Below are 108,634 nucleotides of genomic sequence, written 5' to 3'. Positions count from 1 at the left end.
CCAGAGATGCATTTTAAACAAAAGGACACATTCTACTCATGTAAAAACACGCTGATTCCTGGACTGTCCGCGGGCTGGATTTAGAAGGCGATTGGGCCGTATCCGGCCCCCGGGCCTTAGATTGCCTACCCATGGTATAGAGCCACCCTGATACTCAGAGACTACTACACTAAGAGTGGTGACCAATGGGGTGACCTCCAGCTGTTGTTGGACTCAAACGCCCATCAGCATGACTTGTAGCCTGGGATTATGGGAGTTGCAGTCCAACCATATCTGGAAGGCACCATATTGCTTATCTTTTGTTGTGGATAGTATCAAAGAATACATTATGAGAACACGTGACATTATTACTTGGGGGCATTTTTACCACTTGCCACATTAAATCGGAACCACTGCATTGCCCATCTAGAAGACACGCGAACCAATCCTATCGATCACATTTACAGAGAAATAAAGGTCGGCATCTAACCATATAGCAGAATGAAGATGATATTAGGTGGTAGAGTCCTGCGGTAGTAAAATTGACGAAGGGCTGTAGCTTTGAATTCAGCAGGTCTTAGGTTCAATCCCCAATAGTTCCAGGTAGGTATATAGACCAAACTATTGGGATTGTGGTCAGTCATGCAATGGTTAGTATGATCCCATACCAAGTGTTTTTTTTTACTAGTACAACGAAGCAGCAGAAATAGTTGTTCACTGCAGTAGAATCCCAAGCGAGCAAAGAAAAATAGCCAGGCAATCACTCTTAAATTTAAAGTGGCATGTCCCACAATAAGAGAATAGAGAACAACAAAAATTTGGTTGCTTATTTCATCAAGACATACCTCTGTATTATTTTGCATTTTCCTATTGTACCTGATATATGCCTTTAATCGCTAAGTCAATCAATCTTTATTACGGTCCAGAGACCCAACAAATCGTTACAAAACAATGCACAATTCAGACAGCCTACCTCCAGGTTAAACAAGCATTTTGTTCAGACTTGAAGATTAGGGATCATTGATTCTTGCAACCACTGATAAAAACTTTGCCACTGCTAATGTTCTAGCATTTGTCCAGTCTTCCAATAGGAACCTGACATAGTGAGCCTCTGATTTTCCTGGTAAAGGTACCAGCAAGGGTAATATCAGTTCAGCCCTGGCTTGCTCATATTTTGCACAGTGCAGCAAAATATGTTTTATAGAATCAATGTCTTGAGCACACGAGCAAAGTCTGTCCTGGTAGGGAACTCCTCTCAACCTGCCATCCAACATTGCAGAAGGAAAGACGTTTAGTCTGGCTTTGGTGAATAACCTTTGATAATTTGGTACTGTCAGGTTTTTAATGTAAGGTGTTAACTTAAAGACATGCCCATATTGTACTCCTACTGCCAGCGGACTACAAACTGTGTGTGATCAAGATCGCAAGTCACTGTGTGCATTATCCCATAATCTTTGCTTTAACGTCTTTAGGGTGCCTTCATAACCCAGGTAATAAAGTTGGGGGGTGACAGACCAATAGAGGTGGCTTTTCTAGTCATGGTTTTCTGCCATTTGCTGACAAACTCCTCATTGGTCAAGTGTTGGTACAAACCCTTCCCTAGATCAAATACTGAAATCCTGAGCCAATGTTTTAGGGCAGCCCACCATGCTTTGGTTGAAAATGGGCATTCACCAGCTTCTAACAAGTATGGAGTTGGGGACACAGTTGGGTACCTGCAGCAGAGATCGTAGAAATTTTGCCTGAAAGCCATCTAGCTTAGGCAGGTCTCCCTTATGTCAGACATTTGCAGCGTACAGGAGTTGGGAAATGGATTTTGCATTGAAAACCCTTAAGGCTGCTGGAACATATTTGCCGCCCTTTGTGAAAAGGAATCTGAGTATGGCTAGCATTGTGATCTCCGCCTTTTGAAGGGAGGTTTGTCAGTGGTGCTTCCAAGATCCTGTATGATGGAATGGGAGCCATAGATAACTGAAGTATTTAATCTGTTCAAGGTTATGGCCATCCAGCACCCATTTAGACCGGGAGAAGCTTCTTTTGAACACTAAAATTTTAGTTAATCACTAAGTTATCATTCACTGGTTTGTGATTCTGTTATTCCGCATGCTTCAATGAGGGACCTCTTCTTTTACTTTATTATTATGCCATACAATACAACACAATACATTTAATATATAAAAAATTAGGAAACTCTTCAGAGCACCTGGGGATATATCTGTGACTTGATTTGTATTTACAGGTTAAGCATCCTTGTCCGTAGCCTTGCTGTTTAACCAGGATCATCTCAAAGACAATGTCTCTTCGCTGCTTTCAGCAGTTTTTATTATTTGATATGTTACTTTATACTGTTTGGCATTCACAGTTTCAGCATACTCTTTTGTATTTTGCACAGAGATTGAAAACTTAATATACACGTTTACAAGACTTTACACTTGAAATAACAAATATTCACTGAAATAACAAATATTCATACCAACTAGGAGCGTTTCTGCTATGGGCATTACATTATCAGAGGGACAAAAGGATTTGGTGGCATTCTGTGCAAGTCATTCCCATCTATTATTTCCGCTTAAATGTGCTTAGGATTTTTGCCCCTAGACACAGGTTTTCAATGAAGTTGCTGTAGGAAATGTTTAAAACAGGAATAGCCAATGTGGTGCCTTTCACAAGCTCGTCTTTTGTTTCCCAATCTAATAACAAATTATACATTTTAGATAAAAGTTTTTCTTTGTTTTGTATAAGTTCTTTTTCAAATTGTGAACTTTGGTCCAAAAAAACATTTTTCCTATCTATTTTAAACATTTCATGTAACTGATGGTATTGTAGCCAGTCTGTAACATGGCTTCTTACACTTTCCATTGATTTCAGTTTAAGTTCCCCCTCTGTGAAATGCAGCAATTCCCTATAAAAACTGACCATTGTCTATCCATATTAACTTTCTTGATTGTAATAGCCTCAATAGGAGATAGCCATAAAGGTGTTTTCCTTTCCAGCAGATTTTTATATTTCTCCCAATCTCTATACAAATTCTTCCTTAGAATATGGTTCATAAAACTTTTATAGATTTTTGCCTTCCCATACCACAGACATGCATGCCAGCTGAATTTTAAATCATGGCCTTCTAAGTCCAGGAGGACGGCATTATCCAGTGTAATCCATTCTTTTAACCAGCACAAGCAGGCTGCCTCATAATACATTTGCACATGTGGCAGGGCAAAGCCTCCTTTTTCTTTTATGTCTATCATAATTTCATGTTTAATTCTTGGCTTTGCCAATGTGGTGCCTTTCACACGCTTTGTACTAGAACTATGATCTCTGTCCACTGCTCATGCTGTCTGGGACTGATGTGAGCTGCATCCCAAAATTTTAGGGTGGTACCCCATTGGCTACCCCTGGTCGAAATAGCATGCCCTCCCCCTTTTAAATGCCTCTTGCAAACAGAATTTTCACAGCTTGTCATTCTTAAGTTTAAAAAAATCCCCTCAAATAATGATAGCAGGATGTTTTAAAAATCATGCCTCTATGCATATTTTAAAATCTAGAATAAAATCCCATTCAGTAGGCATTTATAAAGTGACTGTCCCCTATCAGCAGTTCCCAGCCCCTGGCTGAACTGATGTGATGTCAAAAGAGATTTATGAATTTTTCAGATGCTGAGGGGGATGATTCAGTTGAAAATTAGTCCTGTTGCTGTGAAGGAAGCAGAAGCTGGCTGAAAATCTCAGAGTACCTGGGACCATGTATGACGTTCTCATGGACCACTTTTGACTATTTCTTCCACTTATGCTAACTTTATTTCCTGTGGTACATGCATCCCCCAATTTCACCCATTAGTCCACGTTAAGTGCATGGTGAATCCCATTTATTCTCTGCTGGCTTTCTTCCAACATAAGCCATCAGGGGAAAAATATATTGGTGGGCAGGGAGTCCAGATGACAGAATATTAATTCTAGAGCTAGATGAATAAAGAACACCCACCAGCCATGCAATTGACTCAAGTTTGAGCTAGGGATAGTTGTCAAGGAACATTAAACTGCAATTTGCGATTTTTGTAAAGCTCTGTTGGGATAGTTTTCTGGAAACGTGTAGTTTTGTATGAAATAACATTGAGAAGACCATGCCACTTCCATTAGATCATTCTAATCTTCTGTGTTTGGGCTTTCCATAACACGGGCTGGGCCTTCAATTTTTTTAAAAAAATATCTTTCAAAGAGCAAAAAAATAAAATAAATGCATTGATTAAATATACATCTATATACATGCTATGCATAAAATACCAAGACACATATTTCAGTTGGGCACTAAACTACATTAAATAAAGAAGAAATTCAAGGAGAATGAGCCAATATTACGTTTTTTTTAAAGTCCTAGAACAAAACCAAAATGCCTTGTAGTCGCAGCCTTCACATTTAGCTATTCTCGCAGGATGTTTGCATTGATAATTGCAATACTGGGTTCGTGTAGCATCCAACTTCTCTCCTCCAAAATTTTGTTGGTGAAGTTTAAAAAAACAAAAACAAAACACCACTATTGGAACATACCTGCCCACAGTACTTGTAAGATCTGGTATATTACACAGGAAATCATGGTGACAACATCAGATAATGTAAACTTTTGCCAAACAACTGGCATAAATAAAGAGATAATTAGGCTGGCAGTTCAACCCTAAATATTTGTTCTGGGGTATCCATCTGTCTGTTCATGTCAGCGTGAGTTCCTTGCCTTCATAATATGGTAGTTTATGCCTTGTGGCACAGCGATCGGTCCTAAGCATTTATTTCTTGGGATGCCACGTCAAATAATACTTGTAGTGTGAATCCATTAACATAACAACAAGATGCAAAAGTTGGAAAATAATGCAGCACTGCGAAGGTAAACAATCTCTCTCGTAACTTTAAATGTCAGCATATAGGGGATACACATTCCTGCAGAGGGTGTGCAGTGCTTGGTGAATGGAAATGTTTCCTGTGAATCGACCGATACACACACACATTTTTATATACACATAATAGGCTAGCATTGGCTGCCATCTGCCCATGTGATTCTCCCCCTTCCCCAGCACTACTGGCTGAGGAACGGTGATATCAAAGAATATCTATAAATACTGTTAACTCCTGGGGAGGAGGTCAGTTGTATAATGTTGCCAACCCGTCCCACTTGGGTGGAGAAAGCAAAAGATGGGTTTGGGTGGGAACGAAATCTCCCACAGATCCCAGGCATTGTGTTCTGTATAGAGGTCAAGAAGGTAGGCTGTTTGAAGGAAGGGACGAAGGAAGGGAGGCAGCAGCCGGGCCCAAAAGGCACGGAACAGATAGCAATAAAAAAACTTACACAGCACCTCCAGCTTTTTTAGACTTGCATATTATTTGGGAGGTGCAGACTGGGTTTCATTTATTGGTTTTAAATAACCCACCATGGTTTCTGCATTGATTCCCTAATGCCTATAAATTTTGCACCATGTCAAATGTGCCATTTTTCTTGATACAGGATTTCGGGAGGCAGTGAAGTGCCTTCCTGAGTCCATCCCTCACAGAACTAAAACAGAGTTCAAAACTGCCTGGGCTAAAAAAAGCCATCAATGAGTGTTTCTCCCTGTGATTTAAGTGCATGAAACCCCACCAAAGGCTTCCATTCGGCTCTTTTAAAAAGCCAGTTAAAGAATCCTTAGCCTTGCAGAGCTGACGGACTTCATTTGCAGCAATTCCCATTGTGAAATGATGATTCGTTCTTTTCCGCTAAACCTGGTGAGGCGTTAGTCTGTGGGTGCTCGTCCTTCAGTTTCTGTGCATTGCTGCTGCTGGACTTGCTGCGACTCTGATCTGGGGTGGGCTGGATCGGCAGCGACGTGGTGGCGCTGGTCTTCACCAAGCAGCCACAGACGAGGCGGAAGAAAGCCCGGCGCATTTCTTTGCTTGCTAGGGTGTAGATGACGGGGTTCATGGCTGAATTGAGGACCGCCAAGGCAATGAACCCGTGCACCTCGTACAAAATGGGACATTCTTTCACTTTGCAGGCCACGTCGACCAGCAACAAGATAAACAGCGGCGACCAGCAAGCGATGAAGACCCCGACCACAATCACAACTGTCCGAAGCAATGCCATGGACCTCTCCGAGTTGTTGTGGTTGGTGACGTTGCGGCTGCTGGACTTCACCAAGATGTAGATCCGGGCGTAGAGGAGGACAATGGCCACCAAGATTGCTATAAAGATGGTGATGCAAAAGGCCACGTACCTTTTGGAATAGAGCGGCAAAATAGTGGAACAGTCAGCTAAGTCCGCAACACAATTCCAGCCAAGGATTGGCAAGGCACCCAGGGAAACTGAGATAAGCCAGCACGTTCCGATGAGCAAAAAGACCCTGTACTTCTTATTGGCATCGTATGGCCTCATTTTGATCATTGTCAAATGCCTCTCGATGGCGATCGCTAATAAGCTGAATGTGGAAGCCCCCAGAGCCACAAACATGCTGCCTTCTCGAATAAACCAAATCTGAGCAGACAAGGACAGGGTCTTGTTTCCTGACATCAAGATGTTTACTTTGTAAACTATCCCAGCCAGCAGATCACAGAGGGCCAGGTTGCCAATGAAAAAATACATGCGGTTGTGAAACTTGTTGTTTTTCCAGATGGCAATCAGCACCATCAGGTTCTCCAGGATGATGAAGCTGCAAACGATTAGAAGGATAATGGTCGTCAGGCTTTTTTCTTTTCCTCGGATGAGCTTCCCCGTGAAGTTGTAATGGCGGCGGATGAGAGGGTCCATCCCTTCAAATTCTTGGACAGACGGTTGCGTGCTCACCATATCCATGGCTCAGCTTTGGACTGATCCGCTTTTCAAATCAGGGAAGTTTTGATCCAATTAATTCCCACAAGGGGGAGCCCGCAACACACCTCTTAGAAGACGTCTTCGAAAAGCTCAGCTTCCGTACTGGTCGCATGTCAGCAGCCTGCCGTGCTTCCACCAAAACCTTTGAAACAGCAACAAATGACAACATATTAAATCACCTGACTTCATATTAAAAACAGCAAGCTCATACTTTCTGATAAAATGCAATAGAGAACAGATATGTGGGCTCTTGCAGATGTTTAGCTAATGAGATCGGCAGAGCAGATCTAGAAGCTCCCAGATGCTTGGGGCTACCATCTTCTGCCAAGTTTTTCTCTATCTTCACTCTCCAAATTTAATAACAAGTAAGACCACTGAGTTGATCCCCCATATTTTCAAACCATTGTCACCTGCAAATTATGTGCAACAGGAAAGGAGAGACACACACAGTATGATGATTTGGACAAATGTCTCTCTTTATGGAAGAGAATGGGCTCCTATTCTGGTGGCAGCCCCACAGCTTTTGTCCCTAGCTTCATCACAAGCAACAACAAAGTCTTACGTTAAATAGACCAATAACTTCACTTTCCAAATCTCTTCAAAATCACATTTAAACAAAATGAGGGAGGATACCTATTTATTTATATTATTTGTACGCCGCCTCTCATTTCAAAAAATTGCCAAGGCTGCGGGTTAGCAAACGATAAAATGTCAACAGTCCAAAAGAAAATGGTGCAACAAAAGTCATGGGTTGTATCCAATGAAGTCATCTCATTAGTGCAAGGACTTCTGCCTGTACAGTGGGACTTCCTCTCCTCTCCTCCTGGCACCCCTCCCCACAAAAAAAAATCTGTTCTGGAGTTTCCCCTAACCTCCAGAACAGATCAGGGAGTGGGGATGGTCCCTCAGAGACAGAGAAGTAGAGGAAGTCTTGTTGCACCGGCAGAAGACTTTGCACTAATGGGAACAACTTTGTTGGGTACAATCCTGCATCAATAAAACAACAACAGGGAGGGCTATTTTCCAAAATGCACAATTGGATTGAAACTCAATCTTCTTTTGTAAAACCTAAGCAAATGAATGCAATGTGGAATGATTTCCTCTGCCTTTTACAAAAGCCCTGTCCTTTCTCTCTAGAGGAAAAAATGGGAGCAAAGTGGTAAAATTGCAAGTGAAAGATTTGTATTCAATAATATGTTATAACATCTAAAGGAAACCTTCTTTTGAACATTTTATAATCATTTGGTGTGTCTGTGATATAATGATAATAATAATGTTAATAGTGATGATGATGATGATGATAATATTAATAATAATAATAATAATAATAATAATAATAATAATAATAATAATAATTTATTATGTATACCCCACCCATCCAACTGGGTTTCCCCAGCCACTCTGGGCAGCTCCCAACCATATAAAAACCATATAAATTCAAACCAGCATTGCCTATAAATATCTTTATGAACTATCTCTCAAATCCGTCCATTCAGTCTGTTCCCTAAAACCAAACGTGGCCTCCGGGCCATGAAGGGTATGTAAGGAATGCTTGTCTATTCCAATTCGGAAGCTGCATTCAGAATGGGAGCAGGGAAAGAGTTAGTGGCGTGCATTGCATCCGTTCATCCTTCCTGCCTCCTGCACTGAATTTGGTATTCTGTCTGGGGTAAGGTATGCCTCAGAAATACAGTGGTACCTCGGGTTACATACGCTTCAGGTTACAGACTCCGCTAACCCAGAAATAGTACCTCGGGTTAAGAACTTTGCTTCAGAATGAGAACAGCACGGCGGCAGCGGGAGGCCCCATTAGCTAAAGTGGTACCTCAGGTTAAGAACAGTTTCAGGTTAAGAAAGGACCTTCAGAACGAATTAAATACTTAACCCGAGGTACCACTGTATTGCTCATCCTTGGTATTGCTGCAACCTTGAAGTTGGCTTCAGAGATGGGAGTATGGCACTCCTTCCTCTTCCATGGAATTTCTGGCCATAGTAACAGTGCCAGAGGCATGTTTTATTTCAACTGTAGCTGCCCCCACAACAGAACACTGTCCTTTCCTTACAGGGGGTGGGGGTGGGGAAGTAAGCCACTTACTTATATAGAAGTTAAATCTGTCCCCTTGTGGCCAAGCTATCAAGAACCAAACTTCTCATTCTTCCGAACTCTGTTTGTCACATTAAGGTGCCTTTTAAACTTTCCTGGAACCCAAAAGGAAGGCATATTTCTCATGGCATTCCTGTAATGTTTAAAGACTGGCAACCGGACAGGCAGGCCAAATCACAGGCATTTTTGTCCATGGAATTAGTATCTGTTCCCATGGCTTCAATTCAGTGGGTACCGATCTCACACTGACCAGCTTTGCATGTTTAGTCTTTAAACCAGAGTGGGGAACCTGTGGCCCTCCATATGTTACTGGGCTACAGCTCCCATAATTCCTGACCACTGGCCATGCTGGCAGGGGCTGATGGGAGTTGGAGTCCTGCAACAAGGGAATGCTATGTGATCATTGATAACACCTTTTCACCATAGAAAAGGAAAGAATCAACATCCATTGGGAACACACCGCAGAAATATTAGATGTAGAGGATTCTTTTTTCAAAGTCACAGTAATATTAGAATTGCTACATATACCACCAAAAATAATGCTTCCGTCAGCTGGTCTATTATTTTGTTGAGAAGAATTTTGGCCACCTTGTTGTTCTGTCAAAAAAATGATGCAGGGGCTCAAGAATGAAAAAGCAATGGAGATTTAGTGTGATGTAGTGAACAGCGGGTTGGGGTCAGATGAATGAGATTTCTAAAGCTCACTGGATGACTGTGAGACTGTGTCTCTCAGCCTAACCTACTTATGTACGGATACAGGTTGAATCTTGAGATCTGTGTATACATAATTTCTCCAATCCTCATTTTCTCTCCACAGCCACCCTATGAAGTCATTTTCCTTATTTGGCCAAAGTGGGTGAAATTTTAAGACACAGGTGCTCCTCCAGAGACTGACAAATTGTAGAGAAATAGGTCCAAGGGCTTTTTGTGGAAGAAGGAAAATCCGGGGGGGGGGGGAGCAAGGGATTGTCTCTTGATCACACCCACGATGTACATTTGAAGCACTCCTATAATGCAGGTGGCGCTGTGGGTTAAACCACAGAGCCTAGGACTTGCCGATCAGAAGGTCAGCGGTTCGAATCCCAGCGATGGGGTGAGCTCCCGCTGCTCGGTCCCTGCCCCTGCCAAACTAGCAGTTCGAAAGCACGTCAAAGTGCAAGTAGATAAATAGGTACCACTCCGACGGGAAGGTAAATGGCGTTTCCGTGTGCTGCTCTGGTTTGCCAGAAGTGGCTTAGTCATGCTGGCCACATGACCCGGAAGCTGTATGCTGGCTCCCTCGGCCAATAAAGCGAGATGAGCGCCGCAACCCCAGAGTCGACCACAAGTGGACCTGTTGGTCAGGGGTCCCTTTACCTTTACTTTACCACTGTAAATCAGGCAATATTTTGCAGAGGTCATTGCTCCATAGAAACACATAGATGTAGGAAAATATAAAGCTATAAGGTACAAAATGCAGTGACACAAAGCATTGCAGGATCCTTGTCCAACTTGGGGAGGGGGTTATTAACATCACACTTTGACTCAGAATGAGGGAAAGATCCCTGAATCACCTTGATCCACCCAGTTATTTGCCCTCCCCACACACAGCTGATGCAAACCAAGAGCACTTAGAAGGAAACGTGAGATAAAAAATGGAATAAATAATAAAAGTTACTCATGTACAAAATATTAACTGTGCAGTCCCATGGCAGAATGACCATTCACCAGAGTCATGCCAAATTATACAGTCCCATTGATAAGCTGGTTCTTTGTCAGGTGAACACAACAGGAGCAAGTCTCACATCTCTCCGGTGCTATAATACTCCACATAGCAACACAGAAACTTAAACAAATAAAAGACACACGGAACGTTATTTCAGCTTTCCTCTTTTTGTGTGTGGGTGGCCGTGAGCAGAAATCGTCAGACCATAGAAAAGCAAGCACATCTAAAGTGAAAAAGCAAACATCGTATATATTTTATGTAAGAGTTCTTCAGTGGTGAGTTATTGTGTATAATCTGTCAAGTTCCCATCAGTGGCATCAATGTCTAGGACAGGACTTGGCTTTTTATGCTCTCTGTGTGTCTGCTCTGCATAGCTTTGCGACTGCAAATGCAATCTAGAGAACTGCAGCTCACAAAATGCCGTTTCTTAGAAAACGCATGCATCTTTTAAGCCGACCGCTATTTGTCTTGGCTTCTATGAAATGTGATTTTGTCATTCTTTTAGAATATAACTCTCACATATGTTATCAGCTGATTTCAATTGTGGTTTTAGCCAAGCTAACGTAAGTCATAAGTGCTTCCTTTTCATTCTCTTCAGTCTTTCTAATCACTGGCCAGTTCCCAAGGTGTGCCTGGCTGATGGGACCAGCCCTGAGAGGGAGCCGCAAATCCAGCCCCCAAAGTCAAGTTAGATATTATCCAAGGCTACTTTAGCACCTGAGACAGAAAAAGCACTGTCCCTTGCAGTAAAAAAATAACATGGGAATAAATTAAGTAGCCAATTTAGTTACCTTCTCATGACACTCAGTATTGGCTCCCCACAAAGACATATGCAAATTGTAGTTTTTAAAAAAAGCTGCTTAGATTTGTTTAAAGACCCCTGTTCTCCTCACAAATCTACAATTCAGAGTGGCTTAGCAATAAATCTCTCTTCCCAGGGAACTCTGGGAGTTGTAGTTCTGTGAGGGAAACAGGGGTCTCCTCTAACAACTTTCAGTGCCATTTACAAACTACAGATCCCAGGATTCTTAGGGGGAAAGCTATGACTGTTTAAAGTGATAAAAGAGTACAGTGGTACCTTGGGTTAAGTACTTAATTCGTTCCGAAGGTCCGTTCTTAACCTGAAACTGTTCTTAACCTGAAGCACCACTTTAGCTAATGGGGCCTCCTGCTGCTGCCACGCCGCTGGAGCATGATTTCTGTTCTCATCCTGAAGCAAAGTTCTTAACCTGAAGCACTATTTCTGGGTTAGCGGAGTCTGTAACCTGAAGCGTATGTAACCTGAAGCGTATGTAACCCAAGGTACCTCTGTACTTTAAATGTAAGCTATTTTGGAGGTGTGGTGTTGTTTTTTTACAATGAAGTGGTGTATATATTTTATGAAAATAAAAACAAACAAACAAAGATTTTGAGGACACATCTGCTTTGTTTGTTTGTTTTTATTTTCATAAAATATAGAGGTGATGGCTTCATTTTACCTAATGGTAGGTCTCACTCTGATGGTTGCAGTGACCTAGACATCCAAAGGTCTTTTCAGAACAAAGAATGACAGTTATATCTTATATTCATAAAGCTCCCAGTGGATTAATCTAGAGCAGTTCTGAGGTCCACAACTGTTTAGCCAGACCTCCTTAGAAGTCCATCAATGTGCAGGCAAACCTTTATCCTACAGCCCTAAGTCATTCTTATTTCTCGAATTGCCTTCTAGCTCTTGTTATGTTGAGAGATAAATCTAAAATCCCAGGAACTGATACCAACAACCCTACCTTTCAAATTATCTGATTTATAGGAGCCTGGGAATTTTTACCGTAGCACATAAGATTACAGACTGATGATAAAAATTACATTGAAAAGAAAAACCTGAGCTTATGTTGAAAAGAAATGTCCCAGGAACTAGCCCCTTAGCAAGAGGAAGAAAGGGAATTGGTGGTGAATAAAGTTGAGCCATAGCCAAAAGAAAAAAATAAAATGGTGCCAATGGACGCTTGGGTTGCAAACGTGATCCGTGCAGGATGCACATTCGCAACCCGCAGCTGCGCATCTGTGCAAACACGGGTTGCGATTCGGTGCTTTTGCGCATGTGCAAAGTGCGATTTAGTGCATCTGTGCATGTGGGACCGCCGAAACCCAGAAGTAACCTGTTCGGGTACTTCTGGGTTTCGGCGGTCCATAACCCAAAAAAGGCAACCTGAAGCGTCTGTAACCCGAGGCATGACTGTACCTGTCAGGGGTTCAGAAGCAGAGAAGCAGAGAAGGGTGGAAACAGAGAGCGAGGGGGAGGAAGCCGAAGGGAGAATGAGTGATGATGACGACCCGAGATCTCCAAGCCTAAGCAGTGAGTCAGAGGACTCCCAAAAGGGAGCCCCAGTGAGCAGAGCAAGGGGGGGATCCGGGGGGACACCCCAGGAGGAAGGGAACAGAGGAGATTCAGAGAGCAGCAGCTGGAAGTCGGGACCCACGCTCAAGACTGAGAGCAGCAGGGAGGAAGGCAGCCAGGCATCGGGTTCCGGAGGCCGTCAGCAGGAGGGAGGGCACGAGTCAGGGGTGGTCACGCCCTCCTCAGAGAGCGAGGCAACGGTCAAGAGGAAAGTAGAGAGTTGGGCGCGCGCGCCAAGTTCAAATGCAGCGGAAGCTGGAGCAGTAAGCAGCCCGGAGAGTGAGCCAGGTCCCAAAGCCCGCCGAAAGGAAGCGGAAGGATCAGGGGGGTCAGCGTCAGAGGAGAGTAGAAGGGAGGAGTCCCAGGGGGGCAGAAGGACCCAGAGACGTAGGGAGAGGCGAAGGAGGTGGAGCAAGGCTAGGGTATTAAGCTGGTGTGCAAGAGGCGGGGACTCAGATGGGTCTTCGCCGACCTAGGGCAGAAGGTGTAGAGCTGCACGCTGCAGTTCGGAAATGAAACCTGTAACTCAATAAAGACTCTTTTAAAGTGGACGCTGTGTGGCGTGGTCCTATGTGAGCTGGGACCTGGTAGCAGCTCTGACAGTAAGACCCATCTCTTCAAAGCTTCAGAAACCTGAAACCTCGCAGCGGGAGCAGAAGCCGCTAGGGGAGGAAGAGGGGTGTCTGTAAGCAAGCTCACAAAGGTTAGCAAGATGACGGAAGAACAGAGGATCTCCGCGCTGCAAGAGGCAGTGACCCAGTTGTCCTCAGAGGTATTGGCTTCCAAGAAACGGGAGGAGGAGACTACAGCCGCCTACAGAGACCTACACGCCAGGTTTGAAATGCTTGTTAAGCAAGGGCAACCGGGACCCAGACCGGAGGGCGTGGGATTGGCACGGAGAGCAGGAGGGCTTGTGGCTCATTTCGATGGGACTTTGCAACAGTACCCTAATTTTAGAGCAGACGTAATGTGCGCACTGCAACGGCTGGCAAAAGACTTTAGAGATGAGGAAGAGAAGGTGGGGTTCATATTGTCCCATTTGCATGGGGATGCCAAAGCCTGGCTGCGCAATTTGTGGAGGGATAAAGATCCGGCGCTTCAGAATGCAGATGCCTTTATCAAAGCGATGGATGCGTGTTTTTTGTCTACTATCGATGTGGATCTTGCCAGACGGGAGATTCATGGACTAAAACAAGGGAGGGCGAGCGTCCGGCAGTATCACGCCCGATTTTTTGCGCTGGTCAGTGCTTTAGAATGGGATCGGGATTCGCCCCCTGTCAGAGACCTCTTCTGGGAGGGTCTAAGTTCTGCGGTTAAGGATGAAATTGCAAGGGGGGAGAGGCCCCGAAGCACGCAGGAGGTGGTCCAAAGGGCGCTGACTGTGGGGGTGAGGCTGGAAGAACGTCCATGGTGCAGAGATGAAGGACGTGGAGGGCGCGAAGCAGCGAGAAGTTTCTCTTTCGTTCCGAGGGAAGCAGCGCGTGCGCAATCCACACCTCCGCCAGGAGGGGGAGGGGAACCGATGGAGGTTGGAGGTGCAAGGGCTCAGTCAGCAGCCAGAGCCCTAGCACCGGCAGCAGTGAAAGCGAAGCCTCCTAGAGGGAACAGGAAGTGTTACATCTGCGAGGATCCAGGCCATTTGGCGAAGGAGTGTCCCCGGAGGCTCCACAAGCACACTGCAGCCTCAGCAATGGTGACTGCAGCAACGCAGCAAGGAGAACCACAGCAGGGAAACGACGATGTCTGGCTGGAGACGGAGGCACTGGGGCCCAGCCAGACGCATCTGTGAAGCAGTCCCCAGCGATATTGCAACCCACGGATCCCCTCCCACCCAAACCAGTAGTGCAGCTCACAGCATCTCTCCAGCTACCCGACGGCGTCACTATCGAAGTGCCGCTTTCTGTGGATTCTGGAAGCAACGCAGACTTTATAGCGCAGAGCTTTGTGGAGCAGCACGCTATACAGCTATTGCCTGCCACTCTGCCCCTGCAAGTCGTCACAGTGGATGGCAGAGAGTTGCTAGGGGGGCAGGTGGTGAAGCAGACGCCACCGATGGTGATGCGCCTTGGCAACCACAGGGAAGTCATCAGTTTTAATGTCACCCAACTGTCGGACACGCCCATTGTGTTGGGCATGAGTTGGCTGGACAGGCACAGTCCGACACTGGCTTGGTACCAGAGACAACTGATCTTCGGCTCCTCTTATTGCGCAGAACACTGCATCCTGCCCCGACGGGAGGGAGAGGAGGAGGAATCACAACTGCAGTTGGGAACGTTGCAAGCGGTCCCCCACAAATACGCGAGCTTTTTGGAGGTCTTCTGCGAGAAGGAGGCGGACAAGCTACCCCCTCACCGGCCATATGACTGCAAGATTGACCTCCTACCGGGGGCGACGCTGCCGAAGGGGCGGCTATACTCCATGTCTGAAGATGAAATGCAGGAACTCAAACAGTTCATCGAGCATAATCTGGAGCGTGGCTTCATCAGAGAGTCCAAGGCAGTGGGGGGCAGTCCCGTTTTCTTCGTGAAAAAGAAAGACACGCCCCAAAAAAGACTCGTTGTGGACTACCGCCTTTTGAACCAGATGACCAAACCGTCTGATTACCCCATGCCCAGGATTGACGACCTCCTCGCGACGGTGCGCAAGGGACGCGTGTTCACCAAGTTGGACCTGCGAGGGGCGTACAATCTCATCCGCATGCGGGAGGGCGATGAGTGGAAGACGGCCATGTTCACACCGCTGGGCACCTACGAATACAGAGTTATGCCCTTTGGATTACAAAATGGCTCTCACTGTTTTCAAGCTTTTATGCATCACGTGTTGGAGGGACTCCTCTACAAGACATGCGTCTGCTTCCTGGATGACATCCTGATTTTCTCTGACTCGCAGCAAGCTCACGACCGAGACGTGAGGGAGGTGCTCAGCAGGTTGCAACAACATAGACTGTACGCCAAGCTGGAGAAGTGCCAGTTCGACACGACGGAGGTGGATTTCCTGGGATACAAGTTGTCGGACAAGGGGATAGCCATGGACAGCACCAAGGTTCGTGCGGTATTGGATTGGAAGAGCCCGCGCAACCGGAAGGAGGTCCAGCGGTTTGTCGGCTTCGCCAACTTCTATCGCAAGTTTATCAAGGGGTTCGCGATGCAGACGGCAGCAATTACGGACACGCTCAGCTCCAAAAAAAAGAAATTCATCTGGACGGAGCAGGCGGAACAGTCCTTTCAAGCGCTCAAGCATCTCTTCGCATCGGAGAAGCAACTGCTGCATATCGACCCCAGTAAACCGTTGAGGGTAGAGACAGACGCGTCAGACAGAGCCGTGGGAGCTGTCCTGCTGCAGCGAGACCCGCAGGGGGTGTGGCGGCCGGGAGCGTTCTACTCCAGAAAGCTCAGCAAGTCGGAGCAGAACTACACCATCTGGGACAGGGAGTTGCTGGCCATTCATGCAGCTTTCAAGGCGTGGAGGCACTTCCTAATCGGCGCCAAGCACACGGTGCAGGTCTGCACGGACCACAAGAATCTGGAGCACTGGCGCACGGCTCAGTTCCTGAACCAGAGGCAGATACGTTGGGCGGAGTTCTTTGCTGACTTCAATTTCCGAATAGAGTACGTCCCAGGCGACACCAACATCATGGCGGATGCACTGTCCCGAAAACCGCAATACCTAGAAGAGGTGACGCCAGCGGCGGCCATGCACATCTTCGCACCGACGGCGTGGGCGTGTGCCTCAGCTACAGTAGACCTGGATGCGGTGCGACGTGCATTGCGGGACGACTCATTCGCGCAAGACAAGATGGCGGAACTGCTCAGAGGCACGGCTACCACGGACGAGTTCCAGGTGCGGGACGGCTTGCTCCTACGCAAAGGGGCTGTCTATGTACCAGGAGACGACCTTCGCGCCAAGGTACTGCAACAGTTGCACGACGAACCCACGGCCGGTCACTTTGGCACAGAGAAAACGATGGAATTAGTCGCGAGAGACTTCTGGTGGCCCAGGCTGAGAGGAGAGGTCGCGGACTACGTCGCGAGGTGCGACACCTGCCAGAGGGCCAAGCCGGTACACAGACCACCGGCGGGACTGTTAGAACCGCTGCAAACACCGTTTGAACCGTGGGAGAGGGTGGCCCTGGACTTTGTGACGGATTTACCCAGCTCGAGAGGCAAGACAGCTGTGCTAGTGGTGGTGGACTTGTTCACCAAGATGGCACATTTCATTCCGTGTGCGAAGGTGGCCACGGCGGAACAAACCGCCAAACTGTTCATAGATCACGTGTTCAAAGTGCATGGCCTGCCACGGTCTATCCTGTCCGACCGCGGACGCCAGTTCATCTCGTCTTTCTGGCAGAAGCTGATGGGTTTTCTAAATGTCAAGGTCAATCTGGCATCAGCAAGACACCCGCAGACCAACGGGCAAGCAGAGAGGGTCAATGCCATCATGCAGCAGTACCTGAGATGCTATGCCAATCAACAGCCTGCGACGTGGGTGGATTACCTGCCGCTAGCCGAGTTCGCTTACAACAACACGAAGCACGTGTCCACAGGAGTGACGCCGTTCTTTGCCAACAATGGGAGGAATCCCAGAACCTTCCCGGGACTGGAGAGAGTGGGGGAAGGAGAACCACAGACGGCGGACGCGTTCGCGTCAGAGCTGCAGGCGGTCCACGATCAACTCAGACGGCAGCTGGAGCTAGCTAAGCACGCCTACAAGGTGCAAGCTGACAAGCACAGGCGGGTTGGCGAAGTGATCCAAGTGGGAGACTGGGTCTGGTTGGCAGCCCATGCAGTGCCGACCAGGTCACTTGCCAAGAAGAAGTTGGGGCACAAGCAGATCGGTCCGTACCAAGTCGAAGCGCAGATCAACCCGGTAGCCTTCCGACTGGCGCTGCCGGAGGGTTCCAGAATGCATCCGGTGTTCCACAGGTCGGTGCTCACTCCCTACAAGGCACCTCACAGGTTCCAGGAGCCAGGGACGGCGCCAAGTCCGCTCCGGGAACGGACGGAGACGCGGGAGGTGAAGCACCAGGACCACATCAACGAGGTCACGGAGATTTTGGACTCCAGATGGGGGGAAGAGGGAGTCGAATACCTCTTAGCCAGAGAGGGCACCCGGGCCAGCGCCAATACCTGGGTACCAGACTACGCTTTGGAGGAACCCCTGCTCAAGGACGAGTTTCATGCCCTCTTCCCACACAAACCCATGCCAGCGAGCTTCTTCGACGACTGGTTGTTCACACCCACACTTTCTTCCAGCACGTTCCATGGATTCGACTCAGAAGGGGAACCCGCACGGAGCACCCGTTCCCCAGAAGGTTCACCGGCAGGTTCGGCATCAGGCAACTCGTATTGGTGGGACGATCGACCAGAGGGGCAATGGCGCAGGAAGTGGCTGGAGATGCCAGGTCGAGCGCCCGACGCAGAGACTGACATGGACGTGTTCGGGGAGGACCTCGGGTTCGAGCACGGCGGTACAGAGATGGAAGAGCAACAAGTCAACGTCGACGACCGCGAGGGGGAAGACTCGGAGGTCTTCAGTTGGCGGCCACCCACGGGGAGCGACCTGTATCCAGCATTCCCTCCCATGATGATGGAGCACCCAGCACCCACACCTGACAGCGGGGAGGGGGGAAGGGGGGGCTTCGAGGGGGGGATGGATGTCAGGGGTTCAGAAGCAGAGAAGCAGAGAAGGGTGGAAACAGAGAGCGAGGGGGAGGAAGCCGAAGGGAGAATGAGTGATGATGACGACCCGAGATCTCCAAGCCTAAGCAGTGAGTCAGAGGACTCCCAAAAGGGAGCCCCAGTGAGCAGAGCAAGGGGGGGATCCGGGGGGACACCCCAGGAGGAAGGGAACAGAGGAGATTCAGAGAGCAGCAGCTGGAAGTCGGGACCCACGCTCAAGACTGAGAGCAGCAGGGAGGAAGGCAGCCAGGCATCGGGTTCCGGAGGCCGTCAGCAGGAGGGAGGGCACGAGTCAGGGGTGGTCACGCCCTCCTCAGAGAGCGAGGCAACGGTCAAGAGGAAAGTAGAGAGTTGGGCGCGCGCGCCAAGTTCAAATGCAGCGGAAGCTGGAGCAGTAAGCAGCCCGGAGAGTGAGCCAGGTCCCAAAGCCCGCCGAAAGGAAGCGGAAGGATCAGGGGGGTCAGCGTCAGAGGAGAGTAGAAGGGAGGAGTCCCAGGGGGGCAGAAGGACCCAGAGACGTAGGGAGAGGCGAAGGAGGTGGAGCAAGGCTAGGGTATTAAGCTGGTGTGCAAGAGGCGGGGACTCAGATGGGTCTTCGCCGACCTAGGGCAGAAGGTGTAGAGCTGCACGCTGCAGTTCGGAAATGAAACCTGTAACTCAATAAAGACTCTTTTAAAGTGGACGCTGTGTGGCGTGGTCCTATGTGAGCTGGGACCTGGTAGCAGCTCTGACAGTACCGATGTTTGGAAGACTTTAATTCCTCACATAATTTCAAAAGTATAATGGCCGTGGTCCAGTTAGGCCAAAACACAACATCATTTGATGTCTTAAGTATTTCCAGGGAAGTTAGAAAGAGGACAAACATCAGCAGCAGCACACAGCACCATCTGTGGTACTCCAGAACTGAATTTTGGGCAGTCTCAGTAGAGTATGCTTATTTGTTAGCTGTCAGACACCTGCTGGTGAGTCTAGATAGAACTGTGTGGTAAACCAAAATAATGAACAGGCAGAGTTTGTGGCGAGGAAGTGGTTTGCTGCTGTTGCCAGGGCAACTCCTCTAGCCGGCAGGAATCTACTGCAATACCCATAAAAGTAATGCATTTCCATTGAAGACTCAGGCCCCTTCCAGACATCCAGCTCATTGAGCATTCATTCTGATTTGTTGCATAAAGCTTACATGGATGCTAGATTATACCCAGTTCCTGTGGAGCATCCGTTCTGATCTGTTTGCAGAACGGTTATATGACAACCATCCTGCATTCACTGTGCTTTGCTTGCAGGCTCCTTGCATGTCTTCCTGCTTACTTACTTGTTCGCCCTACACTTTTCAATGCGTATCTCCATCACTTTCCAAACCTCAGTTACAGATAGGTAGCCGTGTTGGTCTGCCATAGTCATGGGAGATTGGCAGATAGCTGAGATGAGCCTGTTGACGACTCTTAATGACTGCAATAGGTCTTGCAGGAAAAGGCAAGGGGTGAGAAGGTGAAAAATGGCTTAGTCATTACCAAACTTAAAACCATGGAGAGACCTGGTCTGAACAAAGACACTGGATTCTTATCTCATTATACATGACTAAGCCATTTTTCACCTTCTCACCCCTTGCCTTTTCCTGCAAGACCTATTGCAGTCGTTAAGAGTCGTCAACAGGCTCATCTCAGCTATCTGCCAATCTCCCATTCCCACCACCCTTCTGAGTAATACCCCTCCCCACCTTCTCACTATATAGAAGGATCTGGCAACTTCTGTTTCAGTGTATCCAAAGAAGTGTGCATGCACACGAAAGCTCATACCAAGAACTAACTTAGTTGGTCTTTAAGGTGCTACTGGAAGGAATTTTTTTATTTCCAAACCTCAGAAAGTCTGGGGCTTTTTTTGTGGGGGTGGGGGGAGGGTTGTTTGCGCTAGGGCGACAGAGCCCTTTAATCCACTTTAAAATCCACAAACTGAAAGTTCCAGTATGCACTTGAATCCCTGCCACAAAATTCAGAGTGTCTGAGCTTTCCAAATTGTGTGTCATGACACAGTGTGTCGGTTGCAGTGTGTAGGTGTGTCGTGCGAGCCCTCCCCACACTCCTCCCAGGACTGCAAAGGGGTTAGTTTAACCTCTGGTTTGCTGGTAAAACTGAATTACTGTGTTGCAAAATTATGCATGTGTCAGGGACTGGGCAGAGGAGGGATGGGGAAGACTGCCTCCCCAGCCTGACTCTTCTAGAGAAGAAGGAGACAGTTCGGAATTACAACAGGGTTTGAGGGAGGTCACAGCTCAGAGGCAGATAAGGGGGAAAGCTGGGAAATAATGGGGGGAGGGGAGGAGGAAGAAGAAGAAGCACCAGGGAAGAAGAAGGAGGAGGAGGAGGAGGAGGAGGAGGAGGAGGAGAGACAGCTGATGGACTCAGTGCCTGCGTGGTGTAGTGGTTAAGAGCGGTGGACTCGTAATCTGGTGAATTAGGTTCGCTTCCCCGCTCCTCCACATGCAGCTGCTGGGTGACCTTGGGCCAGTCACACTTCTCTGAAGTCTCTCAACCTCACTCACCTCACAGAGTGTTTGTTGTGGGGGAGGAAGGGAAAGGAGATTGTTAGCCACTTTGAGACTCCTTAGGGTAGTGATAAAGCAGGATATCAAATCCAAACTCTTCAGTGTCTTTAGAAAGCATTCCAGACCCCCCTCTCCCAGAACACGACAAGCCTTGAAAGTAGGAGAGCAAAGAGCTCAAAGGCAGAGGGCACACCTCAGCATCCGTAGTGATCCGCATGAAGGGAGAGAGGGAGGGGGTGGAGATGTCATTACTCCAAGCGGCTGCATTTCCAAGCCTCTCTCTGTGAATATTGAATAAAAAAGCATTGGTAAGAACTTCCCTTGTCTTATCCGTTCCTGGCTACTTACCAGGGGTGTGGGGATCCTCTGCCGCCTGACAGCATGTCTAAGAAGTGTGTCACCAACATGAAAAGTTTGGAAAGCTGTGCCTTAGGCGATGATACATATGATGACTCTGACAGGCCAATGCATAACTGGTGTCCATTTGAAGCAGTGGCACCAACTCCAGGGAACCTCAAAAAAATTGCTGTGGCTGCTCATCCTCCACCCCCTGCCACTGCCACCACATGCCGCACCCTGCCACCGCCCACCTGACCTCTGGCTCTCCAGTGCCGCTGCAGCGACTGGGCCCAGGCCTGCCCACCATTAAAATGGCAATGTCCATCAACTTTGGGGTCCCTGCCCCCTCAAATATTTTATTGGAGGGGGGCAGCAAAGGGGTCTGGGTCCCTAAGAGCTGGCTGTTATGTATGCAAGTAAGACTCCTTTCCTAGGGACGTGAACCCTCACCTATCCAAGCATCCTTCCCCATGGAGGAACCCTAGGCATGCACATCTAAGGTTGCCATATTTTGAGGAGCAAAACAAGAGGACACATTTGCCAACTTCTGCTTTGAACTATGGATCACTATGCCGACTCTACCCATGAAAAAGAGGACACATAATAGCCCTCCCACTCCTCTCAAGCTGAGAACTGATCACCCACTGGTCAATGTTTGGTTGGCATCTTTTTCTTTATTTATCTGGACGACTCTGGGGTTGCAGCACTCATCTTGCTTTATTGGCCGAGGGAACCGGGGTACAGCTTCCGGGTCATATGGCCAGCATGACTAAACCACTTCTGGCGAAACAGAGCAGCGCACGAAAATGCCGTTTACCTTCTCACTGGAGCGGTACCTATTTATCTACTTTCCTTTGTGCTTTTGAACTGCTAGGTTGGCAGGAGCAAGGACCGAGCAACAGGAGCTCACCCCATCGTGGGGATTTGAACCACCAACCTTCTGATCAGCAAGCCCTAGGCTCTGTGGTTTAACCCACAGCACCACCCGCGTCCCTTTTTCGACAAAGTAATAACCATAAATAAATAAGAATAAAAATGTGCATCCCACCACCGAGACCATTCCATTGTAACTATCCAACCTCCCAAAATTTCAACACCTCTTGCAATGGTTTGACCCCTTTCCTTTTTAACAGTACAAATTCTACAAACACTCTCCATATCTCCTCAAAATCATTTCTCCTGCGTATTCCCTGTCTTGCCTTAATGGCACATGTTAATTTATCATTAATAGCTATATCCCACACCTCTTTATACCATTCTTCCATTTTATATTCTGCTTGCCCCTTCCACTTCCTGGCTATAATAATTTGTGCAGCTGTCAATAAATTTGTGAGCAAGTCCTTCCTAGCCTGCGAACCTTCCACCCCATCGTAAATTGATAATAATGCTACTTCTGGACTTTCGGTCAGCTTTAACCCAGTGATTTCTGTTACCTCCTTAAATACCCTTTGGTTGGCATCTAATGGGTGAGGCTAGCCATTGTATTCTTGGAGGTGGCTTACACCTCTGATCCCACGAGTACTGGGGGACCCTGAAGTCCCCCTTTGTTTTATTTAATTAGTTCCCATGAGTAGGCATGATGGAGAAGGAACATGTGTGGGTTATGAACATAACAGGAAGCTGTGGTCCTGCAGATGTTGTTACACTGCAGCCCCATAAGCCCCAACCAGTATGGCTAGCATAGCCAGTGGTCAGGGATATTATTATTATTATTATTATTATTATTATTATTATTATTATTAAATTTTCTGTTTTACAATTTAAAGCACTAATTTATACGTCCTTAAGCTATCAATGACTTCCCTTCTTCTCTTTCCATGGTTCATTTTACATATTATAAATCCCTGTATATTTTACAGAAACTATACCATTCAGTATCCCATTATTACATACATCATAACTTATTTACGTTGCTGAATTTATCTTAATGCTGCCAGTGTTTTTAGCTGTACACAATTATTTCCCATATATTCAATAAACGTTTTCCAATCTACTCTAAACATATGTTCTTCTTGTTCTCTTATTCTATATGTTAGGTCTGCAAGTTGTGTATATTCTGTCAACTTAAGTTGCCACTCTTCTTTGGTTGGGACCTCGCTCGTTTTCCATTTTTGGGCCGCAGTAGTAGCATACATAAATAGTCTTTTTTGACACCTGGGAATTTCCCTCTGAATTATCCCCAACAAAAAGACTCTTTTTTTGGAAAGGTACCTTAAAACATTTTTTTCGATTCATTATATATCATTTCCCAGTACTCTTTACACCACATATGAAAGAACGTTCCCTCAATCTTTTTGCATCTCCAAGAACCCAACATTACTTTTCAGAGGTTCTCCAGAAAGCCATAAAATTACAGAAGGTTTGAGAGTTAAACCACAGCAATCAATTCCTGTACTGGGATAATACTAGGATGAATGGGTGGGCAGTTGGGAACATGGAAACGTAGCTTGATACATTCAGCTTTCACATCACAGCTGGGTTTTATGACTGTGAATGTGTCTTGCACGCACTGGTAATTTGAATCAATATTGAGTGATTAGCAAGACTTGGTGAACCACTATACTTTGCAGGTTTTAGGGCCCAGCCAAAGGGAACCCCTACCAAAATGAATTTGGGGGAGGGAGATGGTTGAGTGCAGTGCTCCCTTTCCTCTACAACAATCATGTGAACTGCGGAGAAATTTAAAACGCAGGAGACTGCATCAGAACAGAAGGGCCCATCATGTCTGTAGCCTAAGTACTTTGGGGTGGTGTTTGGCACATTTGTGGACATTGGCAACAGAGAGCTCAGATCCTTTCATCTAGCTCTAGTTCCTGAGCCATAGCTAAAATAAGATAGAACACTAATTTGAAAGGACACCCCTTATTTAAGGAGACCGTCTCATACTCTAAAACACCACAATCCCATAACATGTAATGGGCAGCCTTTATTTCCATACTTTACACTCCCAGAGACCATAATGGGTGTTCTCAATTTCAGATGCCACAGTTCCACCACGAGCTCTTACTTTGGAAATCTTGGCTAGTCTGAACCTCTAGAAATTGCTTTATTCTTCTCCTCTGGTCCAGATTCCTCACTCCCAACTGTCTCTTATTATCAGGGCCATTTCTTATTACTATTTTGTTAACACACGAAAGTAATTGTGAACTGACCTTTTACTGGTTGATTTACTGGTTGACATTAACCTGGAAGTGCAAAAGAGAGTCAGGCTTTGGGGCACTTCCTGTAACATACACAATGGTCCTCTGGACAAGTGGGGTGTGGCTGTTTCGTAGAATTATAGAATCACAGAATTGTAATAATAATAAGAATTGTAGAGTTGGAAGGGACTCAATGGGTCACCTATGATGCAGGAATCACAGCCAATCACAGTTTAAATCAGAGCATTCCAAACTTTTCATGTCGGTGACACACTTTTCCTAGACATGCATAATTTTGCAACACAGTAATTCAGTTTTACTAGCAAACCTGAGGTTAAACTAACCCCTTTCCAGCCCTGGGAGGAGCACGGGGAGCTTTCTTACGACACACCTACACACTGCAGCCGACACACAGTTTGGAAAGCTCTGGTTTAAATGATCCCACAGTGTAAATAATCAATGAGAGCCTTTTCATCTCATGTTCTGTCTTCCTTGCTGCTATGTTTCCCCAAAAGCCAGCCCCATGATCAGTTCACCTACATGTCTAATCCCCAAGCCATATGGTGAGGGCACTGATCTATGCCAACGCAAACCTCAGGATGGAGACCAGGGTTGTGTACACACATGCATGTTGAGCCAGCAACATGTACAAAAAAGGACCATCAAGAATAACTAGGGGTGGCCACAGCCACCAAGTGGCACTCATACACCCTTTAGGAGTGAGTAATAATCATAGAATCATAGTTGAAAGGGACACGGGTCATCTAGTCAACGCCCCTTCAATGCAGGAATATTTTGCCCAACATGGGGCTCAAATCCACAACCCTGAGATTTAGAGTCTTGTGCTCTACTAAACTGGGTGCTACTTTTGCTTCTCGTTGTGGTTCGACATCCCAACACACAAAAGCTCTGGGCAAACCTCGTCGGGCAAGAACTTTGCAGGAAGCCAGTTCTTCCCGCACCCTTTTTAACAGCGCGATTCTTCAGCATCCCAAATAATTTGGAGATCCATCAGTCACCATCCCCTTTGCTTTCAGTGGCGAAGTCTTCCAAGACAAACAGCTTTGCAGCCAAAGAGACACGCGCGCGCGCACATGCAGCTCAACTTTTACGAGTCAAATGAACAAACTGAGCAGAAGCAGCAGAAAGCAGGTGAGGAAAAGTTTTAGATGAGGCCCCTGCTTTCTCTCCCTTTGTGGTTTCTTATTATAACTCTCATCAACGCACCACCACCACCGCCAGTTAAGTCTCCCAGCAGTTGACGATGGTGGGAATCCAGAGGCATCTCCTCTCCTCCGGGAAGCGCTGCAAACTTTTACAGACTCCCGAGGCAAAATGGTAATACAAACCACGCTGCGGGGAAAGGATGGCCAGTCCTTGTCACATCGCAGGAGGGCAATGCTGAGCCGACCATTCCTCCCCCCCCTTCAGATCCCCCCCAAAAAAATCCCGATCCCCAACCGGTTCGCACTAATTTGGATGACAGAACACTGACGTGTAAACGGCACCCCAAGCGTCAGCCGAGAGTCCCCTGGCGTTCCATCCCCAAGCGAGTCACACTAATTCGGATTAGAGACCGCTGCCGTGTAAACGGCACCCCAAACTTCGCGGAGCCTCCCGGCGTTCCATCCCGCGCGCCTCCGCTCACCTCGCTCCGACGCGGCTCCCTGCCAGGCGCGCCACATCCTGGGACGTTCGGAGCGCCTTATATACCCGGAGTCCGGCGCTCTTTCCGGCCGATCGTCCCCTTTCCCCCTTCCCGGCTGTCGGCCAGAGCGTGGATCCAATTGATCCCACGGGCGCTGCGCTGTTGGAGAGCCCGCCGTCCCGTGCAAGCGCGGCCAACTTCCCCGCCAGCCTGCGAGGAGATGCTGAAGCTGCTGCTGCTGCTGCCGCCGCCCGCCCCCTCCTCGGGCTCCTCCCTCGCGAGGTCGCCCCCGCTCCATGTCCTGTTTCACACACCCCATCCCGGCCCTTTCTGCTCCCTGCTGCGCTCCGTCTACATTCCTTCTCCGGCCAGCCTCCCCTCCTCCAACGCGCCTCCCAGGATCGCATCTCGCCCACCCTCTGCTCGCCTGTCTCACCCCCGTCGCTCCCGCTCGACTCTCTTGTTTCCCATCCGTGGCAATTCCAGAAGGCTGTCGGACCCGAGGCGCATGGACTGGGAAGGGAGCCCCCCTTGCATGTCAGCGGGGCTGGGTGAAAAAAGGAAAAGTTTCTACCTGCGAGGCTCTCCCAGCTCAGGCAGCAAACCCATGCACACTTAACCAGGGAATTACGGTATAGAACTGTAGGCACCAGAGAGTCATCTAGTCCAGCCCCTGCAATGCAGGAATCTTTCATCCCAAGTGGGGCTTGAACCCACGACCTTCAGATTAAGAGTCTCATGCTCTGCCGACTGAGCAATCCTGGCTGGTTAATTCACTTCTCCAAGTCCCTTTTGGGGTTGGAGCTGGCAAGCACTAACCAGGAGAGGGGATTTCAATTGCTTTTTTTTAATGGAAAGAGATAGTTGTTAGCATATAGGCTAGCATATTTAATTTTTAAGAACTTCAGATAATAATAATAATAATAATAATAATAATAATAATAATAATAATAATAATAATAATAATAATATTTTTATAACCTAGCTGGGTTTCCCCAGCCACTCTGGGCGGCTTCCAACAGAATATTAAAATACAATAACCTATTAAACATTAAAAGCTTCCCTAAACAGGGCTGCCTTCAGATGTCTTCTAAAGGTCTAGTAGTTTTTCTCTTTGACATCCAGTGGGAGGGCGTTCCACAGGGCAGGTGCCACTACCGAGAAGGCCCTCTGCCTGGTTCCCTGTAACTTGGCTTCTCGCAGCGAGGGAACCACCAGAAGGCCCTTGGCGCTGGACCTCAGTGTCTGGACAGAATGATGGCGGTGGAGATGCTCCTTTTAAAGTAGCTTTAAGTGTATGCATATCATGAATTGTGCATATGTTGATCTAGTTTCTCCTAGGGTTGGCAACATAACTATTTTGAGCAGGTTCTATTGGCAACGCAGTGTTCTACCACATCCTGCTGGGGCTACAAATGCCAGAGGATGTTGTGGTTTCTTCTATGTCCATTCTTGGAAAGATGGAGTCTATTATTATTAGAGACTATTGGTTGCTGTTAATCCTTAAGTAGACATACACTTTGGATCAAGTCAATAGCCCATCTACCTGTAGTTAAGCATCCAGGATCAACTCCCACCCGGAAACCAATGTCCCCACTGTGGAAGGACGTGTGGATCCAGAATTAGCCTCCACAGTCACGGACTCACTGTTAGGGCTGTGTTTATGGAAGACCATCTTACCTGGCTATGAGTGATCTCTAAAGAAGAAGATTCAAAAGCATCTCTTCCTCCATCTGTGGATGCAGATCTTAGCCATTGTGGTTAGTAGCTTTCGGTAGCCCTTTCCTCCATGAATTTGTCAAATTCATAGTTTGTGGAAGATAGTAGATAGTTGCATGAAGAAGATGTGAACAGGTAAAATGGCCAAGGCAAGACGCATGGCAGGGCAAAGAATCTTGGGGTTCATCCACACTTTCACTTGAGCTGCATTTTGATCACATTCTGTACCAGCAAATTCCCCCAGGCCCAAGGGCTTTCTATTTTGCTCTCTGGCTGTGCCTTGCAAAAGTCCAATCTTACGCCCTTGAACTGAAGTGCAGCAAAGCAAAATCCCTTGCATCTGATAGGATCTGATTCGACAGGTAGTGTCAGGTTTTTGCAAGGCAAAAGAGAAGCTCTCGGACAGCGGGTGGGGGAATGGCAACTGGTACGCAGCACGATCAAAATATGGGTCAAACAAATGTGCCCGTAATTTCACAGATTATGCTCCTCTGAACTACCCAGGAATGAGACCAGGAACAGGTCGCAGGAGCTAACTTGATAAAGGCATGGACCATTAGAAACAACAACAACAACAACAACAACTTATTGATACCCCCATCTGGCTGGGTTTCCCCAGCCACTCTGGGCGGCTCCCATCATCATCATCATCAAGTGACAAAACATCAAACATCAAACATTAAAAACTTCCCTAAACAGGGCTTCCTTCAGATGTCTTCTAAAAGTCAGATAGTTGTTTATCTCCTTGACATCTGATGGGAGGGCGTTCCACAGGACTGGCACCACTACCAAGAAGGCCCTCTGCCTGGTTCCCCATAACCTCGCTTCTCGTGGTGAGGGAACTGCCAGAAGGCCCTCGGAGCTGGACTTCTGTTCTAGGCTGAACAATGGGGGTGGAGACGCTCCTTCAGGTATACTGGGCCGAGGTCATTTAGGGCTTTAAAGGTCAGCACCAACACTTTGAATTGTGCTCAGAAATGTACTGGGAGCCAATGTAGGTCTTTCAGGACTGGTGTTATATGGTCCCAGTGGCTACTGCCAGTCACCAGTCTGGCAGCCCCTTCTGGATTAGTTTCTAGTTTCTAACTAGACCACTTTGGCGAGACAGTCTGCGGGCAGGTAGGGTCTCAGCCTGTGTACCAGGTGGAGCTGGTAAACAGCTGTCCTGGACACAGAATTGACCTGCGCCTTCATGGACAGCTGTGAATCCAAAATGATTCCCAGGCTGTGCACCTGGTCCTTCAGGGGCACAGAAAAGGAATTGAAAATAAAACTGCTGGTATCATAACGTCACTATGAAATTCTATGGTGCCACCACATCTGGAGTACTGTGTAGAGATCTGCTCACCCCTCCCCGAAAAGGATATTGTAGATCTGAGAAAGGTTCGAAAAGGGAGCAATCGGAAAGATCAAGGTTTGGAGCATCTCTTCTATAAGGAAAAGTAGCCACAATCGGAGGCTTTTTAGTTTAGAGGAAAGTAAATTAAAAGGAGACCGGATAGGGATGTGTAAAATTATGCATGGTGGAATTGCTTCTTCACACAGCAGACAGTGTGACATGATGAAATCTGCTCCCACAGGAGACAGTGATGTCCACCAACTTGGCTGGCTTTAAAAGAAGATTAGACAAATTCAGGGAAGAAGGTTGCAAGTAGCCTTCTTGAGTACCAGTTTCTGGGATGGCACAACCAGGGAAAGTGCTATTGTGCTCCTGTTCTGCTTTTGGCCTTCCCATGGGCATTTGGCTGACCATGGTGAGATCATGATGCTGGACATTTGGCCTGAAGAAGCAGGAATCTTCTGATGCTCATAAACTGCATTGAACTTGAGTAAAGTATTAGGATTGTGTGGCACCTCTGTCTAATGGAAAAGCAACATTGGCTTAGTATGTCACAGAAACATGCAAACTGGCCTCGTAGCAGGTCTGGCAATTTGTTCATATACTGTAGCTCAGTATTGCCTATCTTGACTGCTAGATAATAGAGTCTCAGGCCCAGAGGGTCTCTCCCAGACCCTGGTACCTTCTTCCTTTTTAAACTGAAAGTGCCAGAAATTGAACCTGGAACTTCCCCTTCCAACTTCTCCTCTCATTATTCCCACATCCTCATTTTGTAGAGTCCAGTCCAGGCTTCCTCAACCTCGTCCCTCCAGATGTTTTGAGTCTACAATTCTCATCATCCCTGACCACTGGTCCTGCTATCTAGGGATCATGGGAGTTGTAGGCCAAAAACATCTGGAGGCTGAGGTTGAAGAAGCCTGGTCCAATCCAACCCCCTGCAATGCAGAATATGCATTGATCCTGCAACCCGGGCATTATTAGCACCATGCTTCTTCCCCTCTTCCATTCCTCCCACCTCTTGCCTTTTGGGTCCCTGTAAACCTTTGCCTCAAATCGGTCCAGCTGCTGCTGTTAAAACAGTGTGAATCTGGTTTGATTCAGCCAGCGTTGATCATCTTTATATTGTTTTAAGCTGGTGGTTAAAAACCATGGACCACATCTCCTCTGACCATCAGCTATGCTGAATGGGGCTAATGGAAGCTGGAGTTCAGCCGCATCTGAAGGGCCACGGTTTAGTCATCCCTGAACTAAAGGAACCCATTTAAATGTTTTTGGTTTTTTAAAAATCAGAAATAGCTACAATAGATTTTTCAAAACACACACTGTCAGGGTTACTTCCAGATCCTAGCTCACAGAGGATCACGCTAGCCAGCGGTTGTTGATTAAAAGTCTTTATTGAGTTACAGTCTCCATTCTTGAGCTGCTGCGTGCAACCCTACGCCTTATGCTTAGGTCGGCGAAGCTCCTTCTGAGTCTCCGCCCCTTGCGCACCAACTTAATATCCTGGCCCTGCTCCACCTTTTCCGCCTGACAGTTCTCCTCTGGGTCCCTCTGCCCCCCTGGGTCTCTCCCTTCCGGGATTCTTCTGACGCTGACCCCCCTGACTCCCCTGTCTCCTTGCGCCGGGCTTTAGGACCTGGCTCTCTTTCCGGGCTGCCTACTGCGCCACCTTCCTGTGCATTTGAACTTGGCGCGCGCGCCCAACCTTCCACTTTCCGTTTAACCGTCACTTCGCTCCCCGATGAAGGTGTGGCCACTCCTGACTCGTGCCCTCCCTCCTGTTGTGAGCTGCCAGCGCTAGTTCCCAGGCGCTCTTCCTCTTCCCTACTCTCTGGCGGTGACGTAGGTCCCGATCTCCAACTGCTCCCCTCTGAGTCCCCTCTGGCTCTTTCTTCCTGGGGTGTCCCCCTAGTCTCCCCCCTTGCCCTTGCCACTGGTGCTCCTCTTTGTGAATCTTCTGATTCACTGGACAGACTCGGAGATCTCGGGTCGTCGTCGTCACTCATCCTTTCTTCTGCCTCCTCCCCCTCGCTCTCTGTTTCCTCCCTTGCCCTCGCCTCTGCTCCTGAACCCCTGACATCCATCCCCCCCTCAAAGCCCCCCCTTCCCCCCTCCCCTCCCTCCGGTGCGGGAACTGGGTGCTGCAGTGTCAAAGGGACGAATGTCGGGTACAGTTCGCTTCCCGTGGCCGGCCTCCATCCGCAGACTCCCGGTTCTTCCTCCCTGCTCTCGTCAACGACGGTCACCTCTGCTTCCATCTCCGTGCCGCCGTGCTCGAGACCCTGGTTGTCCCCGAAAAAGTCCATGTCGGTCTCTCCCTCGCTTCCTTCTGTAGGCGTAGCTCGTCCTGGACCCTCCAGCCACTTCCTGCGCCACTGCTCCTCTGGTCGATCATCCCACCAATACGAGGGTTCTGAGGCAGATCCCGAGGGTGACCCCTCCGGGGAACGGGCGTCTCGTGTCGGTTCCTCATCCGAGTCGAACCCCCGGAACGTGCTGGCTGAAAGCGTGGGCGTGAAAAGCCAGTCGTCGAAAAAGTCCGCCGGCATTGGCCTATGGGGAAAGAGGGCATGAAACTCTTCCTTGAGCAGAGGTTCATCTAGAGCGTAGCCCGGCACCCAGCTGTTGGCATTGGCCGGGGTGCCCTCCTTAGCGAGAAGGTATTCTACCCCCTCTTCCCCCCATCTGGAGTCCAAAATCTCCGTGACTTCGTTGAGGCGCACCTCCTGTGCCACTCCCCGTTGCCTGGTTCCCTCTCGGAGCGGACTCGGCGCCGTGCCGGGTTCCTGAAACCTGTGCGGTGCCTTGTAGGGAGTGAGCACCGATCTGTGGAACACCGGATGCATTCTGGAACCCTCCGGAAGCGCCAGCCTGAAAGCCACCGGGTTGACCTGCTCTTCGACTTGGTAGGGCCCCAGTTGCTTATGCCCTAGTTTCTTCTTGGCCAACGACCTGGCCGGCACTGCGTGGTCTGCTAACCAGACCCAGTCTCCCACCTGGATCTCTTCGCCAACCCTTCTGTGTTTGTCTGCCTGCACCTTGTATGCGTGTTTGGCCAGCTCCAGGTGCCGCCGCAGCTGATCGTGAACCTCTTGCAACTCCGACGCGAACGCATCTGCTGTCTGCGGCTCCCCCTCCACCAGTCTTTCCAGTCCCGGGAAGGTTCTGGGGTGCCTCCCGTTGTTGGCGAAGAACGGCGTGACCCCCGTGGACACGTGCTTCGTGTTGTTGTAGGCGAACTCGGCGAGCGGCAGGTAATCCACCCACGTCGCAGGCTGTTGATTCGCATAGCATCTCAGGTACTGCTGCATGATGGCATTGACCCGCTCCGCTTGCCCGTTGGTCTGCGGGTGTCTCGCCGACGCCAGGTTGATCTTGACGTTTAGGAAGCCCATCAGCTTCTGCCAGAAGTTCGAGATGAACTGCCGCCCGCGGTCGGACAGAATAGACCGTGGCAGACCGTGAACCTTGAACACGTGGTCTATGAACAGTTTGGCGGTTTGTTCCGCCGTGGCCACCTTCGCACACGGGATGAAATGCGCCATCTTGGAGAACAAGTCCACCACCACCAGCACGGCCGTCTTGCCCCTCGAGCTGGGCAGATCCGTGACGAAGTCCAAGGCGACTCTCTCCCATGGCTCGACCGGAGTTTGCAGCGGTTCCAACAGTCCGGCCGGCGGTCTGTGCACTGGTTTGGCCCTCTGGCAGGTGTCGCACCTCGCCACGTAGTCCGCGACCTCCCCTCTCATTCCGGGCCACCAGAAATCCCTGGCGACTAATTCCACCGTCTTCTCCTTGCCAAAGTGCCCGGCAGTGGGCGCGTCGTGCAGCTGATGCAGTACCTTGGCGCGAAGTTCGTCTCCCGGCACGTAGATGGCCCCTTTGCGGATGAGCAATCCATCTCTCAGCTGGAACCCGTTGGTCGCTGCCGTGCCCCTTCGCATCTCAGCCATCTTTGCTTGCGCGAAAGAGTCATTCTGCAACGCTTGTCGCACCGCCTCCAGGTCCACTGTCGCCGCAGCGCACGCCCACACTGTTGGCGCGAAGATGTGCATGGCGGCCGCTGGCGTGGCGTCCTCCAGATACTGTGGCTTACGGGATAGCGCGTCCGCCATGATGTTGGTGTCCCCCGGGACATACTCTATTCGGAAGTCGAAATTCGCAAAGAACTCAGCCCAACGTATCTGCCTCTGGTTCAGGAACTGTGCCGTGCGCCAGTGCTCCAGATTCTTGTGGTCCGTGCAGACCTGCACCGTGTGCTTGGCTCCAATCAGGAAGTGCCTCCATGCTTTGAACGCTGCATGAATAGCCAGCAACTCCCTGTCCCAGATGGTGTAATTCTGTTCGGACTTGCTGAGCTTCCTGGAGTAAAACGCTCCGGGCCTCCAAACCCCCTGCGGGTCCTTCTGCAGCAGGACTGCTCCGACGGCCCTGTCCGAGGCGTCTGTTTCAACTCTCATCGGCCTGCTAGGATCGACATGAAGCAGCTGTTCCTCCGAGGCGAAAAGACGCTTGAGTGCCTGAAAGGACTGCTCCGCCTGCGCTGTCCAGATGAACTTCTTTTTCTTGGAACTGAGCGTGTCTGTAATGGCTGCAGTCTGCATAGCGAAGCCTTTGATGAACTTGCGATAGAAGTTCGCGAAGCCGACAAATCGTTGGACCTCCTTCCGGTTGCGTGGGCTTTTCCAATCCAACACCGCTCGAACCTTGGCGCTGTCCATGGCGAGCCCCTTGTCAGACAACCTGTATCCCAGGAAATCCACCTCCGTCACATCGAATTGGCACTTCTCCAGCTTGGCGTAAAGCCTATGTTGCTGGAGCCTGCTCAGCACTTCCCTGACGTGTCTGTCATGCTCCTGCTGCGATTCCGAAAAGATCAGGATGTCATCCAAGAAACAGACGCACGTCTTGTAGAGGAGCCCTGCCAACACGTGATGCATGAAAGCTTGAAAAACGTGGGAGCCATTTTGCAATCCAAAAGGCATAACTCTATATTCGTAGGTGCCCAGGGGTGTGAACATGGCTGTCTTCCACTCATCTCCTTCCCGCATGCGAATCAGGTTGTACGCCCCTCGCAGGTCCAACTTGGTGAACACGCTGCCCTTGCGTACTTTCGCGAGGAGGTCGTCGATTCGGGGCATGGGGAAGTCCGACGGCTTGGTGACACTGTTCAAAATGCGGTAGTCCACCACGAGCCTTTTCTGGGGCGTGTCTCGCTTCTTCACAAAGAATACAGGACTGCCCCCCGCTGCCTGGGACTCTCGGATGAAACCGCGTTTCAAATTATGATCAATGAACTCCTTGAGTTCCTGCAGTTCGTCTTCAGACATGGAATACAGCTTCCCTTTGGGCAGCGCCGCCCCCGGCAGCAGGTCAATCTTGCAGTCATATGGTCTGTGGGGGGGTAGCTTGTCTGCCTCCTTCTCGCAGAAAACCTCCAAAAATTCTGCGTACTTGTGGGGAATCGCTTGCAGCGTGCCGAGCAGCAGCTGTGACTCCTCTTGCTCCCCTTCTTGCTGGGGCATGATGCAGTGTTCAGCACAAAAGGAAGAACCGAAGGTCAGCTGCCTCTGGTACCAAGCCAGCGTCGGGCTGTGCCTGTCCAGCCAACTCATGCCCAATACGATAGGCGTGTCTGAGAGTTGAGTGACGTTGAAGCTGATAATCTCCTTGTGATTTCCAAGCCGCAGCACCATAGGTGGCGTCTGCTTCACCACTTGCCCCCCTAACAGCTCCCTGCCATCCACCGTGACAACCTGCAGTGGCAGCGCGGCAGGCAGCAACTGTATAGCGTGCCGGTCGACAAAGTCCTGCCCTATGAAGTCTGCATTGCTTCCCGAGTCGACGGTGATTGGCACGTCCATGGTGATTCCATTGGGTAGCTGGAGCGATGCGGTGAGCCTCACTACTGGCTTGGGCGGGAGGGGGTCCATGGGCGGTAAAATCTCTGGGGACTGCTTCACTGACACGTCTGGCTGGGCCCCAGTGCCTCCTCTTCCAGCCAGACATCGTCGTTTCCCTGCTGTGGTTCTCCTTGCTGCGTTGCTGCAGTCACCATTGCTGAGGCTGCAGTGTGCTTGTGGAGCCTCCGGGGACACTCTTTCGCCAAATGGCCTGGATCCTCGCAGATGTAACACTTCCTGTTCCCTCTAGGAGGCTTCGCTTTCACTGCTGCCGGTGCTAGGGCTCTGGCTGCTGACTGAGCCCTTGCACTCCCAACCTCCATCGGTTCCACCCCTCCCCCTGTTGGGGGCGTGGATTGCACACGCGCTGCTTCTCTGGGAAGGAAGGAGGAGCCCCTGGCTGGTTCGCGCCCGCTGCGCCCTTCGTCCCTGCTCCACGGACGTTCTTCCAGCCGCACTCCCACCGCCAGCGCCCTCTGAACGATCTCCTGCGTGGTCCGGGGTCTCTCCCCCCTCGCAATCTCATCTTTCACCGAGCTGTTCAAGCCCTCCCAAAAAAGGTCTCTGACGGGAGCCGAATCTCTGTCCCATTCCAGGGCACTGACCAAAGCGAAAAAGCGGGCATGATATTGCCGTACGCTGGCCCTCCCTTGTCTTAGTCCGTGCACCTCCCTTCGGGCAAGATCCACGTCAATGCTTGATAAAAAACAGCCATCCATCGCTTTAATAAAGGCGTCCGCATTTTGGAGCGCAGGATCCTTATCCCTCCACAAATTGCGCAGCCATGCTTTAGCGTCTCCATGCAAATGGGACATGATGAACCCCACTTTCTCTTGTTCATCTCTAAAGTCTTTGTGCAGTAGTTGTAGTGCACACATTACGTCTGCTCTAAAATTGGGGTACTGTTGCAAATTCCCATCGAAGTGCGAGACCAGACTGCCTGTGCGTCTCCCCAACCCAATCCCCTCTGATTTGGGTGTCTGTTGCCCCTGCTTCGTAAGCACGTCCAACCTGACCTGGAGATCCCTGTAGGCGGCCGCTGCGTCCTCCTCTCTCTTCCTGGACGCCACCGCCTCGGCAGTCAGTCGTGAAACCGCGTCTCTGAGTTCCGTTATTTGCTGTTCGGCCGTCATATTGTCTACCGTTCGTGAGCTTTCTTGTAGGCACCCGCTTTCCCTCCTCTCCGCGAGGTCGTGGATGTCCACAATTTGAAGAGAAGGAGCTTACTGTCAGGGTTACTTCCAGATCCTAGCTCACAGAGGATCACGCTAGCCAGCGGTTGTTGATTAAAAGTCTTTATTGAGTTACAGTCTCCATTCTTGAGCTGCTGCGTGCAACCCTACGCCTTATGCTTAGGTCGGCGAAGCTCCTTCTGAGTCTCCGCCCCTTGCGCACCAACTTAATATCCTGGCCCTGCTCCACCTTTTCCGCCTGACAGTTCTCCTCTGGGTCCCTCTGCCCCCCTGGGTCTCTCCCTTCCGGGATTCTTCTGACGCTGACCCCCCTGACTCCCCTGTCTCCTTGCGCCGGGCTTTAGGACCTGGCTCTCTTTCCGGGCTGCCTACTGCGCCACCTTCCTGTGCATTTGAACTTGGCGCGCGCGCCCAACCTTCCACTTTCCGTCTAACCGTCACTTCGCTCCCCGATGAAGGTGTGGCCACTCCTGACTCGTGCCCTCCCTCCTGTTGTGAGCTGCCAGCGCTAGTTCCCAGGCGCTCTTCCTCTTCCCTACTCTCTGGCGGTGACGTAGGTCCCGATCTCCAACTGCTCCCCTCTGAGTCCCCTCTGGCTCTTTCTTCCTGGGGTGTCCCCCTAGTCTCCCCCCTTGCCCTTGCCACTGGTGCTCCTCTTTGTGAATCTTCTGATTCACTGGACAGACTCGGAGATCTCGGGTCGTCGTCGTCACTCATCCTTTCTTCTGCCTCCTCCCCCTCGCTCTCTGTTTCCTCCCTTGCCCTCGCCTCTGCTCCTGAACCCCTGACACACACACATACCAGAACAAAAAGTTTGTCCAATTCTTGGCACTTTTCTGCCGCCTCCATTGAGTTTAGCATCGCTCCTTGCATTTACTGAAATATCTCAAGGGGCCAATAGGGGCAGCACAAACACCATGTGCGAAGCTGCTATTTTAGCCTGTTGTTGTTGTTGAAACAGTAGCCTCAGAGCAAAGCCAATGCACTGCTAGTCTCTGACTTTTACTCCACAGTAGACCCTTGCCAGAGGCCAAGCTGACCGTGTTAGGGACGCTGAATTCTGGGAAGGCTGCGCAGATTTCGGGCACACTGACAGCACGGCTGAAAAGATCCACTGTGAGACCAGTTCCAGCAGAATGCATCACTGCATCAGAGGCTGCAAAGTGTGTGAATTTGTCTAAAGGGCTCCTTTGGGGGGAATGTTACTGCGTGGACACGCTGGGCCATTGTACGGCACAAATGATGTTTCAACCCATTAATCACGCCCATTCATTTTCCTGCTAAGTCACCACTTCGGGATCTCCCATCTCAAATAAAATGCTCTTTTTCCCATCACCTTTCAAAAAGGAATTTTGTTCTGGTTGTCTCCTCGTCTCCACAGGAAGTAACAGAAGAGGGGGTAGAACTGCAAGACGTAATGGTATTCGTGAGTACAGAGCACCTTTCTACGCACGTAATGTAAAAAAGCATAGAGGTGAGCAGGAAACTGTGGTCCTGACCATCTCCACTATGGTTGCTATACAAGTTCAACCAGCATGCATAGAGGAGGAACTGTGCTAGCTAGCTAGCTGTTTGTTTGTTTGTTTGTTTGCCTGTTTGTTTGTTTGGCTGAGCAATTTATATACTGCTTAACTACAATATTCTGTAAGCGGCTTTCAAGATACAATGCCCAATAGTAAAAACTAGTTAAATCTCTAAAATCGCTTCAGTTTAATTGCATTGGACTTGACTAGATGGTCAAGCAGCTAATTCCCACAGAACTGCAAGGTCCCTTCCTTCTGCAAGCTTATTCCTTAGTATGTCCTTCCACATATATTTGCCATTTTGTAATGTCCTCTCCAGAAGCCCACCCAAGCAGCAGATTAATGGGAAGCTGCAGAAGAGCTCCGGCAACTCACCTTTTAAAAAGCTTGCTTTTTCTTTAGGGTGTTTCGGAATACCGCGTGGCTCCATCTAGCAGCATGGTGTTATATTAAGTAACCTAGCTAATTGTAGGGTCCCAGAGAAATTCTGTTAGTTCAGATAAGAGCCTTGGGGGCTCACAAAAACCCACCTCAAAAGAGAGAAGTGTTTCAAGCCCCCAAATTATTCTCCATTCTCTTTTCTTCCTCTTTCTCCACCAGGATACTTAACATGATTGCAACTTTAACGAAAGCAGGGTTCAGAGTCTTGGGCAAATAAATCTAGGGTTGTGCACAGGTTTTTTTTTCCAGCTGGAACTCACCGGAAATCAATTCTGGCATCTCTCAGCCATTGCTATTATAAGAGAACAAGGGAGAAGTTCATGGTGAGCTCAGACACCTCTTTTTCTAGAAAAATAGCACTGGTTGTGCACTGGTTGTGCACCAGATGAAGAAGAAGAAGAAGAAGAAGAAGAAGAAGAAGAAGAAGAAGAAGAAGAAGAAGAAGAGGAGGAGGAGGAGGAGGAGGAGGAGTAGTAGTAGTAGTAGTAGTTTGGATTTGATATCCCGCTTTATCATTACCTGAAGGAGTCTCAAAACGGCTAAAATTCTCCTTTCCCTTCCTCCCCCACAACAAACACTCTGTGAGGTGAGTGAGGCTGAGAGGCTTCAGAGAAGTGTGACTGGCCCAAGGTCACCCAGCAGCTGCATGTGGAGGAGCGGAGATGCGAACCCGGTTCACCAGATTATGAGTCTACCACTCTTAACCACTACACCATACTGACTCTGAACAGAATTCAGGTGGAATCAGGCTTCAGTTGAGTTGGATTGAGAAAGCCCAGACTCACTGTTGGGTACAGTGGGGTGGTGGGTGGAGGAGAAGGAGAGGCAGTTTGCAAAAGGACTTTCAAATAGTCCCACACTGTGCTTTGGCTGCACACACCTGTTCCCAGCAGGAAATCCCAGATCAGGCCCCAAATCAGATCAGGGAAGGGGGAGTCCTAAACTTCTTCCAAAGTTACCACTGAGACCATAACACCAGTCTTGAAAGACATACATTGGCTCCCAATATGTTTCTGAGCACAATTCAAAGTGTTGGTGTTGACCTTTAAAGCCCTAAATGGCCTCAGCCCAGTATACCTGAAGGAGCGTCTCCACCCCCATTGTTCAGCCCAGACACTGAGGTCCAGCACCGAGGGCCTTCTGGAGGTTCCCTCGCTGCGAGAAGTCAAGTTACAGGGAACCAGGCAGAGGGCCTTCTCTGTAGTGGTACCAGCTCTGTGGAACGCCCTCCCACCAGGTGTCAAAGAGAAAAACAACTACCAGACTTTAGAAGACATCTGAAGGCAGCCCTGTTTAGGGAAGCTTTTAATGTTTAATGGGTTATTGTATTTTAATATTCTGTTGGAAGCAACCCAGGGTGGTTGGGGAAACCCAGCCAGATGGGCGGGGTATAAATAAATTATTATTATTATTATTATTATTATTATTATTATTATTATTATTATTATTCAACACATACACAAATCCTCTTCAGCCTTGGTTTTGTAAGTTCACTATTTGTTCTGATCATACCACCACATCCATTGACCACTTACATATTGAGCTGCTTTGGTGTGCATCAAAGGGCAGAGCCTGTCAGAAATCTAAGGTCACAGGTATGAATCTAATGGGGAAATATTACAGTTCCCTTGTGACATCTTCCATGTATTTGGTGCCTGTGTCATTCCTTTTAATAGGCTCCTAAAAGCTCTTAGGGGCCATTTTGATAGGAAGGGAGATACAAAAGCCAATCGATCAGTGAGTGAGTACAAAATGTTACATTGGAAGCGGACGATTGTTGGAAATGGGACTTGTTGAGGAAGTATAGTCAAAGGATAGAAGAATTAAAATCAAATGACAAGTATCTGGATGGGATAGGAAAATGCAATGGAGACAACAGGAATAAGAATAGAGAATTGGCACTGGAATCGAGAGAGCTGGGATACTGCTGGAACATTGCCTGTCCTAAATGAAGTGGTTTGTGGTACGCATTTTCCAGCTCCTTGAATTAAGCTACCATTGTGGGTTCCAGAAAGCAGCACACACTGAGGTTTCTCCAAGGCCCAATTTGCTAGTGCTTAACTTTGCCTTTTATCTTAAGTCAGTTGTCTGCCTAGTTGGGTTTTGATAGTTTGGTTAAAGAATAAAAGGATGCCTAGATCCAGGTTTGGGGCAAGTACTCTTGAGAACTCCAGCAGAGATTTTTAAATCAGAAAACATGCAGCAAAGCCAAGCCTGGAAATATAGACCGCTAGATCTTTAAAATATCCCCTTCTGCGTTTCTTCCAAAGTTACCCACTTCTGTTAGCCTAGAAAGAGACCACACGTTTAGTAAGTTTTAAATGGCTTACTCAACAAACTCTTCAAAGGTCAGATTCACGTGCTTTTCTATACAGCAGCAAGAAAAGACAGGCAGATAACTTACTTTCAAAAATTGCAAATGTTTCCGGAATGTGTGCAGAGGAAGGCAACCAAATGATCAAGGGTCTGGAAACTAAGCCTTAGGAGGAACACTCGAAGGAGCTGGGTGTGTTTAGCCTGGAAAAGAGGAGACTGAGAGGAGATATGATTGTTGTTTAGTCGTTTAGTCGTGTCTGACTCTTCGTGACCCCATGGACCAGAGCACGCCAGGCCCTCCTGTCTTCCACTGCCTCCCGCAGTTTGGTCAGACTCATGTTTGTAGCTTCAAGAACACTGTCCAACCATCTCATTCTCTGTCATCCCCTTCTCCTTCTGCCCTCCATCTTTCCCAACATCAGGGTCTTTTCCAGGGAATCTTCTCTTCTCATAAGGTGGCCAAAGTATTGGAGTCTCAGCTTCACGATCTGTCCTTCCAGTGAGCACTCAGGGCTGATTTCCTTAAGAATCGATAGGTTTGATCTTCTTGCAGTCCATGGGACTCTCAAGAGTCTCCTTCAGCACCATAATTCAAAAGCATCAATTCTTCGGCGCTCAGCCTTCGATATGATATGATATATGATAGCCATCTTCAAATACCTTTTTTAAAAAATATTTTTTATTAGGAATTTCAACATAACAGTTCATCAAAAACACGTCATCCTCATTTTTTCTCCCCATTTTCCCCTCCTGCCTCCCCAAGAAAGAAAAACCCACCCTCTCGCCCGCCCACCCCCGGACTTCCCTCAGCTTCTCTCTCTGGTTTTTCAGCACATGTTATTCTCTGCATGTTATAAAATTGTAAAGATCCTTAATTTATTTATCTATATGTTACCAATAAAAAGTTTGTGAGTGTTTATTCAAAACCTGCCAAGGAGTCCAATTCATTTTGTTGTTTCTTTAAGTACTTTGTAAAAGGTTCCCATTCTTCTTTAAAGTCACAGTTGTCTTTATCACCTAGTTTATGTGTCAACTTCGCCAATTCCACATAGTCCATCAGTTTCTCTTGCCACAGTTCTTTGGTTGGGATTTCTTCATTCTTCCATCCTTGTGCTATTAAGACTCTTGCCGTTGTCGCATGCATAAAGATGTTTTTCAATTTCCTTGGCAGGTCTTTCCCTACAATCCCTAACAAAAATGCTTCAGGCTTTTTTGCAAATGTTAATTGGAGCCCCATCTTCAAATATCTTAAGGGCTATCAAAGGGAAGAGGGGGCTGCTTGTTTTCTCCTGATCTGGATGGTAGGACTTGAACCAATGGTTTAAAGTTACAAGAAAGGAGATTCCAACTACCGTAAGCCTTCAGAAAACTTTCTGACAGTAAGAGCTGTTTGGAGCACCCACCATCTCACGTTTGTAGTGTTGTGCCCATAGCACCACCGTGCTCCAACTCACTTCCAGCTATATTTTGGATAGGATATTGACTGTGGAAAGGCATTCTGCCTCTATTTCAGTGATCCTTGACAGTGACTTACCAACCCTACCATTCCTGGTGATGGAACATTTGTCTGATTCTTATTAGTTTGTGACTCCATGCACATATTACATGTCTTCTGTTTATGAATTTTGATACAGTATAGTGTTATAAAAATATTGTCAGTATATGATTAGCTGACATATTGTTTGTGTTTGTTCAGAGTAATAGCTGTTCGGCAGTGGAACTGACTCCCACAAGAGGTGGTGGATTCTCCTTCCTTTTTAAGCAGATGTTGGATGGCCATCTATCATAGATGCTTCAGTTGACATCCCTGCATTTCAGGGGGTTGGGCTAGATGGCCCTTGGGTCCATTCCAACTCTAAGACTCTGTGATTCTAAATTATTTGTATAGAAATACAAACATCCTTCCTGGTCGGGTTTCACATGGTGGGAGGAAAAAGAGTACAAAGAGTTTAGTAACCCTTCACCCCAAGGTGTGACCTAGCTAAGCCTAGCAGGACAGCTTACTCTATGGTCTTAACCCCTGCATGCATTAATTAGAGTCAAGCATGCTGCGGTTTATTTTTATGTCAGCAGATTGTAGACCTTGGAATATATAAGAAACATTTCTCCGTATCAGAGCAGCCAGGCCAATGGCAGTTACTTTAACTTGCAACTCTCAGTGAACTCATTGAGTACAACATTTGCACTAATACATTATCTTCAATAATGTATTGCATGTGCTCCCATAGAGTTCCAGCATTCTACCCCTTCATTTCCATAACACCACCACCACCACCACAATAATAATTTTATTATTCATATGCCGCCCATCTGACTGGGTTGCCCCAGTCATTCTGGGCAGCTCCCAACAAAATATTAAAAACACTGATGCGTCCCCATCAGTGAGGAGGATCCACTTTTAGGGGTGGTGTCAGGAGTCTAGGTTCCTCGCTAAATAACACAGTAAGTGTAGGTAATTAAAAAGGAGGATTTGCTGCAAAAACAAACAGATAGCTCCAGACGGCTCTAACAAAGCCTCTGGCATCATTACTCAAGATGACCCTCCTGAAGACTCCTTCCAGCGATGACAGCAGATATCGAACTTACGACCCTTACGTCTCTTGTTTTCCTTCCTATCTAACAGCCCTCCTATTCACCGACTCTACAGACTTAGTGAATCAGCTCCCACCTCTTCCTTTTCTGAGAGGCTGTCTCTGAGACTGTTCATGCCTTTTTGTGCTTCCTGTGAGCTTTGACTGTGTTCCCGTCTGCTCTCAGCTATTGCCTTATCAGCCAGTCTTTCAAGATCAGGAAGAGCCGAAGTCTGCAGCTGCTGGCTCTCCCCTGCCTGACTAACATCTAAGCCTCTCTGGTCCTGGCTGCTTTCTGCAGTTGACTGCAAACCTTCATTTGGAGCTGGCTCATTCCTGACAGGAGGCAACTGAGATAGAGCAAGCCTAGTGCTGAGCTGACACCAACTGTGCCTCCATTTCCAGGGACATGGAGATGCCAGAGTATAAACATGCCTCACAGGGCCATCCCACTCAAAGGAGGGCATGTCTGCTTGCCCAGTTTTAGGACACCAGCTGCTTGCCATGCAAGGAACTGTTTCTGCCCCACTCTTCAAAAGGAAGCTGCAGAGACATGCCACTTGTTGGGTCAACCTCTTAGCTCATGCTTAGCTTGCCTGATGTACTGATCTGATCTAATAATGCAAACCTTTAGCACAACTGGATTCAATTAAGGGCTGTAATTCAATATAGTGCTAAGGTGAACGTTCCATCAGCACAAGGATTTGTTTCCTGCACAATGTAATGTTCTACCTCTCTCCTCTCCCTTGTACCCCCTATATCTGTTCCGGGGTCATGTGGCCAGCATGACTAAGCCGCTTCTGGCGAACCAGAGCAGTGCGCGGAAATGCCGTTTACCTTCCCGCTGGAGTGGTACCTATTTATCTACTTGCACTTTGACGTGCTTTCAAACTGCTAGGTTGGCAGGAGCAGGGACCGAGCAACGGGAGCTCACCGTCCTAGGCTCTGTGGTTTAACCCACATTGCCACCCACGTCCTTTTGGTGCAATTACAAACCTCTGATTCAGAGTTTGTTTCTTGTAGCTCCACCAAGAAGTAACTGTTTTTCTTCTTCAAGAAAACATACCGTTTGTCCTAATTAAACTTTACGGGAGATGCTGTGATCTAAACAGAGACTATTATTTGTGGCGCTGCATCTCTTTACGTGCTTTTATTTTTTATTCAGATTTGTCAAGGCCAACAGCTAGTACAATAAAGTTATTTGGTTTGGTCCTAATTAGAATCTGGAAGCAATTCACTGAAACCAAGCAAAAATCCCCCCTCCCAGAAGAAACTGCAACCCATCTTTATTTAGGGAAAGGATGGCAACGACCCTCAGGGAAAATGCTATTTATCACATAGTCAATCACTGCAAAAATGTAATATGCTCACAAGACCTTAGCCAGAGAGTCTTAAATTCCTTTATGAGCAATATAAATAAAGTAAGCTTATTTCATGAACGTTTAGTCAAACTTTTGAACCTGCCATATCAGTTAGAACCCTACAACAACATAAGGGTGATGTGGTGTGTCTTAAAATAGAATATGTTTCAACCAATTTCTTTGCAGCGTTTGAGTGTATTTTTTTTAAAAAAAATAAAAAATAAAAATTGCTAGCCCTGAAGAAAAGGAAATGATGCTGTTTCTTAAGAGCTGCTGTTTAATGTGGCTTCATTCCAGGTATATCCATTTAGCAGCTGTTTAGAGATAAATGAGCCTGAGAAGAATTTTAGATGAATGCTTCTCTGCAGGAACTCACCATAATCGCTTCACATTTCCCTTGGAAACAAAATCAGGCAAATGGACTTCACCTAATCAATCTCATGTGTTCAAGGACTTTAATGCATTTTTAAATGAAAAAAAAAACCCTTCTCTGATCCAGTTCTCCACCTTTCAAACAATATGGAACTTGAGCATGTGAAATGATTATGGGAATGTATGTGTGGAGAACGTTAAGTATAGTTTGTTTGCTTTCCCAGATGCTTTCCTTTCTACCTGGTTCACGGTACCCTCTGTGGGATTGATCGGAGGCAAAACCTTCAGGCTACTGCAGCAGACAGCTGTAATCATTTCTTCCTTGCTAGCAATCAGATGTGACAGTGTGCAGAAATTGAGAGATGTGGAATACCCAAACCCTTGGAATTCGAGAAGAACATTTTGACCGCATTCATTGCTGAATGTAGTGTGCAGCCGTACCTTGGAAGTAGAACGGGTTTTTGAAAATGTTCGAGAACCAAAGCACAGCTTCCGATTGGCTGGAGGAAGTTCCTCCAGCCAATCAGAAGCCACGGAAGCCCCAATCGGATGTTCAGCTTCCAAAAATAGTTTGCAAACCAGAAAAATCACTTCTGGGTTTGCGGTGTTCAGGAGCCAAAATGTTTGAGAACTAGGCTGTTTGAAAACCAAGGTACGACTGTACTGGGAAATCATGAACAGAGGACCAGAAAGATTAGTTTGATTCCGCTTGCCACTTGTTGGATCAAGTCTTTAGGACCTGGGTTCTTAGAAACCTGGGTTCTGGGACCATATGCCCTTTGGAAAAAATTTAGGTTCGCCCTCCCCACATAAAGCAGTTTCTCCCAACCCGGTAACCTTCAGATATGCTGGACCACAACAGCTCATTCAAAAGTTGCTCACTTCCAGATTTCAGCACTTTATGGAAGAGAAATGGAAGCTTTAAAATTACATTACAGTCATACCTTGGTTTTCGAACAGTTTAGTTCCCGGACGTTTTGGCTCCTGAACGCTGCAAAGCCGGAAGTGACTATTCTGGTTTGCGAACTGCTTTTGGAAGCCTAACATCTGGCGGGGCTTCCGATTGGCTGCAGGAAACTCCTGCAGCCATTCGGAAGCCACGCTTTGGTTTCCAAACGTTTTGGAAATTGAACTGATTTCCAGAACGGATTCCGTTCGACTTCCAAGGTATCACCGTACAGACATACCTCGAGTTGAATGCGCTTCAGGTTGAGCGCGTTCGAGTAACGGAATGCGTTACTTCTGGGTTTCGCTGCTCGCGCAGACACTCAAAATGATGTCACGCGCATGCGCGGAAGCGGCGAAATGCGACCCGCACACACGCAGGCGCGCCGTCACATCTTGCATTCTGTTCGGGATACGAACGGGGCTCTGGAACGGATCCCATTCACATCCCGAGGTACCGCTGTACAGTGGTACCTTGGGTTACATACGCTCCAGGTTACATATGCTTCAGGTTACAGACTCCGCTAACCCAGAAATATTACCTTGGGTTAAGAATTTTGCTTCAGGATGAGAACAGAAATCGTGCTCCGGCGGCACAGCAGCAGCAGTGGGAGGCCCCATTAGCTAAAGTGGTGCTTCAGGTTAAGAACAGTTTCAGGTTAAGAACGGACCTCCAGAATGAATTAAGTACTTAACCTGAGGTACCACTGTATAAATACTATTGCTAGAAGTTTGTCCTGGCCTTTGAAAATAATGGAAATAAACATGAACAAAAATCAAAATAAACATGAACAATAAACCCTAAAGTTCACTTCGGGATAGGCAGAAAGAAGGATGGGAAATGGAAGTCTTATTGCACCCACAGAGCTCCAGAAAACGGAGAGCTGGATAAACCCCTAGTCTAAACGTCTGGGAAAGACGGGCTCAGCTGCTGCACAGAACCAATTCGAGTGAAAAAGACAGCTTTACCCTTTAGTCTGCTTTTTTGTTTGGACTGAACAATAGGAAGGACACAGAATGTTCTCTATCTACAGATATATATTTTTGCTCTCCCCCGCACCTACCCGAAAAGCTGTTAAATATCTATTGTGTCCCAAGAACATTATAATATATTTTTTAAAAAACATCCATGGGCACTTCCTGAGAGCATGTCCATTGCTATATAAAGGTTTATTGAAATTATGTGCTAAAAATACTTTATTCACAGCATGAAAACACTGCTTTCATTAGCTCTCAGAGTGGATAGTATTGCCTCAAACAAGTATAAAAATCTAGGTGTTTTTTCTGTGGTGTAATGCATATGGTACATATCCCCCCCACCCCCAGTGTAAGTCACTTGGAGACCTTTGGATAACAAGCAGATGATGCTTAATAAATAGAAATAAAAAGAAATAATAACAGCTCTCTCTTTTCTGTGAATTGCTTTGAGCACAATATATTTTTGGGAAATACAGTGTGTGTGTGTGTGTGTGTGTGTGTGTTGATAAACCATTAAGCAAAATAAGCATATTGGGAAGGGGGACATATAAAACAAAATATTATATATATATATATTTATACAAATATAGAAAAATAAACATCATTTTCCATCTTATTGTATGTTTTGTTTCATTTCAGAAAAATAATATTGTGTTTATTATTGCTGTTTGTATTTTGAATTACCGTATTTTTCCGTGTATAAGACTATGTTTTCCCCCTCAGAAATCATGCTAAAAGTTGGGGTCATCTTATACATGTGTAGTGCATAGGGTGGATGTTTGATTGGTTGCTGTCGCGGTTGTCGGCGGCTATTGTGCATGTTATTGGTTGCTGTGTCAATGGGTGGTGTTGACCGGGTGATGCTGCAGTAATTGGGCAGGCAATTGGCAGCTTCTGTCAGCGAGGGGACAGACGGGAGGAGGATTTTGTGACGTGTGTGAGCGGTTTTCATCATTCCCCCCTAAAGAAAGCTCAGCAACCCTTGGTAATCCCCCTCCCCCCAAAAGCTCAACAACTCTGCTCAATTCTCTCCCCAAAAATCTCAACAACTTTGTGCCATCTCCCCCCATTTTCTTAAATTCCAGTCTCCAAAAATTGGGGGCATCTTATACATGGGGGTGTCTTATAGACGGGAAAGTACGGTAGATATATATAAAAGGTAAAGGCAAAGGGATCCCTGACCATTAGGTCCAGTCGTGACCGACTCTGGGGTTGCTGCGCTCATCTTGCTTTATTGGCCGAGGGAGCCGGCGTACAGCTTCCGGGTCATGTGGCCAGCATGACTAAGCCACTTCTGGCGAACCAGAGCAGTGCACGGAAACGCTGTTTACCTTCCCGCTGGAGCAGTACCTATTTATCTAGTTGCACTTTGACGTGCCTTCAAACTGCTAGGTGGGCAGGAGCAGGGACCAAGCAATGGGAGCTCACCCCGTCGCGGGGATTCGAACTGCCAACCTTCTGATCGGCAAGCCCTAGGCTATGTGGTTTAACCCACAGCACCACCCGCGTTAATCCAACCCTCTGTGTGTGTGTGTGTGTCTGTGCATGTGCACACTCTCTCTCACACACAGCCTGAAGTTTCTTAACATTCTTTGAACAGTGTGTCCTCCTTCATGGAGAGCACGTGTTGCGGTGGAGGTCTAGCAGAACACCCCCTTTTGGTTGCTGGGCGGGATTGTCTAGATAGCCATGACTGTGACTGGGCTATTCTGGGTTGTTAGGGAGATTTTGATGTTACCAAATTTCTGGATAGCCCGAACGTTATATATTCCTCACACACAATGTTGAGATTCCTCTTTTCACTACGCACATTGGATCGCCCGCCCACCCTCCCTAATTTAGGGCTGTTGTGTTTGACCTTGCTATGCCTGTCATGGGGTCGTCTGCTTTGGGGCAGGGGCCCGGTAGGAATTTTGTCCATCTGGCAGATTGGCTGGTGCCATTTGGTTTTTGTCTACTGTGTAGCAAATCGTCACAACTTGTAAGGTTGCGGTTAGGCATTGGTTAAAAAATTGCTTGGTGGAGGGGGATGGATTGGCTGTGCCTGCCCCTCCAATGCTGCTGCTGCAAGGGAATTCCGTTAAAGGAATCCAGGGGCTCGCCATGCTTTTGTCCGAATCCCTGGCAAGGAGCTAGGGCCACGCAAGAGCCCCTGGGAGCATCTGAGGAGAGGTGAGGGCATGGTTCCCAGCTCCATCTTTCTCCCCAAAATGTTTTCCCTTACTAACTTTCGCAGGGTGGGCGAAAGTCAGTTCTGTCCCTGGGCAGGGACAGATAGCCGTAACCAATGCCTAAGCAACCACTCACATTATGTATTTTAATAAAGTTGTGGCCAAAATTATGCCAAAAACCTTAAACAAAAATTCTGTGTGAATTGTGAGTTATTTGGGGGGTGGCTTGGGGACCTCAACATGCAAATGTTACCATCCTGCTTTCCCCAGTTCAGTTGCTACCAAAAGATAGGTTAATTCTGCCATTATGCAACGGATGCTGAAAAGCAGCCTTCCCTGAGAAGGTAGATTTGAGCGCCTGGCCTGGGAAACATGACATTGCCCTTGGCTCTTTCTGACACAGGCCTGTCCCATGAGATGGTCTTGTTCTTGAAAACAAGGAAGTGAGGCGGCTTCTGCTGCCCACACAGCAGATACAAACTATTTCCTGCTTGAGGCTGTTGGAAATGGGAAATGTCCATACCTTTGGGAGAAACACCATTTCTTGATATTCCCACCTCCCCCAGGGGTGATTTACTATGATAAAGTTTCAGAACTCCTGAGGCTAAGTTCCAAAGCTTGGATATTCATAGAGTCTAGGATAATCTGTTTTTATCTTGCAGTCGTACACAGAGATCACCATCAAGGGGACTTCAAGGGCATCATTCAGTCTCATCACAAATGGATTGCGTGTACTTCTGGCTCATAGAAGGCTTTGAGCCAAATTTTTATATACCGTATTTTTCACTCTGTAAGACGCACCAGACCACAAGACACACCTAGTTTTTGGAGGAGGAAAACAAGAAAAAAAATATTCTGAATCTCAGAAGCCAGAACAGCAAGAGGGATCGCTGTGCAGTGAAAGCAGCAATCCCTCTTGCTGTTCTGGCTTCTGGGATAGCTGCGCAGCCTGCATTCGCCCCATAAGACGCACACACATTTCCCCTTACTTTTTAGAAGGGAAAAAGTGAGTCTTATAGAGCAAAAAATATGGTACATTGGATGTTGAATACATAGTTGCACGTGTGCAAAACCACAGTCATGGTTGGGATCATTAGACATCATACAAACTAACCCCCAAATCCTATATCAGCTCTTAAAATTTGAGGGTAATTTTGAGATTTAATAGGGTTGCCATACATCTGGAATTTCCCGGACATACCTGGAATACTGCAGCCAGAAGTAGTGGCTGGGCGTAAACTGCTAAAAATGTCCGGGGAAATCCGGACGCATGTCAACCCATGTTGGCAGTGTTGTTTTTGGCAATTTTCCTGAAAAATAAACAGGCAAAAAAGCTCAACAACTTACTATCCATTCCAGTTTCTTCCTGGATGGCAGTTTATATGATTGGGTGCTAGAATCCCAGCAAGGACTTTCCCAGCTTATTTTCACTGGCTGTATCAGATAGGAAAGGTGGTAGCGGGTTTTGGGTAGCAGATATGGGAAATCCAGCTTTTTGACACAGCTTTTTGAAAACTAGCTAGACATGGGAGAAGAACCAACCCCTGGTGGCAAATGTTACTCATTGCACCTTCCGTGGAAGGACTTTACAAAACAAGGTTATTTTTGCATACATGTAACCCGCATTGGGACACGGGTGGCGCTGTGGGTTAAACCACAGAGCCCAGGACATGCCGATCAGAAGGTTGGCAGTTCGAATCCCCGTGACGGCATGAGCTCCCATTGCTCGGTCCCTGCTCCTGCCAACCTAGCAGTTCGAAAGCACATCAAAGTGCAAGTAGATAAATAGGTACTGCTCTGGCGGGAAGGTAAATGGTGTTTCCATGTGCTGCTCTGGTTCGCCAGAAGCCGCTTAGTCATGCTGGTCACATGAGCCAGAAGTTGTACGCCGGCTCCCTCGGCCAGTAAAGCGAGATGAGCGCTGCAATCCCAGAGTCAGCCACCACTGGACCTAACGGTCAGGGGTCCCTTTACCTTTTAACCCAGGGGCAGAGGAAGAGGGGGCGGGTGGCTGACCAACCCGGGTGTCTTCACTGAGGGGGGTGACATTTGGCATGCCGCTCGCCCATGACTCCCAAGGCTACCTCGTCAGGGGAAGGGGGAGGAAGAAGAAGAAGAAGAGTTTGGATTTGATATCCTGCCTTTCACTCCCTTTAAGGAGTCTCAAAGTGGCTAACATTCTCCTTTCCCTTCCTCCCCCACAACAAACACTGGTTTGCTCATTTCTATATATAGGATGCCTACATTCTGCAATGGACTGGTTGCACGGCAACAGGTGCAAATGGCTTTAGATGATGAAAAAGAAGAGTTTGGACTTGATATCCTGCTTTATCACTACCCGAAGGAGTCTCAAAGCGGCTTACATTCTCCTTTCCCTTCCTCCCCCACAACAAACACTCTGTGAGGTGAGTGGGGCTGAGAGACTTCAAAGTGTGACTGGCCCAAGGTCACCCAGCAGCTACATGTGGAGGAGCGGAGACGCGAACCCGGTTCCCGCTCTTAACCACTACACCACACTGGCTCCACACTGCGCCACTTTGCCAGCTGCATTCCCTCCTTCTGCCTTCATTTTGACAGCTGGTGGAGGCTTGAGAGTCGCAGGTGGGTGGCACGCCGAATGTCCGCCATCAGCAGCTTGGTCTGCCCCCATGGATGGCTAACTCCGCTCCTGGCTACAGCGTGCATGCCACTCCGTGCACCCCAGTGGCTATCCCGCACCTGGGAGGGCACCGTCCGTGCCCCGCCCCCCTCGGGAGCACGCCTGTCCTGGGCAGCGCATTCATATGCTCCGCCACTGATGTGACCATAGCTTTGCTACAAACCTTCCTGAATGTAATGCTATGAGAGAATTCTCAGCTAAGAGTCAATGCAGATGTCTTTCCCAACAGGAAAAAAATCAACAAAATCAACAGCTTTCACATTTTTTATTTATTTACTTTTATATATCTTTTCAGGCACAGCAACCTCATTGGAGAGTTTGATGCCTGGCAAATGGGTACAGGGGGATTTGTGCAAGATTTTTTAAAAAAATTTGGATCCAACCCACTGATTATTTTTTTAAAAATAAAATAAATAAAGCAGGTTTTAAAATAGCTTTAAATAGAAAGCAAAATAAGAAACCATTTTACCAAGAGGGTTTTTGACATGACGAAGGCCAATACATCTGGTTTTATGGGTTTCTCTGAAACTTACACCCTCATGGAAGTTTATATTAAGATATGTATTCTCAGGGACGCGGGTGGCACTGGGTTAAACCACAGAGCCTAGGGCTTGCCGATCAGAAGGTCGGTGGTTTGAATCCCCGCGACGGGGTGAGAGTCGGTCACGACTGGACCTAATGGTCAGGGGTCCCTTTACCTTTATGTATTCTCAAGCCCCCCCCCCCCCACTTCTCTATCAAGAAGCATGTGACGTCCTGGCCCCATTTTATTATACCCAAGATAAAATGCTAGATTAGACTTTAGTTCTTGACTTCTGTTTCTGTATAACTACATCACATACAACTCTCTCATGTCAGTAGCATTGGCAGAACTTCATTCTGTTGTTTACTCTCAGTTCCAAGATGGACAACGACAAGTTTTTGTTTGTTTCTTGACTTGCAAGGGCCATTAGTAGCTGTACTTTCCAATGCAGATCATCTCAGACATACGAGCCACTGTGCTTAAAATTAGGCAGAATGAAAAGGGGGGGGGAGGACAAGTCAAAATGATTCAGTGTAGCTCTAGAAGCTGCAAATCATATTGCAGGTCAAACGACATAGGTTCTACATCAAAATGCCCTGATGATTTGTCATAGCATGCTGTCAAGTAGCGTTACAGCTTTATGGTCTAAAAACATTTGTATCCTAATCCCAGAAGAGATAGTTCAACCCTGTGCGACCTTGGACAAATCCACACCAGGTTTTTTTCCTTCACTGCTAAAACTACAACTAATCCAGAATGAGGCAGCTAGACTGGTGACTGGGAGCAGCCGCCGAGACCACATAACACCGGTCTTGAAAGACCTACATTGGCTCCCAGTACGTTGCCAAGCACAATTCAAAGTGTTGGTGCTGACCTTTAAAGCCCTAAACGGCCTCGGCCCAGTATACCTGAAGGAGCATCTTCACCCCCATCACCTAGCCCAGACACTGAGGTCCAGCGCCAAAGGAATTCTGGCGGTTCCCTCCCTGCGAGAAGCGAGGTTACAGGGAACCAGGCAGAGGGCCTTCTCGGTAGTGGCACCCGCCCTGTGGAACGCCCTCCCACTGGATGTCAGAGAGAAAAACAACTACCAGACTTTTAGAAGACATCTGAAGACAGCCCTGTTTAGGGAAGCTTTTAATGTTTAATAGACTACTGTATTTTAATATTTTGTTGGAAGCTGCCCAGAGTGGCTGGGGAAACCCAGCCAGATGGGCGGGGTATAAATAAATTGTTGTTGTTGTTATAAAAGAGATTGTCATCATCTTGGAAAATCTTTCCAGCTGAATGCATACCTGATAGTCAAACATTTCTTAACATACAGCTGCCAGTCTTGACACACTTCGGATCTTCAAATGCTATGGCTTGGGGACATTCTTTGTTAAGAGCCGTGCTAGATCAAGTCAAGGGCCCATCTTTGTTTAGCTTCCTGTACTCACAGTGTCCAACCTACGAGCCTATGGGAAGCCCACTAGTATTACCTGTGTGTGATAGTTGTGGGAATGTTCAGGGTAGCAAGGGAGGATACATTGTTTATTCATATCCTTCCTAACTTGTGCTAGCAACCATCCCTTTGCGCCACGCCACACCATGCCATGCCACGCCACTGTCTGGGCTCCATCTCCAGGCTCCATCTGGTGGGCCACAGGCTCTCCACCCCTTCCCTTTTTTTTAATGATATTTATTAAGGTTTCAAAGAAAAAAATTACATAGATAAAAAGAAGAGGGGGGAAAAGGCAGAAATAAGAATAAAAGAAAAATACAAAATACAAAAAAGATAAAAAACACTTTAAAAAATACATCAATCTTTCCACCTTACATTCATTTCCTTGCTTCCCTGACCTCCTCACACCTCCCTTTATTGTATTCCAATTCAGTTAGTTAATTCAGCAATTTCTTTCCCTCTTTGTTTTTATCTTAATCCTTTAATTTAATATATTATAACTTTGGATTCTCACCTGTTAATAATCCATTTTTACATACACCTTTATAACATTGCTGCTTAAACCATTTAACTTCATTCTGACATCATTCTAACATTCATTAATTTTGCAATATTTCTGTAAATAATCTTTAAATTTCTTCCAATCTTCTTCCACCAACTCTTCTCCCTGGTCTCGGATTCTGCCAGCCCTTCCCTAAGAGCTTGGACTCTGAAGTTAGAAGGTGTTTTAGAGAGAAAAGAGAAAAAAGAGGGCTTCCAGAGGACTTGGTCCAAAATGGATGATGGCTTGTTGCTACAGACCTGGGGGGTGACAAGCATAGCTGTCAACTTACAGATTTGAAAATAAGGGACCAGCAGCCTTGAAAATAAGGGACCAGCAGTGCAAATAAGGGACCTGCAGCCTCACCTGTTCCAGGCACTCCAGTCTTCCTGTCCTCCTGCAGTCTGGTCAAACTCATGCTGGTAGCTTCGAGAACACTGTCCAACCAACTTTGTAACCAGAGCTTCAACTGAATAGAATCTGAATCACATGCACCACAAGGCCTATGCAGCCTCAACTTAAGATGGCTCCCCAGCCTGGCTTTGCACTGCAAAGTTTGCAGCAGCACGTGCAACAAAATGGCGTCCAGCATTCAAAAACCTCCTCAGCTTGCATTAACTAGCCACACACAAGGCATGGAAGCTTCACCCCCCAGTCGTTCTTAGACTTCTTATTGGGTGAACAACACAGCCAAGCAACACAGTTGGAGCCTCCCTCCTCCCTGGCTGGCAGGGAGGGAGGGAGGGAGAGGAGCTGCTTCCTTTGAAATTTAAGGGACATCGTTTAAGGGACATTTAAGGGACATCCATCAATAAGGGACAGCAGCAGGACATGGCGCTGGAATAAGGGACTGTCCCTTCAAATAAGGGACACTTGACAGCTGTGGTGACAAGACGGGTTGAGAGATGCCTGCAGAATTAAGCAAGGGCTGATACTGTTGCAAACGGGTGTTGCGTATGTGTATGAAGTGGTTGTGTATGGTGTCTCTCTGATTTTCTCCTAAAAATTCATGCTCTCCTGATGAGCCACATATGTTTGAACTCGTGAACAACAACACAAAGGTTTCCCAGGGATGTCTCACAACAGGCCTTAGAAACATCTTATCTATTAAACAAATGGAACATTTGTCTCTGACAATTTCACTGCAGGGGGCAGTCTGGAAAAACCAATGTCTGATATTTTGGAAGCATACAAAGTCAGATTTTTTATTATTATTATTAATTTGAGATTTTGTATTAAGACACATAGGTTCAGCTTGATTTACATGGCATTTGGGTATCTTTTACACTTAATATATTTTATCATCAGTTTGTTTTAACATGCCTTTTTAAGGTATCTCGACTTTTGGGATTGGGTAGGCTATTAACTAAATAAATAGTCAGGGATGCAAACCTATGCAACTCACTTGCAAACAAGTCCTACTGAGCAAAGAGGGTTACCTCCTATGTAAATATGCACAAGATCAGACTGTTAATTACTTCCTTAATACATCCTAATAAGAAGCTTACCAGAATGCAGTGTCTGACCCCAATAAAATTAGCAGGTCCCTTAAGGCTTTGCTTTGGATTCTTAATGCTCTTAGATACTTTTTGTCTGATTTTTCTAGTTGCTTTATTAGTGAGTTTGCAGATAAACTAATTCAACGTTGGGCTGAACTGCTACAGTTTTGATTCATATGTGCTAAATTCTTGGTTTAAGCAATTTCAGTGGAATGAAACGATCCAAACGAGGGTGTCCTAAAAATGCTGTTGGCAGATATAGGTAACTTTGAAATGGTAAACAAAAGGCAATGGTTTGGCCTTCACATGGTGTCTAGACAGAAGCAATTAACACTAATTAATGGCTGCATCTGCTGCTTGCCATGCCGGCACTCAAACGGCCGTTTGGCTTGAATGTTCCTCTGTCTTTAGATTTCTTTATTGTACGGGTCTCTTTTCATCTGAAAGCATGTTAAGCAATGCTTTCTTCAAGACTTCTGCTTAGGAACTCTGTTGGTAGTCAAAACACCTTGGCCATGAGCTAGCTCTCCTCACTCTGGCCTTGTCTTTGACTCCTGTGCTGTATTTAACAGCAAATCTAGAAATTCAGGAGACCAGACCCTACAAGTGTCCCTATTTTTCAGGGACAGTTACGGATTTACAGAAGCAGTCCTGGTTTCTGTTTTGATCCCGGAAAGTCCTGCTTTCCCTTAGGACATCCCTATTTTCATTGGAGGGCATGGAGTTATGTGACCCCCCTGAACCAAAGGCATAAGTAATTATACAACCTTTAGAAGACATCTGGAAAGGTTTTTTATGTTTACGTTTTTATGTTTTTATATATGTTGGAAGCCGCCCAAAGCAGCTGGGACAACCCAATCAGATGGATGATGTATAAATAATAAACTTGTTGTTGTTGTTGTTGTTGTTGTTGTTGTTGTTGTTATGGAATAGGATGTCCCTATTTTCATTGGAGATGTGTTGGAGGGTATGGGAAACCTTAAGGAGTAATCTGTAATGCAGTACAGAGAAGCTGCAGTTGGGAAATAAAAGGAGAAGTCTCAGCACACAGGAGTGGCTCTTTGGAGCCCAGCCAATATAGTGGACGTATTGCCATAAAGTAGCCTCTTTCACCACTACTGGATTCACTCCCCACCCCCTGTTAAGCCCTGCAATATCTTTGTGTACCGGAAGGAGCAAAGATCACCAGTATTGAAGCAATGATTCTTCAACATCAACTTTGTTGGACTGGTCATGTTGTGCAGGTGCCTGATTATCGTCTTCCAAAGCAACTACTCTACTCCAAACTTAAAAATGGAAGGTGTAATGCTGGTGGTCAACAAAAGAGGTTTAAAGACTCTCTCAAGGCAAATCGAAAAAAATCTAGTATAAACACTGACAACTGGGAAACACTGGCCTGCGAACGCTTCAGTTGGAGAACAGTTTATCAAAGGTGTTGTGGGCTTTGAAGACGCTTGAACTCAGAATGAAAGGGAGAAGCGCAATAAGAGGAAGGCACGCTTGGCAAACCCTCACCGTAAACAACTCCTGCCTGGAAACCTATGTCCTCACTGTGGAAGGATGTTTGGATCCAGAATTGGCCTTCACAGTCACTTACGGACTCACTTTTAAAACCGTGTTCATGGAAGACAATCTTACCTGGCTACAAGTGATCGCCAAAGAAGAAGTATGCACTGAAAACAACATTTACTTACCACATCTCTGCAAATTTCTAATGCTGGGTTAAAATGTTACTTTAAATTTAGATTCTGGCATTTGGATTAAAATAGTCACCTGCTTAATATTACCCCATTTCTCTGAGTAGTGAGAGTTCCCATCAACAGGACAGTGAGGTAATCTTAGATCTTGTGGAGCATACAAGATCTCATGCAATTTTGGTGAGATCACACCCAAATCAGGCAACATTTTGCTTGAAATTGGCACCAATGCCAGTATCGCTTCTCTGCCACGGACACAAAATTCCAAAGCAAGAATTCAGGGGTGAGCACAGAGGGAAGGAAAGGAAATTTGGATATGTAAAGTCCTTGTGAAGAATTTTCTCTAAGGAATAGGTCAGCAGGATGAAGCTTTTAATGAATAAATGTCTTGCAGGATGACTTCTATCCAAACAATCAGAATGACCGCATGTTTGGTTTCAATGCTTTGGTCTCCAGTGCCAATATGCCTGAAGGAAATGTACTTGCTAAAAACAGCTGTGGTCATTTGGTTAGCTTCAAAGTTCATGGAGTTTAGAAAATAAGAACACCCTCCAGTAAAGATAAACAGGCCTTTAGATTCCAATCACTTGTGCTTACTGGTGATTTATAGTTGATTGTAGAGTGGCCCAAGTGTTCTACTTTATAGGAGGTAGTCCTCTAATCTGAGGGGCTGTCAAAGGATATTTCCCCTATCTGAAAGTATCCTCTGTTGGAAGGGCTGTCCAATACAGTCATACCTCATGTTGTGTCCAGGTTGCATTTTTTCGGGTTGTGGACTGCCAAAACTCGGAAGTACTGGAATGGGTTACTTCCGGGTTTCGGCAGTCGCGCATGCGCAGAAGCACCGAATCGCAACCTGCGTCTGGAGGTTGCGAACATGCGTCCTGCATGGATCACATTCGCAAACCGAGCGTCCACTGTAAATCTCTGATTTAAAGATAATGAATTGTAAGTAGGAAGGGTGGAGCTGTGAAGTTGCGCATCAACAATGCTGGACAGCAGACTGAACACATGTCACCTGGTCACAGTTTTTCCTACTATGGTGAGATGGATAGTGTTTCTATTCAAATTATAGCAACACTTTCTAGAGTTGCAGCTTTGCATATGAATTAGCACATGCACATTTTATGCTGTGAACTACTCTGAGATCTGCGGATGAAGGGCCAAATGCAAATTTAAATAATAATTTTATGCAAGTAAGTTCTCTATTTTGTTCTCTTTTTGGGTGATGGGCAAGTGAGCACCTTAGTTTATTGTGACCCTTACTGCTTGAGGCTGCTTCCTGACTGGTAGTAGTTCAATATCAAATGAATGGTGGAAGATGGAGCATTGGTTTACAATGGTTTCTGCTGGGATGCTTAAAATAGATGGTGAAGATGGGGCTTTTCTGTTTTGTCTCCCAATTTATATCTGAACATAATTCAGTGCATTGGGCTTTATCTTTAAAGCTTTAAAGGGCCTTGCATCCCAGTTCTGAAACATTTTTTCCTGTTTAAAGGCTGCCCGAATCTAAATCAGAGCATATTCTGAAGATGATGTAAGTTTTTTCTGTTATGAGTTTGTGGGTGTTAAAATCTCATCAAGCCTTCTGATCCCTGGATCCAGCAAAGGTTAAAAGCTAATCAAGCCAGGTTAGTTTCCTGTTGATGTGATTGCCTGGGTGATAAGATAAGGTAAGAGGGAAAATGGGTTGAAGCCCTCCTTCAATTCTTAGATAGCTAGAAGGGCAAAAGCCTGAGTTTAGAGATGAGATTTGTCATGATGTGACCTAGAAGCAAAGCAGCAAGCAGAAGAAGAGAGAGAGAGAGAGAGAGAGAGAGAGAGAGAGAGAGAGAGAGAGAGAGAGAGAGCCATGCCAGATCTCTGTTTGAATCCAAGAAAAAATTCAATTGGAGAAAAAATACCCTTTTGGGGTGTTCATGCAGTGAGCCCCTCCATTGTAGACTCAGTTTGTCTATATGTGTAACTAAACCATATATCATAAAGACACAACAGTCTCTGCTGTCCCTCATTTTGAAGAAACTGAACCCTGGGTAAGCTCCTGGTACCCTTGGAATTTTGTATTGCTCAGAGATTAGGGTGACATTCAAACACTATGTTTCCAAAAACGGATCGCATTTTTGCTCATAAAAGGCTACTTTCTAAGAATTACTGCAACTATCCAACTTAATTATTTGCGTGGCCTTTGGTTGAACTGCTGAGAATCTCCTTGACAATTGCCAGCACAGAGTGGGAGCGGATTTCTCAAGGGTCTGGTCCCAATCTGCTCCAGAGCTACCTATAAAAGAAACTACATCAGTCAGCTGAATGTTGCAGCTGCTTTCTACATATGTAGCGTTACTGTGTGAATTATTTCAGCCGCGTGAAAGAAGGTAAAACCTTGATGATAAAAATGATGGTTGGGAAGGGACTCAAAACCACAAGCTTTAAGACATTCATCACTCCAGGAAACCACCCATGACATGTAGCCATTCAACTTTTTATTTGAAACTTCCCAGCCAGGGCTAGCCCAACACATCTTGCTACCCGCAGTAGAACAGCAAATAGTGTCCAGTAGTAGCTGGTGCCTATTGGATTGGTAGAGTTGAAGGCAGGGAGGCCAACAGTAGATTAAACCAGAACCAATGACACACAGAAGCCACAAATTCCAGTTTTGTCCCCATTCTTCCTAATGTAACAGCCTCCACTGATTGTGTCCCCCTGTGATGGCCTGGGAATCTGATTCAGAGGCTGTGCCAGAGGAATTCCAGCCTGCACAGGAGTCCCCGCCTCCAGGGCCGGCTGAGCCGGGGCAGGGGCTTGAATCTGAAGGGCCCTCACCTGTGCCGGATCCTCAGGAGCAGACACCAGATGAATCCACTCTGGCTCCGGAGGTGATTGAGGACCCATTGCCTACAGGTGCGCCTCTCCCAGCCCTGTCAGGGGAAGGTGAGTCTCCCCCTGGGTCCAGTAACCCTCCAGCCTCTCCTGAGCTGCAGAGGCTCAGGGCAGAGAGGCGGAGGGAACTAAGTTGTCTCAGGAGGAGTGCTCACCTTAAGGTCAGGAGAGACGGGTCACCTGCGGGCCAGGACTGCCCTAGGCCTCAGAGGAGATAAAGGCCAGTCAGCCCAGTCCCAGGTTGTGGGAGCAATGATGTTGGAAACCTGTTTCTGCCAGCACCCAGACCTGTCTCTCCGGAGTTCCCGACCACGCCCGGCTTTTTGCTTTGAACCCAGCTTCCTCCTTGGTGGACAGTCTCCAGACCCTCGACCCAGGACCGGACTTTGACCACGCCTCACGCTAACACCCCCGGGACCAGCACACCCCCAACCACAGCTGAGGAACATAGTCCCTAAGTCAGCTCAAATTATTTGGGGATCCTGGGCAGGAAATCCCACTGTTACCTCTCTGCAGCAACAAAAACCCAGTCCCAATAAATTAAATAGCAGTTTTATACTCTTTCGCAACACTCAAAACCAGCTGTTTGAGGCAGTCACCCCAAAATGCCTAATAATGGGGCTGGACCTGCCCCTACCTGGGGCATAGCTAGGGGGCAGCTGCCCCCCTAAATCAAGTAAATAAATAAAAATACTTTACTGAAAGTAGAAATAATCAGAATATTTGGAATCAAAATGCATGCTGAGGTCACTTAGATCATGGGTAGGCAAACTAAGGCCCGGGGGCCGGATCAGGCCCAATCGATTTCTAAATCTGGCCCACGGATGGTCAAGGAATCAGCGTGTTTTTACATGAGCAGAATCACAGCTGTCAACGTTTCCCTTTTTTAATGGGAAATTCCCTTATTCCAAATAGGATTCCTTGCAAGAAAAGGGAAACGTTGACAGCTATGAGTAGAATGTGTCCTTTTATTTAAAATGCATCTCTGGGTTATTTGTGGGGCATAGGAATTCGTTAATCCCCCCCCCAAAGAAATATAGTCCGGCCCCCCACAAGGTCTGAGGGACAGTGGACCAGCCCCCTGCTGAAAAAGTTTGCTGGCCCCTGAAGTCTTAGGTGATGATGTGGTGCATTCTAGCAAAGATTTGGAGAGATTTTTCTGAGCACCTGGGTGTCAAAAGAACATAATTTAAAACAACTGTTGTTGAGACATTTCACTCCGAATCTGCAAGACAGAGACAGGCAGAGGATGATGACAGGTGGGTATCCTGACTCCCATAACATAAATCCTGGCTACGCCCATGGCCCCTACCTATGCCTTCTGAAAAACTATTATGTTTGCTTATAATCAGTGAAAGATTTGAGGACAGAGTAACCAATCACCAGTGTATACTCTTGTATACATTGGAGATTTACTACTGTATACATTGCAGATGATGACATGGTTCTTTTTTAAAGGATGTGGACCTGGATAAGTGAGTGAGAGGGAGGTATGGAAACGTTCTACGCTTTTAAAGCAATGAGGCTGTTTTTCTCAATGCGATGCTTTTTATTATTCAGTTTACAAGACCCTTCTCAAGAACTGGGGGAGTCTTTAATGCTATAATTCCATAAAAGAACAATAACCAATTTTACAGCCTATAAAATGCTGCTGACACATTCACTGTTGGCAGTTGCTGGCCATTTCCCCTGTGTGTCACCCACTTGCCTGGAGGCAGAAAGGAATTACGGGACAAGGGAGAAGGCTGCATTAATTTCCTAATAGGACTCTACTTAGTGGTCTGTAAAATATTGATGCACTGAGAATTGATCTTTGATTTATGTTAGCTCAGGCAGTACTCAAAGTATGAATTGCGCTCCTCTGAAATTTCTGTTTTCTTTCTTTTTCCCAAAGAAAGGATAAGAGAAACTATTTTACTTGCAGCTCACCTTGATTCTTGCTTTTATCGTTCTCTCAGGAGTGATCTCCATCCATTACAAAATTTAAGTCGTTGTCAAATTCTCACATATCTTAGAGCCCCACGATGACTTATCCTCTTGAATAAGCACACTGTGCATTGGGTTTGAACCAACAGGTCACACACAGAGGGGTTCTCAGTGGCTGCCCAGCCACAGCTGTGAAACTATTCCCCCGAGACTTACTAAATTCTGAATATATGGGCCCCTCTAGACTGGGTGGGGTGGGGCAAGTGCATTCTGCAACGTGCCAGTGACACAAAAATTGTGCATTGGTGGCGGATTTGTATTGGACCTTTAATGCACCAACCCACTTTATTAGTTCTGCAATGCTTTCCTAATGTTATTGCATTTTTGCTGTCTGAAGGGACACATTTACACTACGATAACAATAATGATAACAATAACGATAACAGTAACAATAACAATACCTTTATTGTCAATGTACAACCTGTGTACAATGAAATTAACCGAGCCATCCCCCCACCCCAAACACTCAATCTCATTGCACTCTGTTTGCTTGTCGCACAACACACCAACCCTGAAAGTCAGTTGCACTACAGTGGTACCTCAGGTTAAGAACGTAATTTGTTCTGGAGGTCCATTCTTAAGCTGAAACCGTTCTTAACCTGAAGCACCACTTTAGCTAATGGGGCCTCCTGCTGCCGCTGTAGCACGATTTCTGTTCTCATCCTGAAGCAAAGTTCTTAACCTGAGGTACTATTTCAAGGTTAGTGGAGTCAGGAGTGCCTGGCGTGCTCTGTTCCATGGGGTCACGAAGAGTCGGACACGACTAAACGACTAAACAACAACAACCAGACGTCCCAAGTTCCCGGGGACAGTCCCCGGATTTGCAAATCTGTCCCCAGACAAATTCTGTCCCTGAAATGTCCCCAGATGTGCAAATCTGTCCCTGGGAAATGTGGCAGTGGCAGCCTCAGCAGCCCGGAGCCAGCCTGGTAGCACAGTTAGCTCTGGCTGGCTTCAGGAGCTGCTCGCTGCCGTGGCGCCTGCCATTTTTCATGCACCACAGCAGTGAGCAGCGAGCAGCGAGCATCTCCTGAAGCCAGTCAGAGCCAACTGCATTACTAGGCTTGCCCCTCCTGGGCAACGGCTGCCAGTGACTCCCGAACCCCCCCCCGATCTTTCAAAACAAAGGGGGAAGGAGGATGGAGATCAGGGAAGCCTCGGGAGTCACAGGGGGGGGGCTGCGCGCCATTGCCCATTTTTTTAAAAAAAACCTGCACATTTATGTTTCACAGGGTGTGAAAGAAGGCCTTGCACCTTTATACAATATGCATGTGTGCTTGGCCCAAGCGTCTTTTGCCTCACCACCCCCACTACTGACTCCCTGTTGCTACTCAGCTTCAAAGGGCGGGAAAGTGTCCCCGGATTCATTGAAAAAAATCTGGTACCATAGCTTAGGGTACTCCTAGATCCTTTGCTGTTGCTTGAGACTCAGGTGGCCTTGGCAGCCAATATAATGTAAAGGTGTTTTTTTTTAAAGAAATCAGTGCCTGTTGCTGCCAGGAGTGCCAACTGCTGGCATCAAAAGCTATGGCATCTTTCTATGCAGCAAGCATTGTTCTACATTACATTACTGGCATGAAGATTGGCCATGACGGAAATGACAGGAGCGCCGACAAAAACCGCAAGTGAACTGGGCTTTGGTGCGAGAATTAGGTCAATTGTTTCTGCCGAAAAGGCAGGTCAGCATTTCCCACGATGCCAGCAACCATGGGCGTTGCTCACTGTGGTCACCAGCAGATGAGTCAGACGTGAGGCTAATTCTCTCCCAGAAACTGAACGGGACATTTCCAACTGATGCACATTTCCTGTGAAGCCCCCGCTGTTTCACAGGGATGCCTTACAAAGAACTCTGTGCACACAGATGCAAACTGTCCATAATAATAATTATACTAAAACATTTTTTTGCCACAACACACTTTATACACTGGGATAGGGAAAACATCTGCAGAGTATTTCTTGTTTGCCAGCATTGCAAAGTCTACAATTTTTCAATCACTGTTAAGTAACACACACAAATTCTCCAATTCTTTTGGGAGGTCTTTGGCCGGCCGTTTACATTAGCAATTTTGGGGGAAGTACAGAGACTTTCATTGACGAGGGCTGCTTTCCCATAGACTGTTCCAACTTCTACGAAATCGGTTGATGAAAATACGTCTGGCGCTAGCTCTCCGAATGGAATGGCTCTATTGATTACCAGACAACTACCCGCTAAGACGAGGAGCCTTTTCTAAGGATTATATACCACAAACAGGCATAACAATGGTAACAGCAACCAGATGTCTGTAGCTGCAGAATGGACTGCTTAGCTCAAGTTACCATATTTTTTGCTCTATAAGACTCACTTTTCCCCTCCTAAAAAGTAAGGGGAAATGTGTGTGTGTCTTATGGAGCGAATGCAGGCTGCGCAGCTATCCCAGAAGCCAGAACAGCAAGAGGGATTGCTGCTTTCACTGCACAGTGATCCCTCTTGCTATTCTGGCTTCTGAGATTCAGAATATTTTTTTTCTTGTTTTTCTCCTCCAAAAACTAGGTGCGTCTTGTGGTCTGGTGCGTCTTATAGAGCGAAAAATACGGTGATATGGGACATTCTGCTCGGCTGCGTCTGGTCCTCACTGTCCCCAAAGGATTACCCAGTGGTAACATTAGAAGCTCCAGCAGGCAAAATTCTCATTCAGATTCTAGAATGTGTATCTAGCAATCTGACACTAACAGACAGCTCCTCCTGTGTCCAGTTCTGGGCACCACAGTTCAAGAAGGACACTGACAAACTGAACGTGTCCAGAGGAGGGCAACCAAAATGGTCAAAGGCCTGGAAACGATGCCTTATGAGGAACAGCTAAGGGAGCTGGGCATGTTTAGCCTGGAGAAGAGGAGGTTAAGGGGTGATATGATAGCCATGTTCAAATATATAAAAGGATGTCATATAGAGGAGGGAGAAAGGTTGTTTTCTGCTGCTCCAGAGAAGCGGACACAGAGCAATGGATCTAAACCTCAAGAAAGAAGATTCCACCTAAACATTAGGAAGAACTTCCAGACAGTAAGAGCTGTTTGACAGTGGAATTTGCTGCCAAGGAGTGTGGTGGAGTCTCCTACTTTGGAGGTCTTTAAGCAGAGGCTTGACAACCATATGTCAGGAGTGCTCTGATGGTGTTTCCTGCTTGGCAGGGGGTTGGACTCGATGGCCCTTGTGGTCTATTCCAACTCTATGATTCTATGATTCCTATATATAGGGTTGATCTATCCTTTTGCCTACTTATTTCTCGTATTCTGAACTCTGTCACCCCATCAGTCATTGTTTCTTTCAGCTTTCTGTTTTGGACCACTGCCTATTTTGACCTACTTTGTTTAGTCCCATTCTTGGACTGGCTTCCTTACCAAACTTGTTTCCTTTTCCCCTATCACACAGTCCCTCCATGCTCTTCAACCCCTGTGTGGCCCTGGGCACCTCAAGGAGCGTCTCCACCCACATCATTTAGCCTGGACATGGAGGTCCAGCACCGAGGGCCTTCTGGCGGTTTCCTCTTTGCAAGAAGTGAGGTTACAGGGAACCAGGCAGAGGGCCTTCTCGGTGGTGGCACCTTCCCTGTGGAAGGCCCTCCCTCAGATGTCAAAGAGATATAAAAAAATGATACAACTTTTAGAAAACTTGTGAAGGTAGCTCTGTATCAGGGAGTTTTAAATGTTTGATGTTTTATTATGTTTTTATATGAGTTGGAAGCCATCCAGTGTGGCTGGGCCAACACAGCCAGATGGGCAGGGTACAAATAATAAATTATTGTTATTATAACACACTTTCTTTCTTTTCTTTTTTAGATTTTTTAATTTATACTTTTCAAGTTTATACATTTCACCAATTTTATACATTTCACTAATTTTACAATCATTTCAACATTTCCAAACTTGACTTCCTTCCCCCTCTTTCTGTGGTTCCTTAAATTTGTTTTTAATATCTTCTGCATATCCAAATTAACTTAATTTGCTCATTTATTCATCTTTAAATATATACTCTTGTAAAGCTGCAGGTTATTACAATAATCCTGCCAATGTTTTTGTCTGTTTATAATTTATCTGTAAATATTCAATATACCATTTCCATTCTCTTATTTTAAAAAAGTTACCTTGATTTCTTATTCTTCTGGTAAGTTTTGCCATTTCTGCATATTCCATAAGTTTTTGTACCCATTCTTCCTTTGCTGGGACTTCTGCTTCTTTCCATATTATTAAGCACTTTCTTACCTCACTGAATTCTTCCCTTTTCCTCAAGTTTTATTCTCTACCTACCCTTCCTTCACTTTTCTCTTTCTTATAGTGTATTAGCGACTTTGTGACAGTCTTCCTTCAGATTCATCGACTTCCGTCTCTGCAGTCAGTTCCTTACCTGCCCTTCCAAGTCCTCGGCCATTCCCTATGTGAACTGTTAATCCCAACCAAACTATTGACTTTCATGTCTCTCACAGAAATTGGACCATAACAACCTTAGATATCACCCGAGTTAAGCTGGTCTTCAACAGCTGTACGATATAAATGAAAATTCTCAAACAATTTAACTGTAATTTATTGCTTGGATTACATCACAGATGAAATGGGAAGTATTATCTTTTTCACATCAAGATATGGAAGCAACGTGTGGAGATGGGATTTGCACATGATATCACTCTTTTGCCTTGGATTTCCCTTGAGATCATAAGAAGTCTTGATGATTTGCTAGAAAAAGTTCCATTCCTGCACAGTTGCGTTGTGCTAGTGACAAAGCTTTAGTAAACACAGTATTATTAAAATTGTTGATCTATAAGAGTATTTCTGAACCACAACTCATTAAAAAAAAAGGACGATTGTGTACAATAAAATCATTAAAACATCACAAAATTATACAGCCATAAAACACAGAAGAAATGACCAACACTATATGAAATTAATTCTCTAAAAGCTCATTTTCATCTGGTGGAGAAACATCAGAATTTCAGTTGTTTTAAGTTACTTCTATATAAGGCCTCATTCATACTATACAGCTATATTGAGTTCATACCACTTTAATAGTCAGGGCTTTTTTTATAGCTAGAACTCACCAGAGCTCAGTTCCATCACCTCTCAGGTGGGTGCCATTGCCATTATAAGAGAACAAGAGAGGTGTTCATGGTGAGATTTGTAGATGGGATGATAATGCCTACATTGGTTTCCCATGGACTGTAACAAATTGCAATCCCATCATTAAAATAATTTTATGGATAATTTATGCAACAGATGGCCCCTCATAATTTATGTTTATACAAATCAAACCATCTATTCCAAGATGCAGCTGAAAACCCGTGGCATTTGGGTAACTGAATGAATTTATTTTGCTTTGCTTGATGCAGTCCTTCAGAAATAGACTCTAAACAACTGCATCTGGAATCGGCACACCATTCCTGCATGATATGAAGATGTTAGACACTGAGAAGGCATTATGGATGCGGATAGCACAAGTTGTTCCTTTTCGCCTTCAGAGGGCTTTGAACTGCCTTGGCAGCAGTAGATGCTCCTCTGAGTACTTCACTATATATGCATCAGAGAGAATTATGCTTCCCAATAAAGATGACAGGAAAGGAACATAAACAGATGCTAAGTGAACCAGGAAGCATCGTTGGAAGTGGGACAAGGGGACAGGGTGTCTGCAGGAAGGGGAATTGCAAAATTGAGAAATTCAAGAAGTTCTCTTCCAGTGCTCTGCCACCGTGTGAACTATAAGCACACAAGGGAGGAGGCTTAGGGGAGAAGCGAGTTCTGGCCCTCCAGTATTATTCTCATAGAATCATAGAGTTGGAATAGACCACAAGGGCCATCGAGTCCAACCCCCTCCCAAGCAGGAAACACCATCAGAGCTTTTGTGACATCATTGGTCTCCATAAGCCTCCTCTCCTCTGAATTTAGATATCTTAACCAAGATATCACAAAACATTTAGCTAGTCTTTGCCAAATGGGGGTAGACTTTTTGACTGTTAAACCCACACACCCCTGCCAATATTTACAGCAGAAAACCTATCATCAGATGTCTGGGGCAGGATTCCTCTGAAGAACCCCATCACCAGAAGGCCTGTGCAAGGGATTCTGCTTGCACAACAGGGCTTCCTCCCTCCCTCCCTCCCTCCCTCCCTTTCTTTCTTTCTTTCTTTCTTTCTTTCTTTCTTTCTTTCTTTCTTTCTCCACACCCCCTGCTCCCCAAAAAAAGAATTGATGGGAGGGTTAAGAGAACCTTTATGAACATATTCATGGGGAGAGGGGATCATTATACCCAAAACTTGTAATAGTACAATCTTGAATTCCATCCTGTGTCTTCTGAGAGCCGACAATGTGGGGAACCTGTGGCTCCTCCAGATGTTGCTGTTTTACCACTCCAACCATCCCTGACCACTGGTCATGCTGATGGGAGCTTGGAATCCAACATCTGGGGAGCCATGGGTTCCTCACCCCTGTCATAGACAAGGCACATTGAGACCAGAAGGGGCACTGCCAAAATCTATGCTGCAAAAGTTATACAATGCCACCAGGACAGGACAGGACAGGAGGCAGCTGTTACTGAAGTGCATTTTGCCATAGAAAAGAGGAGTTAGTGTCACTGAAACTGGCCATTGAAGTGAAATATATGGTGCCATTGTACCCTATGATTTAAGGTCTATCCTGAAATGTGTTATCAGACTGGTATTCTTTGAGTGATCTATTAAGAGACAGGATGTGTGCATGAACCATATAAACCCTTTCAATTTAATTAAAACCATAATGTACCTATTATCACTTTTGGAGTATTTAATAATAGCATTTAATCACAAGTGCACTTTCTTGTGTTGCCAATTTTTTGCAAGGTTCACCCCAGGTTTGTCAGACTATTATTATAGCATGTTTTCTCCCAGAATGAAAACCTATGAATCCTACGAATGCCATTGCCCAAGAACTGCCCAGAATCAATTTTTGTGTGGGCTTCCATAGCAGCTGGGTGACCAGAAGGTGGCTAGCTTTCAATGAGTCACTTGCTTCTCTGGGAATAAGTCATCTAATTATTCCAGTGAGGATCATTAGGTTCTCCAGATGTTGCTGGCTGACAACTCCCATCATCCCTGACCACGGTCCATGCTGTTTGGGGCTGATGGGAGAAATTGTCCAATAACATCAGGAGGACCAAATATTTCTATCCCTGCTGTCAAGACAACAAATGATCACATCAACATCAAGAAGAGATTAGTGGTTCAGGTGTGTTATCTCTCCTCAGGTTAAATTTGTTTGCCAGGTAAACAGCAATTATTGTGAAGCAATAATTTAATTATGGTGAAGTTTACAGAATTCCTGCGTTCCCTATTTGCAACAGAAAATAATGCATTTCCCATGAATGGTGTATGAATGATGCAGAACTGCTCTCTTCTGCTCTTTACTCCTACCAGTTTGGATGTCTTAATTTAATTCCTCTGACATTTCAGTATTTCTATTACCCATTATGTATGAGCCAAGGAACTCACTGGGGTGGCTAGTCAAAGAGCTGTTTCTCACAGTGATCTAATGCTTTGGTTGCAAATTCACCTCCCACTGATATGTAAATTTTGAACTAAATACAGCCAGTTAGATTTACAGCCAGGCTATTAATCCTGTTACTTCCCTAGACACACTTTTGTCAACAACAAATATACTAACTTTCCTGCTACCCAAATGAGAGACAAGACTTGCCTCATCTCAGAATTAAAGAAAACCCACTGAATTCCTTCCAAAGAACTGGATTTTGATGGGAATATTCTTTTATGGTTACATGGTGGTTTCAAGAGTTACACTCCAAAACGTAGGTACACGCACAAAAGGAATGAAACAATTCAGGTTTAAAAACTTGGTTCATTTTTTAATTGATAGTTCATTTTATTAACTCAGTGGTAGGAGGTAGGGTCAAAGATTAGACACAGAGCAGATACAGAAAGCCCCAAATTCAATCTCCAACATCTCCACCTAGAAAGATCTCTGCTAGAGATGTTGCCAATCAGTAGACAATAATGGCGCTCGGGCGCTCGTCACAGCGTCCTGTTGCGCCAGAAGCAGTTTAGTCATTCTGGTCACATGACCCAGAAAGCTGTCTGTGGACAAATGGTGGCTCCCTCGGCCTGAAAATGAGATGAGTGCCGCAACCCCATAGTCACCTTTCACTGGACTTAACTGCCCAGTGGTCTTTTACCTTTACCCTTCATCTACTTGCTGCAGTCTGAGATGAGCTCTCCAGATAATGTTTTCACCAACATCAGCCAGCTTCTCTTAGGTCCATCATGACACGTCCGCCAGCTTCTAATCATGGATACCAGCAGCCTTCAAGCAAGCAAACTTGCCTTATTATCGCTCACTAGCATTCAACTGCCAAAGGATTGCCTCCTTCCATTCACCAGTTTGCCTCCTCCAAGTGGAAGAAACATGGGCAGTGCTGAATATCACATTCATTGCCAGGTGTGTCCTGCTTGAAATAGAAAAGGGCTTTCCCCTTGGCCTGCCTTTATATCCACTCAGTTGCCAAGTGCTTTTGTGACATCACAAGAAACCCACAGCCAATGGCAACAGCTCGGGAGGCATCATCTTCATTGCTTTGAGCCTCACAATGGTGGGTGGACCTATCAGTGATTGTGTGATTGTTTATTCAGGACATGGGTGGCGCTGTGGTCTAAACCACTGAGCCTCTTGGGCTTGCCGATTGGAAGGCCAGCAGTTTGAATCCCCATGATGGGGTGACCTCCTGTTGCTCTTTCCCATCTGCCAACCTAGCATTTCAAAAGCACAGCAGTGCAAGTAGATAAATAGGTACTGCTGTGGTGGGAAGGTAAACGGCATTTCCATGCACTCTGGTTTCCGTCACAGTGTCCCAGTGCACCAGAAGTGGTTTAGTTATGCTGGCCACATGACCCGGAAAGCTGTCAGTGGACAAACGGCAGCTCCCTCGGCCTGAGAGTGAGATGAGCGCCACACCCCATAGTCGGCTTTGACTGGACTTAACCATCCAGGGATCCTTTACCTTTACTGTTTTCTAATGGCCTAAAGGGACATGGGTGGCCTAGTTGAGGGACCAATGGCGAAAGCTACTTTATATAATCATAAAATAAACCCATTGTAGCATATTGGGGAGTTGAGGATGAAACAGAGACAGACAGAAAAGCAATTACCGTATTTTTTGCTCTATAAAACGCACCAGACCACAAGACGCACCTAGTTTTTGGAGGAAGAAAACAAGAAAAAAAATATTCTGAATCTCAGAAGCCAGAACAGCAAGAGGGATCGCTACACAGTGAAAGCAGCAATCCCTCTTGCTGTTCTGGCTTCTGGGATAGCTGCACAGCCTGCATTCGCTCCATAACACACACACATTTCCCCTTACTTTTTAGGAGGGAAAAAGTGAGTCTTATAGAGCAAAAAATATGGTAATCCTTCCTGCTAAGCTAGCCTAAATAGCAAATGTTCCACCTGGCTGAACTTTTGCCTCCTTCTCCACAGGGTCCATTTTCAACCCTTCCTTCACTAAGGGTCACTATTTAATCCAAACTCTCATTTCCTCCCTAACCTTACTTATGATGCCTCAAGTATATTATTGGCAACTGATCTTAAAATGTGCCCTACATTTTCTACAGTTACCACCCATTACTTTTTAGAAAAAATATTTTTATTAAATATTTCTTGGTTTACAAAAGTATGTGCAATGTCTCTTTTTCAAGTTACATTTTCTACAGATCAGTTTCACTTGTTGAGACATTAGTGCTGCATTAGGAAGGAAAGGGGGAAAGAGGTGGAAGGGGGCATGGTGAGTGGGGGTCAAGGGGCAATGCTTCTATTCTACTTAGTGTATGTGTGGGGTTTTGTGTCAGCGTCACTTGTGTGGGCTAGCTTTACTATTCGCTTGTATTTGGTGGTGAGAGGTTGGGGTTGGCCCTAGGGTATGGTTGATTGTCTTTGATTGGCTGTAGTGAACTTTGTTTTTGTGTGTGAGTGGGGAGGGTGGGTGGGTGTTTTTGGATCAGGTTAACCAGATTGATTCAAATGCTGTTGGCGGGTTCTTGTTGTTGTCTTGTTGGGCTGTGTCTGTGATAAAGGGTAACCATATTGAGGTGAAGGCGACATCTTCTATTTGTCAGTGTCAGTTTCAGTTTGTTGGTTAGTTTTTCTAATAAGGCTGTTTCCCATACTATTCCATGCTTGCTCCTGACAGGTCTCTCTAGTGTCTGGCTATGATGCTTCTGGCTGCTGTCTTGAGCTGGTCCTACACTCGAGTAGGACCCTGGTAGAGACACATGCCCAACTGGCATGTTCCCTCCCTCCTGGTCGATCATTCGGGAGCTTCATTAGCTTTCTTCTGCCTGAACATCACAGCGACTGATGCCAACAGACATCGGCACACTTAGGGATCCGCAGAGTCTTCGCAGCTTGCATAACGGACCTCAGCAACTCAGCATGTTGGCTAATCTACTTTATTTACATATAAACACACACGGAGCACTGCAACATGGCTCCCTCTCTCTCTAGCATCAGATAGCAAAGAGGGGGAAAACAAAGGACAATAGTCCCACTTCATGGAACACAGTAACACAAACATCCTGTCTCCATCAATTCCCACTCTGTGGAGTCAAAACATACCATCATGCCATAGACAACAATCCCATGACTGCAATCATGGAGCAGGAATTCTAACAGTTACCACCCATTAATGTGCTTTTCTTAGGCTACTTCATTGGAGCCTAATATTATTAAGCCAAGTAGAGATAGGGATGTATACAGGCAGCAAGACTTTTTGTATGTTTTTAAGTGAAAAGAAGGATACGGATTTACTCTCACAAAAACAACAAGACTCCAAGGCTCTTTTCAAGCTGGAGACTTTTTGATAGGTAGGCCTGTATCAAAAAAAACCCTATTGCATGCAGCCATTTTATAAAGAGGATTTATTGAAATAGATGTTGACCCATTTTATCCTCGGGTTATAAGACAGATGACATGTTAATAGCCACTAAAATATTCAAAAAAATGAACAGGAGCATGTGGTAACAAGAACCCCTGCATGAAAATTTTTAACTGCAACCACCACATGCCTACATAAATAAAAAAGGCCTGCAACATTGATGTAGGGCTCCTCCAGAAAGGATTTTTAGTGTGCATTCATTATGATTTCTGATCATAATGTTGAGGCAGTAACCCTACCCTAAGCTACATACCTGCTCTTTCAGAGGGAGTGTAAAGTAATCCCGTCAAAAGTAGACAACCTCACATCCATCCAGTTTAGGGAACCACACACTAACAGTCTTATCAGGACTGAGCTTCAGTTTGTTGGCTCTCAACCAGTCCATTTGGATTGTGTCCAAAAGTTAAAAAAAGATTTCCATGTATAGATGAGCCTTACCAGGTGCACAGAGAAATCTCCTTTATAGATGGAGGAAAAAGTCAATGCGTCACAGTGCAATCTTAACCCTGTCTATTCAGAAGTAACTCCTACTGAATTCAGTGGGGCTTACACCCAGATAAGTGTGAATAGGATTGGGGCTTTACTCAGTTGCAATCCTGTATGGCTTGTGGTACCCCAAGCACTGAGTAAAGGTAAAGGTACCCCTGACTGTTAGGTCCAGTCGTGGCCGACTCTGGGGTTGCGGTGCTCCAAGGGAGCCGGCGTACAGCTTCCGGCTCATGTGGCCAGCAGGACTAAGCCGCTTCTGGCAAACCAATGCAGTGCACAGAAATGCCGTTTATCTTCCCGCCAGAGTGGTACCTATTTATCTACTTGTACTTTTGGTGTGCTTTCAAACTGCTAGGTTGGCAGGAGCTGGGACTGAGCAATGGGAGCTCACCCCGTCGAGGGGATTCGAACCGCCAACTTTCTGATCAGCAAATCCTAGGCTCAGTGGTTTAACCCACAGCGCCACCCACGTCCTTAGTAGAACCTTTTAAATGCCGAATGATTCTGGTGCTGATTCTGGTGTTCCTGCTATTTTCTGGTTTACAGTGAGACAGTTTAGTATTTCTCTGGCTGTTCTGTCCTGTACTGCTCTGCTCTCTAAGAAACTGCCAGTTTAAAAATAACTTAGAATTGAATAATGAATCGCTAAGGGTGACATGATCTTTGTTGCCGAAAAACATGAATGGAACAATTGAAGAGATCTGATCTCGTTCCCTTCTCTGCCTGCACCAGTCAGTAAGACAGCACTATAATTCTCAGTTTAAGTACAGAGCATGAATTCAGTAGTGTGTAATTTAGTGACAGGAAAGTGGCCAAGCATATATTGCAATCTGGTGTACATTGTCTTTAAAGCTGCTTACAAATCATACACTTCTAAATAGTTAGGTGCTGTTTGCGAGCGGTTCAAGTGGTCTGGATTAAAACAACATGTGTACATCTGCACTTTGTCAGTCACTTTTTATCTACTGCCATGTGGGGATGCACAAAAATATTTTTTTGCTGAACATATCAAACGATTAAGGAAGAAGCCCAAGCCATTTGTATAGACTTGATTTGATGCCACAGAGCCAATCAGACATTATGCAATTCATGCAATTAGCAATTGAGCGGATGTTGGGTTTTTTGCATGCGTACATAAGTGTGTCAGAGGTGTGTCAGGATCTGACAGCGGGTATTGGAGTTTAACTCTCTGCCCTCTTTAACTCTCTGCAAGCAATAGCCTCCAGAAGATCAAAAGAGACTACGAGGCTCTCGGCAGGAAATTGAAGCAACTAAATGCACAAATTGTCATCTCATCTGTCCTCCCAGTTGAACGACGTGGCCCAGGGAGAGAGGGGAAAATAGTGGAAGTGAACAGCTGGCTTCGCAAATGGTGTAAACAGGAACGGTTTGGATTCTTAGATCACGGACTGCAGTTTCTTGAAGATGGACTTCTGGCAAGTGATGGGCTGCACCTCACAACGGTTGGGAGAAATGTTTTTGCCAAAAATCTCAGAAACCTCATCAGGAGGGCTTTAAACTGACTAATGTGGGGGAGGGAGACAGTGCTCCTGAAGGTAGGAGCCTATCAATTAATGAAGATGATCATCCAAATGTCATAGACCAAATGGAGAAAACAGCACACGGACCTAGTGGTGGGAGGAAAAAAATCCTTAAATAAGAGACACGGGGGAATGATTAATGGACTTCAATGTCTGTACACTAATGCGCAAAGCATGGGAAATAAACAAGATGAGCTTGAGCTCTTGGTACAGCAAACTAAATATGACATAATAGGCATCACTGAAACCTGGTGGGATAAGTCCCACGATTGGAATGTAATAATGGGGGGATACAATCTATTTCAGAGAAACAGACCAGACAAGAAAGGAGGAGGAGTGGCGTTATATGTCAGGGATGTGTATACCTGTGAAGAGATCCAAGATTTAGATCCTCAAAGCCAAAGTGAGAGCATTTGGGTCAAAATTAAGGGAGAGAAGAATAACAGAGACCTCATTGTGGGAGTTTACTATAGATCCCCAAGCCAAACGGAGGACATAGATGATGCCTTCCTGGAACAGATGGCCAAGCATGCAAAAGGAAGGGAGATAGTAGTAATGGGGGACTTCAATTACCCGGATATTTGTTGGACGTCAAACTCAGCCAAGAGCATAAGGTCAAACAGATTCCTCACTGGCCTTGCAGACAACTTCATTGTCCAGAAAGTGGGAGAAGCAACAAGAGGAACAGCCATTTTAGATCTGGTCCTAACCAATGTTGATGACCTGGTTAGTGGGGTAGAAGTGGAAGGATCATTAGGCGCGAGTGATCATGCTCTTCTGAAGTTTACTATACAGCGGAAAGGAGCAGCCAAGCATACTAGGACTCAATTTCTTGACTTTAAGAAAGCCGACTTCATAAAACTTAGGGAAGTGCTGGGTGAGATCCCATGGACAACAATACTAAAAGGAAAGGGAGTTCATGATGGCTGGGAGTTTGTTAAGAGGGAGATACTAAAAGCACAACGTCAGGCAATACCAATGAGACGGAAACATGGAAGGTGCCTAAAGAAGCCAGGGTGGCTATCTAAAGAACTTTTAACTGAATTAAGATTTAAAAAGGATGTGTACAAAAAATGGAAAAGGGGGGAAACCACCAAAGAGGAATTCAAACAAATAGCCAGCACATGTAGACACAAAGTCAGAAAAGCTAAAGCACAGAATGAACTCAGGCTTGCTAGAGAGGTTAAAAGCAACAAAAAAGGCTTTTATGGGTATGTTCGTAGCAAAAGGAAGAACAAAGAAACTGTGGGGTCACTCAGAGGAGAAGATGGTGAAATGCAAACAGGGGACACAGAAAGGGCTGAACTACTCAATGCCTTCTTTGCCTCAGTCTTCTCCGATAAAGAAAACAATGCCCGACCTGAAGAATTTGGAGCAAATGATTCAGCAAAGGAAACACAGCCCAGAATAACTAAGGAGATAGTACAAGAATATTTGGCTAGTTTAGATGTATTCAAGTCTCCAGGGCCAGATGAACTGCATCCAAGAGTATTAAAAGAACTGGCAGATGTGATCTCAGAACCACTGGCAGTCATCTTTGAGAATTCCTGGAGAACAGGCGAAGTCCCGGCAGACTGGAGGAGGGCAAATGTTGTCCCTATTTTCAAAAAGGGGGAAAGAGAGGACCCAAATAATTACCGCCCAGTCAGTCTGACATCAATAGCAGGGAAGATTCTGGAGCAGATCATTAAGCAAACAGTCTGTGAGCACCTAGAAAGGAATGCTGTGATCACCAATAGTCAGCATGGATTTCTGAAAAATAAGTCATGTCAGACTAACCTGATCTCGTTTTTTGACAGAATTACAAGCCTGGTAGATGAAGGGAACGCAGTGGATGTAGCCTACCTTGATTTCAGCAAGGCATTTGACAAGGTGCCCCATGATATTCTTGTAAAGAAGCTGGTAAAATGCGGTCTTGACTATGCTACCACTCAGTGGATTTGTAACTGGCTGACTGACCGAACCCAAAGGGTGCTCATCAATGGTTCCTCTTCATCCTGGAGAAGAGTGACTAGTGGGGTGCCACAGGGTTCTGTCTTGGGCCCGGTCTTATTCAACATCTTTATCAACGACTTGGATGATGGACTCAAGGGCATCCTGATCAAATTTGCAGATGACACCAAACTGGGAGGGGTGGCTAACACCCCAGAGGACAGGATCACACTTCAAAACGACCTTGACAGATTAGAGAACTGGGCAAAAATAAACAAGATGAATTTTAACAGGGAGAAATGTAAAGTATTGCACTTGGGCAAAAAAAATGAGAGGCACAAATACAAGATGGGTGACACCTGGCTTGAGAGCAGTACATGTGAAAAGGATCTAGGAGTCTTGGTTGACCACAAACTTGACATGAGCCAACAGTGTGACGCGGCAGCTAAAAAAGCCAATGCAATTCTGGGCTGCATCAATAGGAGTATAGCATCTAGATCAAGGGAAGTAATAGTGCCACTGTATTCTGCTCTGGTCAGACCACACCTGGAGTACTGTGTCCAGTTCTGGGCACCACAATTCAAGAAGGACACTGACAAACTGGAACGTGTCCAGAGGAGGGCAACCAAAATGGTCAAAGGCCTGGAAACGATGCCTTATGAGGAACGGCTAAGGGAGCTGGGCATGTTTAGCCTGGAGAAGAGGAGGTTAAGGGGTGATATGATAGCCATGTTCAAATATATAAAAGGATGTCACATAGAGGAGGGAGAAAGGTTGTTTTCTGCTGCTCCGGAGAAGCGGACACGGAGCAATGGATCCAAACTACAAGAAAGAAGATTCCACCTAAACATTAGGAAGAACTTCCTGACAGTAAGAGCTGTTCGACAGTGGAATTTGCTGCCAAGGAGTGTGGTGGAGTCTCCTTTGGAGGTCTTTAAGCAGAGGCTTGACAACCATATGTCAGGAGTGCTCTGATGGTGTTTCCTGCTTGGCAGGGGGTTGGACTCGATGGCCCTTGTGGTCTCTTCCAACTCTATGATTCTATGATTCTATGATTCTATGATTCTCTTGCTATGGTCCCAATCCACATTGAGTCCCCTGCACCTGCTTTTTATATTGTAAGGAAATTTTCTATTGGCATGAATGGAAACCTTCCTTCCAATGCAAATAGCACTTGTGGGGCATCTGATCTGGATTCGAGCCACAGCAAGGAGCAAAGGGTTAAATCCCCCTAACCCCCTCCAGGGTTCTGATCTGGATCAGGCCCCATGCACTTGCGACTGATTTCAGGAAAATGCATTAATGCAAATGCTAATTGTGTGACTGGTGTATTACAGACTTTCTCAACCTTGGGTCCCCAAATGTTGTTGGACTACCACTCCCATCATTCCTCACTGTAGTGATAATAATAATAATAATAATAATAATAATAATAATAATAATAATAATTTATTTATACCCCACCCATCTGGCTGGGTTTCCCCAGCCACTCTGGGCGGCTTCCAACAAAATATTATAAATACTCATTCGGGATGATGGGAGTTGTAGACCAACAACATCTGGGGACTCAAGGTTGAGAAAAGCTGGTGTATTGTCTAGTTTGGCCATTAATATATTTTTTCATAACTTCCCCTACGGTCCAGACAAATTACACCAATTCAACCTGATACAGGGCTGCAATACTTCAAGGGCTGTCTCTTTCCACATGAACCTATCCAAACCCTGAGATCATCTTCGGAGGTCCTCCTTTGTGTGCCTCCACCTCAAAAGGTCCGGAGGGTGGCAACACAATAACAGGGCCTACTCTGCAGTGACTCCCCTTCTGTGGAATGTTCTCCCCAGGGAAGTCCGCCTGGTGCCTTCATTATACACCTTAGGTGCCAGGCAAAAACGTTCCTATTTAACCAGGCCTTTGGGACCTGATTGACATCCTATACCCTTTTAAAATGTGGTTCTTTTTTTGGGGGGGGGGTGTTATTGGGTTATTGTTTTTATTTTTATTTTATATATTGTGATCTTTTCTGTGAACCGCCCTGAGACCTACGGGTATAGGGTGGTCTCTAAATTCAATAAAGTAAAGGTAAAGGGACCCCTGACCATTAGGTCCAGTCGTGGCCGACTCTGGGGTTGCGGCGCTCATCTCGCTTTATTGGCCGAGGGAGCCAGCGTAACCTTCCGGGTTATGTGGCCAGCATGACTAAGCCGCTTCTGGCGAACCAGAGCAGCACACGGAAACGCCGTTTACCTTCCCGCCGGAGCGGTACCTATTTATCTACTTGCACTTTGACGTGCTTTCGAACTGCTAGGTTGGCAGGAGCTGGGACCGAGCAACAGGAGCTTACCCCATCATTGCAGGGATTCGAACCGCCAACCTTTTGATCAACAAGTCCTAGGCTCTGTGGCACCCGCATCCCTTTCCTAAATTCAATAAATAACAATAAAATAATAATACAGCAAGATTGAGGCACATGTGAAAACAGGTTCCATGCAGGAATCTGCTTTATACCAAGTAAGATGATTGGTCCATTTAGATCAGTATGGATTGACTGGCAGCTACTCTCCAATGTTTCAGGCTTTCCCAAGTATCAGGCAGCTCCCTGCATTCCTATGTTTAAAGAGAAGAGAGCATCATATTAGGTATTTGTGTTCTTCTTCCTGGCTGGTGGAAAGGATGGAGGCGGGAGAGATGGAGGCAGGATGATGCGGTCATATTTCTCAGCACTCCCCTAAAGCAGCTGGTGGGAACTGCAAAGGCATGAAAGGACAGAGCAGCCCAGCAGACTTTGTTCTCACGGATTCTCTTAAGTGTAGAAATTTTACATCCAGTTATAATTCAAAACAATCTGCCCCGGATTTGCTGTCATAGGTGATCAGTGTTTGAGTCTCCTCTAGCAAAACGCTCAGATGGTTTCGACACATTCATATTTTTCTCCACCAGACCCTTTGCTGACGACACACATAAATTCATTGCTAACATATTCTAAACAAAGAAGTAAAGCCTAGCATGGCAAGATTCTTTCAATTAACTCTTGGAAACGTCCAAATTTACTGTGCAAGCTGAGCCGCTCTCATAGGAAATCGTTGAACTCCCCCCTTCTCTCTTTTATGAGCACATCTGCTTAGCATCTGAGTTTCTGCATAACATGAAATTGAATAAAGCTCAGCGCTAAACCATGTCAGACTATATAGCTGGGGCCCCACAGCAAAAGGCATTCTGAAACACTTCATCTGTTTTTCACCAGAACAATGAGAATGCCAGAGAAAACCATTTCCACGCTACATTTGACATACATTCAGAAAACCAAAGGACATGATAGGAAAACTAGTTTTTGCAAGGAATTCCGTAGCAGAAGGGTAACTATTTATTTATTTATTCAATGAAGATCAAATTTCACTGTGGCTTATCTTTAAGACAGGGGCTTATTGCTAAAGGTTAACAAAGCAATGCCACAAAGCCGTGAGCAGAAAGCTGCTCCATTTTTGCCCTGCTAAACGCCAATTTGCGCAAGCAAATTAGCACTGAAAGAATGAGGATGTGTGTTAAATGTATTGGCTCTGAGTTTATGTTTCACCAGGCATGCTACTTGCACCTCGGGCCACATTTAATATGACACCACAAAGCTGCCAAGATGGTTGAGTGTTGGAGCAGAAAACAGAGGTTGAGGATTTGTGAGCTGGGTACATACTGAAGTAATCATATGAATACTTGAGTATATGTATTTATTTTTATATGTGAACTCTGCATAGGTCCTCTTAACCTGCATGACTAACAGGCCAACTTGAATGTGTTCCAAGTCATTCTGTGTCAGGCAAAATACTATTTAAACATTGCCCATACTGACTAAACACAGTTACAGATAGGTAGCCGTGTTGGTCTGCCATAGTCAAAATAAAAAAATTCCTTCCAGTAGCACCTTAAAGACCAACTAAGTTGCCTTTTCCTGTAAGACCTATTGCAGTCGTTAAGAGTTGTCAACAGGCTCATCTCAGCTATCTGCCAATCTCCCATTCCCACCACCCTTCTGAGTAATACCCCTCCCCACCTTCTCACTATATAGAAGGATCTGGCAACTTCTGTTTCAGTGTATCTGAAGAAGTGTGCATGCACACGAAAGCTTATACCAAGAACTAACTTAGTTGGTCTTTAAGGTGCTACAGGAAGGAATTTTTTTATTTTGACTAAACACAGTTTGCAAAGCAAAGTGTGCCATATTTCTGTTGAGCCTATTTACTTGCCTGCAACTCTGATACTGCTTTACTTAGGTTTATTGCATAGCAAGTTATTCACAATTCAGACTGAGGAAGGAGTAAAATTTTGTTTCTGCACGTAGATAAATAAGCAACTTGCATTACTTGGGCCACCAAAAATAAATATCAGGACTTAAGATCAGTACTCTGGGCCCATCAACTCGCAGTGTTCTCACAGTGGCCAACCAACTCCTCACTTGCAATATCCAGCAACGGGTATCCGAACACAAATAACCTCTGAGCGTGTGAAATTATGTAAAAATTAAAGTCTCCATAATCATATCACATATACATATATTTTAATTCTATGATACGTTAATGAGCCACTATTGGACAAAAAATGAATGAATGAAATATCCCCATAGGGCAGAGGAATCAGAGACCAAATTGCAAACATGTGCTGGATTATGGAGAAAGCTAGAGAGTTCCAGAAAGACATCTACTTCTGCTTCATTGACTATGCAAAATCCTTTGACTGTGTCGACCACAGCAAACTATGGCAAGTTCTTAAAGAAATGGGAGTGCCTGATCACCTCATCTGTCTCCTGAGAAATCTCTATGTGGGACAAGAAGATACAGTTAGAACTGGATATGGAACAACTGATTGGTTCAAAATTGGGAAGGAGGACGACAAGGCTGTATATTGTCTCCCTGCTTATTTAACTTATATGAAGAATTCATCATGCAAAAGGCTGGGCTGGATGAATCCCAAGCCAGAATTAAGATTGCCAGAAGAAATATCAACAACCTCAGATATGCAGATGACACAACCTTGATGGCAGAAAGTGAGGAGGAATTAAAGAACCTTTTGATGAGGGTGAAAGAGGAAAGCGCAAAATATGGTCTGAAGCTCAACATCAAAAAAACGAAGATTATGGCCAGTGGTCCCATCACCTCCTGGCAAATAGAAGGGGAAGAAATGGAGGCAGTGAGAGATTTTACTTTCTTGGACTCCATGATCACTGCAGATGGTGACAGCAGTTACGAAATTAAAAGACGCCTGCTTCTTGGGAGAAAAGCAATGACAAACTTTGACAGCATCTTAAAAAGCAGAGACATCACCTTGCCAACAAAGGTTTTCTCAGTAGTGATGTATGGAAGTGACAGCTGGACCATAAAGAAGGCTGATCGCCGAAGAATTGATGCTTTTGAATTCTGGTGCTGGAGGAGACTCTTGAGAGTCCCATGGACTGCAAGAAGATCAAACGTATCCATTCTTAAGGAAATCAGCCCTGAGTGCTCACTGGAAGGACAGATCGTGAAGCTGAGGCTCCAATACTTTGGCCACCTCATGGAAAAGACCCTGATGTTGGAGGGCACAAGGAGAAGGGGACAACAGAGGACGAGATGGCTGGACAGTGTTCTCAAAGCTACCAGCATGAGTTTGACCAAACTGCAGGAGGCCGTGGAAGACAGGCGTGCCTGGCGTGCTCTGGTCCATGGGGTCAGGAAGAGTCGGACATGGCTAAACGACTAAACAACAACAACAACACTTCCTCAGTATCTCTCTCTCTTTTTTACACACACACACACACACACACTCACACAGTGTGAATAGGGTAGGGAATTTCAGGCACAAAGTAGATTCAGTTTTAATATCTTCCTATATACATAAAAATGAAAGGTGTCGTCATGCTCCGCAGGGACTTGTGGGGCCTGTACCAGTGGCCTTCATTAGAGGCATTGGCATGTATCTGATTACAAAAAACTTTACAAGGTCATTTCAAGCCTGTACATCATATTAGGTACTTGACTTTTAATATATCCTGTAACATCAGGCATGATGCCTTTGCCATGTGCTGGCTTTCCCCAACCAGTGATCGACAGATGTTGTTGGACTACAACTCCCATCTGCCCCAGCCAGCATGGCCAATGATAACGAATGATGGAAACTGTAGTCCAACATCTGGAAGATGTCAGGCATGTAGAATCATAGAATTGTAGAATTGGAAGGGACCCTGAAGATCATCTGGTCCAACCACCTGCAGGAATATCCAGCTGTCCCATACGGGCATCGAACCTGCAACCTGGGGATTATCTGCACCATACTCTAACCAACTGAGCTATCCATTGGACGTGGCTGTGTTTGTGTGCCCCTGAATGAGAGAGAAGCCCAAGGGGGTAAAAAAACTTGCAGTTTGATATCCATCTCTATTCATTGCATAGCCATGTTCTGAATACTAACTTTTTTAAATATGACATCAGTAGATACAGGATATTTTGATGTTCCCATGGTCCTCTGTGACAATCTGTTCTAGGAGCAGCACATATTCTGCCGTTGCAGTTTGCTCGTTTTTTATTTCCCCGCTTGCCGAACTTTCATCCAAGCAAGCTTTGATTATATCTTGGAGGTTGTGGTGACATGAAGAAATCCATTCTTGGTTTTTTTTTTCCTGTTCTGGGTTTATAATGTCACCAGATCCTTCTCATTAAAGGTTCGACTTAAGATTATTATTTTTCCATGTGTGAGGAGCATAGGGAATTAGCCAAGGGGGGGGGGGACTCCGAAACCTGCCATACAACCTGCTTGGCAATTCAAGATAATACTGGAGATTGGGACAGAAGACCCTAGTGGGCTGGGAGGGTAGGAAATCTGCTTGCAATTTACTTCTAGTCCTTTGAGGAGCATGGGTGAAGATATAAGATACTGCTTTATATTCTAGTCAGATAACATAAGTAGAAGCCTGTAGGATCAGACCAAAGGACCATCTAGCCCAGAATTCTGTTCCCACAGTGGCCAAGCAGATGCCCATGGAAAGCCAGCAAGCAGGTCACAAACACAGCACTCTCCTGCTTTTCAAACCAAGCAAACTGCTTCCCCCACCCTCCAAATGTCATTCTCAAATAGAGGAAGTAATTGGGGGGAGGCAGAGTGTTCAGGCAGAGGTGCCTTATAAGACAAAATAAGACAGTTGCCTCTAGGTTGGCGGTTTGAATCCACACAACGGGGTGAGCTCCTGTTGCTCTGTCCCAGCCCTTGCCAACCTAGCAGTTCTAAAGCATGCCAGTGCAAGTAGATAAAGTGGTACCGCTGTGGCGGGAAGGTAAATAGCTCTGGTTTCCATCATGGTGTCCCATTGTGCCAGAAGCTACTGTTAGGTCCATCATGAGACGTCCCCCAGCTTCTAATCACGGATGCCAGCAGCCTTCAAGCAAGCAAACTTGCCTTATTATCGCTCTCTAGCGTATAACTCGTTGCTGAAATGGAATACACAAGATGAAACAGTTAAATCAGCTATGATTAAGTGGGCACAGGACATTGGTCATAACATCATGTTTGCTGACTGGGAACAGTTGTGGACCACCGGTTTGAAATTTACGGCATGTAATGCCTTAAAGGAAAATATTATGAAAATGATATATAGGTGGTACATGACCCCAGTCAAGCTAGCAAAAATCTATCATTTGCCTGATAATAAGTGTTGGAAATGTAAAGAAACTGAAGGTACCTTTTACCACCTTTGGTGGACGTGCCTGAAGATTAAGGCTTTCTGGGAAATGATATATAATGAAATGAAAAAGGTACTCAAATATACCTTCCCTAAGAAACCAGAGGCCTTTCTCTTGGGCATTGTCAGCCAATTGGTGCTAAAGAAAGACAGAACCTTTTTTATGTATGCTACCACAGCAGCAAGAGTACTTATCGCAAAACATTGGAAGACTCAAGATCTACCCACTCTGGAAGAATGGCAAATGAAGGTGATAGACTATATGGGACTGGCTGAAATGACCGGCAGAATCCGTGACCAGGGGAAAGAGACGGCGGATGAAGATTGGAAGAAATTTAAAGCTTATCTTAAGAAATACTGTAAAATTAATGAATGCTAAAATGTCGAGGTTTTAGGAAAAAAGGGGGATTACAGTTGTAAAAGATTAAGTAAAAGAAAAGAACAAGGAAAAAATTTGATAAAACCAAGGGTTAGGATTTGCTGAAACAAGTTTGGAAATTGGGATGTAGAAAGGGGAGGTATGGGGAAGTCGGCGAAGTAAGGTTTAAGAAAAAAGGATATGAAATTATACATGTTTGTTTGTTTGTTTGTTTGTGTGTTTGTTTGTATGTATTGTTTGTGTTTATAAAAACTGTGTAAAACCAATAAAATTTATATATATATATATATAAAATATTATTGCTCCCTAGCATCCCACTGCCAGAGGATTGCCTCCTTCCATTCACCAGTTTGCCTCCTCCAAGTGGAAGAAACCTGGGCAGTGCTGAATGTCACATCCAATGCCAGGTGTGCCCTGCTGGAAACAGAAAAGGGCTTTCCCCCTGACCTGCCTTTATATCCGGTCAGTTGCCAAGGGCTTTTGTGACATCACAAGAAACCCACAGCCAATGGCAACAGCTGAGGAGGCATCATCTTCATTGCTTTGAGCCTCACAATGGCAGGTGGACCTATCAGTGATTGTGTGCTTGTTTATTTGGGACACGGGTGGAGCTGTGGTCTAAACCACTGAGCCTCTTGGGCTTGCCGATCAAGTCAGCAGTTTGAATCCCTGTGACTGGGTGAGCTCCCGTTGCTTTGTCCCAGCTCCTGCCAACCTAGCAGTTCGAAAGCATGCCAGTGCAAGTAGATAAATAGGTATCGCTTTATAGTGGGAAGGTAAATGGCGTTTCCGTGTGCTGCGCTGGTGCTGGCTCGCCAGAGCAGCTTCATCACGCTGGCCACATGACCCGGTTTAGTCATGTTGGCCACATGACCCGGAAAGCTGTCTGTGGACAAATGCCAGCTCCCTTGGCCTGAGCGCGAGATGAGCACCGCAACCCCAGAGTTGCCTTTGACTGAACTTAACCATCCAGGGATCCTTTACCTTTTTTATCTTACATGTCTCCAAGTTGTTGCTAGGCATGTGCTTTGAGGTATCTTAGGGTGAGTACTCTCTGACATAAAGGTGACCAAGTGCCCTTGGTCCAGTCATTGGGTGGGATTTTACTCATGAGTCCCATCAGTGGAATTTCTGAGCAAGGACTTGCACTTGCACAATGGGTCTCTTCTTCCACCACATCCCCAGGCCCCTCAAAACTGGCTCTGGGGAGGTTGGGAGAACCCCTGGAATGTCTCACAGGGGCAGGAGAGGGAGGAATCATTCCATCTAGCAAGCCAAAATGCTGGCTCTGCAAAAATAAATCGCCTTAGCACACCACTGAATTTCCGCTCTATCTTCTTTTAATCTGGCACAGGATAACACTGGGTGAAGCTAGATAATTTGAACTCCTTGGAGGAAAGGCAGGATATAAATGCAGTAGGAGTGTCTCCACCCCCCATCATTCAGCCCAGACACTGAGGTCCAGTGCCGAGGACCTTCCGATGGTTCCCTCACTGCAAGGTTACAGGGAACCAGGCAGAGGGCCTTCTCAGTGGTGGCGCCCTCCCTTCAGATGTGAAGGAGATAAATAACTATCTGACTTTTGGAAGACATCTGAAGGCAGTCCTGTTTAGGGAAGTTTTTAATGTTTGATGTTTTATCGTGTTTTTATTGTTCTGTTGGGAACCGCCCAGAGTAGCTGGGGAGGCCCAGCCCCAGCCAGAAGGGCAGAGTATGTATGTATGTATGTATGTATGTATGTATGTATAAATAAATAAATAAATAAATAAATAAATAAATATGGGACCAAACTCTGCACATAATTTACAAGGACGACAATGGAATAGTCTTGCTGTTCTCTCTCCACTCTCTCTCAGGATACTTATACTATAGCATGTTTAAAGCACCTGCCTTCCCCCAAAGAATCATGGGAACTGTAGTTTACCACTCACAGAGCTGCATTTCCCAGCACTCAGGACGCTTGGCGGAAAGTCAGGTGCTTTAAATATGCTTTTAATGTATGGCGTGTCTCAGCTTTTTTGTCTCTGCGTGTGTATAAAAATGCAATTGCTCTAGACTGCCCTGCAGTCCCGACACCTGGGGTGGGCAGACCTGGCCATGCGCCCTTCCTTTCCTGGCCGTCAGCAAGAAAGAAAACCCCAGAGGCCTGTCCTCTCTCCATTTGCTGGCAACCAAGCTCTCTGAAAAAGCAGCTTGTTCCTTGGCTGAACTGCTATAGCTAAGATGTTTAACCTAAGGGGCCACTTGTCACGACCAGATGCTTGTTGTTTCCCCATTTCCATCTTGGCCCCCAGCAAGGCTGCAAGATTACAACAGACATATGGATGGGAAGTGAGAGAGAGGGAGAGATCTGAGGAGGGAGAGGAATGTGAAGGCTGAGAGGGTTCTTTTTCCTAACCACTGCTTTGCTTGAAATCATCTCATTCAAGCACATCCAGGAATGGAGCTTGCCAAACCTGGTTTAGTAGGAACAAAAACCTGATCACTGAAGTGCTGCCAGAAAACAGGAGAAAGCAGTTGCAAGTTGGCTTCACATGATTGTAGACTAAGTCCAGATTGACCTTATTCACTCACCCCTCAACAGCTATCTTGCTTTGCCTTCTTCTACTCCTAAATTTCTTGTCTTTCTGAACCCCTTTACTACAATGACACAGTGACCCTCTTTCCTAAGAGCAAAATCCCTCAACTTTGACTTGCTTTGGGAGAAAACACACAATATTTTACTCATTATTTGCCCTTGTAAAGGTCAGCAATCTGTCTCTTTTCCTTGAGACTTCTGTCTCTGTTCTGCCCTCCGCGTCCCTTTTCTCTGAGGGTCTACAAATGCTGGCGAGGCTTGGAGAATGCCAAACACTGACTCATCAGGCTGATGTCTTCCAGAAACTGCTGCCGAAGTCTCCTGACTGTTTAAATTTCAAAGTAGTATAAAGCTGCTATAAAGGAAATTGAGAGCATCAACCAACTGCTCACACTGGGTGTTAAATGAGATGTGATGGAAATTTGTATAAACAGAAAGCCCTTTCACATCTCTTCAGAGAAAACACTGAAGATACGTCCAGAAATGCCTGGACTATGTAATTTAGTATTTAAAAAATCCCATCCTTGCTCTTAGAAACTTGGAGCATGAGGTTTCTAGATGGTCTTCACTCCAGGTACAGGTCAGGTCCAGATTGACCTTTCTGGGTCAAGATAATTTTATCACTGATCTCAAAGGACCAAAAGATCATCAAGTCCTTCTTCATATCATAATCCCAATAGCAGGTATGGAGAACCGTAGGCTCACCAGAAGTTGTTGAACAACTCCCCTCACCCTTGGCCATTGGCCATGTTGCTGTGGTTGATAGGAGCAGGAGTCCACTAACCTCTCAGGTTCCACATGTGGGATGTAATCCATTGGTGCAGTCAAATGCAACATTCCTTATTTTCCTAGAGTGGGCATAGGCAAGGGGGACACTCAGTCAGTGTAACTTCCTGTTCTGCTGACTGGAGCATCCTCCCCTTGCATGTGACCTGGGAGATGGGCATGGCTTTGGCTGACTCCATAAAAGAGCTGAGTCATGCAGCCATTTTCTCAGTCTGTTTTGTCTTTCACTCACTTGCTGTTCTTTTGCTGCCATGCTGCTCCCCTGCAGCCATTTTGTTATATTAATGCAATTTTGCTGTCTGCTGGCTCTCAGCCGGCAGCACATGAGTTCAGTCTCCCTATGAGACGAACTCACACTGTTTCTTTGTGTAACTACCAAGTAAAGCCTGGCTTTCAGGGATCATATTGTGAACTGAAATGTGAGTAAACTTTGTTACTTTACTCAGAAAGACTCTTGTGTCTTTATTCTTTTAGGAGGGATAAAAGGGGACTCCAGGAAATAATCTTAACTAAGAGATTCAAAAGAATCTGCAAATTAGATTCCAGCTATATTGAGGGGATCTGCTCTGCTATATCACTTACTAGTGTGAGTGGAATAAGGGTAATACAGTGGTACCTTGGGTTACGGATGCTTCAGGTTACAGACGCTTCAGGTTACAGACGCTTCAGGTTACAGACTCTGCTAACCCAGAAATAGTACCTTGGGTTAAGAACTTTGCTTCAGGATGAGAACAGAAATCGTGCAGTGGCGGCACGGTGGCAGCAGGAGGCCCCATTAGCTAAAGTGCTACCTCAGGTTAAGAACAGTTTTAGGTTAAGAATGGACCTCCAGAACGAATTAAGTTCTTAACCTGAGGTACCACTGTACTTATTCAACATATCCTTTCCTATTATCCTTAATATTTCCACACTACATACCTGCATTAAACCAAGACTTCTTAAGTATGGAGCATATTGCTCCAGAATTCGTGATCAAGGTGGCAATCCATTCTAAATACACTTACCTGGGAGTAAGGCCCACTGAATTTGATAGAACCTCTGAGCAGATGTGGTTGGGATTGTACTGCAATCAGGCTCTGGGTTATGAGAAGCCACCTTGCAGCTCAGGATCAAATACTACTCATGGATAGTATCCTGGCTCCCCAAAACATTCAGCCCCTCTGTATGAAGCAAAATCCATCCTTCGTCTTCAGTTATGGAAAGTCCCAATGACCCAGAAGAAGCAGAACCCCTCCCCCCCCCCAGATTATTGTTGGACTTCAAAAGCATTCCCTAAGCCCCAAAGTCATAATTCATAAATTAATCCAAGTGTTTTAAAACAAACGGAATAGTTTCCTCTAAATATCAATTTGTTTATATACTGCACATAACCGCCTCTTCTTTCAGGAAACCAAGGGCAAAACCAAATGTCACAGACCAGTATCTCAGTGAATACGGAGGATAGTTAACCTTTTCCTCACACCAGTTTCCAGGTGGAAATTGCCCCTCCACAGCTGCTATTTCCTTCCAAAGTTGTTGTTTACTGCTAAAAGCACCTATGAGGGCAAAAAACAGCTGGAGGTAGATATTCTGCTGGATGCTGTTGTAGAAAGCAAAGAAACCCTCTTCCTGGTGCACCCACTCCTAATCTTTAAAATCTGAATTGGGACCACAGCCATGGTTGCTTTTTCTTGAAAAAGAGGGTGCCTATCTGTAATGAGTATGGGGTTGCTCGTGCGTAAGTTACCGCCACTCCTGGCTGTGTTGCCTTGTTAAACCTTTCAGTCTGGGCAGCCCTTCACTTCGTGGCTGCCTCGGTCGCTAGCAGAATCCGTCAGTGGGCGTTTTTTAAACCTTTTCCAATATAAAAGTTGTTTGACGCCAAGTCTCCTCTTACTCTCCCTGCGCGGAAGTCTTCTGCGCAGGGAGGGCGTGGGTAGCGGAGGACCCGTGCTCTCCCCGCTGGTGTCCGGTGAAGAGTCCTGGAGCCCTCTCTCCGATTCCCCCATCTGCCCCCTTTATCCCTGGTGTTGCGCTGATTTGCTTCCCCATCTGCTGAGCTGCTTCTCTCCCTGCTGGGCCCTTCTCCAGCATCATTTGAGAGCCTTCCCTCCGCCTCTAGCTCCAATGTCAGTTCCCTGACACTATCATTGTGCATACTTCCTGCCCTTCTTCAAAGCATGCTTAATGTTAAGAGGCTTTCCAAATATTTCCACCACCCCTGACTATTGGTCATGGTTTCTGAGGCTGCTTGGAGGGCCACAGGTTCCCCATTCCTGATATATTTTATTTAAGAGTACAGTATTTGTATCTCACCTTTCCATTGTAAAAAAAATAAAAATGCTCAGGGTGGGCTATACATATTAGAAAATACCCCCCAAGGACATTATCAGCACCTACTGAGCTCTCCAGGCATCCAAGTGTTGGAATGTGCAGTCATGGTTTCACATAGCAGTTGCATCCAGCATACTGAATCAGTCACAAGACCATATACAGGAGTAGTAATAAATACATTAAAAACGAGTTCCAATAATGGCCTCGGTCCTGTATACCTGAAGGAGCGTCTCCACCTCCATCGTTCTACCCGGACACTGAGGTCCAGCACCGAGGGCCTTCTGGCGGTTCCCTCACTGCGAGAAGCCAAGTTACAGGGAATCAGGCAGAGGGCCTTCTCGGTAGTGGCGCCCTCCCTGTGGAACGCCCTCCCACCAGATGTCAGAGAAAACAACAACTACCAGACTTTTAGAAGACATCTGAAGGCAGCCCTGTTTCGGGAAGCTTTTAATGTTTGATGTATTATGGTATTTTAATATTCTTTTGGAAGCCGCCCAGAGTGGCTGGGGAAGCCCAGCCAGATGGGCGGGGTATAAATAAATTATTATTATTATTATTATTATTATTATTATTATTATTATTATTATTATTATTAATATTAATATTAATATTATTATTATTATTACGACTGGACAGCAGTAACGGGGTATTTGACAGTTCAGTTCTTAAGGTAGTCAAAAGCAGAACTCGCACCCACCATTTTGTATCCAGGGGCTTTCTAGTTACTTTTGGCTAGTCCCTGGGCTAGCCCACAGATATTCTCTTCCTGCTACTATGGCCAATGCTTCTTTCACAGCTTCTCAGGTTATTCTTTAATAATCTTGTGGACAACCAATTTGACCCAGCTCGCAATGGGGTGTAGGCAGACATTGTTCCTTTTTCCATGGTGTCTATGACTTCACAAACAGCAGAGTGAGGTCCCTGAAGGATTAATTTTACATAAACAATGTACTTGAGTGGGATGATACTGGAAACTGTCTGGATGCACTGGCAATGTAGCTCCTGGGGAACTATGGGAGAGCAATTTGATTCAGTTTGAAGCTAATGGCTAGACTACTACTTTGCTTGACTTCCTCCCACTGAGGTAGGTGCTTGGATGCAACTCTCTCATACTGGGTATAAACTCACCCAGGTCTGCCAACATCCCCTGACCTGACCTAAATCTCCTGACCTGACTGAAAAGGATATCTTGCCTGGTTTTTGAGTCTAGTGTTACTTCCTGCCTGATGTCTGTGTCTACATTTCCTCAAATATTACTCCTTTTTTTTTGCTCTGTATGCCTTTTGCTTCCTTCCCTTGTTTCTCATACCTATTCTTGCATCTGGATCGAGCCTTTTGCACCAGACCAAGGCTGTTTGTGCCTTCTATGCTCTGAATGGAATTGAAAGCAGCTGGCATTGATCTCATTTCTGTCCCTTCCAGTACTGGCTCATGCCATATGCGGACCACTTCCTGTTAGTGCTCTTAGGCCTCAGTTCTGATCTTTGTCACCATGAAAAAAGGATAAGCGATGGACATGTAATCCTGAGTCGAGGAGGAGAGTCTCAGGGGATATTTGGTCATGTTAAAGGTGAATCAGAATCTGTATGAGGCAGCATGAGCTGATGCAGGGACCTAGCTGTTGGGGGAAATCGGATCCTCCCTTAAAGAGGGCATGTATGGCGGTCAGACCTGGACAACAACACCCTGTGCTGTGGGTGGGTACAATTGGTCAGCCACAACACCCGATTGGTAGGTCCCTCGAAGCTGGGTACAATCTGGCCAATGGGACGTAGTCCAAATGGTTCGAGGGACCTGTTTATGCCCATGCGCGTGATCCAGAGCTTCCTCTTTCAGCATGTGCATTCAGAACACCCGCCCACCTCTCTCTACCTTTAGGGCTTGTTGCGCTTGACCATGCTATACCGTCGTATGTCATCTGTCGTTGGGACAGGGGCACGGCAGGAATTTCCCCCACTTGACCGATTGGCTGTTGCCATTTGGGTTTCGCCTGCCGTGTAGCAAATCTTCACAACTTGTAAGGTTGCGGATAGGCTCTGGATCAGGTGATAGGGATGGGAGAACGTTCTCACCATCCCTATGTGAAGGGTATCCTGTTAAAGGAATCCAGGGACTCGATGGTTTGGTCAACCCCTGTGAGGGGGACATTTGGGTGGCGGAGATAGCCCATTCCCGGCTTTCCGCTTATCCAGGTGTTCACCCTTGGCTGACCTATGCTGGTGCCCTGGGTCAGTGCTACTTGCAAGGGTGCTGGGAGCTAGTCAAACCAGAGCCTATGCAACCAGTCACTTTCTGTAATCAATAAAGTTGTGGCCTAAATTCTGCCAAAAACCAAACCAAAAATTTGAGTCAGGTGTGAATCTATTTAGGGGGGAGGTTTCTGGGTCTAAACACGCAAATAGATAGGTCATCAATATGGGCCCCTCAAAACAGCCGTGCAGTGTGGGGATTGAGACTGTTAAACCTTTTAATATCCCATTTAGTCTGCTAACAGAGCATCCTCTTTTCTACCTCTCCGAACAGACCACATGCCTTAGTAAGTTTTAAAAAGCCAGGGTCATACATTTATCCATGCAGCAGCAGGTAAACAAAGGCAGAAACCTTGGGATACAAAATACAGCAAAATAGCTCTAAGAGCGTGGCCTTGGCTTGTAGTTATCAAACTCAGGCATGTCCTATCTTGGTGAGTTCACATGAAGAAAGAGAGGACACAAAGGAGGAGACGTAACTTCCTTCCAGGTGAGGGGTGTGACCTAGCTGAGTCTAGGAATACAATTCTATGGTCTTAACCCCTTCATGCATTGACTAGCATTACGCATGCTATATGAGAGTACAATTTCCCACACTTGTGAAGTATAGGCATAAAATACAACACACAACAACAAAATTTTAAGGTGCCAAGCGCAAAACCCCTGGACCAACTTGCCTGTAATTTGTCAGGAGGGGGCTGGGATCTCTCAGTTAGGCAACGGGAAGCCTCCCTTCCCATCTGAGGATTCCCCGCCCCTTCCTGCTTGCACGAAAGTAGGAAAGGGATTGGGGCTGCTCCGATGGGAAGGGAGGCATTGCGCTGCCTGAGCCTCGCCACCACTCTCAGCCCTCCTTCTCCGCCTTCCATGCCTGACCCACTGTACCACTTCCCCACCCCTCACCACCACCACCGAAAAACCAACAATTCAGGGCTGCGTAGGCTCATGGAGAAAGGAGATAGAAGCCTTGGAGGAAGGGGAAACACGGTGGTTGAGGTCAAGGCGGTGGCCGCCCCTCTGCCGCCGCCATCACTGCAGCATCAACGTGATTTATTTATTTATTTATTTATTTATTTATTTATTTAAAGTGTCCCTGGGTTCATTGAAATAAAAATCTGGTAACCTTACTCTATACAACTCTACACAATACTGACAGGTTGAAATTGCAGAGTTTTGAAAAACTAAAAAATAAAGTGTGAGATTGGCTTCATTATTATCAGATAATGGAGGCATATAATTTGGACAAGAAAATTGGTTTCCAGGTGGAAAAATCAAAATTGGAAACAGAACTGTTAGAACCCAAAACCAAGATTTTGTCAAAGATGTATAACTTGCTGTTGAAATGGAATACTCAGGATGAAACGGTGAAATCTGCTATGATTAAATGGGCACAAGATGTTGGACATAACATAATGATGGCTGACTGGGAACAGTTATGGACCACAGGTATGAAGTTTACGGCATGTAATGCCTTAAGAGAGAATATTATGAAAATGATTTACAGGTGGTACATGACACCGGTCAAGCTTGCAAAAATCTATCATTTGCCCGATAATAAATGTTGGAAATGTAAAGAAACTGAAGGAACATTCTTTCACCTTTGGTGGACGTGCCCAAGGATTAAGGCTTTCTGGGAGATGATTTATAATGAAATGAAAAGGGTATTTAAATATACCTTTCTGAAGAAACCATAGGCCTTTCTCCTGGGCATGGTTGGCCAATTGGTGCTAAAGAAGGATATAACTTTCTTTATGTATGCTACAACAGCAGCAAGAATACTTATTGCAAAGTATTGGAAGACACAAGATTTACCCACTCTGGAAGAATGGCAGATGAAGGTGATGGACTATATGGAACTGGCGGAAATGACTGGCAGAATCCAAGACCAGGGAGAAGAGTCGGTGGAAGAAGATTGGAAGAAATTTAAAGACTATTTACAGAAATACTGCAAAATTAATGAATGTTAGAATGATGTTGGATTGAAGTTAAGTGGTTTTTAGCAGCAATGTTAAAAGGAATATGTAAAAATGGATTGTTAACAGGTGATAATTTAAAGTTATTATATTTTAAGATAAGAGATTAAGATAAAAAAAAGAGGGAAAGGATTTGCTGAACTAACTAATTTGAACTGGAATACAAAAAGGGAGGTGTGAGGAGGTCGGGGAAACAAGCAAATGAAAGATAAGATATGGAAAGACTAATCTGTTTTTTAATTGTTTTTATCTTGTATTTTCATTTTTTCCCTTTATTTCTTCTTTTTTTTTGCTTATTTTTGTAATATGTTGAAACTTTAATAAATATCTATATATATATATATATATATATATATATATATATATATATATATATATATATGCAGGTTTTGGTGTCTTCGGGTGTCTTCCCGTGTAAGTGTCGGGGTGTCTGTGCGACGTTTCGACGAGGTCTCACTCGTCATCTTCAGGCTGGTGCTTTCGGCTTCTTGTTACTGGAACGTTGGAGGCTATACACCACACCCCTCAACAGTATTTATAGGAACTCAAACACCAGATTCTGCTCTGTTCCAGTAACAAGAAGCCGAAAGCACCAGCCTGAAGATGACGAGTGAGACCTCGTCGAAACGTCGCACAGACACCCCGACTCTTACACGGGAAGACACCCGAAGACACCAAAACCTGCATATATATATATATATATATATATATATATATATATATATATATATATATATGCTTTCGTAGATTTTCACGGGTACAGGAATGTAGGTTTTGGTGTCTTCGGGTGTCTTCCCGTGTAAGAGTCGGAGTGTCTGGGCGACGTTTCGACGAGGTCTCACTCGTCATCTTCAGGCTGGTGCTTTCGGCTTCTTGTTACTGGAACAGAGCAGAATCTGGTGTTTGAGTTCCTATAAATACTGTTGAGGGGTGTGGTGTATAGCCTCCAACGTTCTGGGCAGAGAGGAAGTTCCTAGATTAGTGTGCCTTTTCTTCTTTTGTTCCTTAATTACTTGAGGGATATCTTGAGTGATTTCATGAGTGATATTCTGAATACCACTGGGTGGGTCATTAAGTGTAGATTAGTTGCTAGAGCTTTCGTGTCTTGACCTCTTGAGCTTGTGAAGAGTTTTTCTGAGAAGATGGCTGTGCTGCATTTAGTTGTGCTCTGGCTTGGCTTCGTGTATAGGGGCGAGCTGTAATTTTGTGCCTTGTGCCAGCCAGATCTGTGTAGGGATTGCAGGGGGGTGCAGCATCCGGAGGTGCCACTATAGTTTGGCTACTGGATGGAGTCTGTAGTATGTCTGTGGAGAGGGTCTGGGTTTGGGTCTGGTGTGGTTGATTGGTGACGGCGTTCTGTGTGCCTCTGGTTCTGGTGTCGGTTTTTGTGGGGAGGGCTAATTTCCAGATGTCAGGCAGGCGGGACGTGTCGTCACGCTTGTTCATGTTGTGAGGGTGTTTCTCTATCTCGATGGCTTCCATGATTATTCTCTTGTGGTGATGTTCCATGTTAAAGAGCAATTTGGAATCTGCAAAATTAATTTCGTGTCCTGTTTCTTTCATGTGTTGGAAAAGAGAGGAAGTTTTTTCTTCTTTTTTGACGGCATTCTTGTGTTCTGCGATACGTGCATTTATTCGTCTGTTTGTTTGTCCAATGTACGTGGCTGGGCAGACTTTGCAGGGTATTTCATAGACCCCTTGGTTTTCGAGCTGGATTTTGTCTTTTGGGTTTCTGAGGATATTGGCTATTTTTTGGTTGGTGCAGAAGGCTGTTTTGATATTGTGTTTATGGAGGATTTTGCTAATTTTGTCTGTAGTGCCCTTGATATAAGGAAGGAGGGCCATGCCATTGTTTTCTTCTGTGTCTTGGTTTTTGGGGGGTGTTTCTTTTTGGATTAGCTTCGTAACCTTGTTTTTCTGGTATCCATTGGCGATTAACACATTTGAGAGATTCTGTAACTCAGTTGTCAAGTGGTCTTTGTCAGCCAGGCGTTTGGTTCTGGAGATGAGAGTCTTGGCTACGGAGTTTATTTGTGCAGGGTGGTGGTGTGATTGTGCATGTAAGTAGCGGTTGGTGTGTGTTTTTTTCCGGTAGATAGTGTGTCCTAGGGAGCCATCAGGTTTTTTGTAGATTAGGACGTCAAGAAAGGGGAGTTGGTTGTTGTCTTCTATTTCCATAGTGAATTGTATTTTGGGGTGTAGGCTGTTGAGATGTGTGAGGAAGCTATCTAGTTTTTCTTTCCCGTGTGGCCAAATTACAAAGGTGTCGTCAACATATCTGAGCCAAAGTTTGGGTTTGTGTTCTGACTTGTCTAAAGCATTGGTTTCAAAGTGTTCCATGTACAAATTTGCGATGACCGGTGAGAGGGGTGATCCCATAGGTGCTCCTTCTATCTGTTTGTATCTTTGTCCATTGTGGATGAAGTACGTGTTGGTTAGGCAGTGGTTGGTCAGGTCCAGAATGTATTTGGGGGGGATTGTATTTGTTTTGAATGGCTGTCAAGGCTGACCAACCACTGTCTAACCAACACGTACTTCATCCACAATGGACAAAGATACAAACAGATAGAAGGAGCACCTATGGGATCACCCCTCTCACCGGTCATCGCAAATTTGTACATGGAACACTTTGAAACCAATGCTTTAGACAAGTCAGAACACAAACCCAAACTTTGGCTCAGATATGTTGACGACACCTTTGTAATTTGGCCACACGGGAAAGAAAAACTAGATAGCTTCCTCACACATCTCAACAGCCTACACCCCAAAATACAATTCACTATGGAAATAGAAGACAACAACCAACTCCCCTTTCTTGACGTCCTAATCTACAAAAAACCTGATGGCTCCCTAGGACACACTATCTACCGGAAAAAAACACACACCAACCGCTACTTACATGCACAATCACACCACCACCCTGCACAAATAAACTCCGTAGCCAAGACTCTCATCTCCAGAACCAAACGCCTGGCTGACAAAGACCACTTGACAACTGAGTTACAGAATCTCTCAAATGTGTTAATCGCCAATGGATACCAGAAAAACAAGGTTACGAAGCTAATCCAAAAAGAAACACCCCCCAAAAACCAAGACACAGAAGAAAACAATGGCATGGCCCTCCTTCCTTATATCAAGGGCACTACAGACAAAATTAGCAAAATCCTCCATAAACACAATATCAAAACAGCCTTCTGCACCAACCAAAAAATAGCCAATATCCTCAGAAACCCAAAAGACAAAATCCAGCTCGAAAACCAAGGGGTCTATGAAATACCCTGCAAAGTCTGCCCAGCCACGTACATTGGACAAACAAACAGACGAATAAATGCACGTATCGCAGAACACAAGAATGCCGTCAAAAAAGAAGAAAAAACTTCCTCTCTTTTCCAACACATGAAAGAAACAGGACACGAAATTAATTTTGCAGATTCCAAATTGCTCTTTAACATGGAACATCACCACAAGAGAATAATCATGGAAGCCATCGAGATAGAGAAACACCCTCACAACATGAACAAGCGTGACGACACGTCCCGCCTGCCTGACATCTGGAAATTAGCCCTCCCCACAAAAACCGACACCAGAACCAGAGGCACACAGAACGCCGTCACCAATCAACCACACCAGACCCAAACCCAGACCCTCTCCACAGACATACTACAGACTCCATCCAGTAGCCAAACTATAGTGGCACCTCCGGATGCTGCACCCCCCTGCAATCCCTACACAGATCTGGCTGGCACAAGGCACAAAATTACAGCTCGCCCCTATACACGAAGCCAAGCCAGAGCACAACTAAATGCAGCACAGCCATCTTCTCAGAAAAACTCTTCACAAGCTCAAGAGGTCAAGACACGAAAGCTCTAGCAACTAATCTACACTTAATGACCCACCCAGTGGTATTCAGAATATCACTCATGAAATCACTCAAGATATCCCTCAAGTAATTAAGGAACAAAAGAAGAAAAGGCACACTAATCTAGGAACTTCCTCTCTGCCCAGAACGTTGGAGGCTATACACCACACCCCTCAACAGTATTTATAGGAACTCAAACACCAGATTCTGCTCTGTTCCAGTAACAAGAAGCCGAAAGCACCAGCCTGAAGATGACGAGTGAGACCTCGTCGAAACGTCGCCCAGACACCCCGACTCTTACACGGGAAGACACCCGAAGACACCAAAACCTGCATTCCTGTACCCGTGAAAATCTACGAAAGCATATATATATATATATACACACACACACACACACACACAATACTTTCCCAGCACATCCATGAGACATAACTGATTCTGCGAGGCATAAACTCTCTTGTATGACATAAAATACTGTTGACTTTCAGTTCACACATAACATTTTCCACATAGGATTCCCACAGGAATCATTCAAAATGCACTCCCATGGAAGAAAGCGTTACCCAAGAACTGGTGCAGAGTAAACGTTGTGTACTCATTTCCTGTCGTGGTCAGATCCCTTCTGGGCAAATGATTTGTCAGCTTGTGTTTAGACACACATGCTATTTTTACTTCTTCTGTTTTGTCATGTCAGCCTTGAAATGAGAAAAAGTCTGCCGTGGAATTTAATAAGTTTAAGACTAATGCACACAAATAAGCAGTTACCTAGCAATTGTTTTAAATTGTTCCACATGGCAAATATGTGTGCAAGGTCTCACTCCCAAAATCCAGCGATATTCTCGACACATACTTCCATTAAGAAACTGAACTGATTGTATTCTGCTTCTGCCACATGAGCACTGAGCACTTAGAAAACCTCAAAACTCCATGATACCACAGTCTTTTAAAGGTGAACTTACAGAAGTTAGAGGCTAGTTAGCTGATATCCCTTATAATTAGTAGTCCATTGACTTTAAGAAGATGGTGTGTTTGGTGGGGTCTGGGCTATGTAAGATGCAGGTGGCGCTGTGGTCTAAACCACTGAGCCTCTTGGGCTTGCTGATCAGAAGGTCGATGGTTCAAATCCCTGCAATGATGTGAGCTCCCGTTGCTCTGCCCCAGCTCCGGCCAGCCTAGCAGTTCGAAAGCACACCAGTGCAAGTAGATAAATAGGTACCACTACGGTGGGAAGGTAAACAGCATTTCTGTGCGCTCTGGTTTCTGTCATGGTGGCCCGTTGTGCCAGAAACGGTTTAGTCATGCTGGCCACATGACCCAGAAAGCTGTCTGTGGACAAACGCCGGCTCCCTCGGCCTGAAAGTGAGATGAGCACCCCAACTCCATTGTTGCCTTTGACTGGACTTAACCATCCAGGGGTCCTTTACCTTTACCTATGTAAGATGACAAGGGCTTGCAACATCAAAAATTGCAATACAGTGCTATTAACTATAAATGGGAACCATAACTATGCTTTCTTTTCATCTCCTTTCCTTTACTTAAGCTCATAATAAATTAATGTTTCTCTAAAGTAAACAGAGTTTCAGCACTTCATTTCCCTTGTAAGCCAAGCTAACTTAGGATTTGCAAGATGTACAGCTGTTTAATAACAAAGTTCAACTTACTGTTGAGGCAAACAAATAGGAGGCATTAACCCAAAAATGCCCCACCCTCAACACACACAAATTTCATCTGCTTCCCGCTTAGCAACAACTACTTTATAAGGCCATGACTATCCATATCTTTGACCATTTTCAGATATCCGCTTCCCTGCGTTTCTCCAGAAATAATCGCTGGCTCGGATGAATCAGCAGAGGCAGTGGAAGATGTTAAGCTTTGTTTATGAAAATGGTATCGCTTTGCTTACATCCCAGCGATGAACTCTTTTGCTCCTATTGAGATAATAATGGGGCACAATCCAGTAAGAGATGAGTCGCAGAGGTAAATCCCTTGAAAGCAACGGATTGTGCTGCTGACGCCATACAGTTTTGCTGGGGTGCTCTCTCTGGGCCAAAAGCAAGCCAGCTGGGAACTACGGGAATGACGTCTCCTGTTTATTGAGCATTTGTTCTGATTTGTTTGTGGGGAGGTCATATTTCATTCCATAAAATTCAGATACGGCTTGATTGTAGAAAAAAATGGTTTGCAGAGAAGGTAAATAAATGAATAAATCATGATGTCCTAAGTGTTATTCCACCCTTTCCGGTGCATTTTGCCATTACTGTCCTTACTGGAAAAGTGTGTTATTTTTCAAAGTGGGTTTGTTGCCATGAGAGCCAAGTCCGCCTTAAGCTCACAACCAGTATGTGATTGAGTCCTACATACAAAATTGCGACAGCCTATGTCCTATTTCCGGAGGCAGATTGTCCAGATCTTTCTGTTTTGAGAAGACCACTCTGGTAAACCTCTTAACCCTATGCAGCTGGGAGTACATTGGTACAAAAGTGATTCCATATGTTTCAGGGAGTATTTAATGTGCTCTGAGAGAATACCAAGAACAGAGGGACCGAAGAACCGAAGAAGAACCAGTGGCACATCTAGTCTAACTTCCTGTTTTCACAGTAGGCAACCAGATGTCTGTGGCAAGTTGGCAAGCAGTACTCAAGTGCAGCAACATCACTTTTCTCTCCATCAGTTGCTCTCTCTTCTGGCAGGCAACAGCTCTCCAGGATCTCAGACAGAGCGGCATTTCTCATCAGCTGCTACCTGACTTTTTTACCTAAAGATAACAAGAGTTAAACCTGGGATTCTCTGCATGCACATGCTCCCTCGTTGAGGTATGGTTCCTCTCCACAGGGTATTGTGCCATGAGAAATAAACAAATTTGAAAATCTACAGCTCCTGTGGGCCAAAGCACCCTGCACAGAGAAGGGCTACCCTCTGCATCTGTTTATTTCATTGCCTGTTTTAAACATTTATTTTAACTCCACCTTTCTAATATACCATATTTTTCGCTCTATAACACGCACCCGACCATAACACGCACGTAGTTTTTAGAGGAGGAAAATCCGTAGGCATGCCACCCGTAGGCATTCCCTCCATAACACGCACAGACATTTCCCCTTACTTTTTAGGAGGAAAAAGGTGAGTGTTATGGTACAAAAAATACGGTAATTCAAGGCGAAGAAGAAGAAGAAGAAGAAAGCAGAAAAGGAAAAGCGGAGAAATAAGCTAGCAATAAAACAATTAAAAACAGTAGGAGTAAAAAAAGAAAACAACAACAACATGTATAATTATGACAGGCAAGCAGTAGCAAAATGGCCACTAATGGCCAATGTCTTCCCAAACTGGAAAGTCTTAATCCTCTTGTAGGCCAACAAAGGAGCAAAACCGTTCTTCCTTGGTACTGCATTCAAAGTCTAGGCACAACAATTGAAGATGATGGTCCTGAATTGCATGGGGGTGGGCTTCATTAAGTAGAAAATGTTCCCTGTTGAGCACTGGGACGGAGCTGCATGATGCTAAGGGAAGGCTAAAGGCATGCCCATAGAACTTTTTGGTTGCCCATTCATGGCTGTAATAGCTGAAGAGGGCTCACACAGCAACCATATAGTTGTTAAGTTCAAGCAGTTAAGCACTTGCCAAACACAGAGCGCACAGCTGCAATGGTAAATTTATCACATTTGTTACATGAAATTCATGCCATCTTAAAGTTCTCCTAGAAGGCATCTTCCAAAGCAATGTCTTGTTCCAGCTGAACTATCCAGAATACGATGTACATAATGTTACCTTCAAGGACACTTAATAAAGTCTTCCAAAAAAGAGGGGAAGATCCATTTCAAGTACGAGCATCTTTCAAAGAACAAGAAACATTTCTTGGAGTTGTTCCAGTCTCGTATTATGTTTGGCATGCTGAGAAAACAAAACATTTTAGCACACAGGAAATCAAAGCTGCATCAACTATGCATGCCATGTCCTGTTGCAAGTGAATCCTGACCCTCAACAAATGGCCTGCATCATTCTGCAAAGGAAACATCAACAATGGCAAGCACTGCTTGACATGAAATGAGTGCAGATTGAAATATTCACAGCAATCTGAATATTCAGCGGTGCTTTTTGTATATAAAAAAACCCTACCCCACTTTTTTCTTTATCAAAATTAAGCCTAAAATGACCCACAATATAAAATCAACAAATACGGAATATACAATTGCTTATAAAAAAAACAACAATAGCAAAATCACATTAGAATAAAAATTGCATTCCTACACCAGCAGCATATAGCAGCAACTTTCAGTACAATAGTAGCAATTAATAAAAGATTTGTATGATTCAGAGGCAGCGTGCTGTTGGCCTCATGCCTTTTGTGAGCTCCCTGTAGACATCTGGTGGGTCACTGCAGGAAAAAGGGTTCTGCATTAGATAAGACTTTGGTCTGATCCAGTGGGACTCTTTTTATAATACATGTGATGGAATGCATTGGGGGTCATCTAAACTGACCATAAGTATTGAGGCAAGGAAGGCTTATTTTGCCTCATATTGTTCATGAGACAGAAAAGTGGTCAGTAGCTTACATCTCAGTAGCAGGGGCCATCTTCAGGCAGCAACAAAGTAAGAACATCCTCGGCATTGCTAAACAGAATGTCAAAGGTTGGAATTCCGCATGTCTGGTTCCCTGTAATCCCAGAGATCCTTGCCCTCTGATTGATGTTTCACAGAGGTTATCGGTTTCAACGCCAAGGTATTCCACTTAAAGTAAAGAAGCCAGATGTTACAGAAGCCCCCCACAGACATTCCTGATTCAGAATGCCTGAAGTTTGTTGTGCGAATATGTAAAACTAAATGCGGGAGATTAATACAGTGGATGCTTGGGTTGCAAACGTGATCCGTGCGGGAGGCACGTTCACAACCCGCAGCGTTCGCAACCCGCAGCACCGCATCTGTGCATGTGTGGGTTGCGATTCGGCACTTCTGTGCACGCACGACTGCCGAAACCTGGAAGTTACCCGTTCCGGTACTTCCAGGTTTCGGTGTGTCCATAACCTGAAAAAAATGCGACCTGAAGCATCTATAACCCTTGCTCTCAGAAAACTTTGCAATCTTGCTTAACAGAAAAACACTGAGTGCAGAAAAGCAAAAGGATAACTTCAGTAGCTTCACACTCCTTTAGTTTCCCAGGAAGGTTAGACAACATTTGAGGGGTTTTTTTTAATGTGCTACAAAAACAACATATATGAAATGGAAGTACTGAGAAGAAGTGTTCAGGCAAATTCATGCCCTGTGTTGTCACCAAGAATTTCATAACTTGAGTGTTTTAATTTAAGCTCATGGCTCTTCCTTCACCTTATGTCTGAGAATCTGCGGACCTCTGTGAGTTCAGTGGATCTGGCTCACACCTCACTGACATAAATGCACGTCTTCTGAGCATATTCAGTCAGGAGATGCTTTAAATTTGAAATGGGGAGGAGTGCTACTGTAAAAGAGCAAATTCCTCGCATTAATGATGATAATAATAATAATAATAATAATAATAATAATAATAATAATAATAATAATTTATACCCTGCCCTCCCTGGCCAGAGCTGGGCTCAGGGCGGCTAACACCAGTAAAATTACAGTAAAAACATAATGGGGGGGGAGAGAAACCAGTTTAAAATACAGGTTAAAATGCAATTTAAAATGCAGCCTCATTTTAAAAGTAGTCCATAGATCAAAACCATAAGGGGAGGGAAACATAAGGTCAGACTGAGTCCAAACCAAAGGCCAGGTGGAACAGCTCTGTCTTGCAGGACCTGTGGAAAGATGTCAAGTCCTGCAGGGCCCTAGTATCTTGTGACAGAGTGTTCCACCAAGTCGGGGCCAGTACTGAAAAGGCCCTGGCCCTAGTTGAAAAGAAGATCCAAAGTTCAATTTTTGGCATAGGTGTAGCCAGGATTTTTTTTGGGGGGGCAGGCCCTTTGTTAGGGGAGGGCAGAACCTAAGTTTGTATTTTTATTGATTTCGGGGGGCAGCTGCGCCTCCCTCCCCCCCCCTTGGCTACGCTCATGATTCTTGGCATTCTCTAATCAAAAGGATCAGGTAGCAGGCAGGCTAACATTTAGCTAAATAAATAAATATTGTGTACCAAATGGAAGCATGGACTGGGATTTGAATCTGCTCTGCCTGTAAGTAAGTCTGTGACTTAAAAAGAGCACTTCTGTATATCTTCACCTAGGGAGCTTCCAGACCAACTGTTTAATGAGCATGCATGGTTTGCAAAAAAACAACTTGCATGAAGGTTATACGATGTTGCCAGCTAGTGGTTGTTATCCCATACTTATGCCAGAGCATTTTGACATCATATTTCTAACTGGCCCTTTTAGTGGTGAGAAAAGTGATGGGGTAATTGCGTTAGGAAGTGCAAAATAACAGCCAAATTTTGTGCAAATAAACAACCCTTTGACATGAGAAACAGCCTGTGCAAGTGCCCTTTGATGCTTGCTTGCACCTGGCTTCTGAGCCTCTGTTAATTTCATTCTTTATTTCTGGGCCAGAGATCCTCACAAATCACCCTAGAACTGAAGTCAAAGCCATAAAATAAAACAGCATTATTAAAAGGATACCAGCGGCCACAGTTTACCTTAACCAAATGCAGATTGGAGGGGGGAGGGGTCTTCTAAAAGAAAGACGAGAAAGGCTTGTCTGAGGACTCTGGAGAAGCACCGTCACTCAGCATAGATAAATGAATAAAGTGGGTGATGTGGGAAAGAGCATCTTTCTGTGAATTTTCACGCTGTAAAGTCATGGAATTCGAATCAGTGATAAGAAACATGAAGTCTACCCATCTCGATAACAAACACACTGGAGGCCACCCCCCTCCAGTAGGTTTCCTTACAGAGTACTGAAACATCTGTCTCTGTAGCCCAATATGGCCTTCTCTGATTGGCAGTGGATTTCCAGATTCTCAGGCTGGAATCTTTCCCATCAGTTGGTACCTGATCCTTTTAAGCAGAGAGGCCAGAGATGGAAGCAGTAAATTGTGTGCTTGCTCATTGAGCTCATTGTTTCAGTGCCCGCCAGCACATAATGGCTGATGTCATTAAATGGGCAGGCAAGCTGGAAATCCTTTTTCTCATGCCTATTGGGGGAGATATATATATATACACACACATTTAAAACCAGTCCTAGGAATGTTTCGCTGAATATTTATTGCCAATTATTTCTAAAACACAGTCAAGGTCATGTCTCGTTGCACCTCGTAAATTGGGCACATTCTAGCAAGACTCCTTAAGAACATCTGGTTTTTCCACAAACTTTGTCAGTGCAGTTCTGGATAGTGACATTTATTTATTTTATTTTCAGCCCATGCACATTGGTATTTGCTCTTTCTGTGAACTTCTCGTCACGATGAATGGATATGCTAAAACATTTAAAGCCACACTAGATGTGCAGGCAGCTGCTACGAATATCCCACCCACTAAACAGTCACAGTGGTACCTCAGGTTACAAACACCTTGGGTTACAAACACTTTAGGGTACAGACTCTGCTAACCCAGAAATAGTACCCCGTGTTAAGAACTTTACCTCAGGATGAGAACAGAAATTGCGCGGCGGTGGCAGCGGGAGGCCCCATTGGCTAAAGTGGTGCCTCAGGTTAAGAACAGACCTCCGGAATGAATTAACTTTGTAACTAGAGGTACCACCATACAAGGGTTTGCGGAACCTGATTCTCACTATGAAAGCATTGTGGTGGCTATTGCCCCACATAGCTGGGTGTTACGGACTGGCTGAACACAGAGGAATGGTGGGAGGCAGTAGCTGGGGAAGTCTCAGAGTCTGGGGTGTGGTGGTGGGACAACGCTACCTGGTCAGAGGGGGAAGAGGGAGAAGATTGGAAGGTGGCGGTACCAGAAGCTGAAGGCGTTGCAGGGTCTAATGATCAGGGAGAGTCTGTGGCAGAGAGAAGTCCAGAATCAGAGGCAGAAACAGGAGAGGAAGGAGGTCAAGAGGCAGAGATGAGCCAGGCTGGTGAAGAAGCCAGGGTGTCTCCCCCTCCTACTGCAACAAGCTCCCATCCCGCTGGCCTCCCAGGACCAGAAGAGGCATGAAGATTTAGGCAGCTGTGAGAAGGTGGGAACATTCAGCCTTCACAACTGCCTCATAGAGGCAAAACCTGCCATGAAGAGTTGCTGGCACTCCTGAGCTGACCATGTTTCTTCTTCTTCTTCTTCTTCTTCTTCTTCTTCTTCTTCTTCTTCTTCTTCTTCTTGGCTCTTCAAAAATATTTATTAGTGCAAATGCATGCCACTGAGAATCTGAGCTTCTGGAAAACCCACTTGTTCTTGCCTGTCTTGTATCTCTCCTCAAATTTCACTTTAGCCTCCCACTGGGCTTTACGTTTCAGCACAGGGTCCCTAAAGACATTCTTGTTGACAACGGTCTTGTCAAGGTGAATATCAATGGAGTACCTGGTAGGCATCAAGTGGTTGTAATTGTAGACCTCCACAAAGGACTTGATCTTCGAATGCTTGGCAATCTTCTTCTTGCCCATGCTTGCTGTCACTTTGTGTGTGTAGCGATCGATGCTGGCCACGAGAGTGTGGCTGTAGGGGCAGTAAGAGGTGCCATCACCAATATTCTTAACAATAACAGCTTTGCATCCGGAGTAACGCCCAGCGAGGAGAAGGATGACTTTCCCTGGTTTCATAAACTTGCCCATCTTGGAACTGCGGCAGCGATGGCACCCAAACCGGAAGAGGCGCCATGTTTCTTCTAATAAAGAGTTAACTTCACTTACTCCAGTGATTTATTCCTGACACCTACTCCTGACACTAGGACTTATAAGGGGGGAAATAGTTAATACCTCCTTCCTACCCCTTTCCCCATCCTTCGAGCACTGGAGCAGCCTACAGCTCTGGAGGTGGAATTGAGGGAATGATACTCTTAGTGCTGCTATGAAACATTGTAGATGGTTTGAATAGGAAATAGGTGAATTTAAACTCAAGTGAAGGTAGCTGTGTCCTCCAGAGGTTTTGGACTGCAACTCCCATCAGCCCTAGCTAGTGGGTGAAGGCTGCCTTAGAATATGTATCTGTTTGAGCTCATGCTTCTCTTAGGTTACATTCTTCATGATGAACTTGAAGGTAATGCCCTAGGGAATATAATATTATATTTTGTATTTTTATTTTTTAAAAGGGTATCTGTCCTTCCTTCACTGGAACGACAGATTCTGAAGCTGAGACTCCAATACTTTGGCCACCTCATGAGAAGAGAAGACTCCCTGGAAAAGACCCTGATGTTGGGAAAGATGGAGGGCACAAGGAGAAGGGGACGACAGAAGACGAGATGGCTGGACAGTGTTCTTGAAGCTACCAACATGAGTCTGACCAAATTGCGGGAGGCAGTGGAAGACAGGAGTGCCTGGCGTGCTCTGGTCCACGGGGTCACGAAGAGTCGGACACGACTAGACGACTAAACAACAACAATAACATTTATTTAAAAGGAAAGAAAAAAAGGAGGGGGGAAAATCCCATTAAACTTCTCCTTCCCATAAAAGGCT

General features: G+C 45.7%; 1 protein-coding gene and 1 pseudogene across 5 annotated transcripts; both read right to left on the bottom strand.

Moving 5' to 3' along the window:
* Positions 1–5,556: 5,556 nt before the first annotated feature.
* Positions 5,557–91,762, bottom strand: S1PR3 (sphingosine-1-phosphate receptor 3). 4 transcript variants are annotated; one of them, XM_082241646.1, is made up of 2 exons: positions 91,737–91,762; positions 5,557–6,946 (listed from the first exon to the last, which is right to left on the bottom strand). In XM_082241646.1, the coding sequence occupies exon 2, from the start codon at positions 6,784–6,786 to the stop codon at positions 5,668–5,670; it is 1,119 nt and encodes a 372-aa protein (XP_082097772.1). In that variant the 5' UTR covers positions 6,787–6,946; positions 91,737–91,762; the 3' UTR covers positions 5,557–5,667. The 4 variants fall into 4 exon arrangements, with proteins under 4 accessions (XP_082097772.1, XP_082097771.1, XP_082097773.1 ...); XM_082241645.1 differs by lacking the exon at positions 91,737–91,762 and adding an exon at positions 26,335–26,549; XM_082241647.1 differs by lacking the exon at positions 91,737–91,762 and adding an exon at positions 26,264–26,320.
* Positions 91,763–107,336: 15,574 nt separating this feature from the next.
* On the bottom strand, positions 107,337–107,829 carry LOC309514564 (large ribosomal subunit protein eL27 pseudogene; annotated as a pseudogene). Its single transcript has one exon. The product of its transcript is annotated as a large ribosomal subunit protein eL27 pseudogene (transcript).
* Positions 107,830–108,634: the final 805 nt, after the last annotated feature.

This window comes from Podarcis vaucheri (genome assembly GCF_965113315.1).
Source record: "Podarcis vaucheri genome assembly, chromosome: 11".
Classification (NCBI taxonomy): Eukaryota; Metazoa; Chordata; class Lepidosauria; order Squamata; family Lacertidae; genus Podarcis; species Podarcis vaucheri.
The sequence above is the reverse complement of the archived record's forward strand: the minus strand, read 5'-3'. Positions and strand labels throughout refer to the sequence as shown.

Bases quoted from the DNA above. Each gene is read 5' to 3' on its own strand.
- S1PR3 (XM_082241646.1), bottom strand. From the start codon at position 6,786: ATGGATATGGTGAGCACGCAACCGTCTGTCCAAGAATTTGAAGGGATG.